General features: G+C 45.4%; 1 protein-coding gene and 1 long non-coding RNA gene across 2 annotated transcripts; both read right to left on the bottom strand.

Annotated features, from left to right (window-relative positions):
• Positions 1–739: 739 nt before the first annotated feature.
• SAE1 (SUMO1 activating enzyme subunit 1) lies at positions 740–94,634 on the bottom strand. The gene is made up of 9 exons (XM_077457355.1): positions 94,475–94,634; positions 90,873–90,984; positions 73,522–73,695; positions 69,124–69,266; positions 51,970–52,069; positions 33,638–33,743; positions 4,166–4,310; positions 1,539–1,608; positions 740–1,457 (listed from the first exon to the last, which is right to left on the bottom strand). The coding sequence occupies exons 1-9, from the start codon at positions 94,564–94,566 to the stop codon at positions 1,365–1,367; spliced, it is 1,035 nt and encodes a 344-aa protein (XP_077313481.1). The 5' UTR covers positions 94,567–94,634; the 3' UTR covers positions 740–1,364.
• A 10,196-nt stretch (positions 94,635–104,830) lies between these two features.
• Positions 104,831–106,572, bottom strand: LOC143988213 (uncharacterized). The gene is made up of 3 exons (XR_013276790.1): positions 105,720–106,572; positions 105,503–105,624; positions 104,831–105,378 (listed from the first exon to the last, which is right to left on the bottom strand). It is a non-coding gene; the product is annotated as an uncharacterized LOC143988213 (long non-coding RNA).
• Positions 106,573–133,603: the final 27,031 nt, after the last annotated feature.

Genomic DNA, 133,603 nt, shown 5'->3' on the forward strand with positions numbered 1-133,603 from the left:
TAGAGCCAGAATAGTTAGGTCCAAATGCCTTTTTTTGTTCAGTAACCTGGGGGGAAAAAAAAAAAAAAAAAAAGGGAGAAAAAGCTTTCACACATTTAAGTCCTCAGGCCTTTAACATGATATTCACAGGATTGTGATTCTCCTGTAAGGACATGCAAAATGTATAAAGGGAGGTTAACTGTGGATGTCTTTGTATGTGCACCCCAGACTGCAATTTACTCCGTTTGCACTACTGGAAGATGTTGCTTTTCCATTAAAAAAAACTAGTTCACACCAGATCTATTGCATTCATGTGTGATAGAAATATTACTGTAAGCTGCAGGTCTTGGATCTGCTGACCCAAATTTTCCTATTCAAATCACCATTTGGGACATTTTACATAAATCGGACCCAAGAGCAAAGCTTCCCCAGGAAAAAGCAGGGATCAGTCAGGCAGCTGAAGGAAAACTGCCAAGATTTCAATATTTAAATAACATGCCACCAAAACGTGTTACTTTCTGGATACCCACACAGAGGTCAACCAAAATAGCACATCATTAGTAAGGCAAAGCAGCAAATTTTTTTAGCGGGTATTTCCTAGCCAGTTGCTTTTGCTTGTACTGGATCCTGGAAGATCCTACCCTATCCAATAGTAATTGCCCAAATTTTGAATGTTTCCAAGAAGCAAACGGCTGAGACAGACTACTCATGTGCCTGTAGGAAAACCCTGCTCCAAAATGAAGATCTCCATAGACAGATGTTACACGACAAAGGATTTATGTATCCATTGTACATAAAGCATGCACAAAATAATGGAACAGGCTTGTTTATTCACCGTTTGGTATTACAATTCTCAAAAAAGGTTTAAATACCCACTTCAATTTGCTTACCATCTTCACAAATCAGCTCATCTGCAACAAAGGACAAATCCATCCAAAACTGATATCATTTTGCACAATAGTTGGCAAGCTGAATGACATGCCAACTTTTATATAGCCAAGACTCCATTACTGAGACATTCTTATCAGAATTCCCAGTTACCTATCATACAAAAACACCAAATGATGAAGTGACACTGCCTCACAGATTCTGCCATTTAAAAAAAAAAAAAAAACACCCCAGGATGTAAACTGAGGGGCAACTGGATGACTGCCTTGTGGAGGGGCAAAAACAATTTATTGCAAGAAAATCTTATCAAGGGCAACTCTGAAAGAAATATGAAGCAGCCAGGTAACAACCCAGCAGTGCCCATCAAAAAATTGATATCACCTTCAGGTGGAGCTGTCCTCTAATGGTGAGGGTAAAGCATCTAAAAAGTGGCGTTGGTCCAATCTTTGCAAATATCCCATAACACTCTGCAAAACAGTCCAAGAGCATTCTTCAAATCATTTGCCCCCTAAACAGTCAACAATGCCATTACTCTTAAGCCCATTGAAGAAAAAGAAGTTGTTATGTGGGGCATCTCGTTGGGACAGGGCCTAGATGAAGAGAAAAATACATTGTCAGGATGTGATAAACAATAATACAAATTGTATATGCCTACTGCATGCAATACTTACCTTTACGATTTCTTGACCCAAAACACCGCCTACCACTGCACAGACAGGTGCCATCTCAGAAAAACAATAGCTGCAAAAGAAGTAAAGTAGACATCACTTAGTGCCCTGCACAACATCAGTGTGATTGAGATTTTTAAGTACCAGAATGAAAGGAATTTCCCTGGTTAGAGGAAGAAGGCAATGCTAACAGGTATGTCCTCCAAGAAATATTTGAAGATTGGTGTTGTATGGGTGACCTTCTCCCACCTTTAGTGGGACCGTTCAGAAATAAAACCTGTGGACAAAAGTATCCAGTGTTCTGAACCAGCACTTGTGCAGCTCGACGTTTCTTATACCCTTTGGCAATGTTATTGAGGCACCAACATAAAACTATGTTATAGAAAGTCTCTAGCACCTCACCTCCTGTAGGCAGCCAAGTGCCTTATCCCAAACCTATACGGCTACTATGGTGGGGGAATGGTTCATTACAGTTAATGAAATTACAAATTTTCAGGATAAGCATGGCATGCTCAGTGGTATTTGGATGGTTAGGGAAAAGTAGGGACAGGTTATATGGGTTGGTCTCAAAATGTACTTTGTCATGAGACAGGGAAAGCCAATACACCCCTTCCTAACCAATGATACCACAAAAATCCTAGTTCACTCCTTGGTTATCACTCGCCTCGACTACCGCAACTCCCTCATTGGCTTACCTTTACATAGGCCATCTCCCCTTCAGTTCATCATGCATGCTGCTGCCAGACACCTTACCAACTGTTCAGTGTCTGTTACCCTTCACTGTCAATACCTCACTGGCTTCTAATCACCCAATTAAATTCAAAATACTAACAACTCACAAAGCCATCCACAGCTTGGACCCCCAGTTACATTACTAACCTAGTCTCAAAATGCCAAATCATCCTCTTCGTTCCTCCCATAACCTCCAGCTCTCTAGTTCTCATGACATTTCCTGAGCCTCTCCAATCCTTTGGAATTCCCTACCCCAATCTGTCCAAACTATCTTATACCTTGTCCAATTATAGGCAACACCTGAAAACTTCTCTTCAGAGAAGCCTGTCCCACCTCCACCCAACATTTGTACTGTTTTTTTCTCCATCAGCTCATCTCCCACAGCTGTTACCTTTTGTGTCACTTGACCCTCCCTTTTGGATTGTAAGATCTAACAAGCAGGGCCCTCCAAGTGCTTCTGTATTGAAAATGTACTGTTTGTGCTCACATTATAAAGCACTGTGCAAATGGTTAAGACTATATCAATACTGTATAATAATCAGTTAGAAAAACTACAAGGCCCGTTTCACATGGGACTGACTAGATTTTAATCAGCAGATCTGCTTGCTGATCCACTGCTAATCAGAGCAGAGTGGGTGGATGACCAGGAGTTGTCAGAAAAGTTACCACAGGGATAACTGGCTTGTGGTGGCCAAGCGTTCATAGTGATGTCGCTTTTTGATTCTTCGATGTTGGCTCTTCCCATCATTGTGAAGGAGAATACACCAAGCGTTGGATTGTTCACCCACTAATAGGGAATGTGAGCTGGCTTTAGACCGTTGAGACAGTGGACTATCCGTGCAGCATGGACAGAGCCCAGTCTGGCAGAAGGTTTTTTATCTTCATGCATTCTATACATGAAGATAAAAAGCCTTCTGCATGCAGCAGTGCCTCTAAAAAACTTCCCATCTCGATCCAGCGATGTTGCACGAGAGACTAGGCTGTCCTGGGAGGGGTTGCTTGGAACACGGCTGTGTCTGAATTGACACATGGAGCCGTGGCTCGGGTACCCCCATAGCAAGCTGCTTTCTGTGGGGGTACTCAACCGGAGGGAGGCGCCAGAAGTGCTGAAGAGGGACCCAAGAACAGGAGGATCTGGGCTGCTCTGTGCAAAACCACTGCACAGAGCAAGTATGTATAACATGGATTAAGGCACATAGGAGGCACAGCACACAGCAGAATTGTCAGTCTGGGGGGTGGGTAGTGTTCGATGCACTAGCAGATTTTGATACACAAATTGAGGCCAAATTCCAGCTTACACTTACAGCAAACCGTTTTGTTCCTTTTGGGATAAAGGTTTTACACAAGTAAAAAAGGATCATTGCAAGCAGCCCTGTTAGTGCTTAATGGTTTGTTTTAACACTCTTAACTGATACATATGCAGGGGAGCTTGTTCTGTTGAAAACCAACAGACTTACTGGCTGGATCATCAGGTGAAAAAAAAAAAAGCAAAAAAAAAAAAAAATATTTAAGAATTGCAATAAGATAAAATGTTTACTTTTGGCTGAATACCACTTTAATACACAAGGCTAATACACCAGGATAACAATCCTGATTATTAAGGGGGAAAACAAAGAAAAAAAAACCCAAGCATTAGCCAAGTTTAATGAGATTTGAAGGTTGGTAACAAGGCTCAAAAAGATTTTTTCCTTGTGTAAAGCTTTGCGAATTGAGCCTAGGACTACAATTATGTGGTATACTCACACATACTACTTTGTATGTGTTCTACTTTGTACACAGGCTTTACAATTGTTTTATGACAGCGCTATGCAAACATCTGCATGACGACCACTGTACCACTAGTCTTTAGTGAACTTTCAATTACAGTAAAATTGAAATTCCTAAAACATCATAATTACCTGGCAAAGTCTTCTTCCAGGAGATCAGGGTTAACACTCATGGAATCCAGAAGATCATTGCGAATCTGCAGCAAGAGATCACAGTCTTCCTGAAATGTGCTGGGCTTGGGGTCCCTCCCCTTATCTGTACGGAACTTCATTATTACTGTGGAGAGAGGGGAGATTTATCAATGCATGAGCTGCATACAATTTATGAATAGGAGGAAATTATCAAACGATACAAGACATGCAACATGTGGTCCATTCCTTCCCCGCCTCTATCAGTAGCAGGGAGTTACAGAAAACAAACTTTATTGTTCTCTTATCCTATGAATATGTAAAAAAAAAAAAAAAAAAAAAAAAAACTTCCTGCCAGGTGTCAGTAAAGGAATGTGTACAAGTTACAGCTGTAGTTTTTATCTGAATTCCACAGGTGGACGAAACCTAAAGAGCACTTCGCACATTTCACCCTAGGCTGGCATGCATTTCACTGTGAAGTCTACCAGTCAGTAAGGGCTCATGCACATAGGACTTAAAAAAAGAAATTCACGTAAAAAAAATGCATATTTTTTTGCAGGTTAAAAAAATAAAAATTGCATTTTTCCTTAGGTGCCTGCAGAGCATTTTACCCACAATCAGGTGGTGGGTACAATGTCAGGTTCACAGCACAGCTGTCTGCCCATACCTCCCATACAGGCAGTTACTGAAATCCAAAAAGAATAAATGAACTACGAGAGTGATCACCAGCACCCTCACAGTTCAAGCCGTCTGCCATGGTGCTACTTGTAGTTCATTCATACACAGATCTGTGTGAATGACATGGCTGTGTGGATGGACAACCGAAGAGCTGCAGTTTTTCCAATTTTGACAGCAGGTGCTTGAGTATTAAGTTACACCTCGAATACAGGGTGTAACTTATCCTTTAAAGAGGAAGTAAACTCCCTTTGTTTTTTTGTGCCTATAGGTAAGCCTATAATAAAGGCTTACCTATAGGTACTGTAAATAACTTCTAAGCATGCAGTTTAGGAGATATTTACTGTATACTGCCCCATCTGGTGTCATTAGCGCATGCGCTCTGAAGAAGCGGCCGCTCGTGCCGTTTTAAGACCCATGCTGTTACCGGCGGCTCCCAAAAGGAAATGCAACATCATTGCTGCTCCAGCCAGTCACAGTGCTGGAGCCTGCCAACCCAGAAGTAACTCCGGGAAAGACGTCAGCAAGTACGGGCGCTGTTGCAGGGTTTCGTTCTAAGGCAAGTATTCCATAATGAGCTAGGATATGATGCATACTAGCTCATTATGCCTTTGTCTTGCATTATTTTTTTTTTGGAGGTTTACAACCTCTTTACCCACTTTGTATCCGTGCCAATTCTGACACTTGGCTCCTACATGTAAAAAAAAAAAATAAAAAAAATAAAAAAAAACTAGAAAAGTTATTTAGAACCCATAAATTTTTTTTACAGAGGTCCTATAAAATAAAATGGTGAGTGTTGCAATTTTTCTGTCACACGAAATCTGTGCAGCAGGTTTTCAAACGCAATTTTTTTGGGAAAAAAAACTCATGTATAAAAACAAAAATCAAAACACTAAACTTAGCCCAATTTATTTGTATAATGTGAAAGATGATGTTACGCCAAATAGATACCCAACATGTCATGCTTGAAATTTCATCTGCCCATGGAATGGAGGCAAACTACGGTGCTTAAAATGCCTTTAAAAGGTTACCAGCTTAAAGTTGCACAGGTCTGGTGCTAGAATTCGCTATCACGACAATAACACTGGCGGCACAGTGGTGTAGTGGTTAGCACTCTCGCCTAGCAGTAAAAAAGGTCACTGGTTCAAATCCCAACCATGACACTACCTGCCTGGAGTTTGCATGTTCTCCCTGTGTCTGCGTGGGTTTCCTCCGGGTACTCCGGTTTCCTCCCACACTCCAAAGACATGCAGGTAGGTTAATTGGCTTCTGTCTAAAATTGGCCCTAGTATACAACTGGGGATCTTGGATTGTGGCTCCTTGAGGGTAGGGACCAATGTGAGTGTGCAATGTAAAGGGATAGGGACAATTGTAGACACTCAGGTTGAACTGGATGGACTGATGTCTTTATTCAACCTAACTAACTATGTAACTCTTGTGTAGTGTGATCACTGTTTATATGTATACGGGAGTAACGTGTGTGGATAGGGGCGCTTTACATTTTTTTAAATGATTTTCATTATTTTTATACCTGGTGGCCAGGTAAACAAGGAGGGAGAACCAGAAATGACAAAATACTTGTCGCAACAATGTCAGTTCCTCTCTCTGCTCGCTACTGGTCGCATCACTCGCAAGCTCCACGACAGGATGGTAGAGCCTGGAAAAGGCGGCAGCAGCCGTGGGGCGCTACCCCCTTTTTACATCTGCACAAGTGATCAAATGGCTAATTAGCCACTCAAATCACTTCCGTCTTACTGGGAATCACTGGGTGAAAAGACCCATACCGGGATGCTGCCTGTAGGTGCAGGCATCATCCCGGTTTAACTACTGAAACCAGAGGACGTCCATGGACAATCGCTTATACAGGCATTCATATTTTTTTTTTTAAGCCTGTAAATGCACCTCTATGTTAGCGTAAGTGGAAATGTACACATAGGTATTTAAATGTGTATTTGAAGAAGAAAAATCCACCGTATTATGAGCATACATTCATACATCCCACATACATGAGGCCCAACAGTGGTGGCAAACATTTGTAAATAAAAATTTACAAATTTTAATTTTCAAAGACCAATTAAAAAAAGTTGAGGTGACTGTTACACAAAGAAAACTCAAATATTAAAAACAAGATTGACGACATTACATGACACGCAGAACCGAATCTTTGCTGAAAGTTATGCCTGGTACACACATTAAATGGGCTAAACGAGAAAAAAAAACGAAAGAACTTTCTGTACCAACTATGATGTTAGTACAGCGATCTCCCCGCTGTGCTATTTGACTCCGCATAGATAGCAGGGAACAATGCTGATAAGTCCAGAGGCAGAGTACAGGAAGTTATCAGCTCACTAGATTTCTGGTTGAACAGATATTGTTTTTACACTTGTCAAACAGATGAATATACCATGGAGCAAAAGGTAAATTTATTGTTAGAGTTTACCTATACTTTAACCCTTCTCTACTTTGTCCACAACGTAAAAAGTTTGAACTTTGGATATACTGTAATGCAGTCTTCCTACCCTATCATCCAGTTCTGAGATAGAACACAGACTACTACATGGTGTAGGCTGCAAAAATCAGGAGAACCGTGAGGGTTGGCAGGCAAGACATAGCAGAATGGATTTCTCTATATCCTATTGACTTCCTGGCTGCAGGTAGAACCTTCTTGTAAATAAAATAAAAAATGTAATTTGGTCATGTATGCTGTACGCATTCATTGGCTAAGACAGAAAACAGTGCTATGCACAACTGGAGAACAGAGAGCATTCTTACCACTTGCTGAAAAAGACAGATATATGAAAGATATCCATGACCATTTTGGGGTAGGGCTGCCACCTCATCCCTTTAAACCCAAACACAACAATTACACAGGTTCTGAGGCTAATTGAATGCAGGTAAGGCACTCGTTTACCAACTTAAAGTGACACTAAAGATTATAAAAAAAAAAAAAAAAAAAAAAAAAAGTCATACCTCCACTGTGCAGCTCGTTTTGCATAGTGACCCCGATCCTCAACTTCTGGGGTCTCTTGGTGGCTCTCTCAGCTCCTCCCCACAGCAGATAACCCCGGCGGGGGAGGGGGTTTATCTTGCAGTAGGGTTGCCACAGAACCTGTGTAATTCATTTGTGTCCTAGATTAAAGGGATGATGTGGCAACCCTACCTTGCATGCACGCTCCTGAGTCCAGCATTCGGCATCCATGGAGGTCGAACGCAGGACTCGCCCCAGCCCCCCGGCGCTCGAGTCATTGGATTTGATTGGCAGCAGCAGAAGCCAATGGCTGCACGTCCCTGTGGGTCAAGTTCGGGGGGGGGGGGGGGGAGGAGGAGAGGAGGAGGTGGTTTGACTGTTAATGCAACCCCTTTAATCAGCCGCAGAAACTGTAATATGTGTTCTGTTTAAAGGGATGAGGTGGCAACCCTACTCTGGGGGTCCATATTCTACCTGTATCATGAGAGACACTAGCTGCGGTCAAGAATTATTCACTCAGGTCTCCATTGGATAAGACATGTTTTAGCCAGTCTCAGCTTCTGTCTCAAAACAATGCAGATAAGCTCCGATTCCTGATTAGATCTACACCACATAGCAGACTTGCTCTGCTGACGAATGTCTGGCTCGTGCCTACACTCTGTGTACTACTTTTTTAAATTTGACTAGGAAACAACTGATCTATCGCTGTAACAGTTAATACTTTACAGACCTGAAACCGTAAGATTGACATTTGAGGAGAAAGCCACCACAGAACCAAGACTACCAGATGAAGTAAACCTTGTTTGAAGATGAAGTCTTTTCAATTCTCTTTCCTGCACTGCCCCCCACTGGACATGAGGAGATCAGCAACACAACATGTGATGACAGATGCTGTCAATGTGTTAACAATGGGAGCTGAGCATAAAGCTGCTGCAAGACTAAAAACTGCAAAATATCAACATAATAGATCAGCTTTAAATCTAAATAATTCCTCAGCGGTAAATTTAATATAGTAGGAACTGAGACTGAGTCCTGTAAGGGCTTGCATGTACTAGAAAAGGGTCATGCATAATGTTAGGATTGCAAACTCTGCTCATGTTCGTGCTTCAACTCCCCCCTCCCAACAAGGTAAAGCATAAAAAAACGCATATATACATATAATAGTAATATATTATTGTATACTTGGTTAACCACTTCAGCCTTCCCCCCCCCACAAACAGCTTTCTTTTGGTGTTATTTGATAACCTCTGCAGTTTTTATTTTTTGCGATATAAACAAAGTGACAATTTTGAAAAAAAAAAAAAGCATTTATTTTTTTATTTTTGCTATAATAAATATCCCCAAAAAACATATAAAAAAAAAGAAAAAGTTTTTCCTCAGTTTAGGCCGATATAGTTACATAGTTAATATAGGTATTCATCCCCCCCAACCCCCCCCCCCCCCCCAAAATAATATTCGCAATAAGTGCATATTGATTGGTTTGCGCAAAAGTTATAGCATCTACAAAATAGAGGATAGATTTATGGCATTTTTAGTATTCTTTTATTAGTAATGGCAGCGATCTGCGATTTTTATCGTGACTGCGACGTTATGGCAGACACATCAGACACCTTTGACACTATTTTGGGACCATTGTCATTTGTACAGCGATCAGTGCTATAAAAACGCACTGATTACTGTGTAAATTACACTGGCAGGGAAGGGGTTAAACACTAGGGGGCAATCAAGGGGTTAAGTGTATTATAGGTAGGGAATGGACTCCCACACAAATGCCAGCGATCACAGCGCCCGATGACAGGGAGCAGTAGCTCGCTGTCTTGTCACTAGGCAGAATGGGGAAATGCCTTGTTTACATAAGCATCTTCCCATTCTGCTGCCTCAGGACATGATTGCAGGACACTGGTGGACAGAGAGTCCTGCGTGCCCACAATGCCGCTTCTTAAAGTGGACATACCTGTATGCCCATTTTTGCACCCGTGCCATTGTGCCAACATATATCGTTGTGCACTGGCCGGCAAACGGTATAGGCAAAACTTTTTCCATTTTGGATAGAGCAAGGGAGGGTTACAACCTATGTCAGATTTTTTTTTCGCTGTGTCCCATTGCTGATGTTTCCCTTGACTTCCTGTCCCATAGCCAAACAGGAAGTAAGAGAAAATCCCTGCGCATTCTGTTCCCTGCCAGGTCATCAGAACGAGTGTACCCATTTATTTCCCCTCTATTACATTTCTGGGGACAAGCCAAAGTTTGGGATTTCCCTTTACTTCCAATGATGATGGTAAACAGGACTAAGTGTGAGCCTTTAGCAAAAAGGTTTTGCCTTTAGTTCTTAAGGATTTTGATACTTGATAGATCACATTGATAAGCTATACAGAAAATACAACCAGGGCTATTCCCCAGAAAAAGCAAAGTTGAAGTACCCCAGTTGACTGCTAAGGGCAAAACTTCGCACTGGTTTCAGTTTTCCCAACAACAGCTTGGTACCCATTCACACTTTGCACACTGGCTTATACAGAAGAAATGCTGTATGCCTTGCCATTTGCATGTGAACCACTAAGAAATCAATAAGTAGTGACACAACCACCCACTACGGAGAAATGTCTTTATGGTGCTCTTCCACACCACTGAACTGGCAATATTCACTGTAAAGCCACCAATGCCACCAGTCAGGAGTCTGATTTATTAAAGAGACCCTACCAGGTCTCTAAACAATTTCAAATACCACAACCCTGCAGGATAACTGTTCTACTCATTTTTTGCCAATGGCCCACAAATCAGATTTTTCTTTAGGAGGTGGAGGGCGATACCATGGTATGCCATGGGGCACACAGGCATCCAACACTTCTGGAGACTGCAGTGATAGAATAGAGAGGTGGGGGATGAGGGAGTTTGGACACATGAGGTGCTGAAGAGGTGGGTACAACTCTTCTCTTGCAAGGTACTTGGATTCGTTTAATGACCTGACAAGGTACCTTTAAGCTTGCTACATGCACACACACAGATGACAGTCTAATTAACAATCTGCTCACTTCAGATTGAATAGTATGAATATGGACGTATTCCACAGTTAAAACAATTGAAAGTTTAGGCATTTGGCCAACTTTACAATTTGCCGTGTGGTGTACTATTGTAGTGAGCAGTGGATAGCGGTATCCACTCTGATGTGGATGTCGATGGCACAATCAGATTATAAAGTAAATTTTCTTTTAATCAATCCTAAGGGCCCTTTCACACTGATGCATTTTTGCTACATTTTTACCTTGTGAAAAACCCAAGAAAAACGCAATAAAAAAAGATTTCCCTTTAAACCCTACAGGACTCTTCACACCATTATACTGCGGGTGCGGTGTGTTCTGAAAAGTCCTGCGTGCTGCACACCCATTGTAAAAACATAAAACATTAAAAACATGTTCAAAATGCTCCACTTTGCATTTTTTGAGTCACATGTCTGTTTCACAGGTGTGTGCCAACCAGAAAATGCACCAAAAACATCAAACCCACATATGCATTTTTAATGTGTCTTTTCAACGGCCCAGTTAAAGCACCCTAAAACAGATCCCTTGGCAATGAGCCAGCTGCAAAGACTTGGCATAGTTGTAGATGACATCTAGAAGAAACAAAATACAATTACAAAATACCAAATAATATACTGTAATAACAAATCTTCTAGACCCAAGAAACACATACATTGGGCATGATCTGAAGATGAAAAATTGAAGCATTCAGGATCATCTGTAAAAATGAATAAAATACCAGTGCCAAATTTTTTTCTGGCAATGGATTGTTTAAAATCTTTCCTACAATCTTGATTATCTTTCAGATTTGGGTTGAAATTGCCTGATTTATTAACCTGCTATCTAGCGTCTATGGTAGACTTAAGAATCTATGGAAAAATGCTTAGAGGTAGGTTTCCATGCCTCTCACATTAAAGGGTACAGATGGCAAGGACAGACTACCTTACATATTTTCCATCAGTCTGTTAGCCAGCACATACCTCCTGCCAACTAAAAACCTTCAAAAAATAAGTTACTTCCCAGATTTTATTAGCTGGCACCAAAATCTACTTTATTCCTGTTGCGCAAGCCAAAAACAGGCAAACTATTTTAACCTGCACTGACTTTTCACATTCCTGACATACACACTGGGGCCAAAAAATATTCAGTGCTGGAGAACAAGTAAAATCCCTGGTCAGGAATCAGATCCAAAGCAAATAAAGTAAAAGTGTAGGCTGGCAGGGAGTGGTGGCATCTGTTCCACAGCATCCCCTAAGGCTGAGGCGACAGCAGTGAGCAAAGACCCAAAAATAACACCGGTTTTCTCTGGCATGTCTTCCAGAAGGGGCAGGTCCTGGCCTGGCAGCAGGTGCAGAAATGTGCTGATCTCTGCCCCGCATCTCAGATCACATCACACAGCAGAGACACAAATTATGCACACTGATTAGGTAAAGGACCAAAGAAAAAAAAAAAAAAAAATAAAACACACACACACACACACACACACACCATGGTTTAATCTACAAATTCAATAACCACAACAACCTACACAATTTTGAGCAAATAAATAGAATAGTTAGGTCTCGTTTACATGAACGTACTTAAATAACTCCAGCTTTTCCTCCCCAAAACAGATGGATGGTGCATGTAAATGAATCACAACCCCCCCACTGTCACATTCTTTAGCTGTATACAGCAGGTTTCTGTCTTGACTCTCCTCCTGGCCGAACTTCAAAGTTCTGACTTTGTTTCCTTCCTTTTCCAGTCCTGATACATGTCCCATCATCCTTTGAACCTCTGTAGTTTCAGGGAATCACTTGTACCAGTTCTGGGAGTTGATGTGGGTGGGTCCTAGGGTTAATGTGGGTGTTTCTGGGCCTTCATGTGGGAGGTGAAAGGTGTAAGACAAAAAAAAGGTGTCATACCTCCTCCTTTGTCATTTTTGTCTTGCAGCATGCCAAATAATGGCTTACTGCAAGACTAGAGGAAGGGCCATGGGAGGTCATTATGATGGTGGCTTATTGCAAGACTACAGAGGAAGGGCCATGGGAGGTCATTATGATGGTGGCTTATTGCAAGACTAGAGGAAGGGCCATGGGAGGTCATTATGATGGTGGCTTATTGCAAGACTACAGAGGAAGGGCCATGGGAGGTTATTTAGGGGTGTCCTTCGAATGTAAATTAATCACTTCACAGAGATCAGGGCTCTGGGAAGGTGGGACTCTCCCTGTTGACACTGGTCGGCATATTTAACTGGGCTGGGTTGAATTCTAATTGTGATCCATTCAATCTTGACCAGCAGCAGAGCTAGCTTTCAGAACATGCTGTGTATGTGTGTATGAAGGAGCTTGCTTCTTGAATAATGTTGTGTTCTGCTTGGTGGGACTTGGAGGTTTGGACGACTTCTGTAGGTGTGACTGGCCAGTGGCCAAGATTGAATGTTAATTAGAATCATTCCATCCCATTCACCACCAGAGCTGTAAGGGAAGTTGCATTTGAAAAGTCTGAAAGACTACAAAGGGGAGTGTCCTAGACTCTGGTCAATGCAGGGAGTGGCTGTGGATGAGCAGGATATACAGTGTCACCTGATACAAAGCCACAACTAAACCCAGAATATCAGGGGATCTGCAGACACCAAAGGAATACTGTACAATGGTATTATCTATGCTGGGATTAATCATTCTACTGGTTCTAATGAAAACAAAGCTAAAGTGCAAGTGATACTAAAGTCTTGTGTGTGTTTTTTTTTTTTTAGTTAAAAATAAAACATAACTTACCATCTCTGTGCAGTCATTTTGCACAGAGCAGCCCAGATCCTCCTGTTCTCAGGTCCCTCTCCGGTGCCCCTGGCCCCTCTTTCCTGTCTGATTGTCCCCACAGCAAGCAGCTTGCTATGGGGTCACCCGAGCCACAACAGCATGTATTCATTCAGACATGAAGCCGCTGCTTGGCCCCACCCTCTTTCTCTCCTCATTGGCTGACAGCAGAGGGAGCCAATAGCACGGCACTGCTGTCTCAGTCAATGAGGTGGGAAGTCCCGGGCAGCTGAGATACTTCAACATTGCTGGCTCTAGATGGGGCTCAGGTAAGTATTAGAGGGTCTGAGAGGGCTGCTGTACACAGGCGGCTTTTTATCTGAATGCATTAGGATAAAAAAAAAAAACCTGACTATACAATATTTTTCAGCTTTAGGGCCGGTTCACACTGCGACGCGAGGCGAGGCGACACGGCTCGGCTCGCCTCGCTCCCGCAAGTCGCCCCCATTCAGTACTATGGAACCGTTCTGAGAGGAGCGACTCGAGTCGCTCCGACTCAGAAAAAAGGTTCCTGTACTACTTCGGGGCGACTTGCATTGACTTCTATGCAGAAGTCCTCTGCAAGTCGCCGCTGAGCTCCCCGCAAGTCGCGGCGAGGTAAGTCGGAGACGCCTCGCCGCGGCTCGCTGTGTGAACCGGCCCTTAAGCATTCAAGTGGTGCAGGGCGGCACAGTGGTGTAGTGGTTAGCACTCTCACCTAGCAGTAAAAGGGTCGCTGGTTTGAATCCTAACCACGACACTACCTACCTGGAGTTTGCATGTTCTCCCTGTGCGGGTTTCCTCTGGGTACTCGGGTTTCCTCCCACACTCCAAAGACATGCAGGTAGGTTAATTGGCTTCTGTCCCAAATTGGCACTAGTATATGAATCAGGGCCTTGTATTGTTGGATCCTTGAGGGTGTGTGTGTGTGTGGGTGTGTGTGTGTGTGTGTGTGTGTGTGTGTGTGTGTGTGTGTGTGTGTGTGTGTGTGTGTGCAATGTACAGGGATAGGGACAATTGTAGACACTCAGGTTGAACTGGATGGACTGGTGTCCATCCATTCAACCTTACTATGCAAGTATGTGGCCATGTTTTGCATGCATGGGATGCACAGGTGTGCCGTGCATCCATTTGCAGGCAGTCCTTTTCAATTGGGTTGCAGCAGCTGCTAGCAAATTGGCATCCCAATTGACATACATGGGGATACCCAGGAACCTGCATTCACTATATCTGGTCTTCCACAGTACACAGAACATGGAAATGCAATTTTAGTAAATATAAACTGCTCAATAACTTGTCTCATTGGCAGTATATAGCAGTCTGACTCATCAGTGTGATTAAAGCTTGTACGAGGAGTTTCTTTCTACTCCGACTGCCCTATGAGGCTGCAGGACCCCTGACCCTCTGTCTGGACAGTGCTGAATGGCCCTGTGCTGATCACATGCACCCTTCCAAGAGAAAAACTCCTCTAGCAATACACAAACTGAGAATGTGCAGGGTACCCCCCAAAGCTCTGTATTATCAGGAGATGGATTGGGAACTCTGGAAGAAGGGGAGGATCAGAGAAGACCGGATTAAACGGCTTTTTTTTTTACACAATGTATAGGCTTAACCCCTTACACAGAGTACAACAAGCATGCTTTACTGCATATACAGACCGATTTTACGGTTGTGGGTTTAGTAACACTTTAGGTTCATCCATGTTAACAAGGCCTTCATATCTGTAAAACTAAAAACACAAATACTTTTGTGCGCAGATTCAAAGATCACGACTTGTGCACTTTTGTAGAGAGTGGGAAAGGGTATTAACACCTGTTTTACTGTTACCTGGGGATCCTTTAGAGATTGTGTGTCCTCAATTTCCATCCCCTTAACAATGGTTTCAGACAGAATAAAAGAAAAGGAAACCTATAAAAAGTGCAATAAATAGCTGGCAGGGGTTCTAGCAGCATTTTTATTTCTATTCATGTTGGAGATGCGCTCTCACTCCTTTTGGTGCAACTGATGTCATCAGGACAGGACATGGGGGGGACTTCTCTCCAACAGAATCCCAGATAGCGGGAAAAGCATGGTAAGCGGTTCTAATTCTTCTCCACACTAAACAAAACTAAAGATAATAGACAGTGAATTAACTAAATTGGTTACTCGACTAGGAAATTCAAAAAATAATAAAATGCATAAAGCAGAGGTTCTTGATAGTAAAGCTCATATGTCAATCAGTAGATCTAAAGATGAACAGATAGATATAAAAATCTTGATTTAAGCTTAGCTCTTCACTATTCACCTCTCAGCCCCTCTATTAGTCCATACTCAGGCTGATGAGCTATGGCTGATGGATTTTCAATGGTTTGCTCACATATATCTTTGGCATGAACCAAGATCTTAGATGTGAGGGCTGCACGTTTTGTTTTTAATTTTTATTCCTTTGAAGAGGAAGTAAACCTCCCTCTAATGTTTCTAAATATAGGCTATAAGGCGTATGTATAGTTACTGTAAATATCTCCTAAACTTGCACCGTTTAGGAGAGATTTACTGTATACTGCACCGATTACATGTGCTCTGAAGGAATGGCCGCTTGTGCCATTTCTTCAGAGCCCTTGTCACAGAGCTGGAGACGGTGGACCCAGAAGGAAGACGGGCGAAGATGGATGCGGCCTACAGCAGGGACGACAGGGGGATTCGTTTGCAGGTAAGTGTCCCATAATGTGCTAGCGATCCATATTAGCACATTATGCCTTTACTTTGCAGGAAAAACCTTGGTCATCCAGCCAGTAAGCCTGTTATTTTTCAACTTACTTTAAATCGGTTTTATCCTCCTCTTGCGCATTTCTACCTACAGGTAATTCTATAATGTACGGTTTAGGTGATATTAAACTTACATGCAGCCGCTGAGGTCAGCAGCAAATGCGCTCTGAAGGCCTGGCAGATGCTGCCAGGAAACCAGAGCTCCTTTCCGGAAAGGAGGCAACATGTCAGCTCCCTCAGCGGTGACCGGGAGGCGGTGCGGGCGCTTCGATCTAAGGCAAGTATTTCATAATGAGCTACTATGTGGCGCATACTAGCTCATTTTGTCTTTGCCTTACAGGTTTTTTTTGGCCAGGGCATACAACCGCTTTAACAGAAAGAGCCCGTTCCAATGCTGGAACAAAGCGCTGTATGCTATTTGTAGATGAGGCTACATACTAGGGTTGCACTGATACTAGTATTAATATTGGTGTCGATACCGAGAATTTGCACAGGTATCAGTACTCGTGCAAATGCACAGATACCTGAAATGGATACTTTCAGGCTCGGTTCTTTTAGCTGTCAGTGGGTCTCCCCATTGACTGCTGAAGTGTTAAAGAAGTCCGGTAATTGGAGCGGTCAAAAAAAAGCAAAAAATAAAAAAAAATAACAGCCAGCATTTATTAACAACCTTGCTCAACACTAAAATTAAAAGAAAGTTTTTTGTATCTCTCCATTTCTTCGTCTGCAGATCAAAGGGATGAACAAATGTTCCTCTGTTTAACCCCTTAATTTACTCTAATGAGCCTTAATTCCTTATTTTCCTGCTTTTTTTGTTAGTGAATATTTTTACACATATATTAACACATTTCACATTGAAAAAGAGCAACATTTTTTTTTTTTTTTTGTAAATAACTTTTCAATGCTCTGTACCATTGCTGACAGCTGAAGTGAAAACAAAAAACAGTTGTGTTAGATATCTGTAATTGGTATCAGCGAGAGAGAGTACAAAAAAAATACAAATAAGTATCGGTGCATCCCTACTACATATATTATCTACGGTGCTTACAGAGGGCATGTCTAATAATGAAGGTATTCGTTCATTTGGCCCAACAAACTATTTAACCCTCACTAAAACATGGAGATCAGCTTTAAGAGCAGTGATAGGAACTAACCAAAATAACCAGTACCAAGCATGACTTGCAATTTGGTTACCGACAAAACACAACATTGTACTTGGAAATCAGAGACAGACGGAAATACTGACAAGTATGTGTAGAGAACATCAGTCCATTACATCTGTGCATAAGAAAAACTACAACAATCAGCCCTCTGACCATAATAGCAACCACTGTGTAATTCGACCGACTCACAACAATGAACATGCCGAGGCCATTGGCAACTCCCGCCACATAGTTAGCACATTCTAAAAGTGAAGATATATCCCTCGGCAGAAATATAATAATGTGCATGAGTGTCAAGAAAAGTGCATGTACATAGACAGAGGAATGCAGGTCACAGGCAAACTGAGAATAGCAGAGCAGGTGTACACCACACCCAAAGGAGGAAGCAGAGCAGTATGGACGCCCTCAGGCTCCCTTTCACTGCCCAGTTGCTGCATGGGGGTGGAGTGGGCCTGGAACACATGTAACAGCAGCAGGAAGGAAGCTGTACAAATATGGGTCACCATTAGAAAGTTTAAAAAACAAAAAAACATTGTCCATAATTATCGAAAACTTTTTTAGATTACATTTTTATAATTATACATACAAACAGGTAATATAGAAAATAAGTTCATGATTAAAGATCTGAAGTTAAAAAAATTTTTTTTTAGATCTTTATCTATCTATCTATCTCAAAAAAAAACTTGCACCCCTCATCAAATTCACTTACCATATTTATCGGCGTATAACACGCATTTTTTTTCCCCCTTAAAATCAGGGGGAAATCGTGGGTGCGTGTTATACGCTGATCCCCCATTTCTCTGCCATTCTCGAGGGCCTACGGCCATTTTCGGAAAGTCCTGCAAGAAGGGAAACCAGCTCTGGATCATAAAATAGGACTCGGGTATTTAGGTAGAGCTGCACGATTCTGGTCAAAATGAGAATCCCAATTGTTTTGCTTAGAATAAAAAGATCAAGATTCTCGCAACGCAAAATCTTTCACATTACACAAAAAATAAAATCATTAAATCCGTAATTTAAATAAAAAAAATAATTGCATTTGAAAGACCACTGCGCAAATACAGTGTGACATAAAATATTGCGACAACCACCATTTTATTCTCTAGGGTGTCTACTAATTATATATATATATATATATATATATATATATATATATATATATATATATATATATATATATATATATATATATATATATATATATAATGTTTGAGGGTTCCAAGTAATTTTCTAGCAAAAAATAAAAATAAAAAAGATGTTTACCTTGAAACCAACAAATGTCAGAAAAAGGTTTAGTGTTTATTAAAGAAATTGTAAAGTAAATTTTTTTCTTTTTTTTTAAATAACAAACATGTTATTATTTACCTCCACTGTGCAGCTCGTTTTGCACAGAGTGGCCCCGAACCTGCTCTTCTGGGGGCCCTTGGCGGCTGTCTCCGCTTCCTCCCGCAGGCACTTCTCACGTTCATGCGAGCTCCCTCGCATGATGAGAAGCACCTGCGGCCGCGCTCCCATGATATAGCCGCTCGCTGTATCACACGGCCCCGCCTCCCGACGAGCCAATGGCTGCGCTGCTTTCAATCCATCCACTCCAGCCAATCAGGTGCCAGGCTGAGTGGCGAAGAGGACGGCGGGGGTGAGTGCGGGATTTGAGGGGTCAAGCAAGTAAAAAACGGGGGGACTGGGGGCGCCGGCAGTGAGATTTTTTTTTTTTTCACCTTAATGCATAGAATGCATTAAGGTGAAACAACATTTACCTTTACGACCCCTTTAAGTGGTTAACCTTTTTTCACTTACACAAAGTCTATTCCATTGACAAATTGTTACAATGTTTATACTTAAGTTCAACTAATAAAGAATGTTGTGATTCTTAGCAAACTGCCCAGTTTTTCTCTTAATTTCTTTTAAGGGCTGTGGCTTCAGAAGAACAGAGAGAATTCTTTGCATAGAAAGAATTGTGAAACACTTTAGTCAAGATAGTGATAACGATTCTTGACGATTAATTGTGCAGCTCTATATTTAGGGGAGGCTGAGGGAGCGGATCATATGCAATTTTTTTTTTTTTTTTACCTTAAAGCGGTGGTTAAACCCATTTATGAAATTTGGCCTAAGCATAGTTACATAGTAGGTGAGGTTGAAAAAAAAAAAAAAGTCCAACCCATATGTATGTTTATATGTCAGTATTACATTGTATATCCCTGTATGTTGCGGTTGTTCAGGTGCTTATCTAATAGTTTCTTGAAACTATTGATGCTCCCCGCTGAGACCACCACCTGTGGAAGGGAGTTCCACATCCTTGCCGCTCTTACAGCAAGATCGGCAAGAACGGCAAGAATGATTCTTCATGAATCTATGCCGATTACTGCTGATACCGTTCTCATTACTAAAATATTTTATATAGTCCCTTATCCCCTCCAAGAGTTTACATACTATTAAGGTTGGGCTAACTGGTCTGTAATTCCCAGGGATGCATTTTGGGACATTTTTAAATATTGGTGCTACATTGGCTTTTCTCCAATCAGCTGGTACCATTCCAGTCAGTAGACTGTCAGTAAAAATTAGGAACAATGGTCTGGCAATTACTTGGCCGAGTTCCCCATGTACCCTCGGGTGCAAGCCTTTTGGTCCCAGTGATTAATGTTAAGTTTCCCAAGTCTAATTTTAATTCTGTCCTCTGTTAACCATGGAGGTGCTTCCTGTGATGCGTCATGAGGATAAATTCTGTAGTTTTGGTTACTGAAGAACCCCAGATTCCCTCGTGAAGACTGAGAAGAATAAATTCAATACCTTCGCCATCTCCCCATCCTTTGTAACCAAATGTCCTTCCTCATTCTTTATGGGGCCAATATGGTCTGTCCTCCCTTTTTTACTATCTACATACTTAAAGAATTTCTTGGAATTTTTTTGGTCTCCTCCGCTATGTGTCTTTCATGTTCTATCTTAGCCGTCCTTATTGCACCCTTACATTTCTTGTTGCATTCTTTATAAAGTCTGAATGCTGATAATCCCTCAACCTTGTATTTTATTTTTGAAGGCCTTCTCCTTTGCTTTTATATGCATTTTTACATTGGAGTTTAGCCAAGACTTTTTTCAATCTTTTAAATTTATTACCCAATGGGATGCATTGGCTAATGCCCTTAACATGCTCTTAAAGCAAACCCATCTCTCCTACGTGTTCTTTGTTCCTAAGATTTTATCCCAATTTATGTCTTCTAGCAAGGCTTGTAGTTTAGGGAAGTTGGCCCTTTTGAAATTCAGTGTCTTTGTATTCCCCTTATGTTTCCTAGTTGTATGATTTATACTAAAGCCAATTGACCTGTAATCGATTTTACCTAAACTGCCCCGCTTTATTTCTAGTTGGTGCATCTACCATCTGACCCATTAAATTGTTCTGCAAGACGTTTAGGAACTGGCGAGCCTTAGATAAATGTGTGGTTCCCTCCACCCAGTCTATGTCTGGATCGTTAAAATCCCCCATTAGGAGGAGAACACTTCCCATCCTTGCTGCTAATCCAAATTGCCAATCATGAGAGCTGTTGAACCAGGTCTCTGAAATTCACACAAAATCTAAATCCTCCTCGTCCAACAGCATCTCTCTAGTTTACCCATCTTGTCCGCCAGGCTCCTGGCATTGGTGACCATGCCACGTAGTCATAGTTTAGACCGGTCGCATATTATCCTCTTATTGGGTGTTCCGAGATTGCAACTAGGACTTGCTACTATACTTACCTTGGGTTTATGTGCTTTGGTCAACCTACTACTAATGCCCTCAATACTACACTCTGGAATATGTTCCCCTCTAACCTTTTGGCCATCTTCTTTCCCAGCTGATCTGCACCCTCCTAATTTAGGTGCAGTGCGTACCTTCTATAGTACTGGTTATCGACTGAGAAGCCGGCCCCGTCCTCCAGTTACCCAAACCCCTCCTTACTACACCAGCTCTTCAGCCACTTGCCAACTTCCCTATTCTCCCTCTGCCTTTCTGGTGTGGCTCAAAGTACTGGTAGTATTCCTGAGAATACTATCTTGGAGGTCCTTTTCCTCAATTTAGCTCTTAAGTCCCTAAAATCATTGGGACACTCCATCTGCCTCTTACGGTCATTGGTGCCAAAGTGCACCATGACAGCTGGGTCTTCCCCAGCCCCTCCCAGTAATCTGTCCACCGGATCCGTGATGTACCAAACCCAAGCGCCCGGTAGGCAACATACTGTTCGGCGCTTCAGGTCTTTGTTAAAGATTGGCCTCTCTGTCGTAAGAATTGAGTCCCCTACCACTAGAATCTGTCTTTCCTTTCCCTTCCCCACCATTCTCACTGGAGGAGTTCTTCCTCCGGCAGCTAGGAGAGTCCCTCAGCTCCAGCAGTGCTGGTCCCTGACTGGTTTCACCAATGTCACTCAATGGAGCCTACTTATTGGGATGCTCCAGCCCTGGATCAGCCTCCTTGACACTTCCCCCTCTACCCTTCCCGTCACCCATCTTGCTAGTCCCTGCACCTTTGTCTCCACCCACCTCTGTGCTGGCCCCTGCCGGCACCTGCCCTGTACATTCCTGGTTTCCTTTTGTATGGAGGGACTTTTCAGTGCCGACAGTCGCTTCCCCAGATTCAGAACCTTGGCTTCCAGGGAAACAATGCGCTTACATTTTGCACAGCAGTATTCAACCTCGATCGGATGATCAAGGAAGCACATTTCTGTAGTGTTTACGCATCTCTCTCCAAAACTCTAAGTGCCGTGCCTTTCTGTATCCAACAGAGTCACTTCTGACAAGCTCTACAACACACAAGATAACAGCAGCTGAAAATTTGTGTCTGGGAGGGAGCTTAGAGGTAGATTAGCAGAGAGCTGGTCTATTCAGACTACAGCTCTGCACTGCATGTTCCTTGGTTCCTCCGCCTATGTGGAGTGTGGGTGTGTGCACAAGCCTTTCCTCCAATCAGCTCTCACACAGCGTAAGACCACACTCCCCTCCCACTGCTGGAAGAAGAAAGCGGAAGAAATATTTGCAACACAATGTGCACTTTCTAAAGAGTAAAGCTTATCTAGGAAGATTTGTTTCATCTCTGTGCATCATCTGAGGTTGTTCACTTCACTGGGTATAGGGGAGAGTTTGCATCAACTTTAATATAGAGAAGGCATTAAGGTTAAAAAAAAAAAAAAATAATCAAAACGCGATCTTTTAGGGTTGCGCTGATATGGATACTAAGCATTTGCTTGAGTATTGGTAGTTGCGCAAATGCTCCGATAACTGAAACAGATAGCATAAGTGACATCAGCTTGGGAGCAGAACACCCCTTTCTCCCAATCCCCCCTCCTCCGCTCTAGCGCGTTATAAATGGGAGAAGGGATTGGATTGTGTTGGTGTGAAAAGATTCCTGGGGGACAGTGTGAGGAATGGGTGGAGGGAAGGGGCGGAGCCAGTGTCGGTAAGGTATGCTGCTGTGAGAAACTCCGCTCACTCCGAGGCAAGGACACACCGGGGGAAGATCCTAAAAGGTTATGTGGAGTGCAGAGCAAAGGCAGGCCCATGATGCTAGGGAAGGAATACCGGACCTGTATGCCGCTAACAGTGGATGAGGTGAGCGCTCAGAGACCTTCTGTGTATGGTGCATGAGGCTCTGCTACAGCCCGACAGGCTTTGCATGTGAGCCCCATTCAATGCCGGTATGGGGGTCCCCCGCTGCTCTATGGAGCTCCATGTGTGCAGGCATGGGATCTGCCATGCCTTGCAGAGGGGACGCCTATCCTGCAGCTGGCCGTCTTCTCTGGCAGGTGCCATCCCTGCCTCAGTTTCCCCTCTGGCCAATGGTCAGTTCTGCCTGTTGCCTCCTCCTTTCCTCTACCAGCTGTCACCTGTGCCCCCATGTCTCAGCCCTCCACAATCCCTATTCCACCCCAACCTCAACTACCCTGCCCTCACTTACCCTTCTTGGCTTTTGGCAGCAGCAGGAGCCATTGACTCCAGGCTGATGTCAATCACAGCCAGTGAGCCAATCAGGAGACGGATGGGGTGGGGTCCAGCTGTGGCTCCTTGTGAATGAGCACAGCAGCGGCTCAGCTCAGGTGCCCCCATAGCAAGCTGCTTGTTGTGGGGGCACTCGGCAGGAGGGAAGGGCCAGGAGCTCTGGGGAAGGACCCAAAAAGAGTAAATCTAGGCTGCTCTGTGCAAAACCATTACACAGAGCAGGCAAATTTGACTTAGTATGAAATAAAAAAACAAAACTAATATCACTTTAAGGCCTCATGCACACTGGATGTTTTTACAGATGCCATTTTTGGCTTCAGGTGTTTTTTCTACAGCAAGTAAACTCCCCAGCATGTTATCCTATGTGTCTATGCACACAGGCTTTTATCAGCAGTTTTTGGCAGGGGCGTTTTCAGGCTGGAAACAAACCCCAGAACTAGTGGGTTTGAATGATGAGTGTTTCAGCTGGTAAGAGCCCTGTAAAGATAACACATTGAGTGGTTAGCCGCAGCTTTGCTGTGGAGGAGGGTGCAGAGGACACAGCCGACAACGGAAGCCCCATAATAATTCTATGGGTGATATCGCTTCCCCATTCATTTCACAGCCGTTGTCGGCTGTGTCCTCTGCAGAGCTTCCGCTGCTGGAGACCGGATCAAATTGGCTTGAAAGGTATGTATATCGATTTAGTCTTTACAGGGCTAGATAGGTTAGTGTTAGATTGTGGATGTCTATAGATGCAGGAATTTTAGTGTTAGTGTGGACTTAAACTTTAAAGGGAGGGAGGTTACAACAGTCTTTATGGACAGGTACATATTCGGTTGAATGATTAAGGTTTACTATATTGGGGTTAAGTTAAAATGACTGTAAAGTCTCCTTTTTTTCTTTAAAAATAACAAATGCGTTATACTTGTCTGTTCTGTGCAGTGGTTTTGCACAGAGCAGCCCAGAGATCCTCATCTTCTTGGGTCCCTCTTTTGTGCTCCTGGTCCCTCCCTCCTGCCGAGTGCCCACACAGCAAGCAGCTTGCTATGGGGCACCCGAGCCGAGGCTCTGTGTGCCCATTCAGACACAGCTGTGGTTTGGCCCCACCCCCTGATTGGCTTTAATAGCAGTGGGAACCAATGGCACCGCTGCTGTATCTCAGTCAATCAGAAGGGAGAGTCCCAGATGGCTGAGGCACATCGCTGGATGGGGCTCGGGTTAGGGGGGCTGCTGCACATGGAAGACATTATCTTAACCACTTCAGCCCCGGAAGAATTTGCCCCCTTAATGACTATTTTTTGCGATATGGCACTGTATAGCTTTAACTGACAATTACGCGGTCGGTGCTATGCTGTACCCAAACAAAATTGATGTCCTTTTTACCCACAAATAGAGCTTTCTTTTGGTGGAATTTCATTTGATCAGAAAACTAGTTAAAGACAGAATTCAGAGAGTAGTGGTTAATGATTCTTACTCTGAATGGTCTAAGGTCATCAGTGGTGTACCCCAAGGTTCAGTGCTGGGACCCTTATTTTTTAATATCTTTATAAATGATATTGGGTCTGGGATCAAATTGAACATTTCCTTCTTTGCAGATGACACCGAGCTATGCAGTAGAATAAGGTCCTTACAGGAGGTCTCCAATTTACAAGCCAACCTCAATGCGCTGTCTAATTGGGTGACTATGTGGCAGATGAGGTTTAATGTTGATAAATGTAAAGTTATGCACTTAGGGTCTAAGAATATGCATGCATCATACATACTAGGGGGGGGGGGGGGGGGGGGGGGGGAGTACAACTGGGAGGATCCATAGTGGAGAAGGATCTGGGGGTTTTGGTAGATCATAAGCTCAATAATAGCATGCAATGCCAAGCTGCGGTTTCCCAAGCGAGCAAAGTCCTTTCTTGTATTGAGAGGTATGGACTCCAGAGAGAGATCTTATGGAATATGCAGTACAGTTTTGGGTGCCAGTTCTCAAAAAAGGATATTGGGGAACTGGAGAAAGTGCAGAGAAGGGCAACCAAACTGATAAGAGGCATGGAGAAGCTCAGCTATAAGGAAAGATTAGAGGAACTGAATTTATCCACTCTTGATGAGAAGATTAAGGGGGATGTGATCAACATGTACAAATATATAAGTGGTCCATATAGTGAACTTGGTGTCGAGTTATTCACTTTACAGTCAGAGGACAAGGGGGCTCTCTAACTCTAGAGGAAAAAAGATTTCATCTCCAAATACGGAAAGGTTTCTTCACTGCAAGAGCTGTGAAAATGTGGAATAGACTCCCTGCAGAGGTGGTTCTGGGCAGCTCAGTAGATTGCTTTAAGAAAGGCCTGGATTATTTCCTAAAATGTACATAATATAACTGGGTACTAAAATTCATAGGTAAAGTTGATCCGGGGAAAAATCCGATTGCCTCTCGAGGGATCAGGAAGGACTTTTTCCCCTGCTTTAGCAAACTGGATCATGCTCTCCTGGGATTTTTCGCCTTCGTCTGGATCAACTGTGTATAGAATTGGGTATATGGGATTATATATTTTATTTTTTTGTGGTTGAACTGGATGAACCTAACTATGTAACCCTTTTTTTATTTTTTTATAGTTTTTTACTTACCATTTACTTCTACTATAATACATATTAAAATGCTAAAAACCCAATAAGTTTATACTTATTGGTTTGTGCAAAAGTTAATCGCATCTACAAACTACGGGATAGATTTAGGGACTTCATATTTTTTTTTTTTCCATTGTTTTTACTGGTATAGGCAGCGATCAGCAATTTTTAGCAGGACTGACATTGCGGCAGACAAATCTGACCCCAAACGACACTTTTTGGGGACCAGCGACATAAAAATCTCCATAAAGAGGACCCGTCACACACCATTCCTATTACAAAGGATGTTTACATTCGTTGTAATAGGAATAAAAGTGATAAAAAAAAAGAAAAGTAAAAAAAAAAAAAAAACGCCCCTGTCCCTGGTAGCTCACGTTCAAAAGCAAAACGTGCGTTAGAGCGTGTGCAACAATTCTAGCACTAGACCACCTCTAACGCTAAACTGGTAACCTTTTAAAAATTTCCAAAGCGTCACCTTTGGAGATTTTTAAGTACCGAAGGTTGGCACAATTCCATGAGTGTGCGCAGTTTTAAAGTGTGATATGTTAGGTATCCATTTACTTGGCGTAACATCTTTCACATTATACAAAAAAATTGGGTTAACTTTACTGTTTTGTTATTTTTTAATTCATGAAACCGTTTTTCCCCCCCACAAAAAAAAAGGCGTTTGAAAAATTTATTGCGCAAATACTGTGCAAGATAAAAAGTTGCAATGACCCACATTTTATTCCTTAGGGTGCCTGCAAACAAAAAAAACAAAAAAAAAAACAAACATACATAAGGTTTGGGGTTTCCGAGTAATTTTCTAGTAAAAAATAAATAAAAACACAATGATTTTTACATGTAGGAGAGAAGTGCCAGAATAGGCCCAGTATTGAAGTGGTTAAAAAAAAAAAAAAAATAGGATTTTTGTACTCACCGTAAAATCCTTTTCCTCGAATTCACCGACCGACACAGCTCCTCTCTAACAAAATGGGACATCCCCAAGCAGTGCCAAACAAGGGGTGGGAAAAACAGCATAAAAACTTCATCCGCCATGTCAGGTGGGAACTAGTGAAACGAAACCAACAAAAAAACAGCAGTGCGTGGAAAAACCACCACAAAACCACAGGGTATCCTCAAAAAGGAGTGACCCCCAAGACCACAGCCAACTGCGGAAGTAATGCAACATGCATTAACATAACAGTACTGCGTTTTTTTGAAAAAACAGGAAAAAATATCGGTTGCATATTCAATTACAACTACACAGCCGCCTGCAAAACTTTGCGGCCAAAACAGGCATCAGCCGATGCACCGACGTCTACCTTGTAAAACTTGGTAAACGTATGGACAGACGACCAGGTCGCTGCCTTACACACCTGAGTGACCGATGCTTGGTGTCGAAAGGCCCAAGACGTTCCGATTGCCCTTGTGGAGTGGGCCGTGACCGGAAAGGGGGGCACCTGCCCCTTCAAGGTGTAGGCTTGTACTACAATCTGCCTGATCCACCTGGAAATGGTGGCTGAGACCACCATGCCTTTCTGGGGACCAGCTACCGAAACAAACAGTGAGTCTAACTTCCGAAAGGGAGCCGTGGCAGACAAATACACCTTCTTCAGAGCCCTAGCCATGTCCAAAGCGTGAAGGGCCACCTCTTTAGGGTGCTTTGGCTTAGGACACAGCGATGGTAATACAATGTCTTCATTGATATGAAAAGCCGAGACCACCTTCGGTAGAAAGGATGGTTGCGGACGCAACACCACCTTATCCCTGTGGATAACCAGATAGGGCGACTTGCAGGACAAGGCTGCCAATTCCGAAACCCTCCTGGCCGAGGTGATGGCCACTAGAAAGACCACTTTCTGGGAAAGAGCCAAAAAGGGAATCCCCCTGATATTCTCAAACAGCGTTTTTTGAAGCACCGACACCAGGTTCAAACTCCCATGGGGGTAGCGGTGGACGCACCGGCGGGACTAGGTGTCGTACCCCCTGAACGACGGTACTCACTAAGAAGTGCGATGCCAGGGGTCGTTGGAAAAAGATAGAGATTTGCCCTTTAATGGTGCTTAATGTCAATCTCTGGTCCACTTCCTGCTGGAGAAACAGCAGGATCCTGGATATGGAAAAGGATCGCGGATACCATCCTTTCTCCTCACACATGGAGATGTAGGCCTTCCAGGTACGATGGTATATCTTCTCCGGATTCAATGCCCATTCTCCTGGGTCCAGCATCTGTCGACTCAGTCCGCCTGCAAGTTCTCCACCCCCGGGATGTAAATGGCCGACAGGGCCGGTACGTGTCGCTCTGCCCACCGAAGTATGTGATTGACCTCCCAAGCAGCGGCTGAGCTTCTTGTTCCTCCTCCGCGATTTACGTACGCCACAGCCGTTGTCTGACTGTATCCTGATCGGACGCCCTTGAAGACTCACTGACCATGTGTGGAGAGACAGCCTGATCGTTCTCAATTCAAGCAGATTGATCGGCAACTCGGATTCTTTCTCCGACCAGAGGCCCTGAGCCGACTGAACCCCCATCACTCCACCCCAGCCGGATAGACTGGCATCCATAGTGATCACCGACCATTTCAGAGGAAGAAACGATTTTCCAGACTGAATCACCAGGGACCTCAGCCACCAGATCAGAGAGTCCCTGACTGGCTGGCTCCCCTGGATCTGGTCGATCTAGGGACAACTGAGATTTGTCCCATTTTAACAAGATCTCCTTCTGCAGCACTCTGGTGTGGAACTGGGCGTAGGATACTGCCTCGAAGGAGGCTACCCATGAGTCCCAGTACTCGCATGCAAAACCGGAGCGACGACCACTTGCGGTTCATCAGTAGTTTGACCGCGGATCTGAGAGTCTGCAGTTTATCTGAAGGGAGAAAAACTCGCTTCCCTGGAGTCCAAAAGCAAACCTAGGTACTCCAGACACTGGGTCGGTACAATCACCGACTTCTTTAGGTTCAACAGCCACCCAAATTCTTGCAGGGTCTGCATGGTGATCGCCACATCCTCCTCCAATTCTGGAGGTGGAAGATGCTCTCAGGAGGAGATCGTCTAGATAGCCCATGATCACGATCCCATGTTGTCTCAACGCCAATACTGGAGTACTTTGGTAAAGACTCGGGGGGCTGATACCAGACCAAAAGAGCCACAAATTGGTAATGGGCTTCCCCGACTGCAAAACGCAGAAATTTTTGATGCCGAAGGCATATGGGTATGTGCAGGTATGCATCCTGGATGTCCAAGGATGCCAGGGAGTCCCCTTGATGCAACTACTGAGCGAACTGATTCCATTCTGAACCTCTGCACTTTTACAAAGTGAGGGTTTTCAAGTCCAAGAACGGACATACCCCTTCCTTCTTGGAAACCACAGAGTTGAGTAGAATCTCTGGAAGTGTTCCGATTCCGGAACTCGTACAATCACCCCGCGATTCAGAAAATCCCTTACCACCCCCCAACAGGGCCTCCCGGTGAACGGGTATGCTGGAGGGGAAGAATCAGTTTCTCTCTTGGCCGCCAAACAATCTTGTAGCCTGTGGAAATCAGATCGCAGACCCATTGATCGGATAACCGGGAAGACCACCGGGCTGCAAACTCCCGAAAGCGACCCCCTCCCCCGAGACATGGGTGGGGGCAAACCTTCATGCGGTAGCACTTTTATTCGCGGGCTTGCGGTTCCAGGGACGTTTTTGACTGTCCGTGGGAGTCCTGTCGGGCTGAGGACGTTTCATCAAAACCCCAGCGGACGAAAACACCGCTTGTGAGCGGAAATAGGGTCCTTGCCTATGGCGTGGCTCCATAGCTTTCCTGGCCTGTGGGGAGTAGTATACTCTTACCAGCAGTGGCATTTTTAATGTCATCCAACGAGGCTCCAAAGAGCTGGTCGCCAAGGAAAGGAAGGTCCGTCAGGGCTTTTTTTAGATGCCTATTTAGCAGACCAGCATTTTAGCTAAATCAGGTGCCTCAGCACCACAGCTGACACTGAAGCCCTGGATAACAGAGGGAGAGTATCCAGGGCCGCGTCACAGACGTACTTAAGGCCTTGCACTAGTTGGTCTGCTAGTTCCACGCAGACAGGGGAGGCCTGTTGCTCTCCCAATTCGTGGTGCAAAAGTTTTGTCCACTCAGTCAGTGTCTGCAATACCAGTGCAGATGCCAATACAGGTCGCACGACTGACCCCACAACCGTAAACAAGGAATGAGCCACCGCTTCGGCCTTCCTGTCCATGGGATCCTTGAATGCAGGAGTCCCCTCAACCAGGATCATGGTGGTTACTTTATTTAACCTGGATACTGGGGGGTCCACGACCGGAGGAGTCAACCATTTCTTGAGAAGGCTTTCCTCAAAGGGGTAACGCACCGCCATGTATTTGGGGACAGAAAAGGCCTGTTGTGGGCGATCCCATTCCTTGTAAATGAACTTGTCAAAATAAGTCAGATACGGGAATACCATAGGTGAACGTGCTGGCTTGAAGGGACCGGTATATCAGCAGATGGATCTGCTGGCTCCTGAATCTTCAGGGTATCATGCACAGCTGTGATAAGTGCTCAAACAAGCGCTTTGCTGCACACGGACCCGGATAGGGACTCATCCTCACCGTCCGAACGGTCCTGGTCAGCATCATCTGACAAGAGAGCAGGGGCCGCTTTTTAGCACCTTTCTTCCCATGCACCACCTCTATCTTGGCAACGAACAAATTGAGGACCGCCGTCAGAGTGTCCATAGGGACCGCGCAGTCTGCAGGCGACCCAGTTGCAATTGCCTGGATTTTGGGGGAAGAAACACCAGTTTCTGAAGCCATGCTGACCCTACCTTGTCTGCCACCCGAAGGCGACTTAGGACAGTGACAGTCCCACCCTCCTTGCTGCCGCTGACTGAGGGGTTCTAACTCACCGGACTCACCGCCCTGAGGAGTTCTGCAATGTTTTACAGCAGTGCCTGTAGATCCCTAGCGCTCCCAGATGCAGAGGGACCAAAGCTGTGTCGGTGGCAGTCAGTCAGCATGGTCGGTGAACGATCGCTGAGTGATCTGACACGCATGTCCAGATTACACAGAAAGCCTCCCAGCGCTCTGATGACAAAACAGGAAGCTGAGGACACAGGAGCTGCTGCTAGAGCACAAAAAACATGGTCCGGCTACAAGAAATGGCCGCCTGAAGCCCAGAAGCATGCTGTCCCTTGCCCACACTGAAAATGGGCGCCATGAGAGGCAGAAAGAAAACATGTGGCAGACACAGCTCTGCACCAACACAGGGGCAAACCTTACAGGCACCCTCTGGGATTAAGGCACACAGGACCCAGGTACCCCAGCACAGCCAGAACCCAGGCGAGAGCCCAGGGAGCGTGCACACACATACCGCTCAGTACATGTACGCCCCCCCCCCGTGAGGGGGGAAAGAGGGAAGTTAGGGGCAGGGGAGAGAAGAGGGGGGCCCCGAATCGACCTCCCAGGGAATGCCCAGCTGCTCAACCCTGCCGAGACAGGGAGAGCTGTACTTACCAGTCCTGAAGAGCTGGGAACATTCCATTGTAGCCAACTCCTGATTAGTACAGGTTAGTCTACTGGCCCGGCATACTGTGATGCAGGCATCAGTAGCCCGGTTATATGTATGCTCCGGAGCATAAAAGCTCACCGACCACCTCTGGAGCTGAGGCATGTCGTGGCTTGCCGAGCCGTAGCTGCAACCTGCACACGCTCGATGGCCGGACTGGGGAGACTACAAGGATCAGTGAAACAGCCTGTCACCCACCCGGCTGTTCATAGAAGATCACAGGATCATTCATCTTGCGCAAAAAGCAAAGCTTCTGCAGCAAACAAAAAAAAAAAAAAAACCACACAGACCTATGGGCCCGCAGGGTTCCTAGGTGTATCTCCTTCACTAGGCAAAATAAAACGGAGGCTGCTAGGGCAGACTGTGGGGATTGTAGCCTAGGGGCCGCCCCGTGGCGGAACTAAAAGTTCTGAAGTGTTGTATTACAACTTTGCCTAGTAATCTCCAGTGATAGGGCTAACAACCCATTTTGTTACAGAGAGGAGCTGTGTCGGTCGGTGAATATAAGAGAAAAAAGTAACGTTTGTTTCCACCAACAGCAGCGCTGTACTGCGTCTCTAGTCTGGAATCAGAGTCCCCCTATTGTCCCTGGTGTGTCCGCATCCAATGAACCTCGTAATGGGGCATGGGGGGGGGTATGTAAAGAGGGATGCACAATAGTGTAGTATTTCCAAATGTTTTTGACAAAACAGTAAGCGTAAAATCAAGGTACTTACAATAAAGACGTATCAGGCATTTAACAAACGAGCTGCAAGAACGTGTTCATCACTGTCACATGGCTAGATTCACTGATAAAGTCATGTGACCGTGATGAACACGTGGCACTGGAAGTGACGTGGGAGAGCTCGCAGCTCATTTGTTATATGCCCGTTTGATACTTATTGTGAGTACCTCGATTTTACTTTTACTGTTGTCAATAAACATTTGGAAATACTACACTATTGTGCATCCCTCTTTACATTCCCCCACTGCGAGGTCCATCGGATGCAGTCACACCAGGGACAATAGGGGGACTCCGATTCCAGACTAGAGACTCGGACCAGTGGAGTCGGATACGCCATACTGGGAGACTGCCAAGAAACACATTGAGATATACCCACATGCTGTTACCTTACAGAGGTAAGGTAAGGGTACATCTATACATTGTTCTGCACAGGAACCAGGAAGTCACCTATCAGCTCTTTATGCCAGGGGATTGTCACCAGTACTTTGTCATTTTATGCTGACACTGCTAATATACAGCCACTTATCTACCTTGAACCTTATATGGACACTATTTTTTTTTCCTTTCACCCATAAGAACATTTTCAGCATATACCTATATGGAGGAAACTTTTTGTATGCTTGTATATGCTTTTTGGGGATTTTACCTATTCCTTCAGGGTTTATTGCAATAGTAGTGCACCTTTTTGAGCACAGTTTTTTTCCACTTCTTGTGCATACCATATGGATATAATTTCTATCACTGTTCTACAAAGAATCTGAGTGTTTGATAAACTTATTGTCTTATTGATACTTTTGTTTTATCTGTATAAATTGCAGGGCATGCAACATGTTTTTATACTGCCTAGGACTGGCTATATATTGACCTTTGAACATTGCCTCTTTCAACCAGCACCTTTGCACTTTATTGCACGCAGTATTTAGGTTCATAGTGCAGCACTACCTTCACTTTATATATTCTCTGGGTTCTGATAATTCCTTCAGTGTTGCAGCATATTGTTAAAAAAACGCACACATTTGGTAGCTCAGGAATATTGTATTATATATCAGGTATCCCCCCACAAAAAAATATGTGCCAAATGTGACGAGGGGGGCAGGGGGATTTGGGGGAAGGGAGGCCGAGCAGAAATTCCCCTATTAGCAAGTTCTGCTTTAAGAAAAACCCTGCACTGCTCTTTTGCAACTTTAATTCAATGCATTTCATCCTGTTTTCCAAACTTGCCCAGTAGCAAAATAAATCTGGCTAGGGAGTGCACCAATGAAAGTTCCAGGATCTGCCCATTCTTACACACAGACCCTTAAGTGTTGCACAAAATTCTTACCTTGCAAAAGAAAGAAATCAGCGGGTGTTTTCTTGAGCACAACTTTTGCTTTTTCGCTGCTCCAGTCAATTTCCAAGGCGTCCTTCAAGCGGCAGAAGTCTATTTTCTGACAAGGACAAAAGAGTAGAAATTTTGAGTTGCAATGGGAATACAGTCTCGGGGAAAAGTTGAACTTACTGTCATTTTAACAACCCGCCTCCCTCCTTTCGGCCCCCTCCCCTCCAGCTCTTTAAAACATTTAGACAGCGAGAGGAACATTGATTGGGGCCATTGCAATGTCACTTGTGGATAATGAGACTGAGTGTTCCAGCTGCCGAGGACATTGTGTTCTACTTTCTCAGAATACTTTTCTCATGTTTTTATCAACTTTACTCAGGTAGAAATTATATTTTTTTGGAAGCTGTAATGGATTCCTAGACAAACCAAAAGCATTACATCATTTCTCAGCCCTTTAAAACTCTGGCACATACCGGCAGCGAGCCTCACCAGCATTCCTTCTAAATTCCGCAAAGGAGTACACAATAACTGACCTCACACACAGCTTTTTGGCCAGCTGATAATGAACCAGTTTTAATGTGCTCAGTGGGTAGCCCTGGCAGTAGTATCCCATCCAACATCCTTTGAAGAGGCAAGGTGGAAAAACGGTCAGCTGAACAGTGCCTTTATCCAATAAGATGCAGGTACTGTGTTTGGACATTGACAGCCAGCAGGTATGGCTGTCGGAATACAATGGCTACAGCGGGAGATCCCTCCATCTGAGCTGTTTAGCATGGATGGAGGAATCTGAATGTGCGCCGTCAGCTTAAGTCTCACAAGGGTACAAAAGCAGAACCAGATGCCTCCGAGTGCGTGCCAAGGCTGGCTTCTTGCTACATGTTTATTTCAGATGGCTGTACATTAAAAAGGCAACCAATGACTGCAGTCCACCACCAAGAATGTCTGTCTTTCAACACCGAGGAAGGATCCAAATGGTTGGGAATTTGTCACGTTATTAGTTCTGTTGATTTTGCAACTTAAAGATGATTGAGACAGCCCTGTGTGCAAATACAGAAATCCCTTCCACAAGTTTCACTATCCAAGCACAAGCAAACCTTTTATAATCTATTACAAACGAACTGGCCCAGCTAATTTATCACTTGACTACATTGCTATATAGGATGTTATTCATTGCAACAGGCACATTTACTAAATCACAAGTGAACATTTTACACAATGTACACCAATGTTTAGATCACTAAAAACTGTGAGAAACAAAAAAACACACACCTGGTGTACGCAAATATAGAATGCTTGCATAATTTTAGTACTAGCACATGTCTGGGAAACATTCAGCACCTCTCTGCAATGTATGCCCATTTTGCCATATTCTGTCCCTTTAAAATGCTGCAAGTAAAGAAAAGTACCTGGTGATCCTGCAAGAAACCCCATGAGCTCCTAACTTCCTTACTTTTATAGACTGAAAGCTGCTTTTGGCCGTACTGGAATCCCAAACAGCGTTGTCAGTGCTGTTGGTCTACATAACACCTCCCTCACTCATTTTAACACCACAAGGGGGTGTTCTGCAATCTGGAGGGGGGGGGGGGGGAATTGAGAGAACCTCAGGTCAAGCACACTGACACACTGCATGCGATTTCAGAATAGAGCCAGGATTACCAGTCTACAAAACGATATTGGTGTGCACAGCTCAGGACCTTAAAGTGGATGTAAACCCGATTCCTGACATTTGAGCTGGGCACATATTAAAGTGTTTTCTTAGCTCTCTTCAAAATGCATATGTCCCGTGGCTTTCGCCTGCCAGTTCTTCGGTTATTGGCATGAGAGAGTCTGACAAGTTCTCTATCACAGGAGATAAAAAGCAGTCTGAGTTTTGTGCTGGGGTGGATGCTATAGATTAGCACAGAGCTGAATGATGCAACCAGCAGTTCTGAAAGTCTCTACCTATGGAGGAGCTTCACTGAAGTGCTGAACAGGAAGAGAAAATCTAACAGGACCTGAGCTTGCTAAAGAATATATAAAGCTGAAGACAGCAGATATACATTAAAAAAAAAAATTACGTAGGGAGATTTGTTTCATCCCTGTGTATCATCTGAGGCTGTTCACTTCAAAAAGGTATATGTGAGGGTTTACATCCAGTTTAATATCCAAGAAGGCACTGCACCTCTATGCTAGTAGTACTGGTAGCAGCCGGTCACTGCCAGGTGTTTTTTCACCGTAATGCATAGGATGCATTAAGGTGAAAAACCACTAACCTTTACAACCTCTTTAACCACTTGGGATCCGCGCTATTGCCAAATGACGGCATTAGCGCGGACCTACATTTCCGGGACTACGTCTATTGACGTCGTCCCGTGTACGAGCGGCCTGCGCGCCCCCTGAGGGGCGCGCGCGGCGCGCTCTGTGATCGGCGAGTCCATGAGACTCGCCTGATCACCGATCCGTGCAAGGGGTCGATCCCGACCCCTTATCACGTGATCAGCTGTCAGCCAATGACAGCTGATCATGTGATAGAACGGAGCCGGTAATCGGCTATTATTCCTCCTCGCGCTGACAGTGCGAGGAGAAAAAAAAAAAAGCCGATCACCGGCGGCCGTGATCGGGACATCAGTCCCGATCACGGCCATCAATACAAGGGACCACCTGCCACTGCCCACCTGCCTCCCGCAGTGCCATCCTGAAGTAAAAGTAAGTGCCCCCCGTCAGTGCCCATAGTGCCCACAGTGCCACCCCACAGTGCCCACAATCTGCCTCAAAGGTGCTGCACCCCAGTGCCGCCCATCAGTGCCCAGCAGTGCCGCCCATCAGTCCCATCTATCTGTGGTACCTATCAGTGCCCATCCGTGCCATCTTATCTGTGCCTATTAGTGCCGCCTTAACTATGCCTATCAGTGCCCACCAATGCAGCCCATCAGTGCCCACCAATGCAGCCCATCAGTGCCCACCAATGCAGCCCATCAGTGCCCACCAATGCAGCCCATCAGTGCCCACCAATGCAGCCCATCAGTGCCCACCAATGCAGCCCATCAGTGCCCACCAATGCAGCCCATCAGTGCCCACCAATGCAGCCCATCAGTGCCGCCTAATCAGCGCACTTCAATGAAGGAGAAAAATGACCCGTTTGCAAAATTGTATAACAAACTATTAAAACATGATTTTTTTTTTTTGTTTGTTTAGCAAAAAATAAAACTCCGAGCTGTAACTAAATACCACCACCAAAAGAAAGCTCTATTTGTGGGAAAAAAATGATAAAAATTTCATTTGGGTACAGTGTTGTATGCCCGCGCAATTGTCATTCAAAGTGCATCAGCGCTGAAAGCTGAAAATTGGTCTGGGACTGAGGGGGGTTTAAGTGCCCAGTAAGCAAGTGGTTAATGACAGCTGTGTGCCCACTAAAGTAATCACCATTTCAGATGATAGCTGAATAGAGAAGTGTTAAAAGACACTAGATGTGGAATCAGAAACAGGATGCACTTCTCTAATAACAGGTAACTTAACATAAAACCAAACTGGAATTCTGCTATAAAGTTTGTTGCCTTTTGTTTAGGTAGGCCAAACCAAACTACATAGGTTCCCATATAACAAAGGCTCCTCTGTCTTAGTGAATATCAGCCCCAGGGCAGTACGACCTTTGGACTCATATCCTGTAGATTTAAAAAAAAAAAGATAATCTAGACTGTCTGAGTACCATACCTCCTTTGACATCTGCAAACAACGGGTCTACTTGAAGCAAAAACCAAACTTCATTTAGTCTGACAATTGCCTGCAGGAGAGCCTGTCCAGACCTGTCTTGTCAGTGTCACAATGAATCCATGGAATGGGGAAAGGTGAGTCTGTGTCAGCACTAATGACACACTCAAGGGTAAGGTCAAGATTATATACAAGTAAAGCTATGTAACAAAATAAGGCTTAAGGCAATTATGTCTGGTCATAGCAGTAAGTGGGCTATTAGCTGTCATTAGATCTTGGAATAAATGGTAGAATCCACTTGTGATAACCTTTACACCTCAGTGACCCCCAACCCCAACTTGGCAAGCTTCACACTTTCAAAATTGATTGCAGGTTGAGAAATATTTATATATATGAATAGAAGCTTTCATAGGCAGTTTTAAAAGGCAACTACAGAGTATTTTTAATAATACATTAAAGCCACCATACATGGATCAAAAATTTAGCGGTTCAACAAGGACTGGCCGAATTTAGATCCATGCATGGGCAGTCTGATTGTACACAAGTCAATCTATCAATCGATCAACTAGCGTACAACCAGCCTGTAGCGTTTTCCGGCTATAGTCAGCAATACTAAATCAGTTTATTCTGAGGGGGGAAGTCTACCTGCTGTCAGAATACAATAGCACAGCGGGATGGATTTCGCTATCCACCTCAGATGTGTGGAGAGAGGAATCAATTTTGTTCAACACGCTAGTTAAAAAAAAAATAAAAAAAAAAAAAAAAAAAACGGGATCAATGCAAGTGCAGCTTTTTTATTCTTTAGTGTAAATTTCAATCAAGGGTATTACGAAGCTAGTTTAAGGAGGAATTACAGGTAAGGATATTTTACACATTGCGCCAGCTTGGATCAAAGTAAACATGTACAGTATCTCAAAAGAGTACACCCCTCACATTTTTGTAAATTTGATATCTTAAATGTGACAACACTGAAGAAATGACACTTTGCTACAATGTAGTGAGTGTACAGCTTGTATAACAGTGTAAATTTGCTGTCCTATCAATATAACTCAACATACAGCCATTAGGCTCCGTTCACAACTCACGTTACAAATTGCGGGTGCAATCGCCTTGATTCTGTCTGCGTTTCGCAATAGCGGCAAATCGCAGGACTCCCGTGGGTTCCTCCGATTTTAACGGCACCCCAAATGCAGAGATTTTCCCACGATTCGTGGTCGTCTTGGAGGGGTGTTTGGGGTTGTTCTCATGTAGGCTGTAGAGCCCCCTGATCACCCTTACTCAGCCAATCACTGGCTTGGGGGGTCTGCAGGTAGGGGGCTAATCGAAATCTGGAAGCCCCCTTATCCTGCCCTCCCCACCTATGTGAATGAGTATCAGATATATAATACTCCTACCCATTCACCAAAAGTTTCAAAGTAACAAAAAAACACATACCCCGTTTTTTACAATTCTGTTATTAAAAAATGGTGTCCCCCGATGTAAAGCAGCAGTCAATTACACCGCCCACTTGACCTGAAAAAGAAGAGGGGGCTTCCAGATCCCGAATAGTCATTTTATTTAAAAAAAAAATTTAGGAGTGGGCTCCTCCCTCCTTCAAATCCATACCAGACTCAAAGGGCCTGGTATGGGGGGAATAAAGGTGCTTCCAGATTCAGATTAGCCCCCTTCCTGCAGACCCCAAACTGCGGTTGTGGGGATGAGGCCCTCGTTCCCATCAACAAAGCATCCCCCCATGTTGATGACATGTGACCTGGTATGGTTCAGGAGGGGAGGGGGCAATCACTTGTCCCCACCCCCTTTACTGACTAGCTGGGCTGCATGCTCGGATAAGGGTCTGGTATGGATTGGGGGGTGGGGGGAGCTGTTTTATTCAGCTGACAGCTGGTGAGTCATCTGTTAAGGACACTGAAGCCATCTTCCCGGCCTGCTCCTTTAGCAACCAGCCGTTTGTCAAAAAAAAGCCTGGGGGTCCCACAACCCCAAGGCTGTTTTGTGATAAATACTGCATGCGATACCGCCAGTAAAGCCCTGGTGGTAATCACATGCTTTTTTACTCTGATCCATTTGTGAATATCCAATATTTACTGGCACTTTTTTTTTGAATTGGACTTAATTTACAGTATGTGAGAATTTATGGAAATGAGTAACATGATATTCCCTTAGAGTCAGTTCACAGTGAGGCAGCACAACTTGCAGAGCTTCTGCCTCGGGCAACCGGGATCCGACTTTAGCGGCGACTTGCAAAAGGACTTCTGTATAGAAGTCAATGCAAGTCGCCCCAAAAGTCGTACAGGAACCTTTTTCTAAGTCGGAGCGACTTGAGTCGCTCCTATTAGAATGGTTCCATTGCACAGAACGGGACGCGACTTGTCAGGCGGCTAAGTCGCCCGACTAGTCGCCCCTGTGAGAACCGGCTCTAATCCATGCGGTATATTAGTAAATTGACCCCAATAAGGCTAGCTGTGATTGCCTGAGCTGGTCTCCACAATGATGTAGCAAAGAATCTTGATTAGGAGAAAAATAAACAATCGGGGTGGAGGAGGGGCTAGGTTTTAGACTTTCCCAGCGCTGAGACACCAATCCTTTTAATGGACGTCAGGCCCCGCTGATCACGTTTCAATCAAACACATCTCACTGATGTGCCGATCGCCAATAGCCAGATGAGAAAGGTTGCATATAGCCCCCCTGGGTTAGTAGATACCGTATTTATCGGTGTATAACATGCACCCCAAGTTCAGGAGGGAAGTTTAAGGAAAAAAACAAAAAAAACACTTACATTTAAATGCCCATCAATGCCGCCTTATCAGTGTCCATCCGCAGCTTTGTCAGTGTCATTTGCAGCCTTGCATTGCAGCCTTGCCATTTAAAAATGGCACCGGTCATCTGGTGTTCTTGGAAAAATGGGAGCGGGACCTTCGTATCCGGCTCTCGCCCGAACAGAGGAGTCGCGCGCTTCTATTTGCGCACAAGTCCTCCCTATGTAGTAAATACCAGGAAATAGCTTATAAGATTTTGACCCGATGGTACAGGACCCCCACTGTTCTGGCAGCTATGTTCCCTGGTCACAGCCCTTTGTGCTGGAGATGCGGTGAACAGCCTGGCACGTTACTACATATCTTTTGGGAATGCTCACAGTTGACCCATTTCTGGAGACAGGTTCTTAGTATCATTTTAGACCTCACAGCTGTCGATCTGCAGAACGACCCGGCGGCAATTTTCCTCAATCTGACCCCACTCTCGCACAAGAGGTATCACAAGTCTCTCTTAAAGCATCTTCTGAGTGCAGCCAGGGCTTGCATACCTAGCGTGTGGAAGCAGCGGGCCGCTCCAACGGTGTCTCACTGGTTTGCGAGAGTTTGCGACATCTGCCGTATGGAACAGCTCACTTCGGCTCTGGGCGACAAGGAGGAAGAACACACTGCTCGATGGTTGCCCTGGAGTTTGTTCCGGTTTTCCGACGCTTACAGATCCTATCTGTAGGTTCTGGCACGTATACAGGGGAAGGGCCCCGGCCGTGGGAATCCATCGGAGTCCTCCTCCTTTCCATCATTTCTCATATTCCACTCTGATTCACTCTCTCCCACCTGCTCTGTAGCACTCTTAACCTCCCATAACTTTCACTCTGTTTACCCCCATCCCTTTCTCCTCACTGCTTGCCCCCCCCTCTTTCCCTACCCCCCAACCCCCTCATATAGTTAAAATACACGGTGATTGCACAAACCTCTCCTTTTTGTTTCCTCGGTTTCCCAGCTAGGGGTGGGTGTCCCTTGGGAGGGTCCCGGCTGAGCTCTTTGTCCGATAAAATGACAGTGACCGATGTCGGCTACCCCTCGACCTGGGCTTGGAAGGGCGTTGCCCCGGGGTTTGCCCTCATTTCTAAGTGGACACTGGGATGCCAGATAATTTGACTACGATAACGTGATGGTTTGGACAAGGCTGGGGCCACTGCTTTAGCAAACTGATTGGTTTTCCCTGATCCCCCACAAAGTGTTGGTTGATTATGTGAGTGTTTTTGTTACCCTGGAAAACTGAGTGATCTATGTCTTTTACAGTTTTTCCCTGCATTACCTGCAATCCGTAAATAAAGAATTTAAAAATGGCACCGCCGATACAGAGCGGATGTCCTGTGTATCTTGGCAGCGCTCGGTAGATCCCGGTGGCTTTCTGAGCCACCGAAAAGCTCACAAATCGGCAGGGAGTCAGCTTATAACACGCACCCATGCTTTTCCCCTGATTTTAAGGGGGAAAAAGTGCGTGTTATACGCCGATAAATACGGTAACTAATTGAGATTATCCCTTTATTGATGTATATATGAAGCTTTTGAACTAAGTTTAATTGCTCTTTGGTGGGTCTATGACATCAGAGGAGGGGGGCTTCACTTGTCTCATTTTTGATTGGTGGTAGTGAATTTATATTCTGCGCACTTTTATCACATGCCTGACGAAGGGGTCCTGTGCGGCACCAAAACATTGCACTGGTTCTTTTGTGATGTGACCTCTGCAATAAAAGCTTTGGGCTGCAACTGAAGACCGATTTGCTGGTACGTGCATTGACTTATCCTCCTACCAAAAATTTGAATTGTGTGTGTGGGGAGGGGGGGGGTATCGTTGGCTGGCTTGAATCTTGTTTTCAGTGTTCGATCCTCCTGTAGGTGGTAGTGTAATCTGACAGTTAACGGCTTCCTGTGCCCCTCAATGGATGAAGGAAAACATTAATATAATGAACTTGGCGCTTCATTTATGGAGTTATATTAACCTTTTCATCTGTACCATTATCTGGGTCATACTTAGCAGGCTTCTCCAAACATAGCAATTCCTCCCCTACAACCCCAGGATGCCTTCATTTATCTTTGAACAGTTATGGTACGGCAAAATTCCAGATTAAATGTGCTTAGCATACCCATCCATACAGTTTAGCATTCTGCCACACCTGAATACACCAGGCTAGGCCAATGTTTCACACTAGTGAACATGATACGCTATGAGAGACTGGCAGCCTTTTCAAGTGCTCTAGTACCGAGGGAGTTAAGGCTCCGGTGAGACATTAAGCTAAATTGCAAAATGTTCAGACACTATTGTGTTCTTCCCGGCTGTGCATTCGCTCACCAGTAGGGAATAAAAACACACACATCCCCCAAGCATTTCCTAATTTAAATATGTCACTTTGCAAAGTCTGTCAAGTAAAAAAATGAAGTCCCATTTGCAACACTAAAAGCGTGTGTGAGCACCTAAGGCAGCCTAATTTATGTCAAAAAGGAATAAATTAATGTAAGGGGTGGGACTGTCCTCGGCAGCACGAGCAGATTACACAATGATATCACCATGTAACTTTCAAGTCATCCATACGTTAAAGGGAAAGTGCTGTGCTGCTGCAGAATAATGTCCCAAACATTTTCATTCTTTAATTGACAAAGTATTTGATATCCTGCAACCATTTGAATAAACAATGGTCAAGTTTATTCACCAAAACCTGAAAGATCTGTATGCAAAGTACAACTAATAGGTTCTCACCCTCTGTGCTCTAGGTTAGAATATGAAAAAGGACAAGTTAAATGGCTGCCATAGACAGCGCATTGAAGAAGGCATTATAAATGCTGTATTTAGATGGTAAAAACCCTGTAAAGTGAATGACTCAGACAAAGCCAGTACTAGGATGTGCAACACCATGTAAAACTTAGCTTCATGTTGGGTGAACAACAAATTCCTTGGGAGAGCTTGCGCCTTACCAACTAACATTTGGGATTCATATACCAGAACACCAGTGAAGGCTCTCAGAGGTTTTCTTTGAGATGTACTGTATTCTGAGGCATGAAATGATAGTATTCCATTTAGGATTCTTTTTATTTAAATAAATCACACCAAGAAAAAAATAAAAGCGGCACACAAAAAAGGGGTCACCTTTAAATTTTTAAACACAGTAGGATTAGGCACTGGCAGAAGACTTAAGTGGCAGCTTAATCTAGAAAAACAGTTGCTTGATGCCAAATAAAAAGAAGCAGTAACAGACCTAGCACAGTGTTTCCCAATCATTCAGACCTTATGCTTGAATGGTGGCCTCTATGAGCCACCTAGAAACAGTGGAACAAAAAGATAGTGTGACCATCCAGGATGACCGTTTTGCAGTCCAAACCACACCTACAGTGGATATAAAAAGTCTACACACTCCTGTTAAAACGTCAGGTTTCTGTGATGTAGAAAAATAAAAAAATAAAAGACAAATATAACTTCAGAACTTTTTCCACCTTTAATGTGACCTAGAAACTGTGTAGCCAAGGCCAGCTATTATGCTTATAAGTTAAAGAAATTTTCTGTGTTAATGTGAGGTTGGCTCCCTCTAGTGTTTGCTGGACTCTGTGTGAATTTCTTCTCTTCCTGTGTGAGGACGTAGAACAAAGCATCATGGGACGTGTAGTACAGAATGTTGAAGTGACACTGCCAGCAGGACTGATCTGGACTACAAGGAACCGAATGCTGAGGGCACAGAACAGACTTCTGGGAGAGGATATAAAAAGGGCTGGCTTGGCCTAGATCAGCCTCTCTGGTCACCGTTTTGACTCTGCCAGGAGGTCTGTGCGACAAGGAGTTTGCTGACGATTTGTGGCCTAGACAACAGGGATCTGGACAGCTATACCCAGAGGGATCTCTGCAGACAGCATTGCTTCTTTAGTGGAGTGGACTGGTGGGTGTTTTGGGGCATCTAGAGGCGCCTGCATTTCAGATTCCAGTGAACTGCTGCCATTTTCCAGAGCAAATACACAGAGAAAGAGCACGAGTTCTGGCTGGAGTCTTCTCATCTGTACACTTATCTAATCCATCAGAGATTTGGAGTGGTGAGTGGGCATAGCCCATTATAGTTAAGGAAACTGCTGTTAAACAACACTCACACAAAGTTTAGCTGGTGGTACTTGCAGTCCCACGGAAGTTAAACTGTTATAACGGACACAGCCAGTAGATGCCTATGCTCAATACACATTACAGTAGTCATATCGGATGACATCTTTAGGATTATAAAAAGGAAGCTATACTACCAGGATAAATCAGATTTGCCACCTTTGCTACATCTTGGCTTTTTGGCTTACTTTAATTACAACTTAAAAGAGGCTAGCTGAAGACATCTGGATTTCAAGGAATACCCTCATCTGCTCAAATTGCATTGAACTGCTAAAAGGAGCCATCCTATTGAATATTGTTTATACTGTTTTCAATATTGTGCAGGATTGCTGGCCTGTTAGTTGAGGTGGCAGAAGGGAAGAGATCTGACACAAAGATATTGTGCCAGGTGTCTACTCTCCTGTTAACCTGTTCACATAGGTCCCTGTATTGAGTTAATATTTGTGTTTATTCACAATTCAGGGAACTTCATATCAATATATTGCGATTGCTAGATAAGCTTGACAAAGGGCGGTGAGTGTTTCCATTATTGACCAAAGTTGATATACATATGCAGCTCGTGTTTTGATACTACAGTAAACATATTTGAACTGTTAATTTAATATTGTGCGAGTATTTACTACCACAGCTGGTGACATGCTGGAACCCAGGGTTGTCAGAGGTAAGGGAGGATTTGTAGTCGAGGTAATCAGTGGGGTACAGTCTATTAGCAGCCTTACGGGGGTACCACTAAACCTGTATAACTCATAACTAATAATACAGAAATCTTTAAGGGGCGTGAAAAAAAATAAAAAATGTGGTTGCACAAGTGTGCACACCCTCATAACTGGGGATTTAGCCGTGTTCAGAATTAAGCAATCGCATTCAAATTCATGTTAAATAGGAGTCAGTACACACATGCCATCATTTAAAGTGCCTCTTTAATAATGCCAAATAAAGTTCAGCTGTTCTAGTAGGTCTTTCCTGACATTTTTAGTCACATCCTACAGCAAAAGCCATGGTCCGCAGAAAGCTTCAAAAGCATTACAGGAATCTCACTGTTAAAAAGGTAATCAGTCATGAGAAGGGTACAAAAGATGAAAAGACAAGAAGAAAACTGGTCAGGGAGGCTGCCAAGAGGCCTATAGCAACATTAAAATGAGCTACAGGAATCTGGCAAGTACTGGCTGTGTGGTAAATGTGACAATCTCCCAGATCCTTCATAAGTCTGGGCTATGGGGTAGAGTGGCAGGACAGAAGCTTTTTCTCAAGAAAAACATCCAACACGGCAAAATATTGCAAAGACACATCTGAAGACTCCCAAAAGCATGTGTGAAAATGCGTTATGGTCTGATGAAACCAAGGTTGAACTTTTTGGCCATAATTCCAAAAGATAGGTTTGCCACAAAAACACTGTACATCTCCAAAAGAACGCCATACCCACCTTGAAGCACGGTGGTGGCAGCATCATGCTTTGGGCTGTTTTTCTTGAGCTGGAACAGGGGCTTTAGTCAAAGTAGAGGGTATTATGAACAGTTCCAAATACCAGTCAATATTGTCACAAAACTTTCAGACTTTTGCTAGAAAGCTGAACATAGTTACATAGTAGGTGAGGTTGAAAAAAGACAAGTCCAAGCTATATATGTGTGATTAGAGGTCAGTATGACCTTGTATATCCCTGTATGTTGTGGTTGTTCAGGTGCTTATCTAATAGTTTCTTGAAACTATCGATCAACAAAGGAATGGCTTCACCAGAAGGTTAAATGTTTTGGAATGGCCCAGCCAGAGCCCAGACCTGAATCCAATTGAAAAATCTGTGGGGTGATCTAAAGAGGACGGTGCACAGGAAGATGCCCTCACAATCTGACAGATTTAGAGTGTTTTTGCAAAGAGTGGGCAAATATTGCCAAGTCAAGATGTGCCATGCTGATATACTCGTACCCAAAAAGACTTAGCGCTCAAAAGGTGCTTCAACAAAAGTAAAAATTTAAGGGTGTGCACAATTATGCAACCATATTATTTTAGTTCATTTTTAATTACTTCCACCTTCAATATTTCAGATTGTTTAACTGAATTGTACAGTTTATAGGCAACATTAAAAAAGGTGGAAAAAGTTCTGAAACGATTCCTCTTCACTTAATTTGTTTACATCACAGAAACCTGACATTTTAACAGGGGTGTGTAGACCCTTTATATCCACTGAAGATCATGTAGTGGAAAATTTCCTTTTGATAAACTAGAGCAAAAACCAGCCAAGGGCAGAAAAGAAAAAAAAAAAAAAAAGTTAGGTAAAAGGTAAGGAGGAAACCATGGGCATCAACATCACCTTGTTTTTGCATGAAAATAGGAAAGGTTTCTTGCAGGATAAGGAAAGCCCTTTAATGAAGATGACCTGAAAAACGCTTGCCCATCACCAATACTCCCTCTCCTTTTGGTGGTACTCTGTTGCCTGTGCCCTTGGGTTGTAATTTTGAATTTTTTGGGGGTTTGCCCTCGCAATATTGTCCTATGACATCATGCGTGCCACCTTGCACATGTGCAAAATTATAATATATATATATACACACACACACCCACACACACACCCACACACACACACACACACACACACATAGCAATACAGCAAAATCTCACAAAATATCTTGTGGATAAGGTACAAGCTCTCCCTTAAAGCGATAGTAAAGTCCGCTTGATTATTTATACCTACAGAAAATACCCTATAAAGGCGGCTTACCTGTAGGTACAGTAAATATTCCCTAAACGTGCATGGTTTAGGAGATTTACTTTAGTAGCAGCCAGTAACACCACCGACACATGCGCACTGCGCTCTCAATAGGCGGGACGCCACCCATTGAGAGAGCTGTGCCATGGCTATGACGCCCGTGCATGTCATTGCGGCTCTGCCTTTCAAACATTAAAGGATAAGTTCAGCTTTGGAAACCCATAGAGCTGCACGATTAAAAAAAAAAAAACACACACACAATATCTTAATTCAACCCCCTCACAATCTTAAAAGTGGGCATTTCCACAATTCTATATAAACAGCGCAGAGCCGTTTTCTGCTCAGAGCGGTCAAAAAAAGCTGGCAAATGTTTATCAACATTGGCCAGCGGCGAGATAGAGATAAGAGATGCAATGTAACATTTAGGTTTTTTTTTAGACCAAAAAGGTATAAAACTTTGGCCTGTAAATGAGGTCTGATTAACCTTTTAAGGTCAAATTCCACCCAAAAGTGGAACTTCCTCTTCAAGGTACCTGCTCCCACTTCCGGGAAACCTCACCCTCCCAAAAGTCTTCTGGGACATACGATTGGTCCCGAAGTTTTCTAGGACCTATCACAGACCGCAGCAACACTTGGGCATGCTCAGTGGGCACCCAGCTGTGAAGCCACAAGCTGTCACAGCCAGGCGCCCATAGTAGAGATGCCGGTGCCGCGGAGGTAGAGCGCAGCTGCAGGGAGAACACTGCTGGACCGTGGGACAGGTGAGTGGCTGTATTAAAAGTCAGCAGCTACAAAAAGTGTAACTGATGACCTTTAATAAACGAATGTAACTCTGCTTTAAAAGACAGCCTGCCTTTCTCTGACATTTGTTGTTTACAAGTTAAAAATCAGTATTTTTTGCAGGAAAATTACTTGGGACCCCCAAAAACATATACATACAAAATTTTTTAGCAGAGACCCTAGAGAATAAAATGGCGGTCCTTGCTAAATTTTATACTGTCACACGGTATTTGCACAGCGGTCTTTCAAAGCAAAATTTTTGGGGAAATAAAAAAAATGCACTTCAATTAATTAAAAACACTAAACCGTAAAGTTAGCCCAATTTTTTTTTGTATAATGTGAAAGATATTATGCCGTGAGAATATTGGGATCTTTATTCCAAGCAAAAAAAAAAATTGTGATTCACATTTCATCCAAAATTGTGCAGCTCCATCATTCTCCGCCCACGCATCCTTAGCGGCTGTCGACTTGTAGTTCTCAATGAACTACCATGGTGCTGTGGTAGTTCATCGAGTGTCAGTGAGTATCAGCTTACCCGTATGGGATGTACAGGCAAGTAGATACACTGAGTGTGCAGAAGACCTGCATGACATCAGCGATAGATATAGATATATATATATATATATATATATATATATATATACACACACACACACACACATATACACATACTGAGCTGCAACATAATGTTTAGTTTTATTACTGCTTTAGATAGTAATAGTGATTTTCTATCTAAAGCAATAACAAAACCAAGCATATTGCAGCTCAGAAATTCTTAGATGTGATGGCTGCATTCGTTTCCTTATTTAGGCTGTCTTCTATCTTCATCTGGCGATGCAGCCAGCAGGTCTGTTTTTCAAAAGCACCAGCTCTTCAGCAGAATGCATCAGTTTACATGGATGAGGCAAACCACTGGCAGGGGTGATTAAACACTTCTGGACCACCGATACGTCCTTACTTTGAGAATGGATATCGTTATGGCAGCAGCTAGTTGCCATAACCCCGGTATCCATGTTTGGCCGGCGGTCTGCTACAAGATAAAAGCGGTCTCTGTGGCGGGACACTGCCAGTTTGACAGTGGGGGTAGCACGTTTTAACTAAATCTACCCCAAATGCAAACAGCTTGTTGGGATGTTTCCAATCGCTTACAGTTGGAGAAATGGGAAAGTCCTTGCTGCCTTAAAAAGGAACCAAGACTGGAAACAGCACTGGTAAAAAAAAACAGGCCGATCCTCTAGTTTCACAGTGGTGTATGCCACATTGATAAAAGCCCAGAGTACTCAATTTGGGAGTAAAAACAGTGAGCTGTGATTCTCTAGGGGCAAATCTCAGCAAGTAACTGGGCAATTTGGCCTATAAATTATTGCATATGCCTAAGCTGAAGGGGCAGAGAATCGAGCCACACATGGAGCTAAAGAGGACTCCCAGTGGCAGAATAGACTAGGAGCAGAGGGTGGTAACAGGACACAAAGCTGCAGTATGTCTGCACCATTAGGAGGCACAATGTATTCAGCCCTGGAGTATGAGCTGAAGGCACGTTACAGCAGGCTTTCTGCATCCCTCAATGGACAAAAAAATAAATAAAAAAAAGATGATAATTACTGTATCATTTTCAGCCCCTGACAGTGTTTTTGCTTGTCCTGGCTCCTGCCACCATTACATTTGCTAGACAGCCTTGTCTGACAAAGGTGCAGAAACTATGAATAAAAGCATGCAAGGACAAAAACACACATTTGTATCAATCACAAAATTACCAGATTATATTTTGTTTCCATAGTAACTGGCATTTAAGACTATCTGTTCTACCCAGCATAAAAAAACAAAAACAAAAAAACAACCCTATACCAATACATATAATTGATCTAGATAAGTGCATGTGTATACAGCACCCAGTCTAAACATGTCGGGTCAGACCAAAAAGCCTTCATACAGTACATGTGGCAGCTTTCAAAGAGACTGCCACCAAGCACAGCAACAGACTGCAGTCCTATTCAAGCCATGGGGCATGGTTTGAGGCAAAGAAGGTGCAGAGAGCACAAAGCAGTTGTTGCCACAGCTGTGGCTACGATGTGTGGCTGGGAACTGTCAGAAGTAGTTAGCAAAATTAGTTAGGTAGTTTGATAACTTTTGTATCACATTAACATCTGTATGGAGACAGAAGTTAATAAAAAATATTTGAAAATAAAAACAGCTTTTAAAATCACTCCTATGTTAAGAAATGTATAAAAAGTGCATCCCCTGGTGTCGGGTTCAATAACTTTGTACATAAGCATCTTTACATCTCTGCCATGAATGTTAACAAAAAAAATGAAGTGACCAAAATAAATCCCAATGGCAGCCATGACTTACTAGGATTGGAGCAGAATTTTAAAAGGTAATCTCAGAGAGGTATTAGCTTTGCTCATAAAGGAATTGCTCAAATTGTAGCTTTCAAGGGCCATGGCCCTCCCTCTATGACAGTGCTGGTGTTTGGCAATCAGTCCAGCGCTGTCACAGGGAGTGTGTCACATGCTATTCCACACTGAAAAGTACCAAGTACTTTCCAGACTCCGGCCAGCTGAACAGAGTGAAGGAATGGTGGGTATGTGCTGCTGTGAAGAGGGGGATAAATCAAGCCTTTTGCTTTGCATTCATAAAAAAAAAAAAAAAAAAAAAAAATTTATTCAGTTTTACAAAAATAGTCCACTTATTCAGTAGGATGCACAAGTCAAACTCAAATACAGTTTTGAAACTACATACCACAGTCGAACAGTGTACAAGAACTCGGTGCAGAATATCAAATAAATATATAAATAATTTTTATTTAAAAAAAAAAAAAAAAGATTCTAGCTATAAAATGAGAAATTAAGGGGAAATAAAATATATATAGCTGCTGCCCATAGTGACCAATCAGGTTACAGATTCTATGTTCAGATAGACAAAGGTTCCAACCAGTGGCGGGTGGTTCTCAATTTTTTGGGGGAGCAAACTAAGGTCTGTACATCTGCTGGGTGGTGTGCGCATTATGAGGTGTTTCCACAATCCCCATGCTTCGTTTCCAGGTCTGTAAATCTGCTGGGTCATTATGAAGGGTTTCCACCATCCATGTGCTTATCTTCTGGGTTTGTACACCTGCTGTGCCATTATGAGGGGTTCCCACCATCCCTGTGGTTAGTTCCCGGGTCTGGACCCCAGCTCTGCCATTATGAGGGGTTTCCACCATCCCTGTGCTTTTAGTTGCTGGGTCTGGACACCAATTGTGCCATTATGAGGGGTTCCCAGTGTTGCAGCGCAGCCAGCAACTGAGAGTCAGGGACTGTGTGACTGGCCTCTCCTGGTGCCCAGTCTGAAGTCCACCACCAGCTAACACAGTCAGAGTCAGACATGTCCATTAAGCAACCACTACTCCTTTCCTGTGTCTAGCAGCAGCCAAGCTGTTTGAGTAGGGAGTGCCCAGTTTGACATCCACCGCAGGCTAACCCCCCCACATCTTCCCATCCTATATCACTCCTGCGGCCACCACTGGTTCCAACTGATTTCCGCACAATTCACTTTTATTCATGGATATATAGGACATTAGTGTGAATTGTGTATTTTCATTTCTCCTATTTTTTTTTTTTTTTTTTTTTTTTTTAGAAGTGTCACAAAGTACATTATTCGCCACGTTTACCAAAAGCACTTTTACACGAGTGTCAGCCATTTTTAACAAAAAACAGCTGGAACAGCCTTGCTGGAAATCATGTCAGATAGAACTAACTAAAAGGTGAAAGAAGGCGAGAAAGCGCTTCCATCACCGGCTCTGAACACTCATATGCACAGCTACTATTCAACCATGAAAGTTAAAGAATAAAAAGGGAAATATTTTTTATACAGTCCATACACCAGGCTCTAAACAGTTCTTGGTTGGACTCAGGAAACCATGTCCAGTATGGGCAATAAGTTAAAAAATAAAAAAAAACACAAGAACATATTCGTCTTCACATGACATTGACAATCTAAAGTATTTTTCACACACTGCTAATATCTATAGCTTACAAACACTCAGATCTTCAAATAGTATTTTTAGGAAAACTGGAAATCCCCCGTCTGCTCAGGACCCCTCCACGTGGTAACTCAGGCAGAGAGGTCAGGACCCCTTCTTACAACACAAAGGGTCCGTAATCAAGAAGGGAAATTCCATTTTCTATGGATTCCCCTTAAAGCAAATTATCTGAAGCAAAGTATAACGTACACTTTGTTCTATTTACAGCTCCTCACCCAAAGCAGGCTACGCCCCCCCCCCCCTTACACATGGTACCTTTTTAATCATTGTACTCTCTGTAGCATCAATCTTTGCTTTCTTAGCCTCTGGACCATCTTCAACATCCTTATTACCTTTTGTCACCTTAATCTTCTCCCTGAAACAAAAAACAAATTAAAGTAAAAAACCCTGATTGGCGCAACTACTCACATGGGAAAATACTACATCCTGTATCTCAAAATATAATTAAAACAGAAAGAGGTTTGCTATTGAGAAATAGTATCTCTCAAAAAGGGAGTAAACATCAAATTTTTTTTAAATATTTTATTACTGTATATACTCAAGTATTAGGCCAACTCGAATATAAGCCTCATTTTACCACAAAAAAAAAAAAAATGGGAAAACATTGACTCAAGTATAAACCTAGGGTGGGAAAATATAGCAGCTACTGGGTAAAAAGTGCCCATCTGCAGTGTCACTGTGCCTATCTGCAGCTGTACCTTTCATTACTAAACCAGTGTGCGTCTTCCGCTGTGTTAGGCAGTCTGTTCGGCCATAAATTGTAACAAAGCCCGCCTCCTCCTCGCCTGTGATAGACGGAACGATGATACAGTTTACAATTGACGGTCGAACAGACTGCATAACACAGGGGGAGACACCATTTTGGTAATGAAAAGTACCGGTCACTCGAGTATAAGCGGGGGGGGGGGGGTTAGCCTAAAAAAACTTGGCTTATACTCAAGTATATACGGTATAGCTTCACGTGACACTAGAGAAATGACACTTTGCGACAATGTAAAGTAGCGAGTGTACAGCTTGTATAAATGTAAATTTGCTGTCCCCTCCAAATAACTCAATTACACAGCCATTAATGTCTAAACTGCTGGCAACAAAAGTGTGTACACCTGGGTTCATGTGACCCCTTAATGTTACAAGGTCTCAGGTGTGAATGGGGAGCAGGTGTGTTAAATTTGGTGTTATTGCTCTCACTCTTTCATACTGGTCACAGGAAGTTCAACATGGCACCTCATGGCAAAGAACTTTCTGAGGATCTGAAAAAAAAAAAAAAAAAAAAAAAGAAGAATCGTTTCTCTACAAAAAGATGGCCTAGGCTTTAAGATTGCCAAGACCCTAAAACTAAGCTGCAGCATGGTGGCCAAGACCATATAGCAGTTTAACAGGACAGGTTCCACTCAGAACAGGCTGCACCATGGCCGACCAAAGAAGTTGAGTGCACGTGCTCAGCATCATATCTAGAGGTTGTCTTTGGGAAATAGACATACGAGTGCTGCCAGTATTGCTGCAGAGGTCGAAGGTGTGTGTGTGTGTGTGTGGGGGGGTGGGGGGGGTCAGCCTATCAGTGCTCAGACCATACGCAGTAAACTGCATCAAATTGGTCTGCATGGCTGTCACCCCAGAAGGAAGCCTCTTCTAAAGATGATGCACAAGAAAGCCCGCAAACAGTTTGCTGAAGACAAGCAGACTAAGGACATGGATTACTGGAACCATGTCCTGTGGTCTGATGAGACCAAGATAAACTTATTTGGTACAGATGGTATCAAGCGTGTGTGGCGGCAACCAGGTGAGGAGTATAAAGACAAGTGTGTCTTGCCTACAGTCAAGCATGGTGGTGGGAGTGTTGTGGTCTGGGGCTGCATGGGTGCTGCTGGCACTGGAGAGCTACAGTTTATTGAAGGAACAATGAATGCCAACATGTACTGTGACATACTGAAGCAGAGCATGATGCCCTCCCTTCAGAGACTGGGCCACAGGGCAGTATTCCAACATGATTATGACCGCAAACACCTCCAAGACTACCACTGCTTTGCTAAAGAAGCTGAGAGCAAAGATGATGGACTGGCCAAGCATGTCTCCAGACCTAAACCCTTTTGAGCATCTGTGGGGCATCCTCAAATGGAAGGTGGAGGAGCGCAAGGTCTCCAACATCCACCAGCTCCGTGATGTTATCATGGAGGAGTGGAAGAGGACTCCAGTGGCAACCTGTGAAGCTCTGGTGAACTCCATGCCCAAGAGGGTTAAGGCAGTGCTGGAAAATCATGGTGGCCACACAAAACATTCACACTTTGGGCCCAATTTGGACATTTTTACTTAGGGGTGTACTCACTTTTGTTGCCAGCAGTGTAGACATTAATGGCTGTGCATCGAGTTATTTTGGAGGAGACAGCAAATTTACACTGTTATACAAACTGTACAACCATCACTTTACATTGTAGCAAAGTGTCATTTCTTCAGTGTTACAAAAATGTGAGGGGTGTGCTAACTTTTGTGAGATACTGTATTTCCTAACAGTTGACACCACAAAATGTTTGGCGATTTCGTATCAAAAAAAAAGCTTATTCTGTGCACCCTCCTTTTCTGGTTTCATTTATAACCAATGAGTCCATTAGCTCAACTTTACAGCCAATAATCCCAACCTCAAACTAAGTCCAGTCTAACCATCACCTTTATTATCCTATGAACAGGAAGTGAATAGATTCAACAAGGTGTTGGAAACATTCCTCAAATTTTGGTCCATATTGACATGATAGCATCACACAGTTGCTGCAGTTTTCAACTGTACATCCATGACGACAATCTCCCGTTCCAACACATCCCAAAGATGCTCTATTGGATGAGATCTGGTGACTGTGGAGGCCATTGGAGTACAGTGACCTCATTGTCATGTTCAAGAAACCAGTGGTGAGATGATTTGAGCTTTGTGACACGGTGCATTATGCTGCTGGAAGGAGTCATCAGAAGATGGGTACACCCGTAGTCATAAAGGGGTGGACATCGTCAGACAATACTTGGGGTAGACCATTTTACAGGCCAAAGACCAGACCACTTTTTTGCGATTCGGCACTGCAACGCTTTAACTGACAATTGCGCAGTCATGCGACGTGGCTCTCAAAAAATGTATGTCTTTTCCCCACAAATAGAGCTTTTTTGGTGGCATTTGACCACCCCTGCGATTTTATTTTTTGCGCTATGAACAAAAAAAAAAGCGATCATTTTGAAAAAAAAAAAAAAAAGCATTTTTTACATTTTGCTATAATAAATATCCCCCAAAAATATGCAAAACCTCAGTTTAGGCCGATACGTATTCTTCTACATATTTTTGGAAAAAAAAGAAAAAGAAAAAGAGAAAGAAAGAAAAAAAAATCGTAATAAGCGTTTATTGCTTGGTTTGCGCAAAAGTTACAGCGTTTACAAAATAGGGGATAGTTTTATGCCATTTTTATTTATTTTTTTACTAGTAATGGCGGCGATCAGCGATTTTTCTCATGACTGCGACATTATGGCGGACACAGCGGACATTTTTGGGACCATTGTCATTTATACAGCAATCAGTGCTATACAAATGCACCGATTCCTGTGCAAATGACACTGGCAGTGAAGGGGTTAACCACTAGGTGGTTGTCTGACACGTCACTGATCTCTGCTCCTGATCAAAGGGAGCAGAGATCAGTGACACTGTCACTAGGCAGAATGGGGAGATGCTAGTTTACTTTAGAATCTCCCCGTTCTTCCTCCCTGTGAGGCAATCGCGGGTATCCCCGCGGCGATCGAGTCCGCGGGACCCGTGATCAGACTCATGGAGGTTCCGACCGGCGTGCGCCGATGCGCATGCGATGGCACAGCGGCAAATTTTAAAGGGACGTACCTGTATGCCCACTTGCCTGTTCGTGTCATTCTACCGATGTACATCGGCATGTGGTTAAACAATGCTCAGTTGTTAACAAGGGGCCCAAAGTGTGCCAATATATCCCCCCACACCATTACCCCACCACTACCACCAGCCTGAACCATTGATACAAGGCAGGATGGATCCATGCTTTTTACTAGAGGTCGACCGATATGGGTTTTTCTCTGGCCGATGCCGATATTTAGAAATCATGGCGGCCGATAGCCGATATCTGATGCCGATTTTTTTGGGCCGATCTGTTAGGCCGATTTTTTTTTTTTTTAATCCTCCTTGATCTCATAAAATCTAACACACCTTTCCCACTGGGACATTTTTCAGGCGCTTTTGGGCTAAAAATAGCGCCTGTAAAGTGCCTGCAAAACGGCTCCCCTGCAGTCTGTGTGAAAGACAGAGTGCTTTCACACTGAGTGCCCGTTCACACAGAGGCGACACGACTTGCTGTGCGACTCACAGACGCGACCTGCACACGACTTCAGCAGCGACTTGCAAAACGACGACTGTATAGAAGTCAATGCAAGTCGCCTGAAGTCGCCCCAAAAATAGTACAGGAAGCTTTTTCTAAGTCGGAGCGACTTGAGTCGCTCCTATTAGAACGGTTCCATAGTACAGAACGGAGCGCAACTTGTCAGGCGACTAAGTCACCTGACAAGTCGCGGTAGTGTGAACACGGGCACTAAGGCGATGCGCTGGCAGGATCTTAAAAAAAGTCCTGCAAGCAGCACGTTTGGAGTGGTGTATACCCCTCCCCCACCACTCCTGCCCATTGATATGAATGGGCACCACTGCCGAAGCGCATGCAATGCGATTTGGCAGCGGTGCTTCACGGGCGCATTTAACCTTCCTCGGCCGCTAGCTGGGTTTTATGTGCCCCACTAGCAGCCAAATAGCGCCGCTAAAACTTGCAGCGTTTTACCATCAACGCCTGCCCGCTCCAATGTGAAAGCAGCCTTCATAAGTGATACAGAAAACTTCTTACATTTAAACATTTATTAAACAAAACAAACATGCAATCGTTTTACTTGTATGTATGATTTAGATTAAAAAAAAAAAAACGGTCATCAAAACTTTTGGACGAAAAAAAAAAATGGGCTAACTTTACTGTTTTAAATTTTTTTTTTTTTTTAAATAGTGTATTTTTTTCCCCAAAAAAATGCATTTTAAAGACCTCTGTGCAAATGCCGTGTGACATAAAATATTGCAACAACCGCTATTTTATTCCCTAGGATCTCTGCTAAAAAAAATATATATATAATTTTTGGGGGGTCTAAGTGATTTTCTGGCAGAAAATACAGGATTTTTACTTGTAAGCAACAAGTGTCAGAAAAGATTTAGTCTTTAAATGGTTAAACTGAGAACTTCTACACAGGAAGTTCAGCCCATTGAAGAAGAAACATTGTATCACTTTGTTCTTTTCTTGGCAGCCTGCCCAGAGAGGAGACAAGTCGTTTCTATGACGACTCAGGCAACTTACACTGACTTCTATTACAGAAGTCTTTCCAAGTCACGCTGTTCTAAATCGGCCTTTTTATCAGCACAATCGGCCGATGCCAATTAATTAAAAAACTGCAAATATCGGCTGGCCTCTACTTTTTACACCAAAGTCTGGCCCTACCATCTGAAATCAAGACTCCGGCAACATATTGCCAATCTTCTGTTGTCTAATTTTGGTGATCCTGCATGAATTGTAACCTCAGTTTTCTGTTCTTAGCTGACAGGAGCGGCAACCCAGTGTGGTCTTCTGCTGCTGTAACCCATCTGCTTCAAGGTTCGATGTGTTGTTTCTTTTAGAGATGGTGCTCTGCATACCTTGCTTGTAACGAGTTATTTGATGTACTGTTGCCTTAATCTTGAACCAGTCTGCCCTTTCTCCTCTTACCTCAAGGCATTTTCCTCCACACAACTGCTGCTCACTGGATATTTTCTCTTTTTTGAGCCACTCTCTGTAAACCCTAGAGTTAACTGTGCGTGAAAATCCCAGATCAGCAGTTTTTTTAAATACTCAAGACCAGTCCATTTGGCACCAACAACCATGCCACATTCAAAGTCACTTAAGTTCCCTTTCTTTCCCATTCTGATGCTCGGTTTGAACTTCAGCAAGTCATCTTCACCACATTTAGATGCCTAAATGCATTGAGTTGCTGCCATGTGATTGTCTGATTAGTAATTTGTGTTACCAAGGAACTGAACAGGTGTACCCAATAAAGTGGCCGGTGAGTGTATGTACCCTTCCACTTCCAGCCCTCTAGCAGTCAGGCATGTGTGCTGAGGTTTACAAGCATCAAAATTGCCAGCTTTACATAAAACACAGGTCTGTCCTAACAAAAAAAGTCACCAACATGTTAAATTTTGCAACCAACTCAATGTATAGAACACTCAAGTTCTAACCTTCACGTTTAGAAATGAACATGTGGTTCACACAACGTGTTATAATGATGCAAATTGGAATAAATTAGCAAGAACATATTTGTTGTTAAGGTGTCAGTAATCACAAGGGAAGGTGAAGCCGGGCAATAGCTCAAAGCCTATCGCATCATGGCACTTGACTTAGACAAATCGCTGTCAGAGGTAAAACCTCATCACTTAGGCCGCGTACACACGGGCGGATTGTCTGCCCAACTAAGTTCGGCAGACAATCCGACAGACAGTCCGTTCAAAATTAGCATGAACGGACTTGACCACACACGATGAGCAGACAGTCCGCTGAAAGCGTGCGTGATGACGTGTACAGCACGTACGACGGCACTAGAAAAACGACGTCCAATACACTGCAATGCAACCTTCGGCCGTGTAAACCCTTTCTGAGCATGCGCCATACTTAGTCCGTCCAACTTGCCTACACACGAGCGGACTGTCCGCTGAAACCAAGTTTGGACGGACAAAACCAAGTTTCAAAGGACTGTCTTACGGAAATTCTGTAAGACTTTGTTCGTCAGACTGTCCGCTGAAAAAGTCAGCTGAAGCCCACACACGAGCGGATTGTCCGCTGAAACACTGTTCAGCGGACTAAGTTGGGCAGACAGTCCGTCCGTGTGTACGCGGCCTTAGAATTGTATGGTTCCCCTGTACTCCTATCTAAAAATAAGAAGCTCAAAACGCATAAAAAAATAAAAATAAAAAAATTATTATACACAATAGCTCATTAAATAGGATTTTAGGTTTACATCTTCCGTCTAGCTTTGATAGAGTCTTGGCTCCTAGACTAGCACTGTTTGGCTTTATTTGGAAAAAGCAGAATGAGTCAATTTGCCTTCAATGTACTTCTATGTCATGGCTGCCTCTCAACAAAGAGGGCAAAGTAGCTCTGGGTGAAAGCAAATAGTGTCCCCAAAGGAGTTGGTCGTGTTTAAACAGTTAACCGGAAACAAACGTTCTATTAAATCTTTTCAAAGAGCACATGCATACGCACATTAGGGATAATTCTGCATAGTGCTTGAGCTGCATAAGTAATGGGTCAGTATAGTAATAAACTGTTTTCACCTGGACTATTGTCAAAATGACAGCAGAGTGGGAGCTCTCCCATAGAATGTCCTCCCAGAATCATACTTTGTGCGTGCCCTGGGGGCTGTGCTGCAGCACAATCTGTCACCTACTGTGTCCACCAGACAGCAGATGACAGATCTTTGCAACGAGCCCCTGCTGGTACCATGTGATCACTGTGACCAATCACAGCAGAACACACTGAATGGTTTTCATGCACAGCCATTCGTTGTACACTATTGTGTCGATTACTATGACTGATCACATATTAGAGATAGGGCCAATCACAGTGCAGCTGAACCATGTAATAGCTGTGGCCAATCCCAGTTTCACAATGGTACAGACTGGATGAATGGATACCATAAAAAAAAAAAAAAAAAAAAAAAAAAAACACCCCATGATGCTTATAACCGAGCATCATGTGTAAAAAAAAAAAAAAAAAAAAAATCCTAATCACTTCCTCAGAGTAGTACAGTGTCACTATGGTAACAGTATACTGCTCTGGTCACAATATGTAAAAAAGTTAAGAAAAATAGGGGAGGGGGGGGAGTATGTAAATATATACTTTCATTTATGGGCCTCAAGAACTGAGATGGGTTATTACATCGGGACTGATTTTGAAATATTAACACCATCGTTTTTAGACTAACATACACTGATTTGGGTTATTTTTACCAAAGAAATGTACCAGAAAACATTGTGGCCTAATTTACCAAAAAAACAAACAGTGGTAATAAAATAATCACCAGAAAAAAAGTTTTATCAGTCTCACAAAATTGAATTTGGGTACAGTGCTGCATGACTGAGTTACGGTCATTCAAAATGTGGCAGCGCTAAAATCTGAAAATATAGCCTGGCAAGAAGGGGTGAAAGTGTCCAATATTGAAGTGGTTAAACACATCACCTTGTCCATTCAGGGCAAAGTTTTGCAGTTTCCCAACCCACTGATTCTCACCTTGCCAGCATTGCCCTGCTGGGCCTTAATCTCAGCCAGGAATAAAAGCCTTATTGCCAGACACTAGGGGAAGCAGTGATTTCACTCCTTGGGTGCTACGACAGGGTTCAGGCCTAGTGGCTGGCTTCTAAATCCGGACACTTTACATGGATGGTGGTCATACTGAAAGCAAAAAGGGTATTCTCCAAGTTTACCACTTTAATAGAACACTACAAGTACAGAAAAATACCTGCTGAACATAAAAATAACTGCTGATCTGTTAGAAATGCGAGGGGGTCCTAACTTTCCGTTTACTGCACTTAAACAGCAGATAACTGCCATAACCCCTGGATATATCGGTCCGCTTTAAGATAAAAGTGGTCTCTGTGGCGGATTTGCAGCGAGATCACTTTTATCGGCTGCGGGAGAGCTGCCCACCCCCCCTCCCGCCATGTCCTTCTGGTCATCTCCACAGATTAACGGAGCAGTCGGTAGAGGTGGAGACGATCCAATTTTGTCCCCTCAATGGCAGGAAGTCACGTGAGGGAATGATGGCCCACACTCGACTTCGTATCATTGGATGATGCAAACGTCACTTGCGCTTAACTACCTTAACTGCTTGCCGCCTGCCCACTGTCAAATGACGAAGGGACGGTGCGGCTCTCATTCTGGGAGGATGTCATAATTGCAACACAGAACAGCCACTATCGGTTGCTAGGACACGGCGCAACCTCAATCTCTGTAAAGAGCCATGGCCGCAGCTCTTTAATCGTGATGGGCTGTGTCTAATCAGCCAGTCACATGTAAATATGTTAGTGCTGTGAATCGGCTCTCCTCGCCTCACACAGTGTGTGACAAAGAATGCCCAGGTCTCATTGGCAGAGGAGACCTGGGCAGGTAATCAGGGCACTGATCAATGCCCCGATTACAGGAAAACACCGCCAGTGCTGCTTCATCGGCGTCCCACCACTGCCGCCTCATCAGTGCACATCAAAGGAGTAAAATTACTTTACAAAATTTGCTGACAGAAGAAACTTTATTCAAAATTTTCGTTTTTTTGTCACCCCCCCCCCCCTCCACGCCGAAGGAGCCTTATCTAGAGGAGGGGAGAACCTCGCTGTCCGTTTGCCTGACCAGGGTCGCTTGGAACCTCCTGGAGGCTTGAAAGACTGAGCCTTTATCAGTGGACTCAGGGGGATGGGGAAAAAAAATAAAAAAAACTGTGCTAAGGAGGAGCATGCTTGCGACATGGCTCCTTCCCCTTTTTTGACTGTCGAAAAAAAAAGTACTCTTTCCCTCGTGACACTCTTAATATCATCCAGAGTGGCCCCAAACATATATCTCTATATCCGGTCCGCAGTCAAACACTTCAGCCACAATACCCACTACCGCTGAAACAGGCAGCTTAGAAAGCAAGGAAGCTGCGTCCAAAGAGGCATCACAGACAAACTGCAGCCCCTGGACCTGCTGGTCCACCAATTCAGTGAAGGCAGGCGTAAACTGATCACCCTACAGGTCACGGCACAACAGCTTCGCCCAGTCTGTCAGCATTTGAGACACTAGGGCAATGGCCAGGACCGGCTGAAGCACCGAACCCACAATAGTGAACATAGTGCAGCTCAGAGACTCTGCCTTCCTGTCAGCTGGATCTTTAAAAGCTAGAGAGTCTTCAACCGGAATCATGGTGGCTTCGTTCAAATAGAGAGAGCAGAGGATCCACCACAGGTGGAGTCTTAGACTTCTTTAAGACTCTCCTCAAAAGGAGAACGCACAGCAAAGCACTTTGGGACCGCAAAGTGATGTTTTGGATGGCAAAAAAAAAAAAAAAGGAGGGATACAGGAACACTTGCCACGTGAGACGAAAAGCGTGTGCCAAAAAGGGACCAGCACCTTCACCGCAGCCATGGCTGCAGCCTCCATTTTTAAAGTTTCCCGCACAGATGCAATCAGTGCATCCACCAGCGCCTTCTCGTGAGCAGCCACCAGGGCAAAGGAATGGCAGGGCATTCTCACTGTCTGAAAAATCTAGGAGCGCGGCTGCAGACCTCGCAGGGTCCACGGCAACCGAATCAGATTCAGGATCTGATGAGACAGATGAAGCAGAGGAAGGCGGGGGGGATAGGGAAGAGACCCCCCCCGTGCCGGTAGTGGCACCGGAACATCAGGACACCCCACAGCCTGCAGCAGAGAGGAAGGGACCCCACAAGGGACCTCCAGGGATCATTCACCCCAGGAAGGGGGGGCGCATTTACTCACCATACCAGGACCAGGCAGGCACTGCTCCAGACAAAACCTCCTTGCCAACGAAGTGTGTGTGGGGGGCTGTCAGCCATGAGGGACACTACGACTCAAGCTGAGACCCGGTCATATGCGACCTCATGAGATGTTTAACTCGCTGGGCCAACCCCTGTGCTGTGGGGCTACGTCGCGGCCGAGCTAGCTTGTAGCTCTCTGGCCAGACTGTGGAGACCACTGGATCAAACATCCAGCTGGTCACCCAGTCCGGCAGCTGATTGCAGATCTCGCTGGAAAAAAAATCCAGGGAAAAAAAAAAGAAAAAAAATTGTTAGGATTACAGATCCCAGTAGGGAACTAGGTCTTTATTCCTTACTAGGCAGATAAAAAAACTGAATGCATATAGCAGAGAGGGGGGGGGGGGGTTTATGTCACCTAGGACTGCCCATGGGTGTAGCCGAGTATTTTTTTTTTCTGCCTAGTGTCTTGCTCCTGTAGGAGGCAATATAATCCTATGGTTCTGAATAAGGAAGCGGTCTGTCAATGAACAAATGAGAAATTTTTAGATTCTAGGTCCCCCTCCCAGGACTCAGAAGTGCTACAGATTGGGCGACAAGGGGGAAAGATTCTCTGACCTCAACAGGAAAGTCAAAGGAAAATAAGCCATCCATCCTCTGGATCCAAACCTCTAGATTCCTAGCAATATACGTGGAAGTCAAGGCCTCAATCTGCTCAGAAGTATAGACAGTTTTTAAAAACTCAGTTTCTACAACCAGAAAGAGAAACCTAGCAAAACTAACAGCTACTTTGAAGTGAAAGGATCTAAACCTGCCCCTATAAAGGAGGCAACAGATTCAGGCCCTGCCATTAGCTCTTAGCAATCAGGCAGCCTGGACCTACAGTTCCAACACTTACTTAAAGTCTAGGAGAAAACAGAGCAAAAGCATAGAAGGTCAAACTTTTACTGAATAAGGTACAAACAAATACCACCAGCCCTAATGGCTATCATCCATAGCATTATGAGTGGCACATACCTTGAGGGTTACACTGAACTGGATGCAGCCACTGGATCAGCTTGAGCGGGTGCTCCATATGTGCGGATGTCCTCAGTGTTCCCCCACTGCCAAGCTTGGCGAGGAACACTATAATGAAGTGCCGACCCAGCAATGCAGTGCCGCCAGGCCAGAAACCTGCACTATACTCCATACAAAGCCTAACGTGGCCAGCCCAGAAAAGGAAATCCAGCCTCCGGACTTATGCAACGCCACTTCCGGTTCTATCTTGCCACATCACAGTAAATGCATCATCCAATTTTCCATTTTGGTGCACCTGATGCAGAGAGCAGAATTTTAGGATGCAGCTCTCCCGCCAATTCTCACCTAATTCCACCATGGCAGGACGCACTTCAGGCCTGAAAGACACTGGGATGTGGAAGTTGCCTCTTAAAAAAGGCAAGTAATCCACAAACACAAATGGGAACCCTTTAAGAAAAGAAAATGCAGTAGGAACCCACCCCCCATTTCTTATAGAATTCCTCCTCCATAGGATATAGTGTAGAACACTTTTTTTTTAGAGAAAAAAAAAAAAACTGCTTATCCGAGTGTTCCCATTCAGAATACCTCAGCTTTTTTACCCATGAATGGATAGGAAAGGCATCCCCAGATGGGGGAGGCTTTAGCGATCCCAAACCAGAGGTGTGTGGGCTCAATAGATTGTGCAACAGGTGTGCCAACAAACCTTCTTGCGAGACTACACCCTCTACAGTGCCTTGCGAAAGTATTCGGCCCCCTTGAACTTTTCAACCTTTTGCCACATTTCAGGCTTCAAAACAAAGATATAACATTTTTATTTTTTGTGAAGAATCACCAACAAGTGGGACACAATTGTGAAGTGGAACGAAATCTATTGGATTTTTGAAACTTTAACTAATAAAAAAATGAAAAGTGGGGCGTGCAAAATTATTCGGCCCCCTTGCGTTAATACTTTGTAGAGCCACCTTTTGCTGCGATTACAGCTGCAAGTCGCTTGGGGAATTTCTCTATCAGTTTTGCACATTGAGAGACTGAAATTCTTGCCCATCCTTCCTTGCAAAACAGCTCGAGCTCAGTGAGGTTGGATGGAGAGCGTTTGTGAACAGCAGTTTTCAGCTCTTTCCACAGATTCTCCATTGGATTCAGGTCTGGACTTTGACTTGGCCATTCTAACACCTGGATACGTTTATTTGTGAACCATTCCTTTGTAGATTTTGCTGTATGTTTGGGATCATTGTTTTGTTGGAAGATAAATCTCCGTCCCCGTTTCAGGTCTTTTGCAGACTCCAACAGGTTTTCATCCAGAATGGTCCTGTATTTGGCTGCATCCATCTTCCCCTCAATTTTAACCATCTTCCCTGTCCCTGCTGAAGAAAAGCAGGCCCAAACAATGATGCTGCCACCACCATGTTTGACAGTGGGGATGGTGTGTTGAGGGTGATGAGCTGTGTTGCTTTTATGCCAAACATATCGTTTTGCATTGTGGGCAAAAAGTTTGATTTTGGTTTCATCTGACCAGAGCACCTTCTTCCACATGTTTGGTGTGTCTCCCAGGTGGCTTGTGGCAAACTTTAGACGAGACTTTTTATGGATATCTTTGAGAAATGGCTTTCTTCTTGCCACTTTTCCATAAAGGCCAGATTTGTGCAGTGTACGACTGATTGTTGTCCTATGGACAGACTCTCCCACCTCAGCTGTAGTTCTCTGCAGTTCATCCAGCGTGATCATGGGCCTCTTGGCTGCATCTCTGATCAGTCTTCTTGTCTGAGCTGAAAGTTTAGAGGGACGGCCAGGTCTTGGTAGATTTGCAGTGGTCTGATACTCCTTCCATTTCAAAATGATCGCTTGCACAGCGCTCCTTGGGATGTTTAAAGCTTCGGAAATCTTTTTGTAGCCAAATCCGGCTTTAAACTTCTCCACAACAGTATTACGGACCTGCCTGGTGTGTTCCTTGGTCTTCATGATTCTCTCTGCGCTTTCAACAGAACCCTGAGACTATCACAGAGCAGGTGCATTTATACAGAGACTTGATTACACACAGGTGGACTCTATCACCAGTCATTTAGGACAACATTTGATCAGAGATCCTCGCTGAACTTCTGGAGCGAGTTTGCTGCACTGAAATTAAAGGGGCCGAATAATTTTGCACACACAACTTTTCAGTTTATTTGCTAAAAAAAGTTTAAAATATCCAATAGATTTCATTCCACTTCACAACTGTGTCCCACTTGTTGGTGATTCTTCACAAAAAATTAAAATTTTATATCTTGATGTTTGAAGTCTGAAATGTGGCAAAAGGTTGAAAAGTTCAAGGGGGGCGAATACTTTCGCAAGGCACTGTATATTAGGATCCTCGAAGAGGAGATATCAGCATCTTCCTGATCTTTGGGAAGAACTTCCTGATCCCCTGCACCTCAGTATGAGGACGGTGGGTTCCGTTAAACCTTCAGGAGCAGTGGACCCTAGAGAAAACACAATCCTGGACCTGCAACAGCACCCCCTGCCAGTTAAAAAAACGTTATGGCCTCACTACCAAAAAGTACTGGATCCCAGGGTCCAGCTCTCTAAAAAGAGAAGCATTCACAGGCAAAACCTTGTTTCTTCTTTTTTTTTTTTTTTTATTCTTTATTTAAATTTTTCATTTAAGTTGCGTACAAAACATAATCAAGTATTATAAAAGAAAACCATAGGACCAAAATACATTCATGCCCTTAAATTTTTCACATTATCCTGGTTTTCTTTCTTTACTTCTCGAGTTCTTCTAGAATATTTCCCTCCCACCCCTCTCCCCACCCCTACCGACCCATTACCTCGTTAAAAATCATAGATTGTCTAAAGATTTTCCAGTATTTCCATTTCACATGGAATCTCTTTCTTTCTCTTTCTTCCTCCATTCCCAGCCCTTCAATACTATACATTTCCTCAACTTTTCCTAGCCATTCCTTTACTTTGGGTGCTTCTATTTCTTTCCATTTTTTCGGAATCAGGCTTTTTGCCACGTTTATTAATGAGCTTGTGAGGGAATTCCTATACTCCTTAATTGGGGTATCTACTGCATGGAATAGGCATAACCATGGGTTCTCAGGTAACTGTATTTTAGCTATTACTTCTATATATCTTATTATTTCTCTCCAATATTCTTTAATCTTGGGACAATCCCACCATATATGGGCCAAACTTCCCGTTTGTCCACAATTCCTCCAACATTTCCCAGATTGTCCCGCCTGGTACTTTGCCATTATATCTGGGGTCCTATACCATCTTACTAAAATTTTATAATTTGTTTCTATCATCTTACTATTTTCCGTGGATCTGTGCACCATCTTCAATATTTTTTCTATATTTTGGTTTTCACCCCGTGCTCCTATCTCTTCTTCCCATTTTTGAATGAAAGTTGGTACCTCCGCTTCACATTCCCGTCTCAAGACCTTATAAAGCTGGGCAATACCTGCTCTTGGGGATTTCCCCTCACATATCCGCTCCAAGGCAGTCAAATTTTCTCCATCTCTAAGCGGTTGTGGTAGTCTTGAGACGAAATGTCTAAGCTGCAGGTATCGCCACTCATTCAAATCCATCCAATCATTTTCTTTCTGTAATATTGCTAGTGTTTTCAATTTCCCCTCTTTAATTATGTGTTGTAATTGCATATTATCTTGTTTTATCCATTTCCCTCCTATTGTACTTTTACCAGGTGCAAAAAAATCATTATCTTTTAAATAAATTAAAGGGGAATTATATTTCCACTTATTATGTTTGTGTATTCCCTCCCATACTCTAAACACATTTTTTGTGACCAAAGGTGTTGTCTTCCCTAGTGATCTATATTTTAAAGGAGTCCAGATTTCTCTACCTAAATTTGTGCCTGATAAACTGTGTTCTATTTTTCCCCATCTTTTTTTACTTTCTAATTTTGCCCATTCCACCACCCGTGTTAACACTGCTGCTTCGTAATATTTTCTAAAGTCTGGGACATTCAGACCCCCCTCGTCTTTTCCCTTTTGCAAAGTCTTCAGTGGGATTCTAGGTTTCTTGTTGTTCCAGATAAATTTAGAAATTAAAGAATTTATCATTTTAAAATATAGGGGGGGGATATATATTGGTAATAGCTGAAATTTATAAAGGATTTTAGGTTGAATAATCATTTTTAAGGCATTAATTCTTCCTAACCATGACAGGGGCTTTGTTCTCATTCTCCTTATTTCTTCTCTCAATTCTTCTAGAAGGGGGATATAGTTTATTAGGTACATTTTTTCTATTGATGCAGTCAGTTTAATCCCTAAATATTTAATTTCCTTTTGCCATAGAAATGGGAATTCTCTCTTAATGTCAAGTTCTTCTCTCGGATTTATATTTACGTTTAAGATTTCTGACTTGCTTGGGTTGATTTTAAAGTTAGATAATTCTCCGTATTCCTGTAAAGCCTTTAACAAGTTTGGCATGGAGATTCGTGGGCTGGATACATAAAACAGAATATCATCCGCGAATGCGGCTGTCTTATGTATTTCCCCCTCTATCTCAACCCCCTTTATATCTGGGTTTCTCCTTATCGTCTCCAGGAGTGGCTCCAATGCCAGAACGAACAATAGGGGGGACAGCGGACACCCCTGTCTAGTCCCATTGTTCATTCTGAAGGCTGTTGATAGTACCCCATTAACTCTTACCACTGCCTTGGGGCTGTTATATAGTGCCTTTATCCACTTCAAAATTTTGGGACCAAACCCCATTCCCCTTAGGGTACCCATCATGAATCCCCAGTCTACTCGGTCAAAAGCTTTCTCAGCATCTATTGATAGGAGTAGACTGGGGATTCTACTCTCCTTCATCCTCTGAAGCAGTAATAATGACCTTACTCCATTATCTTTTCCTTCTCGCCCCTCAATGAATCCCACCTGATCTGCATGGACTAAGCTAGGCATTAACTTCTTTATTCTAGCGGCCAATATTTTTGCGAACAATTTAATGTCCGTATTGAGTAGTGAGATCGGTCTATAGTTTGAGCATATTGTATTCTCTTTTCCCTCTTTCAATATCGTGGAGATTGTCGCAGTGGAGGCCTCCTCGCTCAGTCCATATTTTGTACCTAGTCCATTATAATATGCACATAAAATTGGGGCTAGTATGTCTCCAAACTTTTTTAGATATTCTATTGTATAGCCATCAGGCCCTGGACTCTTTCCTCCTTTGGTCTCTTTTATTGCCTCGAAAAACCTTGTTTCTTCTGATACGAGGGCCAGGTACCATTCAATTTGGCCCAAAATAAGACACTGAGTGGATCCGGTCAGCATGGCTAGCCCCAGCAAAAATTGCTCCAGTGGAGCTCAGCTTATCTTAACTCGTGACCAACGCCTTAGACACTGGCAAAAAAAACTGAGGTACTCCCAGTAGTTGGGGGGGCCTCATGGCCCACTAACAGGTCATGTTTTCAGGCTTTCCATTATTTAGCACAGGTGATTTGATCAGTTTCACTGCCTTAGTAATTACCCCAGCTGTTTCATCTGAGGGAAATCCTGAAAACATGACCTGTTAGTGGGCCATGAGGACTGGAATTGAGAAACACTGCCTTAGGGCATGTGCCAGTGTCCCTCACCTGAAGGTGGCCTATAACCCACATAGCAACTACTGTGGCTCTGTGTCCCCTGATGTATGAAAATAAATACTGATTTACAATTTTAAACAAAAAATGGCAGAAAAAGCCTGGTCTTAAAGTGGTTAAAAAACTGATTGAGGGCTAATGTGTCATATGCAAACATCACAAAATCCAATGTGTGCAGGTACTGAAAAAGCTGGGCAGGCAGATACCATGAAAGTCAGCCTACAGATCAACTTACTCAACAAATTCATGTTCTCCCAGGTCAGCAAACATGTATCCATGATAACCAAAGACATCTCCCGCAAAGAACTTGATGCTGTTCTGGTGGCAGATCTGGTCAACTTTTACGAGCAAGTCTCTCGAGCAGCAGCTCAAACATACCTGGGAGCAACAAGAGGAAAAAATTGAATACCTGCAAGACATTAGATGACACTGACCAAAAGACTGCTATTCAACATTTACAGGGGGGGGGGGGGGGGAAACTAATTAGATGGGACCTCTAGATCAACCACCACTAGGAGGAGGAAGGGGGGGGGGGAGGTTGGGGCGAATAGTTTCCCTCCTTTAAGATATTCTGCAGTGTGTGTAAGCCGACCGCCCTGCTATTAAGAATGATTACACAACATGCGTTTGCCTGGAACCTACCATATGCAAGTGATACATAAAACAATTTGTTCCCATTTGTTGGATGGTTCCCCCATCCCCCCAAAAAATGATTGCTTATAAAAGTGTAATCATCACTAAAAACTAAAATCCTATTAACTTCCCCAGAGTAGTACAGTTTGACTGTGGTAACACTATACCGCTCTGGTCACAGTAGGTTAAAAAAAAAAAAAATTTATTAAAAACAGGGGATGGGGACCATCCCCCAAAAGCCTTTTTCATTAGGTACATGTAGTTAAAAGTTATAATATACTGTATAGTAACATAAGGCTTATTTTAATAAATGGCATCAGATAATAAGAGGTATATATGAATATGAAACATCAATCATGCATGCTGTATATACTACATAAAAAAAACTTACCAAAGTGCCAATGAATTATAGACAGGTGGTTTAATGGTGTATTGTTAATGTGAAAATATTGATACTATGTGCAGCCAAAATTGTGATGGCATCATATTAGTACATAATAGTAGACATATTTCTTCCTTATGTAACCCAAAATATTTTGGGTTATGCAAAGCAGAATTTTAATGGCTTAGTGCTTCAAAGTGTTAAATACAGCTGTGGAAAAGCCATAGTGCTCTGGAAATCCCTTTTCAGGCATTTTTTGCACTAAAAATAGCGCCTGCAAACTGCCTCTTCTGCAGCCCTAGTGCGAAAGCCTTAGTGCTTTCACACTGGGGTGTAACACTTGCAGGACAGGGAAGAAAAAAAAAAAAGTCCTGCAAGCAGCATCTTTGGGACGGTGCGGGAGCGGTGTACACACCACTCCTAAACCACCCCTGCCATTGAAATCAATGGCCAGTGCTGCCAAAGTGCCTGCAAAGCGCCTTGGCGCTTTGAACCCCCGTTAGTCGAAAAGCGGCACTTTACCGGCAATGCCCCTGCCCCAGTGTGAAAGTGTGGCCTCAGAGATCCTTTATATGTAGATCAAAGATCATGAGCGAGTGCGCTGAAACTGACCCAAACTACTGTAATTTGCATTTAAAGTACAGCTTTAGCCAAAAAGCTAAGCAAACACGAACATTGTAGCTCTTATCTGCCTAAAAATCTCTGAACAATGGGATCCAGTGATTTGGATGCGTGAAACAAGGAAGGTAAATAGAAATGCCCTCCGATATTTGCAGGATTTCAAGTTTTAGCTAGCATGTGGAAACACAGGACAGTCAGAAAAACAGAATAAAAGTCTTTGCCCGCAACAATCAACTCCAGTCCTCAAGGCACCCCAACAGGTCATGTTTTCAGGCTTTCCATTTTGCACAGGTGATTTGATCAGTTTCACTGCCTTAGACCCCTCTCACACTCAGCCATGGCAGTGGTAAAGCACTGAGTTTTAGCAGCGCTTTTATCCCCCACTAGTGGCCGAAGAGAGTTAAAACCGCCCGTGTAGCGGCGCTTCTGAATCGCTTTTCAGGCTCAGGTTCACACTGAGGTGGCATGGAGGAATTTTTCAGGTGCTATTTTTAGCACTAAAATGCCTGAAAACTGCCTTCAGTGTGAAAGGGGTCTTAATTACCACAGCTGTTACCATGTGTTTAGGAAATTCTAAAAACATGACCTGCAGGCGGCACCTTGAGGACTGGAGTTGAGAAGCACTGCTGTAGTCAAAGTTCAGTGGGTCTCAAACAGGAGACACAATGCCAAGTGTGTACAAAAGGGCCCACGAGAGGAGAGAGAAAAAAAATAAAAACACGACAACACAATGGCTACTACATGAAGGAAGAAAAAAAAGTTACTGCTAGGAGAGAGAAAAACCATTTCCCCCAGCGAAGCTGCTTCCTGTTGTTACTCTATATTTCCTGATTGACACAAAACACTGGCACTGGGCAGAACCAGCAATAGCAGCTTATACCATGAAGGCGCCCATGTCAACACTCATACAGCACGTTCCTGCACGGCCTCGGGAAACTATTCTTCCTTTTGTGCCGACAATGTGTAGACACTATTGTTTTCACTTAAAACAGAGAAAAAAATAATAAATTAGCAACTGTGGAACAATTACTTCCCCGATCACTTGTACTGCAGAGGTCATGAATACTCCCCAGAGACTGAAGTCATGCTCTCCCAAAACATCCTGTTACTTGTGGAAAAAAAAAAAAAAGGGAGGGGGCGATTAATCTCATGTGTTTAATGGTTAATAGGCTACCCAGGCAGGAGGAACACAAAAAAAAATTAAAAAATAAAAATAAAAAAACAACAACCCCACACACCTCCCCTCTCTGGCCAGTGATCCTGCGACTCCAGCTCCCCTGTATCAGAGAGCACTCAACAGCTGGGAATTCCAAGACTCACCCATAGCCCAGCCACTGTTGCCACTCCTGACCTCTCCCCTGCAGCCGCTGTTCACTTTTATTTATTTATTTTAAATAGGGCAGGCAGGACAGATTGCAGAGGACATTTTTAGGTATAGTTAATGTATGTGAAACCCACTTCTGAATGGTCAAATTACATCCCAGGGGACCTTCCTCTTAAAGCGGGAGTCCGCCGTTTTTTTTTTTTTTTTTTAAAGCCAGCAGCTGCTGACTTTTAAAATAAGGACACTTACCTGTCCAGCGCGGCCACGATGTCGGCACCCGAACCCGATCACTCGGGTGCTGCCGCCGCCATCTTGGGTATGGGAATCAGGAAGTGGAGCCTTTCGGCTTCATTTCCCGATTCCCTACTGCGCATGCGCGAATCGCGCTGCGCAATAAGGATGGACCCGCTGCCTCTGGGATCTGTGTGTTTCCCAGCAGGCAACGGGGGACTTTCGGAAAGGGGCATAGATCTACGCCCCTTTCCGCAGAGAGCTATCCAGGAAGTGGGTGCAGTTACCTGGATTATCCAGGTAACTGCACCCCCCTCCCCCCTGAAAGGTGCCAATTGTGGCGCCGGAGGGGAGGGAGGATTCCAATGAGTGGAAGGTCCACTTTAGGGTGGACCTCCGCTTTAAAGCGGGGTTCCAAAGTATAAACCTTTTTTATTTTATTTTTTGCTAACCGACAACGATTATGAATTAAAAATGTCCTACTTACTTTTTTGTTTGCCAAGATTCATAATGTCCGTTTTCTTATAAAAAAGAAACCTATACATTTTCATCTTCAGCGTTTTCATCTTGCCTGTGGGCATGTGAAGCCCACAGGCATCCTCTTCCGGGATACGGTGCTGACTGACCAGCATGCACCGCCCGTTCGATCCCCGATCTCGCACATGCGCAGTATTCTTTAATAGGAGTGCCTTCTCATGCTCAGGTTGCCATCACACGGGCGGCGGAAGTCCCGCCCCGTTGTGATGGCAGCGGACATAATGAATAACAGAAGATAAAATGTAACCACGTCACTTCTTTTCAAATCCTGCGAGATTTCGTGGCAGGCCTCCGCACTGTCTCCTGGGAACAATGACACGAGATCCCAGAAGACAGTGAGACTGAAAGGAAATTACAAAATAGCCGCACAATACCCGCCCATATCCGCAGAATAGACAGACGGGAAGCAGAGAGGAACATCTTCAAAACACAGGTACTGTACAAAAAAATAAAAAAGTTCAGCTTTTATGTATTACTGCAATCTGAGCTAATGTTGTAAAAAAGGGTGAAGCTCCGCTTTAAGCAATCTTTACAGCTGAACTCCAGTAATTTTTTATAATTTATATTTTTAACTCACGTTGGTCTAACTGGTTACATTTAACCCTTTATATCCCACATCCGAAGGCCACTGGGAATGCAGAAATCCACTGTAGTAGTCTGTGCTGCATACAGTAAGCATCAAAACAATGAGATCAGCACATAGACTGCACAAGACCTTTGGACTGATGTCATGATACAGCCTAGCCATGGAGACCAAAATCCAAGATCTGGTCACTGTGGTCTCTAAGAACAAAACGCTGCCAACTGATTCAACCAGCCAACACCAACCCAGGAATTAAATATCATTTATAGGTTTTTGGGGTGAGGTGGGGGGGGGGGGGGGGGGTGTGAGTAAAAATACTCACAGCATCAAACTGCTTGAAGTAGTCCTGAGGTTTAGCCTCAACGTTTTCTGTGTCCACTTTCACTTTGACATTTGGGTTGAGATTCTGAGCCCGCTTTTCAGAAGCCTCTGCTCTGTTGCTACCAAGTGATCCTGTTGGTATTAGGAACTGGGCCCGAGAGTCTTCTTCTAACACCTTAAATAAAAAAATAAATAAAAAAAAATTCGTTATGTAAAACAGATATAGGAATTAGGTTATTTTTTCCACTTTTATCCTGAAAATGGGAAAGCCTTTTAGAAGGACAAGTGCACATACCTAGCCTAATATGCTTCTCATATGCAAACTCTAAAATACAAAAAAAAAAAAAAAAATAAAAAAAAAAAAAATTTGTAGAGCCAGACAATGCTTTAAGTCCAACAGGAGTCTCCTCTTCAGTGTGCCTAGTGGTGATTCACAACTATAGAGACCGGAAAAAGAACAGGCCATCTCTCTGCTTAGCCAGGTACAATCACACGTGCACTACAGCTGCAGTGTCTGGTCTCATTAGGTTTAACACACTGGCTGGCCAGTGCAGGCTGGGAAAAAGTAAACAGTATATTAGCTTAGTCATAGATATGCAATTATGTCAAGTTAGGCAAAGTGGTCACATAGGGTTTATTATACAGATACACTGTCCTGTAGTAAGAGGATAAAAAGAAAAAAAAAAATAAATAAATAAAAAAATCAACTGAACGGAGATTGTGACTGCCACCTTGTGGTGGTCAGAACACAATTGAAATGCATGTTACTAAGAGGGAAGAAGAAAAAAAAAAAAAAAAACAGTTTCACTAAGTGCAATGGCTCGAAGCACTCTATGCATTGCATGTAACGTCAAGCTACATCCAGTACACAATGCTGGGTTCCAGCTGTGAGACAGACATCAGCTTTAAAGGAGAAATACAACCAAAGCTCATTATTTGGCTGTACTTTTATTGATCACAGAAGTGCAGTTCGTTAGGCACTCCTGAAACCCACTGTTGGCTGACATCAAAGAGCCGGTCTAGGCTGGGGAAAGATCACGACCATATGGTCCAGATCCACCCAGAACCTGGCTCAGCCTCTCAGCCAGCCATTCCGGCCCCGATTACTCCATCTGGCCAGAGTGTGAATTTTAGCCGAAGGTCCCGGATTTGGCTAACGCTCCAGGGGGAAAAATAAATAAAAAAAGGGGGGGGGGGGGGGGACTACCACCCTATGGGGGAGCCATCTGAAGGCTGGTGGTAGGTGAAGGGATACCGGGATGAGAAGGGAAAAAAAAATAAAAATTATGGAGAGGCTTTTGCCCTCTTCCTTCACCTGCAACCAACCCAAGCCTGAGGCTTAGATTGTAAAAATAAAATTAAAACCCTAGTAACCATAGTGCGGGTTCCATGAATGAAGGAGCTAGGCAGGAAATGCCGGTGTTCTGTTGAAGTGCCCCCATCGAATAATGCCCTATCAGTTGGAGCGACGTGACCATGGCACAAGCGCACATCGTAGGAGGCATCTCACACATTACATTTTTGGTTTTAGATTTAATACAGCTTTAACCGTTTGGCTGCCAGAGCTATTTTTGCAATTCTGCAGACATTTAAAAAAAAATATATATTTTGGGCCTGAAGATTACATAAAACCCCAAATTTTATATTTTCCGAAATCTGACACCCAAGGGCATTGATGGCCAACCTTGGCACTTTTGGAACTATGTTTCCCATGATGCTCATCTACACTGCAGATTGCAAGCGCATCATGGGAAATGTAGTTTTAACACATCTGGAGTGCCAAGGTTCGCCATCACTGCCCTGGGGAATAAAATAGTGGTAGTTCCAATTTATGTCACTTGACACTACCACAAAGTTATTCAATTCTAAGACAAATGCACGCAATGAACTACCCACATTTTTAGTAAAATATAAAAGAAGAGGCTGCAAGTAAATAGATGCCAACATGTCAAACCTTATATTTGCGTGAGCCCATTAAATGACAAGCTTCAGTGCTCTAGATTTTTTATAGGCGACACTTTAAAAGCCCCCTGGGGGTCATCAGTTTAGCGATACGGAAAAGGTCTTGTGCTAGAATTATTGCTCTCACTTCAGAGTGCAACATGTGCATTAGAATCTACATTTTCACATGTAGGCGCCCAGACGCATGCATTTACATTTATGTGTGTATATGCAGAGGTGCATCAAATTGGGGTGGGGGACTAGGGGTTTTATGTGCTTGGATGTAACCATTTTGCCAAAAGTAAAACTATAGGGAATACTTTCTCTTGTTTTGGATAGAGTGGGGATGTATTAGAACACCTGTCCATTTTTATTGCTGTCCGTGTCCCCGTTAGGGAGATTCACCCTCTATTTGTTTACCATTATCACTGAAAGCAAAAGTAAAAGAAAATTTTGGGTTATCCCCAGAAAAGTAAGAGACAATTCCAAGGGCGGCACTCCTTCCGGTGACCTGGGGGGGGGGGGGGGTGTCCCCAAGAAATTCCCTTAATTTGCAGGGATTTCCTCTCACTTCCTGTTTGGCTGTGGAACAGGAAGTGAAATTTCCACAATAAAACAGATGGCAAAAAAATAAATATAAATAAAATAAAGAAATGTTCCCATAGTTCTACTTTAACCCCCCCCCCCCCCCAAACACATAGGAAGTCCCCCTATGTGATAATTTTTAGACAATGTCTCTTTAATGAGACATCCAGGGTCTAAAAGACTCTACCCGTCTTCTCTGTGTTCTACTGAATCTATTGCAATGTAGACAAGTCCCCATCACTTCCTGGCTGAAGGACTTTCATCATCTAGCACTTTCTACCCTTACTGTCCCTGGCCCATTCCATTCATTCACTGGATTTCAGTTCTTTCAATCATGGAGGCTCAGCATCACACGTGGGCATCAGAAGAGTTTCCGGTTTCAAGACGTTATGGTCAGCACTAGAAATGCACTGATATCAAGCATTCATGTATCAGTACTCGCATAAATGCTCCCGATACCAAAACTTTGCGGTGCTATTTGGGTCAATACAAAACGAATGGGCGCAAATCGCATGCGATTTGAACAGTTATGTGGTGAAATTCCTGTCTGAATCACGTGTGTAATAAAGTTTATTAAAAAAGTTAGTACATATCTGGCCAAATTCCTAGTCTTCATAGGTGTCCCTATCCGGCCAATGATAGTAAATCGCAACCACTGGAGGTGCTCACAGAGCTGGAGGAGATGTAGAGGCGGTCCTCTCCCAAAATTAACATCACTTGCGCCATAAACCCATGGGTTGCCGGAACTTCTTCAGCCCTGTGAGCACCTCCAGCAGCCGAAAATTTGCCATCATCGGTAGGACAAGGACACCTATGTCGCACTGTATTCCTGTTCGAATCGCATGCGATTTGCACCAATTTTGTTGTATTGATCCAAATTACACTGCAAAGTATCGGGTCTCGTACTCTGATATAACAAAAAAAAAAAAAATACAAAAAAAAAAAAAACGTATCGGCGCAACCCTAGTCAACACCCTGCAGGCCCCTCCCACTAGCCATGATCTACCTGCATTGATTGCATAGAGAAGGACACAGTCCAACAATGATGTGATTTGGTCTAACAGCGAGTATGCAATAAAAAATAGAAAGATTTAATAACTTCACTAGCATTGTTGAGGTGGTGGGAGGGAAAAAGCAGGGAAGGCAAAATATAAGCAGATTGTATTTCTGGTTTAAGCATCTGAGGACTAAGGTTTCTTTCTGTACACTTGTTAGAAGACCAACGTGCATGATCTTTACCTCTGTAGACACCATTTCCTTGGCTGTCAACCTGATGTTTTGATTTTTAAGCGCTAGTTATAAAAAGGGGGGGGGGAAGCACAAGGGCATTACTTACCATCAGTGTGGTGTGTCCTTTATGCTGCTGTGATCTGCCGTAATCCTCCAGTGCAATGGGGGTAATAGAACTAAAGGAACACACACAGGAATTCATCAAGAAAGCTAGACTTTGCCGGTGTTCTGTTGAGAAGTGCCCCCCATCGAATGGTGCCCGGGACGTACTGCGCATGCGCCGTACGGAACAGCACAACAGCCGATTTGCTGATCAGCTGGGCTGAAATAACCAGGGCGCATGCGCACGCACCCCGTAGGAGGCATCTCTCAATGGGAGATACCATTCCACAGGCACAATTTAAACCTATACAAACAGCGGGGGAGACCGTCTCAGATTGTGCATCACTGCTGCTGGGGGGTGGCTGTGTTGAAGAGCTAGTTTTGTCTGTATTGCAAGCCACCCTTTCATAAAGCAAACCCGCCCTACAGACAAAAGCGACTCATCAGCACACCCGCAACAGCGAGGCACAATGTGAGAACTAAGGTCTCCCCCGCTGTTTCTATAGGTTTAAATTGTGGCTGTGAAATGGTATCTCCACGATGCTATGATGTGCACTTGCGACATGGGCACTTCACTCTAACTGATCGGCAAATCAGCTGGTTTGACTGTCCTGCGCATGCACTATTTGATGGGGGCACTTCGACAGAACACTGGCACTTTCTGCCCAGCTCCTCCATTCATGGAACCCGTACTATGGTTTTATTTTTAAATTTTATTTTTTACAATCAAAGCCTCGGGCTTGGGTTGGTTGCAGGTGAAGGAAGAGTGCAAATGCCTCTCCATTTTTTTATTATTCTCATCCCGGGTTGACAGAGCCTATCCCTTCACCTACCATCGGCCTTCAGACGGCTCCCCCATTGGGTGGTAGCCCAATTTTTTTTCCTGGAACGTTAACCAAATCCTGGACCTTGGGCTAAAATTCACTCTTTGGCCAGAATGGAGTAATCAGAATTAGCGACACTTTCCTTCTGTATTTTTCTAAACACTAGTGGAATCAGCTGGAATGGGGGAAAAGCATACCCCAGGTGAAAATTCCAAGGGTGTGCCAAGGCATCTATCCCCTGAGGGAGCTGTGTTTTGCCTTGATGCAAACAGGTCCAGGTGATCAATGCATAAGCCCCTGGATTCAGGCTCTGCCTCCTGAATTTTCTGCCTGCTCAAAAAATCTGCCACTTTGTTTAACCACTTCGCATCCAGGCCAATTCTGCCATTTCTCTCCTACATGTAAAATTCATAATTTTTTTTGCTAGAAAATTACATAGAACCCCCAAACATATATTTTTTTTAGCAAAGACCCTAGAGAATACAATGGCGGTCGTTGAAACTTTATCTCGCACAGTATTTGCGCAACAATTTTTCGAACACGTTTCATGCAAAAAAAAAAAAAGTTAAGTCAGCCCAATTTTTTTGCATAATGTGAAAGAGGAAGATACGCCGAGTAAATAGATACCCAACATGTCACGCTTCAAAATTGCACGCGCTTGTGGAATGGCGCCAAACGTTGGTATTTAAAAATCCCCATAGGGATGCTTTAAATTCTTTTACTGGTTACATGTTTTGGGTTACAGAGAAGGTGTAGGGCTAGAATTATTGCTCTCGCTCCAACGTTTGCGGCAATATCTCACTTCGCTTCTGCATACGAGCTCACGGGGACAGGGGCGCTTTTTTTTTTTTTTTTTTAATAGTTTGACAATTAAAAAAAAAATAAAAAATTTGATTATAAGGAATGTAAACATCCCTTGTAATAGGAATATGGCATGATTGGACCCATTTACAGTGAGATATGGGGTCAATAAGACCCCACATCTCACCTCTAGGCTGGGAAGCAAAACAAACAAAAAAAAAAAAAACGATCCCGTCTTCCCAGCCAAAGCGGCGCCATTAATTTGAATGCAGAGGCCTCCGAACGATCAGAGAGACTCCGGGGACCATCTGGTCCGCCAGAAATCTCTACGATATCATCCGGGGGCTGGCGGATCCTGTGACCGACTCACCGATGGAAGCAGTGATTCGGTAGAAGCACCGGAGGGCGGCGGGAGGGGACGCCTCCCCCGCCCGTAAGAGCGGTCAAGCGGCGGAAACAGCCGCTATGATCGTTCTTATGGTGCAGGGAATCACCGGCTGAAAAAGCCGATATCTGAATGCCTGTAACTTCAGGCATCATTCAGATATAACACCACAAAGCCCACAACGTCATATGACATAGCTTGGGCGCCAAGTGGTTAATGTGCCTTTGAGGTGGGCTGCAGATAAGGACAGTAAAAGGTTTACTGCCCACTCCAGAATTTCCTCTGACAGCAACTGAAGAGTTCTGCTTCATGTGCCTCCCTGCTTATTCAGGTAGGCTATGGAAGTGGCGTTGTCCGATAGAATCTGGATATGAAATTCTAGGTGGTTTGGAGAAAAGGCAGCCAACGCTAAGGCGACTGCTTTTTTATTTTTTTCGATCAGGAAGGACCAGAGTAGGCCTTTTTCCAACACCAACTGATTTCTCCATCACCAAAGCGTTAGACGCTGTTGGGGGATCTTGACCCTTGTGTCTAGAGTTTGTCCTGTGGTTCCATACCTTTAGAAGGCACCTCTGGAGAGAGTGGCCTGAAATGTAGCCTTGCCCACTGGATGGCTGGTATAATCGGGGTTAAAGTTCCCAAGGTTGACATAACCTTTCTGACCGACATCATATTAGTTTGTAGCATAGATACTACATTCTGGACCTTGATTTTTTTCGGAAGAAAAATTCTCTGTTCCACTGAATTTATTTAGTACCCCAGAAATTGTACTTGCTGAGCCGGATTGAAGTTTGATTTCTGAATGTTCACTATCTAACCCAGGGATTCCAAATGACTGCGAGCCTTGCCCAGCTCTTCATGCAGTTTGTCACTGGATGGAGCAAAGAGGAGGTCATCCAGATACGCGATTACAGCAATCCCCTGAAGGCGAAGAGGGGCGAGGGCTTTCGCCATAACCTTTGTAAAGACTCGGAGCAAATGAAAGGCCAAAAGGAAGGGCCCTGAATTGCAGATTTAGCACCTCCTTCCCCATTATTGGCTGCCATCCTCAGGAATTTTTGGGACTGAGGGACTATAGGAATATGTAGGTAAGCATCTCATCTCTCAAGATCTATGCCATAAAGCAGTGGTCTCCAACCTTTTTGGCACAGAGGATCAGCATTGTGGAAAAAAAGCGTGCGGCTTTTAGCGGGCAATTTGTCGGGGAAATAGCTGGTGTTGGCGCTTCAATCACCACAGCAGCATGGCTGATATGGTGTCAGGATGATTGAAGCTCATCGTTTGTCATTCCATTGTAAAATAAAATGAAATGAAATACTTCAACTCACCATAATGCAGAATCTGCCATCAGATGCAGAGTGTTACTTGCCACCTAGCCTGCCACCCGATTTGGTTTTACACTTGCCACGTCCCCTGCCACCAAATGTGGTTTGCCACCTGCCGTGGTGGCTGCACATGTCACAGAGAGAAGAGCGGTGATGCGGAGCCGGTGGTGAGAAACAAGCTCATCTCTGCCATCCTGCCTCACCTCCAGCAGTGTAGCGGCCCCTGTGTAGGCAGAAGAGCAGTGTTCCGAGCAGGTGGTGAGAGATGTCACCTCCCTGCTTGCCTACCGTCGCACGTCAGACAGTGCAGCCTTGGTCAGCAGATTCCTGGCCGTGACGATAGAGTCCATACAAAACTGCTTGTATAGGACTGACTTGTTCAATGGTTTCAAGTTGAGAATTAAACGGAAACTTCCAGATGGCTTTTTTTTTTTATATCAGGAATGTGTGAGAACAGAATTCCTAATAATGTTCCTCTGGAGATACACGAGTCACAACCCTTTGATGCATCAGATCCATTTAACGGGTTGTTCATAGCTATGGCCTTTGCTGCATCCCTTGGTAGGTTTGTTACAAAGTATCTTTCTGGAGGAAGATCTGAAAACTATTTTGTAACCTTAGTAACCTTTGTAACATGCTTCGAAGATATTGGTTTTCTATCACACTGGCCCAATGAGGGAGGAAATTCTGAAGCATTTCCCCCACTGGCAGCGACAAGTCATTGCGTTTTGTTGGTTGACGCAGGAGGATGGAAGAGGGACATTTCCTTTACCCTTTCCCTTGTGCAATGACCAATTTCTTCTCTTCTACTGGGGTTTACTACTTTGTTCTTGATCCCTTTGAGATTGAGGAAAAAAAATAAAAATAAACACTTAACTGATTGCTTTTTCTTTTTAAATTGTTAATGACTATCTGCTGTCCTATCTAGGACCAAATCGAAGTCAAGTCCAAATAGTAAATCTTCCAAGAACAGCACCCCACAAAGCTTGTATTTGGATGTCGCATCCCCCGGCCAGGTCTTTAGCCACAGATCTTGCGGTCATTCTAAGACTCTGCTGAAGCGTCTGAAATAAAGGGTACAGCAGCTGACAAAGTTGAGAAAGAATCCAGAATGTCTTGCTTTGGTGAGTCTGCTATAATATGAGCTTTAAGCCGATTCACCCAATATTCCTGGAGACACAAGTAGTCACCATGGCTGGTTTGAGATTGCCCATGAAGGATTGCCAAGCCCTTTTAAGTTGTTGATCCATCCTTTTATCCATGGGATCTCTTAACATTCCCATAGCCTCAAATGCCAGGTCAGTTGATCTTGAAACCTGGGAAAAGGCGGCATCGAGTTTTGGGACTTTGGAATAAAGTTCTGCTGGGACTTCCTCAAATGGAAAGTGCCTTTTAAAGGCCTTATGGGGAAGAAAAAAATAAAATAAAAAAAAAGGGGCTTTCTTTCTGGTTCTGCCCATTCCTTCTTAAAAGCCTCAGAAATTACTGAGTGCACAGGAAAAAAGGATTTTACAGTGAGTACAAAAAAATCCTCTAATTCACCGACTGACACAGCTCCTCTTAGCCATTGGGTTGTTACGTCACCTTTAGGAGAAGACTAGGCATAAAATGTTGTGAAAAAAAGCACAGGACTTTTAGTTCCGCCCAAGGGGCAGTCCCTTAGGTAACAACCCCCCAGCCTGCCATGCAGCCCTCAGAAGGTCAACAAGCAGTATAAACAAAAAAAATTAAAAAAATTAGGAGGGTGGGTGCTGGGTCAGTCGGTGAATTACAGAGAAAAGAATTTTACGGTGAATACAAAAAAAAAAAAAAAAAAAAAAAAAAATCCTATTTTTTCTTATATTAACCGACTGACATCGCTCCTCTCAACCATTGGGACGTCCCCAAGCATTGCCAAAACGAGGGGTGGGAAAACAGCATAAAAACTTCATCCACCATGGCAAGTGGGAACTAGTATGAACTTTACCCACCAAACGACAGTGAGTGGAAAAAAACACCAAAAAGGGTCCTCAGAGAGCCACTACCTTCAGACAGCACCAAACTGCGGTAACAAATGCAACAGTGCATTAACTTAAAAAGGTACTGCGTTTTTACCCAAAAAACTGCAAAAAAGGGAAAAATTGCATATGCAATTGCAACTATACAGCCGCCTGCAAAACTTTGCGGCCAAAACAGGCATCAGCCGATGCACTGACATCTACCTTGTAGAATTTTGTAAAAGTGTGAACAGATGACCAGGTCGCCGCTTTACACACTTGAGCGACAGACGCTTGATGTCGGAAGGCCCAAGACGTTCCGATTGCCCTTGTGGAGTGGGCTGTGACCGGAAAGGGGAGCACCTGCCCCTTCAAGACGTAGGCTTGTACTACAATCTGCCTGATCCACCTGGAAATGGTGGCTGACGAGACCGCCATGCCTTTCTATAGGGCAGCCACCGAAACAAAAACGGAGTCTGACTTCTGGAAGGGAGCCATGGCAGACAAATACACCCTCAGAGCCCGAACCATGTCCAGGGAATGGAGGGCCACCTCCTTAGGATGTGTCGGCTTAGGACACAGACGGTAACACAATGTCTTCATTGATGTGAAACGCCGAGACCACTTTCAGCAGAAAAGAAGGTCGCGGACACAACACCGCCTTATCCTTGTGGATAACCAGATAGGGCGACTTGCAGGACAAGGCCGCCAGTTCCGAAACCCTCCTGGCCAATGTGATGGCCACTAGAAAGACCACTTTCTGGGAAAGAGTCAGAGGGATCTCCCTGATATTTTCAAATGGTGGTGGTGGTAATTCAGATACCACGGGGGTAACGGTGGACGCACCGGAGGAACTACATGCCAGACCCTTGGACAAAAGTGCTCACTAGAGAATGAAAAAGCAAGAAGCAGCAGGATCCTGGATATAGAAAAGGAGCACGGCTGCCATCCTCTCCCCTCACATGGAGATGTAGGCCTTCTAGGTACAATGATATATCTTCCAAGAAGATTTCCGTGTTCTCAGCATAGTTGGGGGATCACCAAGTCCGACAGACCCCAGTTCCTCAAAACACTTGGCTCTCAATAGCCATGCCGTTAAAGCCAGCAATGGTAAAGTAGGATGGAGAATAGGACCTTGAGACAGAAGGTCTTCTCGTAATGGCAGTCGCCAGGGGGCGCCTGCTACCAGGCGCACTAGGTCTGCGTACCAGGGACATGGGGCCAATCTGGAGCAATCAGGATTACTGGAATCCCCTTGGCCTCCACTCTGCGGAGCAGATGTAGTAACAGTTTCAGCAGGGGAAAGGCATAGATCAGCTGGTACTGACCCCACGGAGCCACCAGCACGTCTGATGCATCTTCCCATGGATCTCTTGTCCTGGACATGAATCTGGGCACCTTCCGGTTGAGACAGGAGGCCAGAAGATCCAAGTCTAGCATGCCCCACCTTAGGCACAGTAGCCTGAACACCTCCAGATGCAATGCCCATTCTCCTGGGTCCAGCATCTGGCGACTTAGTCCGCCTGCCAGTTCTCCACTCCCGGAGTGTAAATGGCCGACAGGGCTGGTACATGTCGCTCTGCCCACCGAAGTATGTGAGCGACCTCCCGTGCGGTGGCTGAGCTTCCGGTTCCTCCTTGATTTACATGTGCCACAGCCATGGCGTTGTCTGACTGGATCCTGATCAGATGCCCTCGAAGTCTTATCGACCATGTGGAGAGACATAGCCTGATCGCTCTCAGTTCGAGCAGATTGATCGGCAACTTGGATTCCTCCACCGACCAGAGGCCCTGGGCCAACTGAACTCCCATCACTCCATCCCAGCTGGATAGGCTGGCGTCTGTTATGATCACCGTTCATTTCAGGAGGTAGGAACGACTTCCCGGACTGAAGTACCAGGGACCGCAGCCACCAGATCAGGGAATCCCTGACTAACTGGCGCACCTGAATTTGACGATCCAGGGACAACAGAGATTTGTCCCATTTTGTCAAAATCTCATTCTGCAGGACTCTGGTGTGCCACTGGGCATATGGTACTGCCTCGAAGGAGGCCACGATGAGTCCCAGGACTCACATGGAGAAGCGTAGCGACGACCATTTGCGGTTCATCAGCAGTTTTACCATGGCTCTGAGAGAGTCTGCAGCTTGTCTGAAGAGAGACTCTCGCTTCCATGGAGTCCTGCAGCAAACCTAGGTAGGCCAAACGCTGAGTCGTCTGCATGATCACCACATCTTCTAACTCTGGAGGCGGAAGATACTCTCAGGAGGAGATCGTCAGGGTATCCCACGATTGTGAACCCGCGTTGCCGTAGCAACACCAAAACAGGAGCCAATACCTTGCTAAAGACTTGGGGGGGGGCAATGACAAACCAAAAAGGGAGAGCCACAAACTGGTAGTGGGCTTCCCCGACTGCAAATCGCAGAAACTTCTGATGCCAGAGGCATATGGGCATGTGCAGGTACGCATCCTGGATGTCTAAAGACGCCAGGGAGTCCCCTTGATGGAATGCAGCGACTACTAAGCGAACTGGTTCCATTTTGAACCTCTGTACTTTTACAAAGTAATTGAGGGCTTTTAGATCCAAGACTGGATGTACCCCTTCCTTCATGGGGACTACAAACAGATTGGAGTAGAACCCCTGGAAACGTTCTGATTCCAGGAACAGATACCATCACCCCACAGCACAGCAGCACCCTTACCGCCCCTGAGAGGGCTTCCCGGCGAGCCGGGAGTACGGGTATGCTGGAGGGGGAGAATCTGTTTTGCGGCCAAGAGAGGAACTCTATCTTGTAGCTGGAGGAAATCAGATCGCAGACCCACTGGCCGGACAGCCAAGAGGCCCAACGAGCTGCAAACTCCCGAATGCAAACCTTCATGCGGTAGCACTTTTGCTCACAGGCTTGCAGTGACATTTGGTGCTACAGAGGTCGTCCTAGGGATGCTTGGTCGAGGCTCCGGGTGGACAAAAAAGCCGTTTGTGAACAGAAAATGAGGGCCCTTGCTTACAGCGTGGCTCCTTAGCCTTCCTGGCCTGTGGGAATAGAGTACTCTTACCACCTGTGGCATTTTTAATAATGTCATCCAAAGAGGCTCCAAAGAGCCGGTCTCCAAGGAAGGGAAGATCCGTCAGGGCTTTTTGGATGCCTGGTCAGAAGACCAGCATTTTAACCAAATCAGGCGCCTCAGCACCACAGCTGACACTGAAGCCCTGGATAACAGAGGGAAGGTATCCAGGGCCGCATCACAAAAACGTACTTAAGGCCTTGCACTAGTTGGTCTGCTAGTTTCACGCAGACAGGAGAAGCCTGTTCTCCCAATTCACAGTGCAACAGTTTTGCCCACTCAGTTAGTGTCTGCCACACAAGTGCGGGTGCCAGTGCTGGTCGCATGGTTGGCCCCACAACCGTAAACAAGGAACGAGCCACTGCCTCAGCCTTCCTGTCCGTGGTCCCCTTCTTCACTAGGCAAAATAAAACTGAGGGCTGCATGGCAGGCTGGGGGGTTGTTACCCAAGGGGCCGTGTTTTTCATAACATGTTATGCTTAGTCTTCTCCTAAAGGTGGTGCAACAACCCAATGGCTAAGAGGAGCTGTGTCAGTCGGTGATTAGAAGAGAAAGTACGATTTTTAGGCTCACCGAGACCTGCGTACATCCTGTCATGCAGAGAATTATTTTCTCTCCTCATTTAAGCCCACAGTAGTACAAATGGCTTTCAACAGGCCATCTACCTGTTCTAAAGACAGCTTGTATTTAGGTGTATTCTCCATTCCTTCCTCCTCCGATTCTTCCTTATGCCATGTACACACGACCGGACTTTGACGGACTAGGTCCGATGGTCTTCCCATCAGACTTTCCAAATGAACGGACTTGGCCACACACAATCACAAAGTCCAAATGGACTAGAATAAGGAAATTCATAGGCAAGTAGCTGCCTTAAAATCGTTTTTTGTCCATTGGCCTAGCATACACACAAGCGGATTCTTGATAGGAACTGGGTCCAGTGGAGTTCCAGCAAAAAAATTTGAAACATGTTCTATTTCTAAAGTCTGTCAGATTTTTGGACAGCAAAGGTCCGATGGAGCCCACACACAATCGAATTGTCTGACGGATTTGTTCCGTCAGACCTGTTGAAAAGTCAGGTCGTGTGTACTCGGCATTAAAATGAGCGGGGGAATGTCCCTCTAGGGTAAGATAACCTGCTGCAGCCTCCACTGCCAGGGCTAATAGTGAGCCCTGAGGGGATTGTGAGGTAGCTGCCCGAATTAGGGATGGGTTTGCTAGTGAAGAGCAAAATGTTTACATGGTGGCATCTAGTTCTTGCTTAACTGATGCAATCAAACTGCTGCATGCGCAAGAAGCTTCCTCTAACTAGAGAGGTAATACATATTTGACATAAGGTCTTCTTCCAGCCTTCAGGTAGCTTTGCATGAAGGACACTTCCTTTTAGCCACCAGGTCAGAGCTCTTGGCCTGCAGTGACAAAAACAAAAAATAAAAACAAAAATAACACCCATCCCAGTGAGACAACCTGACCTTTCAAAAAGGTTCACAGTGACAAAGCAGCTGCCTCATGTGCCCAAACAGGCCCCTGCCACCAGAGAGAAAAAAAAAAAAAAGTAAATAGGGCAGCATCACATCTGCCCCTTGCTGGTGCCTGTCCCACTCCCCGCCATTGAGTCCATCGTGGAGCGCTGTGTGTGTGTGTGTGTGGCTAGGACACCGGTTCTGGACTCAAATGGCACCGCTGCGCTGGACCAGAACCGGCAAATATGCACCAGCCCCGTTCCTCCCTTCTCCCCCTGCACCTTTTGGTGGAAATGACGCTGCACGCTTGCTCTGTGGACGATGCCCCTTTCCAGAATACCTCACTTCCGGTGGATGCAGTCACTGACTGCCATTCCCAAGATGGCGGTGGCGTTTTAGAGAGACAGGCGGTTACAAGAAAAATAAAAGAAATAAAAAATGATGTCCGCCTCCACCTCACCGCTGCCCGCAGAAGTACTGGCTCTACCTGAGCACTTTGAAGAGGCAGAAGGAGCCCATCCAGCAGTGCTCTGTGGAATGGTAGGAACAAGCTCTGAGTTAAAACAAGCCAGTGGAGCAGAAAGCCTGGACTCTCAGGACAGCACCTAATGCCGCCTACACACGATCAGACTGTCCGGCAGACTAAGCCCGGCAGACATACCGCCGGACTTTGAAGCGGAGGTCCGCCGGACTTTCCGAATGAGTGGACCTGCCCACACACAACCGGACTTTTGGCGGGAGTCCGCCATACTTTTGAAAATGAATTGACTTGCCCAGACGGAGGAAAGTCCGTTCGTTTTGAACGCAGCTCCAGGTAGCCGGGACTAGTGAAGGAAGTCAATGTCACCGCCTCCGGTGGCGAGATCGACACGTCACTGGACCCGTCACCTGGTATGGACTTAAAGGGGGAAGCCCTTTGCCGAAAAAAAAAAAACGGCGTGGGGGTCCCCCTCATTGTCCATATCAGACCCTTATCCGAGCACGCAGCCCAGCCAGTCAGGAAAGGGGGTGGGGACGAGCGAGCACCCCTCCTCCTGAGCCGTACCAGGCCACGTGCCCTCAACATGGGGGGGGTGCTTTGGGGAAGGGGGGGCGTGCGGGCTCCCCCACCCCAAAGCACCTTGTCCCCATGTTGATGAGGACAAGGGCCTCTTCCTGACAACCCTGGCCTTTGGTTGTCGGGGTCTGCGGGGAGGGGGGGTTTATCGGAATCCGGGAGCCCCCCACCCTATGTGAGAGTATGGGGTACAATGTACCCCTACCCATTCACCTGGTGGGAAAAAAAAAAATTAAATAAAAAAAAAAAAAACACACACACACACACACACACACACACGGGTTTAAAATAATTTATTGCACAGCTCCGGGGATCTTCTTCCAACTTGGGGGGGGGGGGGGGGGGGGGGTCTTCTCACCGGACTCCTTTTACTAGCAGAGGAGCTTTCTTCTTCGCCGCCCGGGGGTCTTGTCCTCCTCTTCGGTTCTTCTTGCCGGGCCTCCGCTTTCTTCTTCCAGCTCTTTTACTAGCGGGGGCCCGGTCTTCTGTCGCCATCGCCTCTTTTTCTGACTTTGGGGGTCTTGTCCCCCTCTTCGATTCTTCTTGCCGGGCCTCCGCTCCTTCTTCCAGCTCTTAAGTCGCCGCGCAAAACATCCCTGTCATTGCGGCCAGAGAGAGCATCAAGTCAACATCTCAAGGAAGAAGAGAAGGTGGCGGCGACAGAAGACTGAGCCACCGCTAGTAAAAGAGCTGGAAGAAGAAAGCGGAGGCCCGGCAAGAAGAACCGAAGAGGGGGACAAGACCCCCAAAGTTGGAAGAAGACCCTCGGGCGGCGGCGAAGAAGAAAGCCGGGCTCTTCCGCTAGTAAAAGGAGTCCGCCGAGAAGACCCCCCCCCCCCCCCCCCAAGACGGAATAAGACCCCCGGAGCTGTGCAATAAAGTATTTTAAACCCTTTTTTTTTTTTCACCAGGTGGTGAATGGGTAGGGGTACATTGTACCCCATACTCATTCACATAGGGTGGGGGGCCGGTATCTGGGGGCCCCCTTATTTAAGGGGGCTCCCGGATTCTGATAAGCCCCCCACCCGTAGACCCCGACAACCAACGGCCAGAGTTGTCGGGAAGAGGCCCTTGTCCATGCCCCCCCGCCTTTTCCCAAAGCACCCCCCCATGTTGAGGGCACACGGCCTGATACGGCTCAGGAGGGGGGTGCTCGCTCGTCCCCACCCCCTTGCCTGACCAGCCGGCTGCGTGCCGTGTGGCCAAAGGTGGTGACATTGACCTCCTTCACTAGTCCCGGCTACCTGGAGCCACGTTCAAAATGAACTGACTTTTCTCTGTGTGCGGGAAAGTCCATTAATTTCAAAAGTCCGGCGGACTAGCACACAGACGGCCAGATTTGAGTCAAAACTACTTTCTAAGTCCACCGGACTTTTGGGGAAAAAAAGTCCGGAGTCCACACACGGGCGGATTGTCCGGCAGACTCTGGTCCGCCGCATAGTCTGATCGTGTGTACACGGCATAAGAGTTACCGAGTCCCCACTAATGCCGTGTACACACGGTTGGAGTTTCCGACAACAAATGTTTGATGTGATACTTGTCAGAAATTCCGACCATGTGTAGGCTCCATCAGACATTTGTTGGAATTTCCAACAAAAATTTGAGAGCTGGTTCTCAAATTTTCTGACAAAAATTTGTTGGACATTCCGATTGTGTGTACACAATTGACGCACAAAATTCCACGCACGCTCGGAATCAAGCAGAAGAGCCGCACTGGCTATTGAACTTTTTCTTGGCTCCTCGTATGTGTTGTAAAGTCGCTGTGTTCTTGACGTTCAGAATTTCCAACATTTGTGCGACCGTGTGTATGCAAGACATGTTTGTGCCAACATCTGTCGGAAATAAATCCAGGATTTTGTTGTCGGAATGTCCGATCGTGTGTACGCGGCATTAGTGTTCCCTCCCAGAGGAAACAAACTGGAAACATGTGGGAAGGAGCCTCCTTTTAAAGTTTGGTGGAAGATGTGTTTTCTGTTGGCAAGTGGGAGGAGCCACTCTCTCAGATGCTGTCCTGAAAGAAGTTTAGTGAAAATGTATATACCCTCTACTGGACATATACACTATTAGCCTGAACCTAATGCATACATACATATTAAGGTACTCCAATATATGCAATACAAACAGGCTTCTCCAAAGCCAGGATGTCTGTCAGTCAAAGAAAGCCTAAAAGGTTTAATACTGCTTTACTTTTGTGAGGTCTACAGTATTCTCACTTTCCTTCTGAAACAAAGTGATCAGTAAACTCCCAAATGGGGACACGGAAGGTCGTAAAATTCTTATAGTTGTTCTAACTTCTCTCTGTATGCTAATAAAAAATTAAAAAAATTTTTTATGAGTAGTAGCCAGAAATGCCAGTCAAAAAAGATGGCCTTGAAAATCTAAATGCAGTTGTCACTTCTTCACTGCAATTAGCAGAAGTTCCTAATAGAGAGTCCCTGTGTCTCCCTAATCAGGGTAAATGTAAATTTTTGAGGATTCTCTGTAGAAAGAAAAAACCGACTTAAAAGGCACAAACGTATATTTAGGCCCCAAGTACTGTTGCAAAACATAAAAACAAAACTAGCAATCAAGAAAAACTTTTCACATTTGTGGCATCACCCACCAGCTGATGGTCCAGTAAAGTCAGTTCCTGAACTCCTGCCAAGATTAGATTCTTTGCCACTTCAGCACCCAAACCGCTCATGCCAACCAGAAGGACTTTGGATTTGCGAAGCCTAAAAGGAGAAAGAAAAAAAGTAAAAATAATAAAGTTACTGGCGAAGTACTGAGACAACACACACACACATACATCTCAATTGACATTTTGCTCACCGGAACCATTACCTACCGGAGCAATTTTTTTAATTTTTTGCACGTGTTAAAATCTGCATTTTTTGCCAGAAATTACTATGAAGTACCAGTATATATATATAAAAGTATATATTTTCTGAAATCAGACACTGGACTTAGGAAGCTGTTGAACACACACGTTTTCAGGAAAAAGTACATTCAGGAACGTCCCTTAGGGGGGGGGGATCACAAGCCTGCATAGCCCTGATGCGCTCGTGCCACACAGACATGGCACATCTCTGATCGGATTGGACGCGGCCATCATGTGATCAGGAGGGTCCATCACAGCCTTCATGTGATATAAACACAGAGCCTGTTGCTAGGCAATCGGCTCGGCTCTCCTCACACGGAAGTTTTCAGTGAGGAGAAGAGAGCAGATCGCTGCAGCCGGCTGGTGATCAGTGAGCATCAGCAACCTACTGTAAACACACATGTCCCCCACATATGTCCCACTAAAATCACATGTCCCAATGATTATCTGCACACATCTGTACATGATCATTTGCGTATTTGTGCGAACAAAACGATAAAAATGTAATTTGGGTACAGTGTAGCATGACCGCACAATTGTCATTGAAAGTGCGAGAGCGCCGGAAACTGAAAAATGGTCTGGGAAGGAAGGGGGCAAAAGTGCCCAGTATTGAAGTGGTTAAACGACAACTCCAGCCATTCCCAACCTCATACTTTATTTCCCCCCTATGGTTATGAATTGGGGGCAGAGAATACATGAGATGCTCGACTGCTTCTGCCGATCTCACAACTCACATACAGGTACTGGAACATATTTTTTTTTTCTTTTACCTTAAAGCAGACCTGCAGTCATTTTTTCAACTTCCCATCTATTAAATCTTCTACCCTTGCTGTTAAAACTTTAGATAGTAAAACTTTTTTGTTCTGCCAGTAAATACCTTCTACAGCCCACTTTCTATTTCTTGTCTGGAAAAAAGCCTAGGCTTATGACATCATGCACAGCTCTCATTCTCGTGAGAGTTTGCCAGGAAAGGAGGAGGGAGGGGTTATAAGAGGGCCAATGAGAGCTGCAGAGTTGGAGGTGTGTCTCTGTAAAGCCAGGAAGTGAACTGGCACCCGTCTCAGTTTCTCAGTCAGTTGCTAAGAGCCGACTGCTCCTGCCCCTCCACAGCCCAGTGCTCCAGTGACTGACAATCACCAGCTCTCTGCCCAGGGAACTGTGAGAACCATAAATAAAAAAAATGTTTGATAGCGCAGTTCTCATTGTTAGAGCCGGTGGGCAACAGATGCTGCATCCACGCAAATATAATCACAACCCCCCCCCCCCCCCCCCCGACATCCCATACTTCTCTTTTGGGAAAAATATTTAGGCTTTACAACCACTTTAAGAGCAGGCACTAAAACTAAATTGTATATTAGATTTTATGTTGTTGGGTTTAGATTTACTTTAAAAGCTCATTCATACTAGCAGCCGCCTTGGACATGGAGCAAACAAATGTGCTGATCCCAGACTGCTTACTTGGTTTTCAATACTTTTACATTTTTTGTCAGTGTGGTGTGGATTGTTTCACAAGGTGGTGTGAAGTGACTTCCCCTTTTAATCTGGTGTTGGGCTGTGCAGTGTGAATGAACCATAAGCCTGAGATCACATATATGCAGCTCAGGGAAGGCATCCATAATCGCAGACGTTTCCGACCAGCAGGCAAAACACACTGCTCTTTAGCAGCCGCATGGGGGTGTCATTGATTCTTAATAGCACCCCATGCATAAGCAAAAGCAAAGCTTTTTTAGTTGCATAAAGCCACAAGGTTCTGCAGTGCTATGTGGCACATTCTACAAGTCAGGGGAATCCCCACCCGTTTCTCACAGATACATAAGCACATTCAAATGAGTGGACTGCTGTACCTGTGACATGCTAGCACAACGGGCCGGTGCGGGTACACATATATGCAGCCTCACTGAACTGGGCTTTTTTCCCCCCCGATTGTCCCCGCATATACCTCCCTTTGTGTTGGGAGTGCACCACACCGAGAGCCCCAGGTCTCGTACTAATGATCAAGACTGGGACTTCCGGTTCACCTGATCACTGCGATAGCCTATGATTGGCTACCACTGTGATCAGTCACTGTGCAGCCCACCCATTTGTTTACTTCCTCTTTTGAATGGAGAGGAAGATATGTTGTAAAGAAACCAGTGTGAAAAAAAAAAAAATAATTGAAATGAAGAAAAAAATAAAAATATCTAGATCAACGTCAGAGGTAGATCAGTACCACGGTTCATGTTGAGGGTCAAAGGTCAATGTTATAGTTTGGGGTCACTAAGCTTTTGGTGGGATTTTACATTTTAAATTAGCCTCCCCATTCACATCGGCGCAATTTGACAGGCCAAATCGCATGTCAAATTGGAGCCTATTGCCGGTAATAGGAGAGTCCCAATCGGTGCGACGCTGACTTTGCCAATTTCCAAAAGTATTCCCTGCACTACTTTTGGCGACTTTAATAGACATCTGTGCATGAACCCGCACGGATATCTTTCAAGTCGCACTAAAATGCGGGTTTGAAATTGTGCGAGTTCAGATGAAAAGGCCGTGTTCAGTGTGAATGAGGGCTCAGTGTCGGTGCCTTTTAGATGGGCTAAAAAATAAAATAAAAATTTTCACCGTTGTCTCTGGGCTGTACTCCCGAGACAAACAAACATAACATACACACACACACACACGTGGCATTGCTGCAAATCATTAAAAGCAGAATTGATTTTGGGTTGTTCTTAGGTGGTAAATGATAGTAGTAAGATATACAGATGAAAAAAAAAAATAATCAAGAGATCTCCATTACCACCAAATTTAAGTCCAGTCTGTCCCGAAAAAAATAAAATAAAAAATATATTAGTTGTAATTGTAATGATTTGTAGTTTCACCAACATGTCAAAGTTGCAGACTTTGTGTCCAGCCATTGGGATTGGTGTTCCTCCTCAGTCACTAAGGGGTTAATGAGACCAAAGCTGCATCTGATTCATGGCTAAGCTCCACCTACTGGCCAATCAGACTAATTCTAGCAGCTGCTGAGAACCTGAGTGGACAGTGCAATGGCAGGCGGGACATGAGGTATATAACCCTCCATAACAAAGTGAAACTGAACCAGAGAGGCGCACACATGACAAGTGGTGCTCACTGTACACAGGAACAATGCCAGCATCCCTCACATGGCAGACAGGACCCAGCCTGGACTCTAGTGCCTCTCTCTGGGCGGATCACTACGCTCTAATCTGGTGAAACGACAACTCCCAGTATGCCCCAGCACAGAACTCGGGCCCTGATCCCCCGCAGGGAATGCTGGGATTTGTAGTGGCCGCACAGGGAATAGAAGTGATGGTGTAAAGTAGAAGTGGTCAGTCAGGTCCAGTCACCTATTCTGCGCCTCCAGTCCCCACAGGCGGATCTGGCGGTCATACTGCGCAGCCTCCTCCTCGCTGATCACCGCCTGTTCCTTCTCCACCATCTTCTCCTGCCACTCCACACACACCGAATGAATGGAGGACAACGGGGGGCGGAGCCCGGCAACGTCACTACCTACTTGACGCGACGTTCGCTCTTCCCGCCCTTTCCTTGCACGCTTCACGTGATCCTTTCCCTTACAGAGATTGGATGGAAGCCGCTTGCATGGTAGCACGGCGCCCTCTAGTGTGTCAACCGCTTATGGAAAACATTCTGCGGAGAGATAGTACCCTCTAGTGTTTGAAGTGCTCACTGCAAACCCCCTGTGATGGAGACAAATGCTAATTATATTTGGTGCCTAGATACAACAGCGCCCTTTTGTGTGTGTGTGAAGTAGAGCTGCGCGATTCTGGCCAAAATGAGAATCACGATTTTATTTTGCTTAGAATAAAAAGATCACGATTCTCGCGATGTAAAATCTTTCACATTATACAAAAAATTGCACTAACTTTACTGGTTAGTTTTTTTTTTTATTCATTAACCACTTGCTTACTGGGCACTTAAACCCCCGCTCCTGTTCAGACCAATTTTCAGCTATCAGCGCTGTCGCACTTTGAATGACAATTGCACGATCATACAACACTGTACCCAATATCATTTTTTTCCCCACAAATAGAGCTTTCTTTTGGTGGCATTTCATCACTTCTTGGGTTTTTATTTTTTGTTAGAAAAAAGTAAAAAGACTGAATTAAATTTGTTTTATATTTTGTTATAAAATTTTGCAAACAGGTAATTTTTCTCCTTCATGGATGTACGCTGATGAGGCTGCACTGGTGGGCACCAATAAGGCGGCGCTGGTGGGCACTGAGACGTGGCACTAATAGGTGGCACTGAAAGCTGGCAGTGATGGGCACTGATGGGTGTCAATAATAGGCACTGATAGGTTACACTGATAGGCAGCACTGCTAGGTGGCACTGATTAGCACCACTGGTGGGCATTGATAGGTGGCACTCATGGGCATTGATAGGTGGCACTGGCAGGGGGGACTGATTGGCACAGATGAGGCAAATGTGCCTCCTTCCTCTTCGGGACCAACGTCCCTTGCACATAAGCCGGTGATCGGCTTTTTTTTCTCCTCACGCTGTTAGCGTGAGAAAAAAAATGATTACCGAGCTTTTTGTTTACACACGCGATCAGCTGTCATTGGCCGACAGCTGATCACATGGGAAGGGGCCGGGACCGGCCCCTTACTCGGATCTGTGATCACCGAGTCTCGGTGATCACAGCGCGCCATGCACCCCCTGCAGGGGAGCGGGCAAAGGGGAGGCTGTCGGAAATTCAGATACGCACTGTAACCGTCATTCAGTTATAACAGACGCCAAGTGATTAACCACTTCAGATCCGCGCTATTGCCAAATGACGGCATTAGCGCGGACCTACATTTCCAGGACTACGTCTATTGACGTCGTCCTGGTTACGAGCGGCCTGCGCGCCCCCTGAGGGGCGCGCGCGGCGCGCTCTGTGATCGGCGAGTCCGTGAGACTCGCCTGATCACCGATCCGTGTAAGGGGTCGATCCCGACCCCTTATCACGTGATCAGCTGTCAGCCAATGACAGCTGATCATGTGATAGAACGGAGCCGGTAATCGGCTATTATTCCTCCTCGCGCTGACAGCGCGAGGAGAGAAAAAAAAAGCCGATCACCGGCGGCCGTGATCGGGACATCAGTCCCGATCATGGCCATCAATACAAGGGACCACCTGCCACCTGCCTGTGCCCACCTGCCTCCCGCAGTGCCATCCTGAAGTAAAATAAAAGAAAAAGTAAGTGCCCCCCGTCAGTGCCCCCTGTCAGTGCCCATAGTGCCCACAGTGCCACCCACAGTGCCACCCACAGTGCCACCCCACAGTGCCACCCACAGTGCCACCCAATCTGCCTCAAAGGTGCTGCACCCCAGTGCCGCCCATCAGTGCCCAGCAGTGCCGCCCATCAGTGCCCAGCAGTGCCGCCCATCAGTGCCCAGCAGTGCCACCTATCAGAGCCACCTATCAGTGCCACCTATCAGTGCCCATCAGTCCCATCTATCTGTGGTACCTATCAGTGCCCATCCGTGCCACCCATCCGTGCCACTTATCCGTGCCACCCATCCGTGCCATCTTATCTGTGCCCATCTTTGCCCATCAGTGCCGCCTTATCTGTGCCCATCGGTGCCGCCTTATCTGTGCCTATTAGTGCCGCCTTAACTATGCCTATCAGTGCCCACCAGTGCAGCCCATCAGTGCCCACCAATGCAGCCCATCAGTGCCCACCAATGCAGCCCATCAGTGCCCACCAATGCAGCCCATCAGTGCCCACCAATGCAGCCTATCAGTGCCGCCTAATCAGCGCACTTCAATGAAGGAGAAAAATGACCCGTTTGCAAAATTTTATAACAAACTATTAAAACATGATTTTTTTTTTTTTTTTTTGCATCTTTTTTTGGTTTGTTTAGCAAAAAATAAAACTCCGAGCTGTAACTAAATACCACCAAAAGAAAGCTCTATTTGTGGGAAAAAAATGATAAAAATTTCATTTGGGTACAGTGTTGTATGCCCGCGCAATTGTCACTCAAAGTGCATCAGCGCTGAAAGCTGAAAATTGGTCTGGGACTGAGGGGGGTTTAAGTGCCCAGTAAGCAAGTGGTTAAAGTAATTTTTCCCAAAAAATTGCATATGAAAGACCGCTGCGCAAGTACAGTGTGACATAAAATATTACAACAACCACCATTTTATTCTCTAGGGTGTCTACTAAAATATATATATATATATATATATATATATATATATATATATATATATATATATAATGTTTGGAGGTTCTAAGTAATTTTCTAGCAAAAAAAAATGATTTTAACTTGAAACCAACAAATGTCAGAAACAGGTTTAGTGTTTAAGTGGTTACATTTAGGGATGGCTGAACGGTTCACCCGGCGGTCGTTTTGGCGGCGAATTTCGGCTGTTCGCAGATCGCCGGACTATTGCCGCCGTTCGCCCAGCGGACTTCCGTATTTACTGTGTAAAAGAACTTTAACCTATGATGACACATCCATCATGGGGTACAGGACAGCCAATTGAGACATTACAGCACATGGACACTTGGACATTCCCCCTAACTTATAAATAGACCCGATCTGGCGGCCATTTTACATTCTTTTGTATGTCACTATAGGGAGAGGTTGCTGTGTGGAGCAGGGAGAGACTTCAGTGACCCAAATCGCTATCTATTAGGTCCACAAAAGTTATTTTAAGGACTGGTATCATGGTATAGGTGTTAGGTGTAGTTCAGGATATAGGTTTGAGGCACTGCTGTGCTAGTGATTGTTGCAGCAGCCTGAGTGTCTTTTGTCAGTGTAGAGAAAGGGTCAGGACGCTGTGTGCAGCAGGGACAGTCAGTTTAATCATTAGCTGTTACTATTAGGTCCACAAAAGTCCTTTTCAGGCTTGGAAGGATAAAGTAGTACAGGATATAGTTTTGAGTGCTATTCAAGTGATTATTCCAGCAGCCTGTGTTTTGTCAGTTTAAATAGGGACAGGAAGGAAGCTGTGTGTGGCAGTGAGGGACAGTCAGTTTAATCAGTAGCTGTTACTATTAAGTCCACAAAGGTTCTTTTCAGGACTGGTATGGTAATAGGCTTGTACACGTATAATATTATTTCTTCCAAATATAGAAAGAATATTATACTTGACTGCTGCAGTAGTCCTTTATCAGTATAGGGACTGAGGTATAGTCTGTTATCATTCACAACCTACTAGTTCCACAAAAGGTCCTTATAAGGACTGGTAAGGTATAGGGTACTAAAGTACATAGGGTTGAGTGAGGTACAGTCTGCTATTCCTTAAGGACTGGTATAGGTCCACAATATATAGGTTTGAGGTGCACTACTGCTGACTGCTGCCTGCCCTTCTGCTGCAGCAGTCCTTTATCAGTATAGGGACGGAGGTACAGTCTGCTAATCATTCACAATCTACTAGTTCCACAAAGGTCCTTATAAGGACTGGTAAGGAATAGGGTACTACAGTACATAGGGTTGAGTGAGGTACAGTCTGCTAATCCTTAAGGACTGGTCTAGGTCCACAATATAGAGGGTTGAGGTGCACTACTGCTGACTGCTGCCCTTCTGCTGCAGTAGTCCTTTATGAGTATAGGGACTGAGGTACAGTCTGCTAATCACAACCTACTAGTTCCACAAAGGTCCTTCTAAGGACTGGTAAGGTATAGTGTACTACAGTATATAGGGTTGAGTGAGGTAAAGTCTGCTAATCCTTAAGGACTGGTATAGGTCCACAATATATAGGGTTGAGGTGCACTAATGCTGACTGCTGCCCTATTCTGCAGCAGTCCTTTATCAGTATAGGGACTGAGAGTTTTGTCACAGGGTCATTTAAAAAATGACAGGCAGATGAAGAGGCAGGCCCTTCCGCAGGGGTGGTAGGGGTAGGGCAGGAGCAACAGGCTTGAGCCAAAGTGGGAAGTTGCAGAAGGTGCGCTCAATTACTTTAACCGGTTCCTGACCAGCGCACGACGATGTACGTCGACAGAATGGCACGGGCAGGCATATTGGCGTACATGTACGTCCAATCTTCAATGCCGCCCTGCCATCGGGAGCGCGCCGGTGGCGGCGCGCTCCCGCACTGGTCGGGACCCCAGTGAGTCTGGTCGCGGGACCCGCGGACTCGATCGCCGCGGGCATACCCGCGATCGTCTCACGGGACGGCTGAATGGAGGAAATGCCGTGTAAACAGAATTTCTCCATTGTGCCTAGCAACTAGTGACGCTGATCTCTGCTCTATGTGATTGGAGCAGAGATCAGTGTTCACTAAATGAAAGCCCAACCCCCCCCCACAGTTAGTAACACACCCCTAGGAACACTTAACCTCTACACTGCCACCCACTGGTTAACCCCTTCACTGCCAGTGTCATTTACACAGGAATCACTGCATTTATATAGCAGTATTACTGTATAAATGACAATGGTCCCAAAAATGTGCGATGGGTCCCCCACAATGTCGCAGTCACAATAAAAATCGCTGTTCGCCGCCATTACTAGTAAAAAAAAAAAAAATAATAAAAAATTATTAATAAAAATGCTATAAAACTATCCCTATTCTGTAAATGCTATAACATTTGCGTAAACCAATCAATAATCGCTTATTGCGATTTTTTTTTACCAAAAATATGTAGAAGAATACATATCGGCCTAAACTGAGGGAAAAAAATGTTTTTTTTATATATTTTTGGGGGATATTTATTATAACAAAAAGTAAAAAACAATGCGTTTTTTTCAAAATTGTTGCTCTATTTTTGTTTATAGCGCAAAAAATAAAAACCGCAGGGGTGATAAAATACCACCAAAAGAAAGCTCTATTTGTGGGAAAAAAAGGACGTCAATTTTGTTTGGGAGCCACGTCGCACGACTGCGCAATTGTCAGTTAAAGCGACGCAGTGCCGAATCGCAAGAAGTGGTCTGGTCTTTGACCAGCAAAATGGTCCGGTCTGTAAGTGGTTAAAGGACGCACCAGACTTGGTTGAGTGGCTCCCTCAGCCTTACTCTTCGGCACCCTCCTCATCCTCTCAATCTGCACCCTCTTCTTCACTCTCTGCTATGTGCACCCCCAAAGACACTACCAACAACACCACCACCACCACCACATACCTTCCGCTTGAGTCACAGGAATTATTTTCCGATCCATATCAATACATTTCTGATGCGCAGCCACTCTTGGCATTGGATCAGGAAGAGGAGGTAGCAACAACCGCCACTCAGCAATCTGACGACAGTACCCAGATCAGCCCAAGGAGGAGGTTGGTCCCTGGTGTTGCTGCCTACTCCGAGATCTCTACTTATAGCGGTGGGGAAGGTGACGTCGATGATGACGTGTCTAGTGATGTCACGTGGGTGCCCACAAGAGAGGAAGAGGAGGGGAGTTCAGAGGGAGATATGGACCAGCAGATAGGGAGGAGAAGCAGGAATAACTTACATTGCACAGGAGGGACAAAGCAGACTGCTAATGTATCAGGAGCGAGTCATCGACCATGTACGGTCACATCTGGCGCTCCCAGGACGCCGGCACATGGCTCCACAGTGTGGGCTTTTTTTAACGTGTCCGCTGCTGACAACAACGTTGCCATCTGCAATCTTTGCAGTCAACGCATTAGTCGCGGTAAGCCCAACACTCACCTAGGGACGACCGCCTTAAGAAGGCACATGAGCAGCCATCACTGAGCCCAGTGGGAGCAACGGAACACACAAAGCCACACTCCAGGCTCTCACCGTCCAGCCTCGTCTTCTTCTTCTTCTCCTTCTCCTCTCTCCTCACAATTGTCCTCCACTCCACCTTCCATCACGCCAAGCTCACGTTTTTCTGCAAAAAGGCAGGCTTCCGTGGGCCTAATGTTCGAGCGTAAAAAAATGATGGCGCCGGATATCCCTCTTGCCCAACGGTTGACGGCTGGCTTGTCAGAACTGATAGCCCGCCAACTACTGCCATATAAACTAGTGGACTCGGAGGCCTTTCGAAAATTTGTGGCCATTGGAACACCACAATGGAAGGTCCCAGGAAGGAAGTATTTCTCACAGAAGGGCATCCCAGAGCTATATGGCCATGTTCAGCGGCAAGTGAATGTATCTCTGGCACACAGTGTCGGTGCCAAGATACATCTGACCACAGACACGTGGTCTAGCAAACACGGGCAGGGAAGGTATATCACTTTTACTGCCCACTGGGTGAACCTTCTGACGGCCGTCAAGCATGTAACCCGTGGCACCCGTGTAGATTTGGTTTTACCGCCACGGATTGCATGCAGGCCTGGCTCTTCTCCTCCTCCTCCTCCTCCTACTCCATCCTCCTCCCTCTCCTTCTCGGCTGACTCCTCCTTTTCCGATGCTAGCGTCTCTTCCGCTGTGCCGCCCAAGCTCCCCAGAACCTATTCGACATGCCAGGTGAGACGTTGCCATGCCGTGCTGCGTCTGTTGTGCCTGGAAGCCAAGAGCCACACTGGCCCGGCACTCCTTTCAGCTTTGCGTTCACAGGCAGATCAGTGGCTAACACCGCTCAATTTGACAGTTGGTAAAGTGGTGTGTGACAACAGTGCCAATCTGCTTAGCGCATTAAAACAGGGCAAAATGACGCACATGCTATGCATGGCACACGTCTTAAACTTGGTCGTGCAGCGATTCGTTGTCAAATACCCTGGGGTCCAGGACATCTTGCGGCAGGCAAGGAAAATCTCGGCCCATTTCAGAAGATCTTACACGGCCATGGCTCGCCTTGCTGACATTCAGCGGTGACACAATCTGCCGGTCAGACGTCTTATTTGGAACTCAACCTTCTATATGCTTGATAGGCTGCTCTAGCAGAAACGTGCAGTTAACGTCTACCTGTATGAACTCTGCGGCAGAACATGTTCTGGGAGCTGTTTTTTTTTTTCACTGCGCCAGTGGCTGCTCATGCATGACGCATGCAGACTTCTGCGCCCATTTGAGGAGATCACAAAACTGGTCAGTCGCAGCCATGGCGCCATCAGTGACATGGTAACTTATGCCTTCTTTATGGAGCGTGCATTGCGTTGTGTCATTGATCAAGCTGTGGAGGAGCAGGAGCGGGAAGATGAGGAAGTCACAATGCTGGATGAATTCCCAGGGGGGGCTACTCTATCTGAGACAAGTCAACAACAGGAGTCTGAAGAGGAGTCAGAGGAGGATGGTGCCGGGGCGGATGAGGAGGAGCAAGAAGAGCATGCTTTAAACCTTTCTGGGATCCCTGTTGTTGTGCGTGGATGGGGAGAGGAGAATGAAGAGGGCGACATTATCCTGGATGATAAGCAGGAGCCAGGCCACCACACCGCGTGTTTTCATAGGGACCCCCATATAAAAAGCATAAGGGTCAAGGACAAGTACTGGGTGGCAACGTACTTAGACCCCCGGTACAAACACAAAATGGCAGAAATGTTACCACCGTCACAGAGGACTAGCAGAATGGAGCACTTCCAGGCCTTGCTTCGAGAAATGCTGCATTCTGCTTTTGCGTGCGCTGGCAGAGGAGCAATTCCCACTCCCAGAGAAGGAGTTGCGGGTACCAATCCAACAGCGCCTGCAAGAAGAGGCCAGTTTGAAGATGTATTGGTGACTTTGGATATGAGGTCATTCTTTCAGCCGACCCATCGACAGGTGTCATCCGGATCCAGCATCAGGGAACGCCTAGACCGTCAGGTGTCCGACTACATCGGGTTAACGGCCGATGTGGACGCTCTGAGGAGTGATGAACCCCTGGACTACTGGGTGGGCAGGCTTGACCTCTGGCCAGAGCTTGCCCAATTTGCAATCGAACTGTTGGCTTGCCCCTCATCCAGTGTCCTGTCCGAAAGGACATTCAGCGCAGCAGGGGGGATCGTGACCGATAAGCGTACTCGCCTAGCTCACGACAGTGTTAACTACCTCACATTTCTAAAAATGAATGAGGCATGGATCTCGGAGGAATTCAACACATGTGACCAGTAGACCATGTATATGTCTATAAACGATTTTTTTAATCGAGCACACAGACCTTCTTTCTTCATTTGGCTCACTTCCTTGTCCAAAAAAAGCACACCCTACTATATGCCCGTACCCTCCTGTTTGAAGAGGTTGAGCGGTGTCATATTTCTACTGGGGCTGCTTATTATGAGGGGCTCCCACCATCCCTGTGCTGTGCTGACTTCCTCCTGGGGCTGCTTATTATGGAGGGGCTCCCACCATCCCTGTGCTGTGCTGACTTCCTCCTGGGGCTGTACCTCTGCTGTGCATATTATGAGGGGCTCCCACCATCCCTGTGCTATGCTCATTATGAGGGGCTCCCACCATCCCTGTGCTGTGCTGACTTCCTCCTGGGGCTGCTTATTATGAGGGGCTCCCACCATCCCTGTGTTGTGCTGACTTCCTCCTGGGGCTGCTTATTATGAGGGGCTCCCACCATCCCTGTGCTGTGCTGACTTCCTCCTGGGGCTGTACCTCTGCTGTGCATATTATGAGGGACTCCCACCATCCCTGTGCTATGCTCATTATGAGGGGCTCCCACCATCCCTGTGCTATGCTGACTTCCTCCTGGGGCTGCTTACGGTGCAGGTGTCAGTGCTGTATATCACAGTGCTGGTGTCAGTGCTTTAAGTCACGCTGCTGATGTCAGTGCTCTCTATCAAGGTGCTGCTGTCAGTGCTGTATATCACGCTGCTGATGTCAGTGCTCTCTATCACGGTGCTGGTGTCAGATCACTCTATCACGGTGCAGGTGTCATTGCTGTATGTCACGCTGCTGGTGATCATCTCCTGCACCCTCTTCTTTGTCTACCCTGACCTTCCCTCTCCTCTATTGCCTTCATGTGCTCCACAGTCCTGAATTGTCACAACAATTTCACATATAAAAAAAGAATGCTTGTAGTTGTCGATCTCAGATTCACCTCATACATGTGTTATGTCATTGGCCATGTGGTGGGACTATGTTTGCACAGCTAGTAATTATTTTGTGGCTGCAAATTTGACCTGTAGGTTTGCAAAGTGTCGCCTCCCATTGAAGTCAATGGGGCCCGCCGCGAACGTTACGGTTCGCGAACTATCGGCCGCGTTTGCGAAACGTCCCGTTGGAAGTTCGTCCATCACTAGTTACATTTCCTCATTTACACACAAAGTCTATTCCTTTGACAAATTGTTACAATGTTTATACTTAGTTCCACTGCTAAAGAATGTTGTGATTCTTAGCAGACTGCCCGTTTTTTTTTTTCTTCCTTTCTTTTGATGGCTGTGGCTTCAGAAGAGCAGAGAGAATTGTTGGCATAGCAAGAATCGTGAAACACTTTTGTCAAGATTGCAATCAGAAAAAAATGTGATTCTTGACGATTAATCGTGCAGCTCTAGTGTGAAGTGTTCACTGCAAACCATGTTCGAAGCATACAAGAGCAAGTATAGCGCCCTCTAGTAGACACGTACACTGTTGAAAAATTCTGTTTTTTTTTTTTCGTTTTAATTTCTCTAGTTTTTTGGGGGTTTTTCTTGTTTTTCATATCATTCGTTATGAATGTTATTTGTTATTTTGGATAATTCCAACTTCAGACAAACTCGTATTCATTACGTTCACTAACAGCCAAACTTGTATATATAAAGAATGTATTGGCTATGGGTGTACCTCATCCATATAAAGATTGTTTGAAGAAAAGTGGACAGACTGAGCGGACTTTACCGGTACCAGAGAAGGACAATTACTACTTAATAATACTAAATCTCTTTATTACAATAAATGAATTAATTAAAAAATGTTTGTACATTCTATAAAAACAAGAAAAAGAGCTCTCATCAATTTGACCACTTATGCCACGTACACGCAACCGGAAATTTTCACGGACTAGGTCCGACGGTCTTCCCGACGGACTTGCAGCGGATTTCTGACAGACTTTCCGGCACACACAAGCACACCAAAGTCTGACGGATTTGAACATTATGACGTGCGACCAGACTAGAATAAGGAAGTTCATAGCCAGTAGCCAATAGCTGCCCTAGCCTGGGTTTTCGTCTGTCGGACTAGCATACAGATGAACGGATTTTTCGACCGAACTCGAGTCCGTCGGAAAGATTTGAAACAAGTTTTATATCTAAAGTCCATCTGATTTTTAGACAGCAAAGGTCAGATAAAGCCCACACACGATCAAATTTTCCGGCGGATTCGTTCAGTCGGACCTAGTCTGTTGAAAAGTCTGGTCGTGTGTACACGGCATTAGTTGCTATCATAATAGGTCTCTATTGCTACTAGATCAAAGAGGTCGACGTTTTGCTTTCTGCTTCCTCACTTCATTGTCTATAGACAGAGATCCTCTGCAAAAGAAAAAAAGAGGGAGACATCACATTTCTAATCAGATGAAAAGTGCAGCATTACATTTTACCAGTATGATCCCCATATACATATATAGAGATACATTGTGTAAAGAGTGCCACTTACATATAGAGAAGGGCCCTTATAAGAGTGGCGTGCTATGTGTCACCCAGAAGCGGCTTAACAAACAATGTCTTCTATGAGTAAATCAACCAATACACAGACACAATTGACCAAATGGTCCTATTCTGAAAGATAATAATAGGCAAGAAATTGTTAGGCATCCATAAAAGATGCAAAGGGCGCTAACTTCAATCGAGGGCTACAATGATAGAATGCTTACTGGGTACTGGACCCCAGAGGGGAAACAGAAGGAGGAGAGGAGTCAGTCACCAATTCTCAATGTTTATACTGACTGGTTTCTCAGCATGGCCCCTAAAGAATCGAAACAAAACGCATAATTAGTCTTCCAAATGCAGAGTCCATTTTCCTAGCATTCCCATCGGGCAGTGTCAGACAAACCAAAATATACCTCAATGATATTAAAGTGGCAATCAATAATGGTACTGAGCTCAAAGACTCAATGTCTCTTTACTGAAGTGTTCCGTTGGTTAATGTTACATAGTTACATAGTGAGGTCAAAAAAAGACACAAGTCCATTAAGTCCAACCTATGTGTGTGATTATATGTCAGTATTACATTGTATATCCCTGGATGTGTCGGTCGTTCAGGTGCTTATCTAATAGTTTCTTGAAACTATCGATGCTCCTCGCTGAGACCACTGCCTGTGGAAGGGAATTCCACATCCTTGCCGCTCTTACAGTAAAGAACCCTCTACGTAGTTTAAGGTTAAACCTCTTTTCTTCTCATTTTAATGAGTGACCACGTGCCTTGTTAAACTCCCTTCAGCTAAAAAGTTGTATCCCTATTGTGGGGTCACCAGTATGGTATTTGTATATTGAAATCATATCCCCTCTCAAGCGTCTCTTCTCCAGAGAGAATAATTTCAGTGATCGCAACCTTTCCTCATAACCAATATCCTCCAGTCCCTTTATTAGCTTTGTTGCCCATCTTTGTACTCGCTCCATTTCCAGTACATCCTTCCTGAGGACTGGTGCCCAGAACTGGACAGCATACTCTAGGTGTAGCCAGACCAGAGTCTTGTAGAAGAAAGAAAGCAAGAAAATAAAATGTCTAGACATAATATAAAGACAATGGTATATCATCAAAAAAGTCTGATTACTCAGCCATCATGCCGATGCAAATGAATGCAATTTCTGATAAGAATTTACAACAAATTACATATTTGCATGTATTTGGATGGAGCCAAATACAGGGCAATCTTAGAAGAAAACCTGTAGAGTCTGCAAAAGACCTGGATCTGGGGCAGAGGTTCATCTTCCAGCCCAAACATACAGCCAGAGCTACAATAGTTGGTGGCGCAGTGGTGAGCATAGCTGCCTTCCCAGCAGACCTGGGTTTGATTCCCAGCCAACGGCATCTCCAAGTACTTGGAGTCCCCAGAGAGAAAAGTGCTATAAAAGTTCAATGCTGAGTATATATTAGCGGTGGAATAAAGAATGAACTTAGGGACTTGGGACTGGGGCAGAGGAAGAAATTAAAATGCTCCCCCAGAATCTATAGAAGGTGAACGCACCAACTGATAGAAGATACTTAGGCTGCGTTCACACCTAAGTTTCTGGATCGTGAGCAGAATTACTGCTATTCCCGAATCACCACAAAAGGCAGTGCGCACTTGCAATTCTTTTACTTTCAATGGCACCCCAAACACGACATGATTTTGCCATGACTGCTGGCTGACAAATAGCAACAAAATCATGGGACTGCTTTTGGGAGACAGGCATCCTGCAATTTTGTTAGTGCGATTTGTCGGGTGACAATCGTGGCAAAAGCATCCCGTGATTTGGGGTGCCATTGAAATTAAAAGAATCACAAGCGCGTACCATTTAAAGTAAGAGGATTGCAAGCACATCCCGCGTTTTGCAGCGATTTGAGAATCCGGAACACCAAGGTGTGAAGTCCTTGTCGTGTCCATCGTATGACAAGAACTTCCTGCACAGATATCCTCCAAGCAGGAATATTACACCAATTCTCCCCCCAGCAGGAATATTACACCAATACTTCCTCCAACAGGAACATTACACCAACACCCCCCAGCAGGAATATTACACCAATACTCCTCCCGGCAGGAACATTACACCGATACTCTCCCCAGCAGGAATATTACACCCATACTCTCCCAAGCAGGAATATTACACCCATACTCCTCCCCCCAGCAGGAACATTGCACCCATACTCTCCCCAGCTGGAATATTACACCAATACTCCCCCAGCAGGAAAATTACACCAATACTCCCCACAGCAGGAATATTATACCGATACCCCCCCTGCAGGAATATTACATCAATACCCCCCCAGGAGAAATATTACACCAATACTCCCCCCCCAGCAGAAATATTACACCAATACTCCCCCCCAGCAGGAATATTACACCGATACTTCCCCCCAGCAGGAATATTACACCGATACTTCCCCCAGCAGGAATATTAAACTGATATTCCCCCAGCAGAAATATTACACCAATACCCCCCCAGCAGGAATATTACACCAATACTCCCCAGCAGGACTATCAGCATGCTCCTTGTCATCAAATTGGCACACAACTCCCCTGATTGGCTTCTGCAAATAAAAAATAATACAAAAAAGACAAATAAAATAAATAATATTATTGTTATTTTTAACCGTTTGGATATGTCATGTGACATCATGTATTTTGAGTAGAGATATCGGGATGATGGGTGCAGTTGCAGGCCTCATTCAGATATCTTTGTTTTCAGCCAGTAATTCCCTGCAAAGTAACAGCTGTCATAGAATCTAAAAACCCGTTGAAAAACAGCGCTGGCCAAAAAAGTGTTGAAATTAGAAATAATCAAGTGTTAATGAAACAAAAAAATATAATAATGATGATTAGGGATGAGCCGAACACCCCCCGGTTCGGTTCGCACCAGAACTTTCGAACGGACCCCACGTTCGTTACGAACGTTAGAACCCCATTGAAGTCTATGGGACTCGAACGTTCGAAATGGAAAGTGCTAATTTTAACGGTTAATATGCAAGATATTGTCCTAAAAAGGGTACCTGACTCCTGCCTCAGGGGACATGGGTCAATGCAAAAAAAAAGTTTTAAAAACGGCCGTTTTGGCGGGAGCACTGATTTTAATGACGATTAAAGTGACAAAAAAAAAGGTGAAATATTCCTTTAAATATGGTGCCTGGGGGGTGTCTGTAGTATGCCTGTGAAGTGCCACGTGTTTCCCGTGTTTAGAACAGTCCCTGCACAAAATTACATTAAAAACGGAAATAACACCATTTAAAACTGCTTGCGGTTTTAATGTTATATCTGGTTCCTGCAATATGGTTGAAAATCATTCAGAAAAATGGCATGGGTAGCCCTCCCTGCCCATTACCAGCCTATTTGGGTCTTGTACGCATATTAAGGGGAACCCTGTACCCATATTAAAAAAAGGAAATGCGTGTGGCCCCCAGGCCCTATATACTCAGAACAGCAGTATACAGGCGGTGCAAACAAGACAGGGACTGTGTAGGTTTGTTGTGTTAAGTTGAATCTGTTTGTAATTTTCAACTGGTACATTTTTAAAGTGTAGCTCCAGTCAAAAAAACTATTTTTAAGCTTTTTGGAAAACATAGGGAAGGGTTATCACCCCTGTATAATTTGTTTTGTCGTACATCTTTTTTCATCTCACTTGTTGCTGTCTCCTTGCGTTTGCAAGTAGGAGATGTTTGTAAATTGGATGTTTGAAAGTAGGGGCCTGCCCTATATGCTCTGCAGAAATGGCGGAACAAGGTGTTGGTTTTGCCACAACATTGTAAGCCCTCAAAGTGACTCTTGGTGGGCGCTGGAGTGCCCTGCTGTGAACGATTATATCAAGAATTGTAATTACATGGCATTGTTGAACAGTGGTAGAAAAATTGACCTTTGGTGGTTGTGGTGCTGGTGCCACAACACTATAAGTCCTCACCGTTACTCTGGGTGGGCACAGGAAGGGGCCCTCCTGTGAAATATTATATCAAGAATTGTAATTACATGTCCCTGTTAAACAGGGGCAGAAAAATTTGGCCTTAGGCACTGGTGCTGGTGCCACCACACTGCAACCTCTGCCATATACTCTAGTTTTATTGCAGGAATTAGCCCTGTTTTATTGCAGGAATTTGCAGGAAATAACCCCAATTGGGCTCAAAGAGAACAGCTATGTAGGTGGATTATAGCGGTATGTACTGGGTACAGAGCACGCAGACAGCACGCACGATCTCCTAACACTACTGACTGCAAGCTCTATTATTAAAGATGGACCACTAGCTATATAGGTGAGGTGAATATAGTGGTGTATACTGCGGTCAGGGCACAGACAATAACCACTACACAACAGCAAGATAGGAAATCAGCCAAAAACGATCAGTGTGTGGAAGGTACACAGAACACCCACTGCTTCAGATGCCAACACACTACACGAGGCCGCCTCAAAGCCTCAAAGGCGGCCTTATATAGTGTGGGGCGTGCACTACACAGCCTGAGCTATGATTGGCCACAGGCAGGATGCCTGTGGCCAATCATGGCTCTCCTCGCTGCTGGCGCTGCGATTGGCCAAGCATGCGGGGTCACAGTGCATGCTTGGCCAATCATGAGCCAGCAATGCACTGCGCCATCGCAGTGCATTGTGCGCCACACGAATTTTGACGCAAACGGACCAAGAGTTGGGATTTCGCCGAACGGACGAACAGCCAATGTTCGAGTCGAACGTACGTTCGACTCGAACACGAAGCTCATCCCTAATGATGATAAGTTCTTGCTGCAACCCAATGTGAGACACACACAATATACAATAATCTTAAAGAAAACAGCTGCGCTAAAAACTTATAAAAAAACAGAATTATAAAGTGACATAATCTTTCCTATTTTTTGCAAAAATCTCAAAGGTTGCAAAATAGTGCAAAAAAGTTCAGTGAAACGATAATTTTCAAATATATAAACAGTCTGAAGAAGATGAAAGATGGATAGAATGATGAATCTCAGTCCCTTTTCAGTGACTACAAAACCACCCTTCACGCATGTAGCAGGTGCACCCAAAGGAGAAAGGTTTATCCACCACCAAATTCAGTGAGGCTTACCAGCTGCCAAGATCTCTTTTTTAAGGAGATCATACGAGCTTGCAAATAGCACGTTCCTAGTCCCCTTATTAGGCTCTGCTGATATCTCCAACTTTCATGCTCCCTTCTTATAGCGTCTCCCGTTCCGCCACAATCATTTAGCAAAACAAGAAAAGAGAGGCTCCCATAGCATAACTCCGTAAAATTTTAATAAAATACAATAAGGTAAAATAACTCACGAATTTCCAGCAGAGTATAAGCGTATATCAAAAAACACGAGCCGGCCGGCTCTCTCCTGTCTACACTGCCCGCCCTTCCTGGTTAACGTGGAAATGCGGTGACGTCAGCACGCCGCTCACCCTACGTCGTTTCGTCAAAAGTGACTTCTTCCTGGGGTAGAATCTGTTTAGCCGCTTGACTGCTTTTACAGGCAGCAAGAGGGGATGACCCCCACCCCCATCCTGCCGCCCTCCAGTGCTTCTCCGGGTTCTCCCCATACGATTGGAGAGCTAGAGAATAGATCTGGTGGCAGCGGTTTACCATAGAGATATCTGAGATGTTGGGGGGGTTGCTTAAAGACCCCAGATCTCTCCATAAAGAGGACCTGTCATACCCTATTTCATTTACAAGGGATGTTTATATAAAAGTGATCAAACAGTAAAAAAAATTTAGTGTTGAAAATATTTTTATTGAAACATTTCAAGTAAAACAATAAAACAGTAACCATCATTAGACAAATGCAAGCAGGAACAGTAACTGGAGTACAATTGCGGGAGGCCGGCTAATGACCATCGGCCACAGCCGGTCCCTGACGGGAAGCTTGGAGAGTAGAGAAGACGGCCTGCTCACCGATCCACGAGGCCACAGTAGTGAGAAATACTCACGGGTTACTACATGAGGCAATATTTAAACAATAACATAAAAAGGATAGAAAAAAAAGAGAGAAGAGAGAGGAGCAAAGTGAAGAGGAGCAAGGCGGTAGAGGGGAAAGCTAGATAGCAAGAGGGGAGGAGAGGGGAGGAGAGGAGGGGGGGGGGAGGGGGGGGAGGAATATGGGTAGGGGGGGTAGGGTAAGAAAGAGCCCACAGTGCCCTTATGCGTTCAAGATTTGGTTCATTAAGGTGTCAGAGGAAGAGAAGCGGAGCCAGATCGACCATTGAGAAATAAATTTGGCGTAAGTGTCATTGTCCAGTGCCAACATCTCCTCCATTCTCATGGTGTCATTCATAATCGACACCCATCGTGACAATGGGGGAGTGGTCGTCGTCTTCCAATAAGCAGGTATCAGCTGTCTAGCAGAGGACATAAAGAAACGGAGCAATCTTTGTCTCTGTGATTTAATAGACCCGGGCAGCATAGAGAGTAATGCAATTTTCAGAGAGATAGGAACCTTTCTGTGTCCAGAAAGGGCGGATCCTCTCACAGTCCCACCAGACATGCATATAAGTTCCGACTGAAGCTTCACAGCGCCAGCAGGTGGCTGGGGTAGACGGAAAAATCCTGTGTAAAGTAGCAGGGTCCCTGTACCACCTGGACAATAGTTTGTAGTTCTTTTCTTGGGAGTAGCAGGAGATGGTTGACTTATGTGTGAAATGAAAAGAGGTTTGCCATTCCGGCACAGAGATGTCTTCACCCAAATCCGCAGACCACAGCCTGGTGTAATGTGGAAGTCGATCATGTGCTAAAGTCTGTAGTAGGTTATATAAGGAGGATAGTAAGTGTTTGGGAGTTTATGGGAGAGAGCACAGTTCCTCGAAGTTGGTAAGCTTGCGATGTATTTGAGAGGAGGAGTGTAGGCGTTTGGCAAATGTGGACACATGTAGGGCCATGAGCCAATCTCCGGAGTCTGCCACGGAGACCGGGGTCCCCTGAGAGGGATGCACAAATGTGCGAGCTTGCGGCCATTCTGTATGCTTAAAGGGTCCTAGGGAGGCTGCCCCTGTACTTTGTGGTAAAGCAGGATGGTCAAAGAGGGACGTCAAGGGGCCCGGATCAGAGGAGAGAGTGGTGTTTAGCCGCGTCTTGTACCACATCGTCAGGGAGGCCAAAGTCAATGGGAACAAGGATGTCATACGAGAGTAGTCCTGTTTATAACCCCAAGGAAGAGCTCGGAGATCTACAGGAGAAAGGTCCTGTTCAACAGACACCGAGGCCTTGCAGGAAGGGCGAGAGAACCATTCTATGATGCGAGTCATATGAGCGGCTGTATGGTAAGTCTCAAAGTCAGGGAGGCCTGTTCCTCCCATAGTCTTCAGGATCGTTAGCAGTTTAAATTTAACCCTGGGGAGGCCCCTGTTCCACATGAATCTGATTGCCAGCGAGCGTAGGGAGATAAAAAATGATTTGGGGATTGTTTGAGAAAAATACAGGAACTTGGGTAGAGTGTCCATCTTTAGGATATTAATCCGTCCGAACCAGGGCAAGGGAGATCCCCCCCACTCCGAGGTCCTTCCGTATACGGTTAAGCAGGGGGATATAATTCAGGGAAAACAAATCAGTTAGGTTGGAGGGTATAACGACCCCTAGGTAAGAGATCCCCTTGGCCTGCCATTTAAATGAGAAGTTGGATTTCAGAAGGGACAGCGTGGAGGGGGTAAGGGATATGTTAAGTTCTTAGAGATGTTGAGCTTAAAGTTACTATGGACACCAAAACTTTGAAATTCACTGAGTAGGGATGGTAAGGAGATGTGTGGATTCTGAATATACACAAGGAGGTCATCAGCATACAGGGAAAGTTTGTGATGTGCAGACGGAGTTTGAATACCAAGAATGGAGGGGTTTTGTCGTATGGCACAGGCCAAATGCTCAATGATGATGACAAAGAGGAGGGGGGACAGGGGGCAGCCCTGTCGGATACTGTTTGCAATGTCAAAGGGAGCCGATGTGGTACCGTTGACCAGGACCGTGGCTGAGGGTCGGGAGTATAGGGACATAACTTTAGAGATGAAGGGAGCTCCAAGGCCAAGTTGTTCTAGAGACAGCTGTAGAAACCTCCAACTGACCCTATCGAAGGCCTTTTCAGCGTAGAAGGATAAGAGGCAAGCTCTCAGGCCTTTACGTTGGATCAGGGATATGAGATGTATCGTTTTGGTGGTGTTGTCCCTTCCCTCCCTGCCAGGGACAAACCCCACCTGATCATTATGAATAATTTTAGGTAATAGAGGGGACAGACGGGTGGCTAGGACTTTTGCGAATAGCTTAATATCTATATTGAGCAGGGAGATGGGCCGTTAGCTGCTGCATTTGGATGGGTCCTTGCCTGGTTTAGGGATAATAGAGATGTTAGCAGATAAAGATTCCTTGGACGGGAGGTTAGAACTGTCTACCGAGTTAAAGGCTTTAGTCAGAAGGGGCGCAAGCTGGGGGGCAAAAGTTTTTAAAACCGGGGTGTAAAGCCGTCAGGGCCCGGGCATTTGCCCACTCTAAGGACTTTAATAGCCTGTAAAAAGTCAAAGGTAGTAAGGGGCTTGTCCAAGGTCGCTGCGTCCACAGTGTCAACAGTAGGTAGAGCGGTCTCCAGGATATAAGCCTGCGTGAGGTCAGAAGATGGAGGGGACCTAACTGGGGGGTTGCATGCGGAAGGTTATAGAGCTGTGAGTAGTATTGCCTGAAGAACGCAGATATCCCAGAGGTGTTAAACGTTTTCGTATGGTCCGAGCGAACAATGAAGGGGATAGAATGTCGCGGGGGTCTAGGATGAATGATCCTAGCCAGGTGCTTACCACACTTGTTTGCCAGTGAGTAGAAGTGGTTCCGCGCTTTATCCCTGGCGATCAGGTAGTGCACGTCTAGGAGCTGGAGTAGGTCCCTGCGGGCATTGGAAAGCCGAACAAAAACAGCAGGGTCCAAATCCTTTTTGTGAAGGGGTTCGAGGTCCGCAATGGTAGTAAGGAGTCTGCGTATGTCATGGGCTCGGGCCTTTTTAAGGCGAGAACCGTGTTGTATAAGGGTACCCCGGAGCACACATTTGAGAGTGTCCCACTGGTTCATAGGGGAGGTAGTGTCAGCGGAATGGTCACCTACAAAGTCTTTAATGGCCTTAGAGACATCCGCCATACACACGGTGTCCCGCAGCAGGTTGTCGTTAAGTCTCCAGCTCACTCCCCGACGGGTAGCAGGGGGGCGGACCAGAGTCAGGTAGACGGGGGCATGGTAGGACCACAGAAGATTACCGATCGAAGTTTGGAGAGGTGTGTCAAGTAGGGATTGTGATATGAGAAAGTGGTCCAGCCTACTGTAGGAGTTGTGTGCAACGGAGAAGAAGCTGTAATCCCTTTCGTGGGATGCTGGATTCGTCCAGGCATCCACCAGATGGGATGAGTGTAGAAGTGATTTAATGCGTGTCAAGGTGGAGTGAGGAACAGAAGACTTACCCGAGGATGTGTCTGCGGATGGGGAGAGGGCAACGTTGAGATCACCTCCAATAATGAAAGTTGACCCTCCAAAGGAGGATAGTCTGGTGAGGACCGAGGAGAGGAACCGAGCCTGGCCCACGTTCGGCACATAGATGTTAGCCACTGTGAAAAGAAAATCATTTAGTTTCAGTTTCAGAAAAATATAGCGACCCGAGTCATCTATGAGAGAGTCTAGAACCTCCGGGTTAAAAGATTTATGAAAGGCAACAGATACCCCCTTAGATTTGGCCTGAGGATTAACACTGTGAAACCATTGCGAGTAATATCTATTGCGTAGGGCTGGGATAGCTCCTGCGCGAAAGTGCGTTTCTTGAAGCAGCAGAATTTTCGCACGCTTCTTGTGAAAATGGTAGAGTGTCTGGCTCTGCTTCTCAGGCGTGTTGAAACCCCTACAATTAAAGGAAGCAAAGGTTATGGAACCGTCACTAGCCATGGGGGGGTCGTAGGGAAGAGCTCAGAATCAATATAATAAGTGGCACCATGGGCGAACCCTGATGGGTGAGGGAGCAGGAGTAGAGGTTGGGCAGGGGGGGGCAAGGGAAGAGGCAGAGGGTGGGAGGGTACAAGCAGAGGGAAGACGGAGGGAGGAAAAAAAAAAGGTAAGAAGAGAGAGAAAAGACAGCATAACAACCTCGTATAGGGAGTAGTAAGAAATATAGGCAGGGTTACCCGTTCCCGATAAAATAAACAGGGGTATATAGAATACAATAGCTGTAAACATCAATCGTGGGCAACAGGCCCAAGAGGTCTGGTATAGAAAAATAGTGAGTAAAACAAAAACAAAAAAGGCCACTAGGTGGCTCCAAAAGGGAAGCAACATACAGGAAAAAAGCCTGTCATAAAGGCACAAATCGGTGCGCCCCACAGCGATCATAGGAACACGGTGGGGCGCACAGCAAAAAGAAATAAAAATAAATAAAAAACAAACAAATAAAGAACCCGTAAAGGGGGGGGAGGGGGGCAGATAGTGGGGTGCGGGAGCAAGTCCCGAGATCAATCCAGGAACAATCCAATAAGGCATAACTGAGCACCCCAACTATAAGGAAAAGGGAGGGGACACACAGCAACAGAGGGCGCAAGAAACATACAAAAAACCTGTAAATAAAAGGGTTAATCAACAGTAAAGCTATTCGACCCGTTCGGGTCCAAGCATATCATGGGGGAGGACCCCAAAAGTGAAGAAAGAGAACAGGTCCGGGTGGGCCCGCAGGCACGGGTCAGCCGTTAGGATCTTGAGGCAACGGAGATCGAGGGGTGCGCCTGCGACCTTGTTTCTGCCACTGCGGAGTTTAGGGTAGACCAGGTGTGGTCGGAGCAAATGGCCAATCGGGCAGCGCGACTTGAGGCAGTTCAAGTGTACTGAGGAATGTAGGCAGGTCCCCCAACGTACGGAATATGGCGGTTTTACCCGCGTGGTCCACTCGAAGGTGGAACGGAAAGCGCCACTGGTATTTAATTTGTCTTGCTTGTAGGAGCTGCGTGAGGGGTCTCAGGGATTTCCGCATTGCTAGAGTTTGGCGGGAGAGATCAGGAAGGAGCATGATAGGCGTGTCGTTGAATAGAATCGACTGTTGTGTGCTGGCGGCCCTCATAATGTCCTCATTTATTTTGTAAAAATGGACATGGCAAAGAGTGTCACGGACAAAGGAGGAGTCAGGGGTGAGAGGACCCGATGTACGGTGCACCCGGTCCAGTTCGATCGGGTCATCTTTGGGTCGTGGGAGTATCTGGTTAAAGATGGCTGTAACCGCAGCAGGTAGATTCTTGGGGTCAACCGACTCAGGTATCCCCCGTATACGTATGTTGTTGCGGCGACTGCGGTTTTCGAGGTCATCCTGCTGATATGAGAGTTGCTGGAGCAGGACAGTGTGGGCATTGAGGATCTGGTAGTGTGACTGTATAGTGTCCCGCAGGCCATCAACCGTGTTGTCCACATCATCAAAGCGTACCCCCACATCTTTTCTCAAGTCCGAAATCTCCTTCCGATATGTTTCCTCAATCCTATGCACACAGCGTTCAAAGTCATCTTTAGTGGGAAGGGACCTCAGGTAGCCGTGCAGGGATCTGATTTGCGATTCCATGTCCCACCCATCCCCCGATCCTAGTGAGGCATTCGAGCGGCTTCTGGTAAGCCTGGGGGAGAGGGCAATGTCCTTGGGGTGTGAGAGTAATGCCGCGTACACACGAGCGGACTGTATGGCGTACTTAGTCCGCCGAAACACATTTCAGCGGACAGTCCGCTCGTGTGTGGGCTTCAGCTGACTTTTTCAGCGTGCAGTCCGGCGTACTAAGAATTTCGGATTTTTCTAAATTCTGTCCGTCGTACTCGCATTTCGGCGGACAATCCGGCCGTGTGTATGCCAGTCCGTCGTACTTTTGAAATGAGCGGACTTTTCCCGCCCGGAGAAAAGTCCGCTCATTTCGAGCGGGTCTCCAGGTAGGCGAGGGCCCGCGAAGGAGACGTTGCTGGCCCCGCCGCCTGGTATGGACTTAAAGGGGAACCCCAACGCTGGAAAAAATCGGCGTGGGGTCCCCCCCAAGTCCACAACAGACCCTTGTCCGAGCACGCTACCCGGCCGGCCAGGAAAGGGGGGCGAGCGAGCGCCCCCCCTCCTGAGCCGTACCAGGCCGCGTGCCCTCAACATGGGGGGGTGCCTTGGGGAAGGGGGGGCCGCGCGGCCCCCCACCCCAAAGCACCTTGTCCCCATGTTGATGAGGACAAGGGCCTCTTCCCGACAACCCTGGCCGTTGGTACCCCTACCCATTCACCCGTTAAATAAAAGTACAAAAAAAAACAAAACACAACACACGAGATAAAATACTTTATTGCACAGCTCCGGGGGTCTTCCGTCTTCGGGGGTCTTCTCGCCGGACTCCTCCGCTATCTTCTTGTAGCTCTTTTGCTAGCGGAGGAGTCCGGCTTTCTTCCTCGCCGCCGGCCTCTTCTCCCGACTTCGGGGGTCTTGTCCCCCTCTTCGGTTCTTCTGCCGGGCCACCGCGCCTTCTTATAGCTCTTTTACAGGCGGTGGCCCGGTCTTCTGTCGCCGCCACCGCCGCCGCCTTCCGTTCTCCTTCTCCTTCTTCTTCAGGGCCGCGCTGCGCGGCCACTTATATAGGGACAAGGGGCGGTGTCACATGGCTTTATGTCACATGGGTTGATGTCACATGGGGACTATGACATCGTAAGGGGGCGGGGTCACCATGTGACACCAACCCATGTGACATAAAGCCATGTGACACCCCCCCTTGTCCCTATATAAGTGGCTGCGCAGCGCGGCCCTGGCATTGTGGCCGGAGAGAGCGTCGAGTCAACATCTCCAGGAGAAGAAGAAGAAGAAGAACGGAAGGCGGCGGCGGTGGCGGCGACAGAAGACCAGGCCACCGCCTGTAAAAGAGCTATAAGAAGGCGCGGTGGCCCGGCAGAAGAACCGAAGAGGGGGACAAGACCCCCGAAGTCGGGAGAAGAGGCCGGCGGTGAGGAAGAAAGCCGGACTCCTCCGCTAGCAAAAGAGCTACAAGAAGATAGCGGAGGAGTCCGGCGAGAAGACCCCCGAAGACGGAAGACCCCCGGAGCTGTGCAATAAAGTATTTTATCTCGTGTGTTGTGTTTTTTTTTTTGTACTTTTAACAGGTGAATGGGTAGGGGTACATTGTACCCCATACTCATTCACATAGGGTGGGGGGCCGGTATCCGGGGGCCCCCTTATTAAAGGGGGCTCCCGGATTCCGATAAGCCCCCCGCCCGCAGACCCCGACAACCAACGGCCAGGGTTGTCGGGAAGAGGCCCTTGTCCTCATCAACATGGGGACAAGGTGCTTTGGGGTGGGGGGGCCCCGCGGCCCCCCTTCCCCAAGGCACCCCCCCATGTTGAGGGCACGCGGCCTGGTATGGCTCAGGAGGGGGGGGCGCTCGCTCGCCCCCCTTTCCTGGCCGGCCAGCGTGCTCGGACAAGGGTCTGTTGTGGACTTGGGGGGGACCCCCACGCCGATTTTTTTCGGCGTTGGGGTTCCCCTTTAAGTCCATACCAGGCGGCGGGGCCAGCGACGTCTCCTTTGCGGGCCCCGCCTACCTGGAGACGGGCTCGAAATGAGCGGACTTTCCTCCGTGTGTGTGGGCGAGTCCGTTCATTTCAAAAGTAGGACGGATAGTACGGCGGACTTAGTACGCCGTATTAGTCCGCTCAAAAAGTGCCGTGTGTGGGCAAGTAGCGCGTTCGGAAATTCCGACGGACAGCCTGGCGTACTTTTCCGCCAGACTAAGTACGTCATACAGTTTGACCGTGTGTACGCGGCATAAGTTGTTGGAAAGCACTTGAGATTGCAGGGTCGGTTCAGAGTGCGCTGGGGACGGAGGAGCCGGCGGCTCTTTAGATGCTGGGCGGTGCTGTGAAGACAACCTTCCTAAAAAAAAATTTAAAGGAAAGGTGTAAACATAAAGAAAAACAATATACCGTATATACTCGAGTATAGGCCGACCCGAATATAAGCCGAGGCCCCCAATTTACCCCCAAAAAAACTGGCAAACTTATTGACTCGTGTATAAGCCGAGGGTGAGACATGCCTGTCCATCCCTGTGTGTGTGTCCGTCCATCCCTGTGTGTCCGTCCATCCCTGTGTGTCCGTCCATCCCTGTGTGTCCGTCCATCCATCCCTGTGTGTGTGTGTGTCCATCCATCCATCCATCCCTGTGTGTGTGTGTCTCCATCCATCCATCCATCCATCCCTGTGTGTGTGTGTCTCCATCCATCCATCCATCCATCCCTGTGTGTGTCTCCATCCATGTGTGTGTGTGTGTGTGTGTGTGTGTGTCCAGCCTACCTTTGTCCCGAGCCTCCGTCCCGTGCCTTGCCTCCTTGCCTCCGTCCCGTGCCGTGCCTTGCCTCCTTGCATCCGTCCCGTGTCGTGCCTTGCCTTGCCCCCGTCCCGTCCCGTCCCGTGCCGTGCCGTCCCGTGCCCTCTTCGTCGGCGGCCATTGTAAAGTTCAAAAGCTGCGCCGCCGCCTTCGCCTGTGATAGGCGGAACACTGAATTTCCCAGCAGCCTGTGTTCCGCCTATCACAGACGTCGTATCATCCTCGTCCGTAGTACGAGGATGATACGATGTCCGTGATAGGCGGAACACAGGCTGCTGGGAAATTCAGTGTTCCGCCTATCACAGGCGAAGGCGGAGCCGGAGGCGCGGCTTTTGAATAGAATGGCCGCTGTCTGTCTGCTCGACACGCTGATCGAGCGGGCAGACAGCGATGACTCGAGTATAAGCCGAGGGGGGCACTTTCAGCCTCAAAAAAGAGGCTGAAAATCTCGGCTTATACTCGAGTATATACGGTAAAATAAAAAAATTATTTTAAAGGGCCCCCGTGCTCGCATGCAGAAGTGAATGCATACATAGATCACACACGCATATGTAAAAAATTTATATCGCTATTTCATGAAAAGAGAAGCATTCAGAGTGAAAAACCTAAGCCCAGAAGCTCCAGATGTGAGGTATCGCTAAATTTCTACCACAGTGTCGCCTATGGAAATTTTTTGAGGAATGTAGTTTGTTGCCATTCCACGAGCGTGTACAATATTAAAGCATGACATGTTAGGTAGCTATTTACTCGGCATAACATCATCTTTCACATTTTACAAAAAAAAAAAATTGGGGTAACTTTAATTTTTTTTTTAATTCAGTAAAGTAGATTTTTGTCCCCCCAAAAAATGCATTTGAAAGACCGCTGTGCAAATACCGTGTGACATAAAATATTGCAATGACCGCCATTTTATTCCCTAGGGTCTCTCCTAAAAAAAAAAAAAAAAAAAAATCAGAAATCAGGGTGATGAGTTTGGGGTTCTCGGGATCAGGGTGACAGGTCTGGGCTGGGCTGTTTGGGATCAGGGCGATGGGTCTGGGGTGCTTGGGATCATGGTGACGGGTCTGGGGTGCTTGGGACCAGGGTGACGGGATCAGGGTGATGGGTCTGAGGCGTTCGGGATCAGGATGATGGGTCTGGGGTGTTTGAGATCAGGGTGATGCATATGGGGTGCTCGGGATCAGGGTGATGGGCCTGGGGTGTTTGGGGCTAGGGGTGCTCAGGATCAGGGTGATGGGCCAGGGGTGCCCGGGATCAGGATGATGGGCCAGGGGGGCTCGGGATCAGGGTGATGGGCCTGGGGTGCTCAGGATCAGGGTGATGGGCCTGGGGTAATTGGGATCAGGGTGACGGGATCAGGGTGCTTGGGATCGGGGGGACGTTTGGCTTGTGGCAGCGACTTATTCACTGGAATGAGTTGTATTTGACAGTCGTAGTGCTTGGTTGTTTTTTTTCTTAAATTTTGCTGCATCACATCCATAGTGCTGGTTACAAATACAGCTGCTGGATGGAGCTCAACAGCCTATTTTAGCCCCCCTCATGTAAATGGGAAATTACATGCCCCTCATGAGGTGAATGCTGGAACTACCTTATTAGATTGAAAGGTCATCTAGCACAGAACTGTTGGGGGTGTCTATTCTTTTGGACAATGTAAATCTTTCTATTCATTACCGATTCCATATCCACAGAACTTTTGGGCTGCTTGTCTGTGTGTGGACAAATTGTCGAAATTGACAGAATGTCGAACTCACATCACTTCCTGTGACGTGGCATCAGCTGTTTCAATAAACTGCGTGCACATTTGATAAAATCAGCAGCATAGCACAAACAACACACATCTGCAGATCAGTGAGGGGAAAGAAGGCAGCAGTAGTAGAGAGAGAAATGTTGGCAGTGTGTGGTCACTTGAGTTTGGACTGGGGACAGAGATGAGGGGACAACACATTGCTGACAGGCACTTCCCCACCCATCTCACTGAGAAGTATGCTGTCAGAATAATGTGTCCGGGTGTCTGGCAGTTGGCAACACGGGGACATGATGCAAAAACCAGAATGTCCGGGTCAAAACCGGACAGGTGGCAACCCTATTGGTGGGGTTGTTACTATGATAGCACAGATAGTATTAAAAACACCACCAAAAGTGATAACTCTTCCTCATGCTACTAAATCTGTTTTTTGGGCACAGCCTTGAACACTCAATGTTTACGTTCAGAGCCTGCTGTGTCCATGCAGCCGCTGCATCCCAATTGACATGAATGGGACTACCTGCACAGGGTTTCATGAAACACCACAACATGGCTCTCACAAAGGTGTACAGTCTAGCGCGCCCTTGTGAAAGAGACCTTAGAACAAAACCCCTACAAAGTTTTTATATTGAAAATGTCACTGCATCAATCATCATGAAAGACAACAACAAGAAAGCTTTGGCTTTTTTTTTAATGTATTTTATTTATTTATTCCAGGTATTTATATAGTGCTGACAATTTATGCAGCTCTCTACATACTATACATTCACATCAGTCCTACGCTTACAATCGAAGGTTTATTTACTTGCCATGTGCCTCTGAACCTGCTAGGAAAATTGACTAGTGAATTCCCCATCACATGGCCCTCCCACCTTGCACATCATAGCCATCTCCACTTCTTAGTGTGTCTAATTTTTCTTTATGATGGCCCAGCTCCTCCGTCCCTTTTATATAACTGCTAGGAGAAAAGTAAACAGGAGTTATTATTATTACGGTATTTATCGGCATATAACACGCACTTTTTTCCCCCTAAAATCAGGGGGAATTTGGGGTGCATGTTATACGCCGATCCCCCGCTGCTGCTAGGGCTTTCTGGCGCTATCTGCGGCTTCCGTGTATTTTCGGCCGCACTTAGCAGTTCGCGGCTATCTTCGGCCGCACTCGACTATCTTCGGCCATTCTCGGCTATCTTCGGGCCTCACTCGGCCGTTCTCGGCAAGCCGGAAGCCGCCGAGAGCGGCCGTAAATAGCCAAGAATGGCCGAAAATAGCCGAGAACAGCCGAGTGCGGCCGAAAATACAACTGACAAGGCTGCAAACGACTGACAAGGCTGCAAATGCAAGGCTGCAAATGACTGACAAGCCTGCAATACAAGGCTGCAAATGACACCGACAAGGCTGCATTGATGGGCATTTAAATATTTTTTAAATAAGTTTAAGGAAAATGTTTTTTTCCTTAAACTTCCCTCCTAAAAAAAAATTTCTCTTAAATTCCCTCCTAAACTTGGGGTGCTTGTTATACGCCGATAAATACAGTATACGGGACTTACACAGTGCCAACAGTTATAAAATTAAAGGGCAATAGTGCAGTTACAAAACACTTCAAGTCAAAGGGGTTGGAAGGACCCTGCTTGTGAGAGCTTACAATCTAAAACTATAGAGCAGCTATTCTCAACCAGGGTTCCGTGGAACCTTACAGTTTTTCCAGAGGTGGTTGGGAGTCCCTTAAACTGTGATTGATTGACCTCCCACCTGATGAAGCCTGCATAGTTGTAGGCCCAACACCATTTTGTGGAGCCAGCAGACATCAATGATCTTATTAGCTGCCTGTATGACCTCTTTCACACCAGTGGACTGATCAGGTCTGCCTGTTCGTTTTTCAGATGGACCACTCATTGTTTTCTATGGAGCGGCGGATGTCAGCAGAGATATGTCCGCTGACATCGCCAGTATTCGATCCTATCCACTAAAAAAAAATAAAAAAAAAATAAATAAATAAAAAATGGGACAGACTGTCTGTTTCTATCTGATCACCCCATAGAGAACAGCGTGTTGTGTTCATGTCCACTATTGATGCTATGACTGGCATAATCGATTGGTGGATGATGTCATCCCCACTTACGCCCCTAGCGTTCTCTACTTACAGGTGTTAAAATAACTGTGTCTTAATGAATCCCGTGTTACAGTACATTAAGTGCCCCACTGTACTTGCTTTTTAAAAAATATGCAGCTACATACCGCATTTCTCAGAGTGCCCCTCGGCACTCATGTGACTGCCTGGCCTGCCTCTCAACTCTCTCTTCCCAACTGACATCAGGAGAGGATTCTCAGCCCCACCCTCTGACTGTAGCTGTCAGATCAGGAGAGAGGTAGGCCGGACAGCCACATGAGCGCCGAAGGGCACTCTGAGAAATGCGGTATGTCGCTACATATTTTTTAAAAAGCATGTATAGTGGGGCATTTAATGTACTGTAACATGGGGTTCATTAAGACAGTTATTTTAACATCTGTAAGTAGAAAACGCTGCGAGTGCAAGTGAGGATGACATCATCCACCAATTGATTATGCCGGTTGTAGCATCGACTGCTGAATCGTGATGCATCGATGCTACGATTATATTCAACACCCTTAATGTCTTGGTAGGTTTGCAGTTGTGACATACTATTTCCATTTTTTCCGATGATGAATTGAACAGTGCATCGTGAGATGCTCAAAGCTTGGGATATTTATAACCTAACCCTGGTTTAACCTTCTCCACAACTTTATCCCTGACCTGTCTGGTGTGTTCCTTGGCCTTCATAATGCTGTTTGTTTACTAAGGTTCTCCAACAAACCTCTGAGGGTTTACAGAAAAGCTATATTTATACTGAGATTAAACTACACACAGGTGGACTATATTTACTAATTAGGTGACTTAAGTTCTGAAGGCAATTGGTTACACTAGATTTTAGTTAGGAGTAGCAGAGTAAAAGGGGCTGAATACAAATTCATACACTTTTGACACATTTATTTGTAAAAAAAAAATTAAAACCATTTATCATTTTCTTTCCACTTTTACAATTATGTGCAACTTTGTTTTGGTATATCACATAAAATCCCAATAAAATACATTTATGTTTTTTGGTTATGATATTTAGTTGTAAAAAAAATTTGAAAACCATTTATCATTTTCTTTCCACTTTTACAATCATGTGCAACTTTGTTTTGGCCTATCACATAAAATACATTTCCGTTTTTTGGTTGTAATATGACAAAATTGAGGAAAATGTTATCGGTATAAATACTTTTTCAAGGCATCAAGGTATCTAACATTTCAAAACTCAACCTCCTTTAGCACTCAAAAACAACTGAGGGGGTTTGTAAGCAGGGCTTTTTTTCCTCAGAGAATAGGTACAGGAACTCCCCCTTTCCAAGTCACCCCTTGTCCATGCCCCCTACCCACCTCTGAGCACCGTTTCTTGGTTCCACCCCATACCCACCTCCCAGTACTGCCCCTTTTAGAGAATACAGAACCAAGTAACATTTGTGGTACTTAGTTATGAAAAGCAGTCAAATAAATTCCTTGCAGCAAGCAACAATGGACCCCACTTCCACAGCAACAATAGATCCCCCCAGGAGCAATGGATCAACCACAAGTACCCACCAAGCTACAATAGACTCCTGGCAGCAACAACCAATCTACCAGCAGCCAGCATCAATAGACCCCTCCCTCTAGAGTAGATCCCTCCCAGCAACAACTGACCCTCCGGTTCCCCACCAGCAACAATAGACCTCCCCAGCAACAATAACCCCCTCCCCCCCCGCGCAAAAATAGATCCCTTCCAGTAACAATACATCAGTGTTGGAGGTGCCGGAACTGCGTTCCCCCGCATTCCTGCTGAAAAAAAGCCCCGATTGTAAGACACTTAGCTTTTGATCAGATTGGAATAGAGGAGGGACATAAATTAAAGTGGCTGTTAAGCCACTTATTCAACTTTATACCATCCTGTTTGTTTAATAATCCTACGTGCCCCTGTGTCTGTGTTTTATAAAATAAGTCATTCTTTACCAGTTTTCAGAGCACCGATCGCCGCTCATGTGACCTGCAGGCTCTCTCCTGTCCCCTTCTGACAGTTGCAGCTGGTGGGACCGAGGATTCCCCACTGATGTCAGTTGGGGAGTTGGAGGGGAGGAGGAGAGAAGGAAAGAGGCGGCGGGTTACACGAGCAGTGATACACGCTCTGAAAACTGGTAAAGAGTGGCTTATTTTTATAAAAACACAGACACAGGGGCACAGAAGATTATTAAACAGACAAGATGGTATAAAGTTTAAATGAAACCTCAGCAGCAAGAGGGGAGGGGTCAGGCACTGATACAGAAGCAAACAGGCAGGGAGAGGGGAGAGAGCAGAGCTGTGGATGACAGAGACGCATAAACTGATCACGGTGTCAGGGCTCAGCAGCCATGATATACTGTGGTCAGTTTACAGAGGGGAGGACACAGCCTGGCAGCATCAGCCAGGTTTTTTAGGTGTTACAGAGGGTCAAATTACACAGCACAAGCACTGTGTTGTATAACATGCTTTAACCGCTTGCCAACCGCCTCACGCCGATATACCTCCGCAGAAGGGCTCGTACAGGCAAACTAACGTACCTAACTAACGTAACGTGTTTGTTTGTTTTGTTTTTATTTTTTTGTCTTTTGTTTTTTTGTGTAAGCGCAGTGGTGATACACAGGTGTGAGGGCGGAAGTGTGTTTTATTGTTTCTAAACTAACGTACCTGTACGTTGCCCTTTAAGAGACGGCCTGCGCGTGGCAAGCTCCGCGAGTCAGGTCCTAGGTCCTGCCGACTCGATCGCCGCGGGGATACCCATGGTCATCTCATGGAGAGGAAGAACGGGGAGATGCTAATATAAACAAGCATCTCCCCGTTCTGCCTAGTGACATTGTCACTGATCTCTGCTCCCAGTGATCGAAAGCAGAGATCAGTGACGTGCCACGTGTAGACACGCCCCCCCACCGTTAGACACTCCACTGGACACACTTAACCCCTACATTGCCCCCTAGTGGTTAATCCCTTCACTGCCAGTGTCATTTACACAGGAATCAGTGCATTTCTATAGCACTGATTGCTGTATAAATGACAATGGTCCCAAAAATGTGTCAAAAATGTCCGATGTGTCCGCCATAATAAAAATCACTGATCGCTGCCATTACTAGTAAAAAAATATATTTCTTAATCATACATCACTGGACACAGGAGCTTCATTACATAGTGGGTTATATAGTCACCTCTGGTGATTGGACACTGGTTAACCCCAATTAAGGAGAATTCCTCCCCTATATAACCCCTCCCATATGGGAGGCACCTCAGTTTTTTCGCCAGTGTCTATGGTGGTTGGTCACGTAAAACATGTGCTATGAAGAAAGCTCTGCTCAGGTCCCTGCGGGGGCCTAAGGGCTACAACAAACTGGATCCATATCTCGGGCCGATATTTGACTCCCAAGATGGTATGGTACCCGGGCCTCGTCATCCGAAGAAACGAGGTTTGGCCTGTAAGTCCTCTCCATTGGAAGACTGGGCTCTGGGAAAACCAGACTTGGTGTACTGTTTACACAGAGCACACGAAAGTTTCTGGCAGAGTCTTTTACAAGGTCCAGGTAGGAGGTTCTTCTGAGAAAGAACCCCAGATAAACCTGAAGGTTGGCTAACTCTGCCCGCCGTGATGGGTGAAGGCTGGAATCTGTCTGTTTCAGCAATTCCTGCGGCGAGGACAGGTAAGGGAAGTTAATTATATATATAATTATATGATGGATTTCTTCATTTTGAGTAGTTGTATGTCTTACCTGGTTTCCACCACTAGAGGGAGTAAGATCAGCCTGATGCATACTTACATGCCTTTCAGTACACACGCTCAGTGAAGCCTGGTTCTCCAGAGGTCTCACATCTCCACTGCAGTCCCTGCCACAACAAGGTAATACAGGGGTCCCTCATAGTCTGGGGGTCCCACGCAGCTCTGATGAGACTCCTCTTCCCCCCATGGATTCCGGCGGTCCACGTGCATGCGCACAGGCGCGTTCACGTGCGCCGAGCGCGCTCCCGGTCTAATGGAGGAGGGGGGAGTGTGGTTGTGAGCCGTGCACGTTGGTGTGCACGGCGCTGTACTGCGCAGGCGCCAGGCGGCAGTTTTAAAAGCCCAGAGCGTCAGGGGACTGTAAGTGAGAAACACAGGAGCTGTGGGCAATAAGCATCCCAGGGGATTGGATCCAGGCAAACCTAGACACCTACTCAGCATCAGGTTGTGCAGTATTAAGCATATATATGTTATTGTGAGACTTTTAGCACAACAGTGATTGCACTTTGTATTAGTACCTCTGCTTTGTAGCTTAGGACTATGTCTCCTCGTAAGAGGGTCTCAGGGGGAGGTAGCAAGGGCACTGGTAAATCACCGCCTAGGTCCAGGGGTTCTAAAAATGCCTGTAAGATACCATCCCCCCCTGCAAGACTGGAGCCAGCCTCACAGGACGAGTCAGTGACCCTGTCAGGATTTGCAGCCTCTCCTAATGCCCCTCTGAGCAAGCAGATTCCAATGGCACCCCGATCACTGCACCATTTTGCCAGGATTCGCTGGGCGACACTTGCGCAAGCAGAATCATAGGACGCCTGTAACCAAAAATGCATAGGTGTGAATCCAGCCTTATACAGTGTTTTTTTTTTTTTTTTTATATTAGCCAATAGAGAAAATTATCATGCGTTGCATCATTAGTTGCTAGGTATTTCAGCTTTTGCTTTAGCTTTTATTTCTTTTTTTATTATTCATTTATGATTATTATTATTTTTTTTCAATAAGGTAAGGGGTAACGGTTGGCCCTATGTCCGGATCCGTCGCTATCGGATCAGGTGAGATCTAATGAAAACAGGCACGCTGTCCGTTTTCATCTAATCTCTCCATAGAAACCATTCTGACACTTCCCTCCAACCACTTTGCATATTTTTTTTATATATACTGTGATTCTGTACTTTCCAAATATGCTGCAGAAATCTCCCTCCACTGAGTCTGGCTGCAGCCATTTTAACATTGGGCAGTGTGACATTGGGGTGTTTAGCTCAAGTGGTTAGAGGCATTTTTCAGTCCACATCAGGCAGGCGTTTATAGTTAAGGGCCTGGTAGCCCACGTTTATTAAAAGGAAAAACAAAATAGTCCATCCAGGAATCCCACGCAGGGGTCCAATCTTAAATTAAATACACACAATCCAAATGAAAAATGCTAGCCCACCTGGCTACTCTTCAGCAGTAGTGCTGCTATAAGTACTTGCCCTTCAAACGAGCTGCTTGGATACACACAGTCTTAGGCTCCTTGGACGCACACAGCTTCAAGCCCTTCAACACACAGCTTTGGACTCCTTGGACGCACACAGCTTTGGGCTCTTTGGACGCACACAGCTTTGGGCTCTTTGGACATGCACAGCAGCAAGCTACTCCACTCCACCATCCCTCACCAACAGCCCTTCATTATATGGCCTGTGTGCAGCTGGGCACACACCCTGCTCGTTATCACCAAGACCTGGACACAGGGTTGGAGATCCCTCTTTCCTCCAATTTCACAGGGACAGAGCCTCGCTCTGTCACAGGCAGCTGAAGCTGCTGCCTGTTCACTTCCTGGATTTACACACACAGAGGCACACGGACAGCTCTGCAGCTCACATTGGCCCTCTTATGACTCATATCCCCTCCCTTCCTGCCAAACTCTCACCACAGTGTGAGAGAGAGAGCTGTGCATGATGTCATAAGTCTAGGCTTTTTACCAGACCAGAAAACAGGAAGTGGGTTGTATAAGGTGTTTACTGGCAGAAAAAAAAAATGTTTTACTATCCAAATTTAAAACAACAAGGGCAGAGGATTTAAAAGATGGAAAGATTAAATAATTACTGAAGATCCACTTTAAGGTTAGGGTTATTTATTTCAGGGTTAAGGTGTTAATACTACCACTAATAATAATATTAAAATTAATAAATAAAATAAATACACATATAAATAAAAATAATCATAAATTCAATAAATGAACATGAAGTAATAATAAATAAATAAACAAATAATTAACCCCTAACCCTTAACCGCTTCCCACCCGCCCTATGGCCGAATGACGGCCTTAGAGCGGACGGCTTCCTTCGCCTGGCCGTCCCTGGACGGCCTGGTGTTTACTTCCGCAATGCGCGCCGCCGGGGGCGCGCATCGCGGAAGTATTGTATTTGCCGTGTCTCCCGGAGACAGGCGAATACAGATCGCCGTGAACGGCCAATCAAAGCGGCCGTTCACAGCGCGATCGCAGCTGCCAATGGGAGATGATCTCATATGTAAACATATGAGATCATCTCCCATTGCCGTGTCTCTCCCTCCTCACACAGAGACAGCGTGTGAGGAGGGAGAGCGATCTGTCAGCCCCAGTGCAGCCCCAGTGCCAGCCCCAGCCCCAGCGCCAGTGTCAGCCCCAGTGCCAGCCCCAGTGTCAGCCCCAGTGCCAGCCCCAGTGCCTGTGTCAGCCCCAGTGCCATCTGTCAGCCCCAGTGCCAGTGCCATCTGTCAGCCCAGTGCCATCTGTCAGCCCAGTGCCGCCAGTGCCACCTGCCAGCGCCTGCCGTCAGCCCCAGTGCCGTCAGCCCGTGCCGCCCGCCAGCCCCAGTGCCGCCCGCCAGCCCCAGTGCCGTCAGTGCCGTCAGCCCCAGTGCCGTCAGCCCCAGTGCCGCCAGTGCCGTCAGCCCCAGTGCCACCTGCCAGTGCCACCTGCCAGTGCCGTCAGCCCCAGTGCCGCCAGTGCCGTCAGCCCCAGTGCCACCTGCCAGTGCCACCTGCCAGCACCAGTGCCACCTGCCAGTGCCACCTGCCAGTGCCATCCGTCAGCCCCAGTGCCGTCAGCTCCAGTGCCGCCACTGCCAGTGCCACCTGCCAGCGCCAGTGCCACCTGCCAGTGCCACCTGCCAGCGCCATCCGTCAGCCCCAGTGCCAGTGCCACCTGCTACCACCAGTGCCGCCAGTGCCAGTGCCGCCAGTGCCAGTGCCGCCAGTGCCACCTGCCAGCGCCATCCGCCAGCCCCAGTGCCACCAGCCCCAGTGCCACCTGCCAGCGCCATCCGTCAGCCCCAGTGCCACCTGCCAGTGCCACCTGCCAGCGCCAGTGCCATCTGCCAGCTGCAGTGCCATCTGCCAGCCCCATTTGCCAGAGCAATTAGCTAGAGCAAATAGCCAGCACCATCTGCCAGTGCCAGCCCCAGTGCCAGCCCCAGCCCCATCTGCCAGACCCATCTGCCAGCCCCATCTGTCAGCCCCATCTGCCTCCAGTGCCATCTGCCTCCAGTGCCACGTGTCGTCAGTGCCACGTGGGGTCACTTTGTGGGCATTTCCATTGTCCTGGTGCTCCAGGGCCTTCAAAACTGTAATAGGTGGTTGAGAAATAAGATGTGTAATTTATGCTCCTAGAACGCCTGATGGTGCCATTTCAATATTGGGCCTCTGTATGTGGCCAGGCTGTGTAAAAGTCTCACACATTTGGTATCGTTATACTCAGGAGGAGTAGTAGAACGTATTTTGGGGTGTCATTTTTGCTATGTACATGCTATGTGTTGGAAATATCTTATAAATGGACAACTTTGCGTAAAAAAAATGTGTTTTCATTTTTTTTCCACATTTTCCCAAAACTTCTGGAAAAAAAATGAACCATTCAAACGACTCATTATGCCTCATAGATTATACGTTGGGGTGTTAGCTTTCCAAAATGGGGTCACTTTGTGGGCATTTCCATTGTTCTGGTGCTCCAAGGCCTTCAAAGCTGTAATAGGTGGTTGAGAAATGAAATGTGTAATTTATGCTCCTAGAACGCCTGATGGTGCTATTTCAATATTGGGCCTCTGTATGTGGCCAGGCTGTGTAAAAGTCTCACACATTTGGTATCGTAATACTCAGAAGGAGTAGCAGAACGTTTTTTGGTGTGTCATTTGTGGTATACACATGCCATGTGAGAGAAATAACCTATTACATTGAAAATTTTGTGAGAAAAAAAATAAAAAATAAAAAAAAATCTTCATTTTGCAAAGAATTGTGGGAAAAAGATGACAACATCAAAAACCTCACCATGCATCTTAGTAAATACCTTGGAATGTCTACTTTCCAAAAAGGGGTCATTTGGGGGGTATTTGTACTTTCCTGACTTGTTCGGGTCGCAAGAAATGAGATAGGCCACCAGTACATCAGGTGTGATTAATTTTGTGCGATTCGCACCACAGCTTGTAGACTCTCTAACTTTCACAAAGACCAAATAATATCCACTAATTTGGGTTATTTTTACCAAAGATATGTAGCAGTATAAATTGTGGCCAAAATTTATGAAAAAAAAAATTATAATTTGCAAAATTTTATCACAGAAACAAAGAAATATGCGTTTTTTTCAAAATTTTCGGTCTTTTTTTCATTTATAGCGCAAAAAATAAAAACCCCAGAGGTGATCAAATACCACCAAAAGAAAGCTCTATTTGTGGGAAAAAAAGGACACAAAATTCATTTGGGTACAGTGTTGCATGACTGAGTAATTGTCATTCAAAGTGTGAGAGCACCGAAAGCTGAAAATTGGTCTGGGCAGGAAGGGTGTTTAAGTGCCCAGTAAGCAAGTGGTTAAAAAATAAAATACATAACTAAACACCCCAACACAAAATAAATAAGTACATTATTATTATTAATATTTTATTAAAGTGGCCTTCTAGCCAATCCTTTTAAAAAAAAAGTCAGCAGCTACAAACAATATAGCTGCTGACTTTTAATAAGGACACTTACCTGTCCAACAATCCCGCGATGTTGACCTCCCCGAGGCCGATCCGTCCATCGGATCGGCTGCCAGCGCCTCCATCTTAACGAAGGGAAACAGGCAGTGGAGCCTTGCATGCGTGAGTCATGCGGTGCTTTGTGAATGGCCCCGTTGTGTTTTGGAACACACACATGTCCCAGAAGGCAATGGGGCCGATCGCCGAAGAGGGGGAAGTGCCACAGATTAGGAAGACTGCCTAGCAACAGCGTTTCAGGTAAGTGAAAAAAAAAATTATTTTTTTATTTTTTACATTTTATTAATGTTTTTTTTTTTTTGTTTGGGTGGCCCTCCGCTTTAAGACCCCTTTCACACCAGGGCGTTTTGCAGGCACTATAGCGTTAGAAATAGCGTCTGCAATCCTCCCTAAAAAAGCTACACCATTGTCTGTAGTGTGAAAGCCCGAGGGCTTTCACACTACAGCGGTGCGCTGGCAGGAAGTCAGGGAAAAGTCCTGCCAGCAGCTTCTTTGGAGCGGTGTGTTTACCGCTGCTCCCCGTTGAAATCAATGGGGCAGCGCTGTAATACCGCCGGCAAAACACTGCTATTGCGGCGTATTGCTGGTGGTTTTAACCCTTTCTAAAAGCGCGCCGCTAGCGGCCAAAACACGCCGCAAATCCGGTGGTAAAACGCCGCTAAAAATAGCACCGTTTTACCGTCGACGCTATAGGCGGTGTGGTGTGAAAGGGGTCTAAGAATAATTTAATTGTTTTTTTAAAAGTTAGGGTTATTATTTATTTATTATTACATAGTATTAATTTATTTATTAACAATGATTAGGTATTTGTGTATTTATTTATTCATGTTATTCTGATTTTATTTTTTCATTTGAGCAGAAAATCGCACAAGTATGGTGACAACACGTGTGAATAGCACATTTCCATTCATTTCTATAGGAGTAAAAGCGTGCCAAAAAAAAAAGCTCCATGACTTTTTTGAGCTCCAAGTACTGGAGATGTCTCCATAAAGTATAGTTCGCTTTTTTCTCCTCCAGCGTATTAGAGCTTTTATATACAAAACGCTGAAGTGTGAACACAGCGCACTACACCTCCTTCGGAAAGTTATTTTGGGGTGCTACTGAGAATGAATAGAAACCACAGTGTGACCCCCAGTGCGCCTCAGAAACACCGCACGTCCTCCAGCGTACCAGTGTCAAGTGACGCCATAGGACACATTTATTGCATGGAACACCTCGTGCGT

Source organism: Lithobates pipiens, unplaced genomic scaffold, assembly GCF_037356315.1.
Source record: "Lithobates pipiens isolate NorthernLeopardFrog02 unplaced genomic scaffold, aLitPip1_a1.2 Scaffold_1, whole genome shotgun sequence".
Lineage (NCBI taxonomy): Eukaryota > Metazoa > Chordata > Amphibia > Anura > Ranidae > Lithobates > Lithobates pipiens.

Coding starts and splice junctions, on each gene's coding strand:
- SAE1 (XM_077457355.1), bottom strand. CDS start 94,566: ATGGTGGAGAAGGAACAGGCGGTGATCAGCGAGGAGGAGGCTGCGCAG. Junction 90,985..94,474: donor GGACTGGAGGCGCAGAATAG/GTGACTGGACCT, acceptor TTCTCCTTTTAG/GCTTCGCAAATCCAAAGTCC. Junction 52,070..69,123: donor GGAGAACATGAATTTGTTGA/GTAAGTTGATCT, acceptor TTTTTGTTTCAG/GGAGAAGATTAAGGTGACAA.